The 144,179-nt window shown below is 34.2% G+C and overlaps 1 protein-coding gene across 1 annotated transcript; it reads right to left on the minus strand.

Annotated features, from left to right (window-relative positions):
• Window positions 1-14,444: 14,444 nt before the first annotated feature.
• HnRNP-K (Heterogeneous nuclear ribonucleoprotein K) lies at window positions 14,445-72,153 on the minus strand. Its single transcript, XM_085815200.1, has 14 exons — window positions 72,002-72,153; window positions 53,228-53,311; window positions 53,015-53,139; window positions 51,055-51,111; window positions 45,961-46,004; window positions 36,334-36,406; window positions 36,117-36,230; window positions 35,858-35,986; window positions 34,414-34,538; window positions 34,093-34,326; window positions 21,333-21,576; window positions 20,695-20,775; window positions 19,364-19,533; window positions 14,445-14,718 (listed from the first exon to the last, which is right to left on the minus strand). Exons 2-14 carry the CDS (start codon window positions 53,238-53,240, stop codon window positions 14,676-14,678), a joined length of 1,452 nt encoding a protein of 483 aa, XP_085671326.1. The 5' UTR covers window positions 53,241-53,311; window positions 72,002-72,153; the 3' UTR covers window positions 14,445-14,675.
• Window positions 72,154-144,179: the final 72,026 nt, after the last annotated feature.

Genomic DNA, 144,179 nt, shown 5'->3' on the forward strand with positions numbered 1-144,179 from the left:
TAAAATAGACGTATTTCTAAGCATACCTGCAAAAAATTATTTTTTTATTCAAAATTTTTGAAGATATACGTGATTTTATACATTGGCGAGTTTTGAATTTGGCATATTTGTTGAAAGCGATAAAACATCAACTATGGTTTTGACACTTTGATAAAATTATTTGGAAGTAAGAATGTTGTTACTTTTTCCCCGCTCATGCACAATGTAATAAGGTAGAAACGAGGTGCCTTTTTCGGGCTCCGGCGTAATGGAAGGAAAAGGAAAATTAGTTGCCATATATTAAGAAGTTCGCCAAAAGATTTATTCTTGGCGCAAACTGAAAAAATTGTGTCAAGATCAGTTTCGGAATTTCTCCATATTATTTTGCACCAAATTTTACAAAATTAGGCATAATTTGAATAGTAGAATCGAAATATGGAAAAAAAATTGGTATTTTAATTTCAGAAAAAGTCTGATACACTATGTTAGAACAATGCTATATATAAATCTAATATCCTAAGTCGCACTTTTGAGACATGAAAAATGCAATTTGAATTTTGTCAATCGGTCCAGTATAACTGACCCCCCTTTTTTGGCACAGTGTACCTCCAGTTTAAGAAAGTTAAAATGGGGCTTCCGAATATCTGACAACTTTTGTTTAGAGAGATGGCCTCTGATTTGTTTCCATTAGTCTTGCTCTGGAATGATCTTAAATTCTACACTCGGCGTTCTGCAGTTCCTTCGTACGCAGCTTTAACCACCGTAGTTCCAGAACTTTAGAGACAGTTTGTTGTCAATCCTATTCTGCTTCAAGGCATTAACTTGCCTGGTTTAATCGTCTAGACGAGCAGTCTGTTGATCTCCTCGCTCACTGATGTGGGCAGCTGCGATAGGACGTCGGTCTCTACGGGTTGCATGCTGAGCTGCCTTGAATTTCATGGCATACACTAAAGCACTTATTAGATCTTTGATGTCTGCTATTCTCAGGGAATTCTGTATGCCACTGATGAAGTGGAGGGACAGGGTTTCCCTTGTTTCTAATGGGCAGTTCTTTAAAGCACGATGCAACAGCCTTTCAACATATGCGCCGACATATGTGTGTTTCCATGTGCTTCTGTTAGCTAGATTTTAACTGAAGGCCCAACATGCCAGACAGAACTTCAAAGTGTAGCATCTGTTTTTGGATAAAGTTGGGAGGATAATCCATAGCATCCACTCTCAGAGAAGTGGGATGGTGGCAGGCTTGAGAATTCCATTTATTTGCCTCCATTACTATAGAAAACTGAGTCTTTTACACTCGTCAAGAGATCTTCAGAGCATATGTGGATAACTTTAGGAAGGGACGAGAAGATGTGGTTAGGAATTTAAAAGCGTCAGGATTGCTTCCGCCTGTAATTATAAAAGCTATTAGCCGAAACCCTGTAATCAATTTTTTGTTCAACAGCAGAAACTGTTTCTTCTGTTTGTTGTTTGACAGCTGAAACACTTTGATTTGCTGTTTGACAGCAGAAACCTGAATAAGATCAACAGGAAATTCTTCACGAAAGCTCTGAAATGTGACCATATGAGAAATTTTGATATCTTTACCTACGAAATATTGAATGAGGACGCCAAACTGCGCCCACTTGCGGCCCCCTTATCAGAGACCCGAACTTTCCCACCTAGTGCCCACCTGTAAATAATGTACCTAATGTGTTTATTAGCATTCTTAATTTTGTATCTTACTCATTTATTGTACTGTGTATTTCTTAAATTCACTAGATTTGTTCACATTCTACACTTGCTAGTGAGCTCTTGCGTTGCTGGTCTTCCTATTCTTAATCCGTCTTTGCTCCTCCTTACGGCGGACATTATGTGAAGATAGTTCTATGTTATTGTGCCCATCTGGCATAAATTTGATTGAGCCAAATAAACTACTGATCTCAGTGGTATTCTGGCTATAAGTTATCAGTCAGTCAGTCAGTCAGTTCTTAATTAATATTTCATTTATGCACACAAGAGAAAAAGAGAAAAATTTGTCTGCTGCTCATTCTTACTCTCAGTTTCTCTATTTATTTATTAAAATTTTATATTTAATAACTAAAGTTTGCAGAATTGCTTTTAATAATTTTGAGCCTTAAATAACAACTATTAAATGACCTAACCAAGCTAATTATATAAATATGAAGGTAAAAAAGGTGTATAAATCACGTCTCGGTTTATTTATTTATTCTTACTATTATTTTTATTTATTGTTATTGCTATTTATTTTCTCTTCTGAGTATGCTTTTTATTCTGCCGAATTATTACGCAGTTCTGAAAACTTTAACATTTTAGTGAAAACACGGTAACTAAATATTTATTAATTTGTATTATCCTTTTGTGTATATTGCATCTAGTCAATACAACTGTTCTACATACAAACGCCGGTTTAGTAAAACAGTAATATTCCTTTAATTTTCAGTTGTTAGCATTATTTTACATACAGGTGTTTTGTACTGTGTTATATTCAAGCATAATATTTCAGTACCTCGTGTCCTTCATTTTAGGAAAAGATCTTGCCTTTTCCTACTGATAAATATCGACTACTGATGACGTGCTGCGAGGACGTAAACACTTTTTTCTTCTTTTCCCTTCAAGTGTTATTCTCAATTTATGCACCCTAAGGCTCCTCTAAACCAGGCTGAATCACCAACTTTTCTCTCTTGGCGAGGGAGTGAACGCGCTGCCAATTTTGGCGCGTTTATCGCACAAGCTGGCTGAATGTCTGCTGTTTTTTTTTTAAAAGATTTATTTTATAGACGCGCGGCATTCAGCGCATATAAACTTTTCGGATAGTTTATTAATTCTCGAATAGTATATAGACGTTTTCACTTAAATAAAAATTTCGCGTATATTTTGTAAACATATTCAAAATAACTTATTCTTTAGATGTTTCAGTTTCGTTAGCAGACTAAAATAAATAAGATATGAATAAAAACTTTCAATAGTGTCAAATGGGGAAATAGTTAAAGCGTAGAGTGTGCAAATAAATTTATCTTAATGACATTTTAACAAAAATTTCAATAAAAACACTGTAAATTCGTACTAAAAAAATAACTTAAGAATATATTGTCATTTAAGTCTGAGGTATATGGAAATAATTGTGCAAGATTCTGAAGAAACACTTTCTTTTAAACGTGTGAAATATTTCATAACATATATGGAAGAAGAAAGTACAGCATTCTGTGTTTTGGATGCTTTTCATCAAATGTAATATAAATACGAACTAGAAACCGTAATAAAAAGTCCTTCCTGTTCAATCAGATCACCTTTGTGTTGCATTGTATTTGTAATACTTCTAAAAATCCAATTTTTACCTAAATTAAAAAACAGTTATTCCATAAAAGATAATAACTTTGAACGTATATAGAATGAATTTTGTAATTTGAGTTATGTTACAAAATAATTCATAGTTTATATATTTTATACTAATAATTTAGATAAAACCTGTCCAATTTAAGAATGTGTGTTAACCACATTCTTAAATTGTAAAAGGACGACTTAACCACATGTAATTCATTTCAAAGCATAAAAGAAAGCTTATTTTTTATTTTACACAGCAACAGCATTTTCATGCAGTCAAGTTTTTTTAACTGCTAGTTATTATACATAATACTTAATTTTAAACCCATTTTTATTAGAAAGCATAACTAAGAAACTTCTTTTTAAAGCACCACAGTGATTGCAAAGAATGTCGTTAAATTTACAAAAGTATTGAAGATATATTGAACAGCATTATAACAAGAAAGTACTGTACAAAATATGTAAATTTAGCATAACTTATTTTTTAGTATTTGCATAGTTTCCTCCAAATGAACTTTAATGGGAAGTTATCTTGCGAAAATTTAAAAGTATTAAAATAGCCTCTATTTAAGATGTAACTGCATTTATAATTATTTTGTAATTGCGAATAGATTATATTACTGCAATTAGATTATGCACTTACAACATAATTGCATAAAGTAATGAAATTAAGAGTTCACAGATACAATGTAATATAATTACAATGCAATTACCTAAATTGTAATTATAATCACTTATTTAATACCACAATATTATTACAATCACAATGTAATTTAAATTGGGTACTATATTTGCATACCCTCCACTCAAAAGGAGGTACTGATAGCCTGGAAGTTATTATCAACAAAAAGCCTGTTCAGGACAGTTTGATGACAATTTCCACCGGGCAAAAAGTACATTCTTAAGCCCAGGCAAATCATGACAATAAAAATCATTCAGTCTTATGATTCACTATATTTTAAACCCTAAATTTGAATTCTGCACCAAATTATTTACCTATATTTTAACATACTTTATGAATTATTAGAAGCGATATGGCAAATATCTTCTAAAAATAACTGTAAAATATTTGTATCCATTAATTGATTCAGATACACACTTTTATTATTTAAGTATATCAAAATAACAGATTCATGTTCCTGAAATACAAAAATTATGGAAAAAGTTAAAGTAATATTCTTAGAAGCATATGATATTAGTCACCAGATGCAAAATTATAGTTAATTTTTTGCCCTAAATACAATTTTATTACACAGTAGTCAAATGTGTAACTTAATAACATGTTATATAAAAAATTAATGATAATAAGTTTATCAGAAATGAATTAATTCTGCATAACTTTCTGCACTTGAAAATTTTCTACACCTGAGGGGAGGGAGAGATCTAGTAAAATTAGATTTATTATAACTTCAGTTGGACCAAACACCTTCTCTCTCTATATATATGCATCACTAAAGAAATAAATAAAATTATCATGCTTAAAAAACAGATATACCATACCAGTTTTTTTTTTCCCTTTACATTGAGAAATAACAAACAGTACAACAATGAAAAATATTATCCTTGAAATGTTGTTTAAATGAAGAAACACACACCATCTTTTTATTTAAGCATTACACTTCAAAAACAGATACACATACCAATTTATTTTCACTAGCCTTTATACTGATAACATGCCATATAAAAATGAAAAGAATTATCCTTGAAATTTATATAAAATGAAGTAACACAATGGGAAAATTTATGCACACAGACACCTTTTTTCTATTGCATGTTGCCTGACATAATCCACAAGTGCCTAAAAATGTACCCAAAGAAACGCATTTCAATATTAACAAAAAATTGTTTACAGATTAAAATTCATTCATTTCATACCAGTATTATAAAGATCATGCATGAAACAAATCTGCTTTCCCATACTTTTAAGTAAAACTTTTATACTGGAAAATAGACTATATTTCTATATATTAGAAACAAGAAAATACTAATTTGAATGTTCTGCATTCATTTCTAAATCTTTACTCCATTGCCAAATTGTATAATACTGTGATTATAAATAAACTTGCACAATCCTTGCAATTATTGAAGTCAGATTATATATATTTTGTCTCACACTATTCAATTTATTCCATTGACTTCAGATGTCAATGTCAAAATTCTGGAAGTTATTTTAACCAAGAAACAGTAGTGGGCACCGTGCATAAACAACTCATCTAACTTTTTAACAATAGTGATTATAAAATAAAGAAAAAATTATATATTATTCCAACGATATTGCAACTATAGTATAATGTTACATATATCTTTAGCAAACATTCAGATTTTATCTTGACTTTCCAAATTATTATTTATTCTTTAATAAATTTCAATATGCTAATGATTTTCATGTTACATTAGTATAAATTCCACAATTAGCACAGGAAAACAAAATCCGCGCTTTATATTAGAAGAGAAATTTCTTTTCCACATTCAAAACATCTACATTGGCGATGTTTGGCGACGGGTACATTAACCCTAGACTAATTTAATTATAGCTATTATTACAGAAATTAGCAGATACTCAGGTTATTGTACACAAGAATTTCACTTTACTTGCACATTATAAACATCAGAGAAGATATAAACTCTAAATGAAGGCGTAATTAACATTATACTTACTAAGCAAAGTTCAGCGCCTGGACCAGGTTTCCAATTGTCTCTTCGGCAATTATTTACCCATATTTTTCATCATTCTTCATTTTTAAGAAATTTTACCAATGTATGACCTTTCCGTGAATGATTTCAACAATTAATAGCTGTACATCCGCCCATTTTACACAAAAAAAAAAACACAAAAAATTGTTGCACCGTAACTACACAGCCGCCATTAAATCTCCCACTTGGGAGCGCGAATGCCTGATGATTCAGCCTGGTATATAGGAGTCTTAATGCACCCTCTATTTCTTCAAATTCCAATTCGACATAGCCACGCCTTCCCGCCGTCTTGGGTTATCAACTCGAACTGCCAATGTCAACACTTTTCATTACGCCGTATCGGCGAAGAGTTTACCGCTTGAATTTCTTTAATTTTTTATTAGTTTTATATTTGCAAGCGTCTCAGGGCAATCTTCCAAAACTATGGGTAAAAGCAGCGATGTTCACACCGTCTGCATCATCATGTCACAAATACAAGTTATCCTACTTACGCCCACTCATTACTACCATTTTCTCTATTGGAAATTTTTGGTTGCCTTTTTATAAAATTTCCCTTTAAATTTTTTTCCCCTTCATAATTTACCTTGAAGTATGTTACAATTCCTTGCAGGTGCCGATGACCTGTAATAGTTCATAAGGGAATACGGCGTCTCATACACCATTTTTTTTTAATCCGTTGAAGGCGTGGCCACCTTTTAGGAAGCGGGCCTATTTATGTTTATTTTTATTTATTTATTTTTTACGTATTCCTCGTTAATGACAAATCTTCTATTTACCGCTTGTTTACTTACTTATTTCTCCTCCCTCTTACCTTACGTTTTAAAATACTTTTAATCAACATGAATTTGCTTTTAAGAGGTTTTTCTGTCTCCCATGAAGGTGCGGCTACCTTTGATGGGCGTGGCCTTCTGCCACCTTCAGGATTCTCGATATTGTTACAGCATCTGCTGATGCTCTTTCATTGATCTTACCCCGTTCCTTCATTCAAGGTACAACTAGCTGATATCATTATACTAAGAAGTTTTCTCTTTTTCCTAAAGACTTACAGGTTCTTGATTGCTGCAATACAAAGTACTGAAACAGCCTCAACGACTCAGAAACCAGTCATACTAAATTATCTTTCAAAACGACGACCGGGGATCTCAAAATGAAAAATAGTTTGTAAACGTATTTACCGCTAAGGATTTCTTTATATTAGCATGCCTTGTCTTCCGAGTGGTGCTCAAAATTATGATATATTTATACCTTATAAGTTACAAACTAAAACTCCTTTATATGTTCATTTACAAAATTATGCTAGGGTATCTATATATTCCAAACTTATGTTAATTTTGTTTACTTCACGTTACATTCCTAATCAGAGCAGTTTCCCCCCCCCCCAGTTTTTGACACATCCATCTCTCGAAGCCCATTTTTTTTTATCCTTTCCTTTCTCCTCTTACTACTATGGGCCATTAATTTTTAAATTTATTTTGTCCCAATTTTTCTTCCAGGCCTTTTGAACTCGTATAAAACAATACGAAGTTCTTTTTACTCTTCTCTGGAAACCGAAATTGCCTCCCTTTCTATATACCTTTCCTTCGCACCTAAGCTTGATTTTTTGCCCATCGGTCTAGAAAGACTTAGCGGGTGCAAAACAAGACATATGTCTATTTTGTCTGACTGTCTGTGTGACTTTGGAAAGGAGAAAAAGTACCTTATTGCGTAAAGGAGCCTGCTTTGACTGTTTACAAAAAGCGAAGCATTAATTGCGAAACTCCCCATTAAGAAAACTAAATAAGAATTCTGCTTTGGATTACATCACAATTCTTTTCCCCCACTTTGAGCACACACACACACACAAAAAAAAAAAAAAAAAAAAAAAAGAATTAATAATATGGATTCAGAGTCTACCCATCTAACTAATGAAAGCAAGGGAGAGGTTTTTTTCGAAATGTTAATTGTTTACAATGAAAATGAAAATTTAAGGCAACTGGTGAGGGCGATTATAGACACTGGAAGCCAGAAAAGTTACATTTCAAAATATGTTGCAAGAACTATGGGTTTGAATAACAGAAAAAAAGAAACGATTACTCATGGGCTTTTCAGAGGTCAAAAATTGACCTTAATTCATAATAGATATACGATAAGTTATGCAGTTTTGATGAAAATTTTAAATGTTATGAAAGTCAATGGTCAGGAGCATATTTGCTCAGGCATACCTAGAACTAATGATCTTAACATCTTACACACACACACACACAAAAAAAAAAAGAATATATTTGTAACCGATTCTGATATGAATGAGAAGCTTTGCTCTCTCGAAAAAGACGTTATGAAATTCATATCTCATTCGGCTCTGACATTTTGTGAAAATTAATAACTGGTAATGTAAAACAATTTTCTGATAGATTCAACGCAGTGGAAACGCATTTAAGATAGAAAATTTTAAGAAAATCTAAATATGAATCTAACTTTGAAGCAAAAAATTCGCTGTGCACTCTTTGCTTACGAATCTTGAAAAAAATGTCAGATTTATGGGAATTGAATACGCTAGGTATAAAAGATCCCAGTGAAAAGCGAGCAAAATTAGAACTACAGGATCTTGCTTTGGAGCATTTTGAAAACATGGTAGCTAGAAATAGAAGGTAGGTACACTGCACAAAAAAAAAAAAAAAAAAAAGGGGGGGGGGACAGTTCTACTACTGAAATTCAACTTGCGTTTTTCGTGTCTCAAAAGCGCGACTTAGGATTATTAGATTTATATATAGCGTATATTAGCGATTTATATATAAGCGAGGCGTATTAGATTTATATATAGCATTGTTCTAATACAGGTATTTTGACACAAAAATCGGACTTTTCTGAAATAACATACCAATTTCTTTCTATATTTCCATTCTACGACTAAAATTACGCTAAACTACCAAGTTTTGTAAAAATCACACAAGTAGTTTTTTAAAAAAATTAGCTTCTCAATGTTAATTAAGTATATATTAATTAATCTTTTCATTATTAAACTTTGATTCTTCCTTTCGCATTTCGAAATTCAGGTTCATTCCAAATAAAAACCACCCATATTTTTATGATTTATTTTTAAAAAGTTTTTGAAAAAAATTTTGAATCTTATAGATTATAAAATCTAAAAAATTTTTACCATCATCTTAAAATAGACGTATTTCTAAGCATACCTGCAAAAAATTATTTTTTTATTCAAAATTTTTGAAGATATACGTGATTTTATACATTGGCGAGTTTTGAATTTGGCATATTTGTTGAAAGCGATAAAACATCAACTATGGTTTTGACACTTTGATAAAATTATTTGGAAGTAAGAATGTTGTTACTTTTTCCCCGCTCATGCACAATGTAATAAGGTAGAAACGAGGTGCCTTTTTCGGGCTCCGGCGTAATGGAAGGAAAAGGAAAATTAGTTGCCATATATTAAGAAGTTCGCCAAAAGATTTATTCTTGGCGCAAACTGAAAAAATTGTGTCAAGATCAGTTTCGGAATTTCTCCATATTATTTTGCACCAAATTTTACAAAATTAGGCATAATTTGAATAGTAGAATCGAAATATGGAAAAAAAATTGGTATTTTAATTTCAGAAAAAGTCTGATACACTATGTTAGAACAATGCTATATATAAATCTAATATCCTAAGTCGCACTTTTGAGACATGAAAAACGCAATTTGAATTTTGTCAATCGGCACAGTGTACCTCCAGTTTAAGAAAGTTAAAATGGGGCTTCCCAATATCTGACAACTTTTGTTTAGAGAGATGGCCTCTGATTTGTTTCCATTATTAAGACACAATAACACGCCGAATAAATACTAACTCAGAAGTCAAACAACAAAAATCAGCGTTATATTCACAAAATTTTCACAGGACTAGTTTCGATGGTTTTACCAAACCATCATCTTCAGCTGCAAAACCGCAAATGAACAAGATAGGAAATAATGATTAGATAAGGAAGCCTGGACAAGAATAAGCAAGTGGCGCCATCTGTTGGCGAAACCAGAACTAAAACATAATTTCTCTAAAAGCGGAAGGCAAATTTGGATTGGAATTAGGATCGTTAACTAGAATAGAAAGATTTTTATGAATGTGAAATGCCTCTAGAAAATCCAGTTCTCCGATGGAAGATGTTTTTTGAATAATTTTGGCAGCAGAAAAATTGAAAGTGTGATTTTCGGACCAACAATGTTGAGCAACAGAAGACTTCTGTGTTTCCTTTTTTCTAACATATGCCTCATGTTCTTTGACGCGAAATTTTAAGGCTCTCTTAGTTTGGCCAATGTAAATTAAACCACACTGGCAAGGAATCCTATAAATACCCCTGGAATTCATATCCGGAATGGGGTCCTTGAGTATAGAAGTTGGAATTTTATTGATGGGAGAATAAACAACTCGGAAGTTAAATTTCTGCAAAATATGTGCAACTTTATAGCTAATTGATGGAAAGAAGGGAATGACAACAGAATTTTTATAATCTCCTAAAATAAGAGGTGTTGAGATGAGAATTTTTTAACTGCTTGATTAATAATGTTGGGTGAAAAGCCCCTGTCAATAGCTATTGCTTTTAAATAATTTAGTTCTTCATCAAGGGCTAGTTTGGAGGAGCAAAATTGAAGAGCATGGAAAACATAGGAATAAAATGAAGCTAACTTTTGTTTAGTCGGATGACATGATTTAAAGTGTGGTGGAAGGCAAACCGATGAAGATTTACGGTAAACTGTACTACTGAAGTTGGATGTGGTACGTGTGACCAGAATGTCGAGAAACGGAAGAGAATTGCAAGTCTCAAGTTCAAAAGTGAACTGAATAGCAGGATCAATAGAATTCATTGTTGAAAGAACTTTATTTAAATCATCTTTATTACCTTCAAACAGGGTAAAAGTATCGTCTACGTAGCGGAACCATACCGGGAAATTTAAAGTTTCAAACAATTTTGATTCATAATAATGCATGTAGATATCAGCCAGGATGGGACTGAGGGGGCTTCCCATGGCTAATCCCTCAGTTTGCTTGTAATATTTATTTTGGAAAACAAAATGTGTTTGTTTCAAACAGAGTTGAGTGAGAGAAATTAGCTCATCAATTTCGATGCAAGAGAAATGAAATTCGCGAAGTCTGGTTTCTAGACATCTTAATGCATGTTTGTTTTTTTGTTTCCATTAGTCTTGCTCTGGAATGATCTTAAATTCTGCACTCGGCGTTCTGCAGTTCCTTCGTACGCAGCTTTAACCACCGCAGTTCCAGAACTTTAGAGACAGTTTGTTGTCAATCCTATTCTGCTTCAAGGCATTAACTTGCCTGGTTTAATCGTCTAGACGAGCAGTCTTTTGATATCCTCGCTCACTGATGTGGGCAGCTGCGATAGGACGTCGGTCTCTACGGGTTGCATGCTGAGCTGCCTTGAATTTCATGGCATACACTAAAGCACTTATTAGATCTTTGATGTCTGCTATTCTCAGGGAATTCTGTATGCCACTGATGAAGTGGAGGGACCGGGTTTTCCTTGTTTCTAATGGGCAATTCTTTAAAGCATGATGCAACAGCCTTTCAACATATGTGTGTTTCCATGTGCTTCTGTTAGCTAGATTTTAACTGAAGGCCCAACATGCCAGACAGAACTTTAAAGTGTAGCATCTGTTTGTGGATAAAGTTGGGAGGATAATCCATAGCATCCACTCTCAGAGAAGTGGGATGGTGGCAGGCTTGAGAATTCCATTTATTTGCCTCCATTACTATAGAAAACTGAGTCTTTTACACTCGTCAAGAGATCTTCAGAGCATATGTGGATAACTTTAGGTCGGGACGAGAAGATGTGGTTAGGAATTTAAAAGCGTCAGGATTGCTTCCGCCTGTAATTATAAAAGCTATTAGCCGAAACCCTGTAATCAATTTTTTGTTCAACAGCAGAAACTGTTTCTTCTGTTTGTTGTTTGACAGCTGAAACACTTTGATTTGCTGTTTGACAGCAGAAACTCTCTTCAATTTATTATTCAGCAGCAAAACCTCTATTCAATTTCTCCAACTTTCTTTTCAACAGTGTATATTCTATCTTCTTTAGTTTCAATTTTTTTTTTCTGGTTTGGCAGTCATTTCTTGAGAGCGGTTGAAGGTAGGTACTCTACATTAAAACAGGAGGTGAAACAGCTAAATCGCACTGTCATCTGCAAGGTGCTCAAGGTTGTTGACAATGATTGGCATAAACTTGTGCTTCTCACAACAAGAAATTTCTTGGGCTGACTATAAGTAAAACAAGTAAGCATTAGTAACAACAAAGCTTTTCCCAAACTAACAGTGCCTGTGCAGTTATAGCTAAAATAATAACTGATAAACTGGTAACTCACCTCAAGTTTATTTCCCAGCAGAACAAGATAATTGAGTAATGTAAACATGAGGCAGCTTTTGTTTTTCTTGTGTTTGCACCAACATTTCATCGTCCTGTCTATTTTAATTGAAAGCATTCTCTGTTTATTTTTGATTATTGCTTAGAAACTATTGAATGCTATTATGATTAATGATTAAAGGTATTCCACACAATCTTTCCAGATTTATGAAAAACTCATGCCAAGATAAATCCAAAAGAAATTTAAAAGGACATATCATAGAACTGCTACCTTGTTTCCCTTGAAGAAACTTAAAAATAAATATTTGCTTTGTTGCAAAAACAAGGTATCTCCTGTATTCTATGCTACTTAAAAGCAAAATTTTCCAATTTACACAAAAAAGATGCCTGATGATAAGTATGATATGTATTAACTCGTGGTTGAGATTCAATACAATAGAGGCAAGAGTTTGTTCACTGTTGTTTTTAAACTAAAACATCAAAATTCCTTATCTCTACTATAAATAGCTAATCTATATGTAGGTTCCTTGCACTGCAGAAAAATGGCAGCATATAAAAGACCAAATTTTGCACACACACACACTTCTGAATATGTGCACCTCAAAGTCCAAATTTTAAATTACCAATTTTTCATTTATTTCATATTTTGTGTGAATTAATTTTATATTTTGTATGACCTTTTTAAGTCCAGTGGTTTAAAAATTTCCTGTTGCCATTCTGCAAAGCATACATATTGCTACAAATTTTTGTATATACGTTAAATAATTTCAAATGGCTTGTGAGATATAATCAAGTTAGCAGTAATATAAGATTAAGCCTGAGAGACTTCTCAGCAGCTGAGGGAAAGCTGTATAATACTGGAAAGTATCAATTCATTTCAGTTGTTAGTTCAGAGCACTGAGATAATCTCTTTAGATATACTTTGCATTGCACCATGCTTACCTTAGTAGTTTATGTGCAACTACTGAGTGTGCTCTACAATATTGAAATGAGATGTACGAGTACTTTTGTATTAAGTTCCAAGTAGTACGTGTAAAGTATCTCTTTGGAAAACAAATTTTATAAAGCTATCATCGATTCTTTGTACATTCAATCCATTACGAACCCTAAAATATTTATATTTAAAATTTAACTACAAAATATGACAATTTTTATCAATAAACTCAGCTATTTAAAAGCAATGCGTAGCAATTGCTAGAAATAAGATACCTTCCACGTGCTGCCATTTAGTAAAGCATGTGATATTTTACAAGTCTTGAGGATATTTTAATTACTTATTGAACTTTTTTTCTACTACTAAATCTGACTGATTTAAGGAAAACCACATTTCATGAAGTTGCTCTTTAAAATAATTACATATTATTTGCAGCTTAGTTAAAAAAGGAAAACTGGCTTGTGTTTAGGTTATGCATGGTTTAAAAAAAAAGGAGGGGGGGGGAAACCCCATGCAACTAACCAGTCTCACTTACCAATATCCTTCCAAATTAAATACTCTGAGCAAACAGTGTATATTATTACTTAATACAGGTAATGTCTCACTAAGTAACACGTCATTTAAATTTTGCCATATTTACTAAACTATGAAGGTAAATGTAGCACTTGATATTACCTACTGGTCTAGGATAGTTAATACAAGGAAACTACTGTATTATTAATTCTGCAAACTATTAATTATAAATTTGTGTATTTTTTATTTAAATGAATAGAATTTTTATATAATCATCTGATCAAAAATGTAAGAAATAACAATTATTAGCTATCTCAAGTTCAGCTTTTAAATGAAGACTCTGTTATTAAAGCATTAACAAATTCATATAATTTTTTTTCTACACTACTAAACAAGCTTTAACACATTCAGGGACAGCTCTGTCAACATGCCAAAGAATTACGAACAATGTCTGAAATATACGCAATGATCTATCAAAATAAAAACCACACAAAGCTGTAAAATATGCTTTAGTTCTTCACAAGTGAACTTCTAAGAAAGAAGCATCAACTTTTTCAAAGCAATTATTAAAAATATTAAGCAAATTTTTTATTTCTTACAAAATTGTATTCCATTCATATTCTATAACAATTTCAAAATGATAAAATTCAAAATCAATAAAAACAGTTTTTAAAAACGATTTTATTTCAAGTTTTTGAAATACAATGATGCCAAACCATTATTTATTGTACCAGTTAAAGTGTACATGTCTATCTATCTAAACAGATTTTGAACAATGTACAGATGAATTATTTTCATTCATTATAATGCTAACATAAATGATGATGTAAAAATGTAGAATAATGTTTCTTTAAATAGTCTAGCGTGCAAAAACTAAATTTCTGCAGTTGTTTCAATAACGTCGACCACCACCACCACCTTGGTTGTCACGCACACTGAAAAAATAATACTAATTATTTACACAGTTGAAGACCTTCAATACACAAAGCAATTTTACAAAATATCTATTACGAAGCTCTAAAGAATCTAATAAGACGATTTTGTCCCCCACTGTCAGAAGATAGAGATTTCTTGTTACTCAAATACAGAACAACAAAATCACTAGTCTTCCAGACAGGGAAGTCGACATAAGGTAGTTCATTTTTTACAGCTTATTAAAAAGTTATTAAAGTTGAAATACAATGCTGATAACACTGAACTTCATAACACCTAAAACATTCTCTGTAACAAATATATCATCAGAGAAAGGTTTTTAGTTTGATAACACACAACATTAAAAAATTTAATTATGAAAAATGCACTGATGCATTTTATATGTAAGTGCTTAGAAGTTACACACGTTTATGAATTACATTACTTGTAAAGAAACCGGTCACTGCAGGCACACTATATGCCTGTTTATAATAAATTTGTAGGGTGGTAGAATTTTATTACATCAGTTAACTTGCTGTAAACAATATATTAAAAAACAAAGTGAATAAATATTATAAAACATAATTCATATTTTTTCAGAAATCTTTCACATAAAATGAACCTTGCTTATATTTTGATCACAAGCTACAAATAAATGGTCAATACTCTCTATCATCTCATTTCGAGCATATGGACTTTGAAAAACACATTTATAACTTAATATCAAAACAAAAGTTTATTTACCTCTTCGCTCCCAGAGAGATACGCTGAAATTGAATGTTTCAAATTTTAAAATGCCCATAAATCATGCCAGAATGCTGCAAAACTTTACCGAACAGACTATCTTAAGCATTAGCCTTGTTGCTACAAACATTATTTTATTCTACAAATGTAAAATGCAATGAAGTGTAATCAGAATTTAGAAGCTTTCAGGTGGTACAAGTGGCTTCAAACTTTAAGGCTCGTTTCCACTACTGCGAATGAATGCGTTGCGTCAATTGAAGACAAGCCTACGGCATCCGTACAAGCGTTTCCACTGCCGCGTATCTGTAGAATATTTAAATTTTCCGCCGCTAGGTGTCACTGTAATATTTTGGCGCCAAACAAGCAGTTCGCGAGTTATGACGCTGAACATCTGAATTTTTTACGCTTAAGCGAGTATTGTTTGTTTTGGATTTGATATGGATCCTGACGTAAAATGCAGAAACGTTTTGTTTACTAAATTCCATGTTATTGGAAATTTTTATTTCTGCTTATGAACGGCGAAAGTAAAGTACACTAGCAATTTTTAGATAAGTAAGGTTATAATGCATATTATGAACATCACTAATTCCATAAAAGCTGAAGTAAATAAAAAAAATTTTTTTGCATTACTAGAAGCCTTAAATATTAATGAAATAATATATATATTATTAAAACTAAAATATAGTGTTAGTGAAAAAATAAACAAATTAATAAATAAAATAAAAAAGTTAAGGGAATTAAAAAATGGTTCGTGCTTTAACATTAATACTGTCTCATGTTAATTGGTAATGAACGTTTAGAGCCGTAAACATCCCAAAGTCTGAGCACATGTATGTACATTCACATAAAAGTGAAATGAAAATATATATATATATGTACAGGGTTTCAAAATAATAAATACTAAAGTTAAATAATTCTCTTGCGCCATTGTTGCAAGGAATGAAATTTGAATTTAACAAACATTCTCTATTCGTAAAAAGCAAATTTAAAGTTAATTAAATTTAAATGACATTTAATGCAAACAAATAAATGATTAATTATTGCTGCAAAAATCTACAATATCATTTAAATTCCGAGAGCATATGTAAATCAAGTGCAAGTATCAAAATCCATGAATAAATATGTAATTCTAAAAATTTATTAATCCTAAAAAACTTATAAAAATGCATAAGTGAATTACAAGGATAAATCCTAAAAAAATGCATAAGTGAATTACTAGAATAAATCTTAAAAAAATTTTAAAAATGCATATTCATGGATTTTGATGCTTGCACTTGATTTACATATGCTCTCAGAATTTAAATGATATTGTAGATTAGTTCGCCGCAGTTTGCATTAAATTTCATTTAAATTTAATTAACTTTAACAAACATTCTCTATTCGTAAAAAGCAAATTTAAATTCAAATATATATATATATATATATACAGGGTATGCTTTAAATTCATATTATATAATTTTGAAAATTTTTTTCGAGGAAAATTTAAATCTAGTAGATTTTTTACAGAAAAACATTATCTTTTAAAGTGGCGTTCTGATTGAAGTTAAACGGGCTGCTAAAAATATATTTCATATGCTTACAAATATATGTTAGCCAAAAAGATATATTTAAAAATATAGAAATACAAATTCAACATACTCTTTAATGCAGTGGATCATTTAAAAGGCTATCAAATTTAATTTATAATTAACGTTTTTACCTTTTTCAAAAGAAAAAAATAACAAATCTTTTAATCACATCTAATTTGCTATAGCAGTTTGATATAGTCAGACATTCATTTTCATTAAAGGTAAATGAGTATGCAGAACTGTGAAATAATTGTCAAGACAAATTTTGCTATTTCCTCCCCCCCGGGGGTCGACGTAGAGAACTCTGCGAAGCTACTGGTTAGGATCTGTACCTAGGCAGTCTCGGCCACGGGGGTATAAAATTTATGAATTTCGTGGTTCTGAAGGCTCTGGGAAAGGTCACTTATTGGCCGGCCCCGGAGTCTGGCACGTCCTAGCGCGGCGTGGTTCTAGTAACCCGGGGGTCTCCCCCGGGGTAGCTGGGTAATGTCCCGCTGCGACGGGCTCGCCCAAGCGACTGGTAGGAGCATTAGACGACCAGTGCTGCCTCGGGTGCGTCCCAGGTGGTGCGCTGCTCTCCTGGAGGGTAATAGTGGAGGTTGAACCACCATGACGTGCCCAAAGGGGGAGTGGACCCGGAATGAGATTGAGTTCTCGATACGGGGCATGCCTTAAATTTCTTCTTCTTCTTTGCTATTTCATGGAATTATAATTTTTGCCGTTATTTTCTTGAACACCTGATTCTATCTGCAAATAAGTACTGAAGTTGCAGTTATCTTATTTTTCTTATCTTTTTTCAACTAAATTCCGCTGATTGCTTACTTTTTCAGCACGCAGATTTCTCGCTCTAATGTTAATTCAGAAATAAGTATTTTTTAGCTAAACATTCTTCCCCTAAATGAGTGTTCATCGCTACTTCTGCCGCCATTAATTTTTGGTGACTACACCTGTTTGCTCCTTTTTTACCACGTGACCCCACACATCTGCAGACATACGGATAGAAGTTGAACATTGTTGAACTCTATCCGTACATCATCCGTCACCGCACATCGACCGGATTGCAGATGTCAATCAAAGTGAATTCGCTCGCTCATTGGAGAAACGCATAAGCAGCAGCGGAAACGCGGCTTTATAGTAAACATGGCAATATAATAGACACATATAATCAAGATATTTTAATTATTAAACTTTTTACTCCACTATTGTATAGAAATGATTTAAATATGTAAATACAAATCATTACTTCTAATTTTACACAATAACTTATTTGGATTCTTATTTTAAGTATTAGGATTTCTTGTATATATTACAAGACATAACATTTAAATAACAAAGATTCAAAACATTCCAATAAGAAGATTTTTACAGGAACTGTTTTTATTGTTTGTTGTCAAAGAGATTTACATTTTTGTAAGCTATGTTATATACTTAAAAAGCATTTCTGTAACTAGAATTATGCAGATCAGAACTGAAAATTTAATTTTGATGCACAAAAATGAAGAACTTACAAATATAATAAATAAATAAATAAATAAAGAATCAGTAAAAATATCAATAAGCAAATAAATAAGATAAAATTACACCATTCATCTAAATATGAAAATTCATTACTAATCAAAGAATAGTAGGAACTGTATAAAAGTACTACACTGGTTTCAAAGAAAAGGCATGGAAAATATATATGGTGAAATATATAAAATTTATACTTGCACAAAACACAGTAGAACAAAAAGCAGAAGACAAGAAAAATGAGAAATAGTTTGAAAAATTAATAAAGTAAAATTTACTGAGAAAACTAACACGTATCTGAATAGTTCGATACAGCTGGACAAGGAGAAACACTTAAGCATTAAAAATGGAAAATCAGTTAAACAAAATTAATTTTAAGATATTTATAGATTTTTTTTGGGGAGGGGGGGGCTTTTGCACAAACGTTATTCAGAAAATGTGCTTTATTTATAATAGCTATCATCTTGTCTAAAAATTGTCAAAAAGAATGGCAAACATATTTCCAAACATGACAGTGGAACATAGTTTCATTTTAATGTTTTCTTCAGTTTTTTTTATCTATATTATTGTGTGTTAAAAAATTATCAAACTTTTTAAACAAATTGGTCAAAAATCAACATATTTGGCAATGCATAAGTTAAAATTCATATTGCAAACACAAAATAGCTTTTAATGTAAAAAATGAGCACAAATTAAAAGGAGAATCGCAATGTCAGCTGGCAATTAAAACCACAGGTACAGCAACAAATAATGAATCTGGTGTAGAATTTGATTCTTTAATGATACAAAAATTCTTTAATGATAGTTATATTAATACAAAAATATTTTTATTCAAAAAATTACAAACCTTTGTTGCATCAAGAACTGTGCCAGCTGTGCTTGGTTAAGAGCACCAGTAATAGTTATAATACGATCATTTGTACCTTGTGTAGCTTCCTCTATGTTTATTGTAGCATTTGAATCACGTCTTATTTTACGTATGCGTTGACCACCTTTACCAATTATTGCACCAGCAACCTTAAAGGCAAACATAATAAAATATAGAAATCAGCTACCCTAAAATTTGGTGGCTAGCAAAATTTAGTTTGGTACTATTCGGTTTTTAGGGCCATAAAAAATCGCCAAACTATTGTTGATGCTAGTGCTGCCAAGAATAACTGCGGAAACCCTAATGCAAGAAAGGAAGTATAATAGTAAATAACTATCTAAGATTGATGTTTTAATTTAGATGAAAGGTTAATTTCATATAATACTTTATTATTATAATTTATATGAAAAAGGCTAAACATGACTGAATTGAAGCATAAGAGTAAATAACTATTTCAGATAATTATTATAATTTATATAAAAATTGCTAAACATAACTGAATGGATGACTGCATCTCTATTTCGCTACCGACTTATCGCTAAAGCATAATTTCATCTCGCTGGTTGTTCAAACGTAATTTTCTATAATGAATGATGCTTTTTCTTTGAAAATATTCAGAATCGGAATTCAGAAGTGCAGACTCGCTCCCTTATTTGTTTGCCGCTTTTTACAAGGGTAAAAACAATTGGATTTTTGTCAATTTTATTTTACTTTTTAAATGAAAATAGGTTGATGTGTACATAGATAAAGTCAAGGGGTGCACAGTGCCATTTTTGTGCAATTCTGGGATTTTTTTAAGTGAAAATAGGTCGATGTGCACATGGATACCGAGTATGTGCAATTCTTAAAAACGCCTCAAGCAGTGAGTGATTCTGCACTTTACCCCAAATTATATTGTTGACTTTTGATCATGGGTAATTCCCAAATTGTTAAATCCACAGGATATCAAAAAAAGAATTTAAAAATTAAACTAGTATTTCAATGGCGTATTAAGAAATATAGAACTATATAAACTTACACATTCTAGCATGTTTGCTGGATTTGGCGCATTTGCGCATACATTTTCGCTGCAATTTTTTTACGATCCTCAAAACGGAATAGTACCTTAGTTTTAAATAAAAAAGCTGTGATTTTCAAAATACTAATAAAATTCTTATTAAAAAAATTCATTTATGCTAATTAAGTCCAGCAGAATAATCTTTTTTCTTGAATTTTAGCAATGATCAAACTATGCACATACATAAGGAACATACAAAATAATTAATATGGAATTGCAATAAGATGTGAAAGATTTCAAATAAATAACTTACATCATTTGGTATCTTCATTACAATTGTGTATGACCCATTGGGATTCGGGGAAGGTTTGGACATAAAAAGTTCACCTGTGTTCTGAGTATTAAAGATATTATTATAAGTGATATAAAAAAATAAATTATATTCAATACAATATATATCATGAAAATAAACTATATTCTCAGATCAGAAGCTTCACTAAGCAACAAATGTGCCCCCTCCCCAAACCTGCCTATCTGTCAGAACCATATTCATAATTTTCATGTGATGAAGGTGTTTAAATATATTATGTGTTTATAAATTATTTTCTATAATGCCTGCTGCACTTTACCAAACAGTGAAATGGAAACATCACAATTTATTTACTGCTACTCTTCTAACATCTGCTTTAAATCTGTATACAGCTAAGCACTATCTGCCAGAAATTATAAAGTATGTCAGATAAATCACCACCACAATTACTTCTGCAACAACCAAAGTAACCATTGCAACCCCGCCCCCCTCAAAAAAAAAAAAAAAAAAAAAAAAAAAAAAAAATTCACTGCAAAATTTAGCTTTGCACTTACTGAAGCTCCTGGCATTAGATAAGACATGAGTATTTTCATTTTTAGCAATATGATGCTAAAGAAAAGTTCAAAGTAAATTAAACTTACAGGTACTGGTGGAACATATCCTTGTCCTTTCATTGGTCTCACAGGGCCTCCCATAAACCGAGAAGAAATGCCAGGACCATTGATACCTGGACCTCCAGCTCCACCTTGAAACCCGCCCATGCCTGTATTCATCATGGGAGCCCGGGGCCCACCCATACCAGGTCCCATAGGTTTGTCCACTGATCCTTGCGGCAGAAAATTACCTGCACCTGAACCATTCATTGATCCCATCATTCGATTACCACTGAAATAAAAGGAGAAAAAAAAAAAAAAAAAGCAAATTACATAAGAATCTTACTTATGATATGAAGTTTTATAACAAATACAAAAAATATAGATTGAAGATTAAATTATACACAACTGACCCCAATCCTAATCTGTTCTTTTAAATTCATGACTTATTTAATTCAGGGTTCATTTCTGCACACAGAAATTAAGGACCATTAATGAAAAAAATTAAGGACCATTAATGAAAAAAATTAAGGACCTATGAGCAAATGGGAACTGAATAAATTCAATTAAAATTATTATTCTATGCCTGAATTTCACTTTTGTAATACCATCCTAAAAATAAATAGATCCCTAAGTAGTATGCATTATTACTAAACATGAACTAACATAATTATTAATAAGTTTGAGAATAAAATAAACTTCATGCAGTTTATCAAGTAGCATTAAATATTTTACACTTACAATAGTTGGACATATTTAAAAGAAGATAAGAGACATTTACTTTTCACTAATAGTTAGCTTTATGCTGTGTGTGTTTGGTCACATACTTGGTCAGTCTAGAGGTTTAGCAAATAATAGGGAGATTTTATGTCAAACGGCATAGGTTAAAATGAGAAGTGAGATCGAAATCAGCATGATTCATAACAAAAGACTGAATGTTGTCCCTCTGCTGCTTGTCTATAGAGAGACCTGCTGATTGGAAAAGGCCTGATGTAGGCACGGTTGGCAAGTGTTGAAAGTTAGTCAAGCTCTGCTTAATGCAGTTAATGTCATAGCTTTGTGTAGAGTTCCAGGGGTTGTAACCCAGTTAATATACTTTAAGGTTTCAATAAGCCATTAAAGTGCCAGAGGTGATAAGTTGTTTTATATATAAGTCTCAGTAGATACAAAGAATAAGTTTTACGTGATGGTGTTGATGGTTACTTGATGGGAGTTGGATGATGTAATCTGAGACAATTACATGGGAAAAAATGCTTACTATGAAAAAATTAAAAAGAAGACATTTTAATTAATTATACAGCTAATTTTGCTTTTACTAAGAGCTGTTTCTTAAATTATGCTTTATAGCTATATACCTTGTTTATTTTTCAGATTTAAAATATTGTATAAGTTGCCAAAATGAAACTTTATAATATGACAGCAAAGTTTTATTTTAATGTTATTTTTTAAATATAATACTAATATATTACCATTATTTTAATGAAATTTATCAATGTTATGATGTTTTAAAAAAATCGCCGAAAAATTCTCAGATCTCGGAATTTAAAATTTTCTATAGAAACTGATCTTACCAAAATGTTGACAAGTTGTCAAATTTAGAACCATTTAATAAAAGAATTCACAACCCCAAAAGCGAAAAGTTGTTTAAGAGCTCTTTATAAGAAAAATGAATTTCGAAATGTTTCACTTCTTGCTTAGAAACTCGAGTATCCCATCATTTATATTAGAAATAGAAACAAATTATAACCCATGAACCCATTCAAAAGATAACCACATACGTCAGTGAATTGTCAAAAATATTCCTCCAAAATGCTAATTCACACACAATGGCAGTCGTAAAAACAGAGAGAAATTTCAGATTATTAAAATTAAGGACCTTCTACTGATTTGGGCCAAAATTAAGGACTTTTAAGGACTCTTAAGGACCGTACAAACCCTGTTAATTCCCCTTCCTTTCCTATCTGGCACAGTTGACCTATTCTCCCTATCTGAAACTATTAACCAAAGAAAAATCTTAACAGTAGAAGTAATATTTACATAAAATTTACACAAATTAACATAATAAGAAATTTTTTATTACTTCATGTATAAAAAATAATGATTTATAATGCGTCCTATGCACAATGCTTAATCTAAATGCAGGAAGTCATATTACTCCCTATCAAATGAGATAAACTTTTAGGCAAATACAAATATACAAGTTATTACATTAAAAATGGCAATCCATTAAAAAAAGTCAATTATTGCTCTCTCCCCCTCAAAATTTCCAATTTTAACATAATTCTGAAATAAGATTCTTACTTCCAAAGTAATTAATATATATATAATTACAAAACAATTTTTTAAAAAAATGTTAAAACCAAAACTTCTCAAACAAGCAATACCCCAATTAAAAAAAAAAAAAAAAAAAAAAAAAAAAAACAATGAAATTTAAAGAAAAACGAACAATATAGAAGAGGAATTCAATCAACCTAAATGCTACTTCTTCAGGAGGGGAAACACTAAAATCAATTGAAATCTCTCTTCCACAAAAATCCTTGCTTTTCTGTATTCAGAATTAGCCAGCGAACCATTTTAATGTATTTTAATTATAATAGTTCTCCCGAAAATTCTGACCCCTCCCCAAAGCAAGGAAAAAACAAAAAGTTTGAATTAGAATCTTGTACATAAAGAGAATTCTATTTAAAAAATTTAAGTGAAAAAAGTGAAATAATAAAATACTAAAATATTTCAGTGATAAATTCAAACCAAAATTTAATTAAATAAAATTAATTTTAAATAAATATTACAAAATCCAAAGATTTTAAAACGTAAGTGAAATTATAAAACTTTACAGAAAAGACTTAACTCACAAGAAGTAATTAACAATTTCGAGCACTTAGAACAAAATCGAATATGAACTCTTAGTTTAAAGGTAAAATTTTGATTTGAATTTTTCACTTAAGTATTTGTGTTTTCAATTCTTTGAACATAATTCTCTTTATTCAAGATTTTAATTTGAATGTACTGTTTTTACCTTGCTTCCAGGAGGGTCAGAATTTTTGGGTGAACTATTATAATTAAAGTACATTGAAATGGTTCACTGGCCGACTCTGAATACAGAAGAACAAGGATTTTTGTGGAAAAGAGATTTCAATGTTCCTCCTCCTGACGAAGTGACATTGAGATTGACTGAATTCCTCTTCTAGTGTGTTTTGTTTTTTCTTTAAATTTCATTGATCTTTTGAAATGAGGTATTGCTTGTTTGAAGAGTTTTGGTTTTAACACTTTTTAAATTCTTTATTGCATTTATAGGATTATTTAAGATTTATTACTTATGAATTTCAATTTTTTATCTCTGAAGAATTTGGTTCTGGATTTCTTTACTGATAATTACACACAAATTAAATATTGCTCTCTTCAATTTGCCTATGGCCTTTAAGTTTTCAAGATAAATTATTTCGGACTTTGGAAGTTTTTAATTTTACGAGACAATTCTTTTTTTTTAACCAATTGTATTTATTTTTTAAAAAGAGTATAAACATTCTCATAAATGTAAGCATACAAACTAGCGGAACACAGAAAAAATTTTAAAAAATCAAAACGTGAATATTTATGTCACTTAAACACTGTAATATGAAGCATATGTTGCTGACTAATGGTTATGAAAATGAAGGGCTGGTTGGAACTTCTGGATACGACACAGTCTTTTGTAAAAAATTGAATCACCAAGGACTTTTGCGATCATGACAAAATTAAGTATGCAAAAACATCTTGATTGAACATGCAAATGATCAAAGCTTCAAGGCAAATGAACAGGAACTGTGATCATAGAGCGCAATTCGCAAAGTATAAAACCAGTAACAGAGGCGGAAAATTTATCTTTTTTTTTGTTGATGCCATTGTTATTCTGTAAAGAAGCAACTAAAGATGATATTATGACGATATTGAAGACCTTACAGACAACTAAACAACTTCAAACGTAATCGCATTGTAGGGTTGCATGAAGATGGGTGGTCATACCGAGCAAGAGACCGCTACCTGCAGCCTACAGACTCTGCTGTGCAAAGATGTTGGTAGCAATGGTTGCTACAAGGAAATTGCCAACTAAATGAAGGCCAAAGAGCACAAATGCAAGGCAAGATAGAATGACTGTTCAACAGGCCCGAACCGCCCCAGCGATATCATTGTCGACTATTCAACGCACTACAGCCATGTTAACTCCCGTGGTACTGTCCACCATCTCATGGCGCTTGTCTGGCTTATCTTGGCGGGGTTATGCTCACAGAGGACTTTAAGATGTTTGCCTTTGACCCCACAGCATCAGCGGAGCCGTCTGGAGTGGTGTCACAGCATGATCATCATGGCTGCCCTCAGACTGGCATCGTATAGTGTTCAGCGATGAATCTCGCTTCACTCTTCAAGCAGATGACCACTGTGTTTGTGTCTGGACAGGACGGTGCCAGCAGTCCCAAACAACCTTTGTTTTACAAAGGCATACAGTCATAACCCCTGGTGTGATGGTGTGCAGCACTATTTCTTTTGAAAGCGGGTCATTTTTAGACATCCTCCGTACATCTTTAACAACTCAACAAATATATTGATACCATCCTGTGGCCAGTTGCATTACCCTTCATGGCATGTCATCCTGAGGCCATTTTCCAAGAAGATAATGACAGGCCACATACCGCTCGCATATTTCTGGACCGTCTCCATGCGGTTGACACTCTTCCTTGGCCAGCAAGGTTACCAGACCTTTTACCAATCGTGCACATCTGGGACTTGGTAGACCGCCAGATTCGGGCACCACAAAATATCACAGATCTGGAGTGACAACTGATAAATGCCCAGCAGAATGTGTCGCAAGATGACATTAAGAGCCTCTACGACTCCTTGCCAACGAATTCAAGCATGCACTGCCACCAGGGACGGTACAATCAACTACTAATTTGAACACTCAGTGGGTGATTGTGAGCCTTGAACAGGTACTATGACCTTGATTTTCTAATCATTTTATTTTCTGTGTATGAGCTACACATATACTCAATTTCACCAAAAACAACCACTTCCTTCATGGTGCTTCGATTTTTTTTTTTTTTTTTGGCAAAAGAGTGTATATCAAACAAATTATTAGAGGTGCTAATTCTCAATTTGAATAAACTTAATTCAGTTTTATTCAAATATAAAAAACCTGTAAGAATTATATCCTATTATTTAAAATCTGCATTTACTTTAAATCTATGAGCAGAAATGAATGGTTTTTTTTCTATTTTGAAACTCATTCAGATTCACTCATTCAATTCAGTTTGTGTCTCTGTATTCACTATTTAGTAAGAGAATAGGCTAGGCTAATATGACGCTAAAGGAAGCATATAATGAAAAACCAATACCACTTCTAAATAAATGGTTTCAATTTTAAGTATATAATGCACCATAGACAACAAATATACAGGGTGATTCACTATGGATGTGCCAAACAAGAGATGTAGGCAGGGTTTGTAGCAGTTTAAAAAAAAAAAAAAACCTATAAGCACTTTTTAAGGGGGAAAAAATTAGACTTGTAATTTAAAATACGAGAAATTCAGTATTTATTAAGACAGAAGCATTACTCAACTATGGAAAACAATAACATTCTTTTTTTTTTTTTTTTTTAAATTTTAAATAAGAATTCAATTTACAGAACTAGTTTACAACGAGAGAAAAAAAAACTATGCAGAACTAAATTATATTACATGATTTAATGATGAAATTTCAGTTCAAAATAGAGAAAATAAATAGTAATAAGCCATATTTATTATATTCGTTTTGCACCTAAAAATAAATACAATTTACTTTCCCACTCATATTAATATTTAAATAATTTAACTTAAAATTCTGAATATTTGCTAAATTTTCATTGTAGAACAGTTTTCCCTTAACAGATATTGCAAGCAAAGTAATTTAAGTAAAAAAGAGGAACATTTTTGAAATCAGAAGACGGGAAATTGCTTCAAGCAGTCATCCTTTAACAGTAAAGGCTTCACTAACCCACATACTCGGCAATTGAATATTCCGGATAGTCGAGTGTTAACTCAAAAGAGGAGCCAGGGTGCAGATTATAGCCATTCTTTAGATTTTTTGGCTAAATAAATGCTTTTGACATTTCAATATGTGCATTATATAAAAATAGACCAATGAAACTGAAAAATATTCTGCTTAGCAAGCACAGTAAAACACTTTTAAGTGTTCATAAACAAATCTCAGAATCAAAATTAATTATCTCTGCAAAATATCGCAAACGTTATTGTGCAATACATGCACTGTAATTCTTCTGTATGTGATATTAAGCAATCGGAATCAACAGCTGCCAGTATTCGGAGAATAGAGAACTAAATATAGGAAAAGAAAGACTTACCAATCTGGGGGGGGGGGAGGTTCAATCTAATTTTGAACAGACTGTGTTAAATTTCCGGAATAGAATCATTCTTTGCTTGAGTTAGTAGACCGCAGAACTTTTAGTCCTATTCAATCCAGATTGGAAAGTGAAAAAAAAAGTCTGTTGCTTGCTTTGCTGCGAACTGTAACACTTTCCATATTCGTGATTTTGCGGAGAAAGGGGAGAACCCCCAAGTTCTGCATTGTAAAATGCATTTGGGGGGGGGGGGGAGAGAAGAAAAGAAATTATTTTGACTATTCAATTACTTTCACTTTATTTAAGCCATTCCAAATATTATTCCTTACAAAACTAATCTATGTTAAAATACACTTACCCATTTTTGGAATGTTTATCTATACTTCAGCAGTTACTACAAATATATTATTATAAATATTCAGACATATGCTCATAATATCAGCATACCGATCATAATAAACGCGAATATGAACTGACCACATGGAACGAGAATGCATATTATTAAAATCTTGATAAAAATTCAAACGTGTGTAGTATTTGGGTGGGAGGAAAAGAATACCAAATGCAGCAGAATTTTCTACCGCTTTCGCAATTCTTTGACCAATAGAACGACGTGCACCTGTCTGCGATCTCGCACACACCAAAGTTTACGTTAATGCAGAGAAAGAGGGAAAAGCTATTTTCGGGAGTATGATTCACCATCTGACATTCCATATAAGGAAGAAAAGTTGTTTATTTAGTTATTTAGTCAACCCAGTACCATAGGCGGTTAATCAGCGCTCTTGATTTTGACTTGATTCCAAAAATTTTGTTAAGTGATCCCTTCGGGTCTCGCGCATCATGTCCCATTACGGGACATTCAGCCAAGATGATAATGATTACAGCGACAATGCTGAATCAGAATATTCGACTTATTCGTTGCTGACTACCTCAAGGAAATTGGATTTTCTGAAAAGCCTTATCTCTGCAAGGCCAACCAAAGCCAAGAAGATAACCAAAAAGAAAAAACACTAGTAACAGACCTTGTTATCCCATCTGAAGCTGAAACATCACATACCGATGGACTGAAGCCATATGATGAAAACTATCAAACTCTAATACAGCTAATAAACAAATACGGAATGGAGACGGTTATGGATATGATGAAAGGAGATAGATACAGCAAAACAAATAAGTAAAAAAACGAACTTTTCTGAAATCACAAGATGGGAAATTGCTTCATGCAGTCATCCTTTAATTGTAAAAGCTTAACTAACCAGCATACTCGGAAATTGCCGCATATCTGAAAATTCTGGATAGTCGTGCACAACTGGTAAAAGAGGAAGGGGGTAGATTGTAGCCGTTTTTTTAGATTTTTCAGCTAAATAATGCTTTTGAAATTTCAATATGTGCATCATATAAAAAATAGCCCAATGGAACAGAAAAATAATCTGCTTAGCAAGCACAGTAAAACTCTTTTTTTTTTTTCCTCTGGGAAATATCACAAACGTTATTGCGCAATACATGTGTGATATTACGGAATCGGAATAAACAGCTGACGGTATTTGGAGAATAAATAACTAAATAAAGGAAAATGCCCTTTTGCTTCGTCCGGTTTTCAACGTCAAGTGATCATGTGGCATCATTGAGCAGGACACATCGCTGCCATACTCACATTGATTAATAAAAAGATTTATCAATCTGGGGTGTTTTTCATTCTAATTTTGAACAGACTCATTAAATTTCCAGAATAGAATCATTCTTCGCTTGGGTTGGTAGACCGCAGAACTTTTAGTCCTATTCAATCCAGATTGGAAAGTGACCCGCCCCCCAAAAAAAGCCTTTTGCTTGCTTTGCTACAAACTGGTTTGGTTTCAATATTCGAGATTTTGGGGAGAAAAGGGAGAACCCCCAACTTCTGCCATTCCAAATATTATTCCTTATAAAACTAATCTGTGTTAAAACACACTTACCCATTTTTGAAGTTTATCTATACATCTGCTGTTACTGCAAAGATATTATTATAAATATTCAGACATATGCTCATAATAATATAAGCATACCGATCATAATAAACGCAAATATGAACTGACCACATGGAACAAGAATGTAAATTATGAAAATCTTGATAGGAATCTAAATGTGTGTAGCACTGGGTGGGAGCAAAAGAATATGGAATGTACTGGAATTTTCTACCGCTTTTGCAATTCCTTGACCAAGAGAACGACATGCACCTGTCTGTACTCTCGTGCACCAAAGGTTATGTTAATGCAGAGAAAGAAGTGAGAAGCTACTTCTGGGAGTATGATTCACCATCTGATGTTCCATACAATGCAGAAAAGTGGTTTATTTAGTTTCGGCTTTGGTACGGGGAAAAATGTGTGTTCATTATATATATATAAATAATAATAATAAAACAAGAGACAAAAAAAAAAAAAAAAAAAAAAAAAAAAAAAAAAAAAAAAAAAAATGCTTTAGAGAAAAAGTAAGCACCTATAAGGGCTTTTATATTTTATTTTCAGATATCAGGATCATTTCGTCTGTTACTTATTTAAAATTTTCACATTGCTTTATGTCTTAAAATTAAAAATTAAAGTTAATGACCTGAAACTGCAATAGTATATTAACGTACAAGTGAAAAAATTGACAGTTTCACCCATGCCTGTGTCGAATTTGAACAATACTTATGGGTCCCCACAAAATGTTTTTTTAATATTATGGGGTCCTGGGGGTTGCAAAAAAATTTCAGTGATAAAAGGGGTCATGATTGAAAAAAGTTTAAGAAACCCTGAAATACAGAATTGCAAAACCTCTGAAAATAAGTTCGCAGTCAGAAGCAGCACCAATGGTATTCCAGAACCTGACCTAAGCCATGTTTAACACAGACATTCAACAAGCACAGCATGATTCAACCAATCTCCACATTACATCTAGACTCATGAGCGAGGCAGAAATAAGATCCGCAACTGCCTCTGCCTTAATTACACTAAAAGGTTCAATTTTGACATCACTGCAAAATTATCTTAACAAAGGAAAGCTTGACTGCAAGTCACTTTTGATCAAAAAGGAAATATAAAACATAACTGAAATTTGCACTATATTTATATTTTGAATATTTGTACACAAAATGGAATAGCTCTTTCTTCAGAATGAAACTGGATACATGATGAATACGACTGCTCAATGTGACAGGAGAAGGGGAAAAAGGGGGGGAGAGGATTTCCTAAACAGAAAGGTTATTGCTATCATCCAAGTAAAATCTTTCAAACAGTCTTGCAAAGATATTAGGGGCATTAAAAAACCGATTTTTTAAATACATACGTAAAAAATTCATTTTTATTCCTGTACAAAGCCTAGATTTGATTAAGAACGTAATGGATCTTAGGTGAAAAACTTCATTCCATCAGTTTTCATGAAATATCTTACTGTCATGATCTTCATTACCAAAACTTAACTTTTGGTTTTGTGTGTGTGTGTGTGTGTGGGGGGTTTATTACAAGTCAGCTTTATCCTGATTGTAAAATCTTAGTAATTCTGATGTTTTGAAGAAATTACTGATGTGCTTCTTCTTATGGACTATAAAAAACACAGGACCAATTCTGGAAGGATTATAGATTCTTAAGGAAGAACTAAGATGTTTGCTGTGGAAGAAAAGACATATTTTTTAACAAACAATTTCAGAGCATCTCAACAATGTTTAATGCTCTATGATCTGCTTTTTGAAACACTCACTACATAAGGTTTTCAAAACTCTTGATAATAAATGCATTATTGATTCTAAATAACATTCACTGCAAGCAGTTAAATGAGCAGGAAAGTTTTTGCGTACAGTGACTTCCTTCTAAAGGCCCGTCCACACGACTACGCTCGAAACGTAGCTGACAAACACGCTTTTACGTCACCAGCGAAAAAGCGTCCAAACGAGTACACTTGCGAAGAGTGCGTTTAACCAATAAAAATATTTTGCGCAAAAATCACGTGGCGCTTTAATATAGCGTTGACGGAGCTGTATTTCGTTACTTCGCTGTGCTTCTATATGTTTGCGGTAAGTTGCCCAAATCAGATGATTTTTTGATAACTGAAACTTTTACTTCATTAAAGCAGAGGCAAAAAAAAAAAAAAAAAAAAAAAAAAGAAGAAGACGACGACGAGAATGGTTCCGAAAGATTTATTTAGAGCGACCTGTTCAAAGAGAATTTTTTTTTTCTTTACTGCCTCGTTTGCGAAATGAATATCTGGAATTATTAAATTCCTACTATAAGCTCACACTCTCTGTATATCTCGTTCAAATTTTCAGTCGTTAATAAAATACTTTTTTTTTTCCATCCACTCAAGTTCAAATACAATTTTTTAAACTTGTAGTGTTTAAAACACCTGATGTTAATACAGCTTTTTCAAAAATTAAAATTTTTTCATTTTAAAAAATTCTGTTTGTATTTTATTTATTTATTTATTTTTGTATTTTTAAAATTTTTTCTTTGTTGACCTAAGAAGGAATTGACTTCATTTTTTTTATATTACTTGTTTTTTAATTACTTCAGAATGAGTATCGACCAGTTTGACAGACATGCAGATTCTATATTGTATGAAAATTAGGATTTATAAAATTGGTTTGGAATACAGTACATAAAGAGAATTTAATTACTTAATTCTCTTTATATACACCATCCACCATATAATAAAACAAACTTCATATTTTTTAAACTCCCCATGGCTTGGTCTTTTGTTTTTCTTTTTATTTATTTTTGAATTTAGAATGAGGTTCAGACTTTGGACAGTTTATGAGAAATTATGTGCATGATAAAATACGCAATAAAGTAAAAATAAAGAGATAATTTATAGATATATGATAAAGAGATGCAGATACATTATTACATAAGGGTTTCTATTTAGAATGCACGTTTTTAAACTAAATTAAAAACAATAATAATAATGAATAAAATAAGAAATGAAAACAATAATAATAATAGGTAAAATAAAAATATAATGATTCATGATTAAATATAAGAAACACGTTTCAAAATGAGAAAAAGCTAACTGAATTATATATTGTCTACGGGCGAGGTGCGAGGTTCGAACTCGCCACCTTTCCCTTTGCAAAGCACCTTGCTGACCACTCAGCTATCCGTGACAGCAGTGCTTGTGAAAAATAATGTAACAAGTAGAAGTCATAGCAAAGGTAATTTAATTAAACTTCAATAAATGATTGCTGTATGACACAAGTTGCAACTTTCCTCCAAAATTTCATAATTGTATTTTATTGAATACGCTCTCACAGTCAACTGCTTTATTTTAGAAGTTGTTATATTCCTGAAGTTAGTTTTTGGTGTATTTAATATAGGGATATTTATAGAGTTTTTTTATTACACGATACAGCCAATATTTATAATAATTAAGGAGAATTTTGTAAGGCAGAAACTTTGATTTCGTAGAAACTGCAATTTATTTAGTTTCCTATTACTTCTGGTGTTATAAACAGGTGAAGCATATGGATATGAGAATTTGAAATCTGAAGATGGCATGAGCAATGCTGATTATTTTATTGCTGTATACAGTTATGATATTTCTAAATAAAAACTCATTTCTGTGTGGTTCTGACGCCATATTGAAACGGGTAAGCAAGAAGGTTTTCTGATTATGACACGTGATAAAAACTTGGTCGGTTATTGGCTGTTCGTTCACGTTACGGATGTAAAAGTTGAACAGGAGCGAACTCAGTTTTACATCTTCTGCGTCAAGCGAATTTACGATGGCGTCAAAAAAGTTGCGTCAACTACGTCGCGAGCGTACTCGTGTGGAAGGGGGCCTTTAGACAACTAACTACCTATGATTCAAGATGATTATAGTCTTTTGTGGTTGTGATCATTTTAGAAAAGTGATGTTAAATAAGGATGCTTAATTATGCCCTAGAAATACTCACCAATTTCAATGGATTATGGCTGTGAAGGCAGTATAATATTCAACTGCTGTATTTTTTAAACACATAATGATGTTTTAGATTAATAAATTTTAACATTAAAATGTACTTTTGCAGAAATTAAAAACCAAATATAGTAGTTTTTCGGGGGGGGGGTCAAATTATAACTTTTATTAAAAAACTGTACATTTAAATTAAAACTAAAAAACCTTCACTACCATTTTAATTGGAAATGACAATAAATCAAACACAAGCACAAGTTTTAAAGCCATATTAAAATATGTATTAGAACAGAATTTAATAAGACCCCCTGACAATAAGAAATTTTTCTCAATATCTCAATTTTTAAGGGCAACTAAATACCAAATTTTTCAAGAGGATGTTTTTAATAAAATGTTAAGAATTATACATTTAAAATCCCCCACCACAAGAAAAAAATTCCTATTTGGCCCAAGATAAAGTTTCTTTATATAAATATATAATACAAGTTATATAAAGAAATTTATTTCAGCAATTTTGAGGGAGGGGGAGGGAACACTTACCCGAAATTACCACTATCTGTAGCCCAGGCACCAAGACTTCCACCACCAGCATTACCACCAGGTCCACCCATTTGGCTCCAGCGATTTCCCATATTTGGTCCTTGGCCCATAATTCCACGACCTCTACCACTGAAACCTCCTCCGAAACCCCCTCGTCCACGATTAGAACCTCCATCAGGACCACCAAAACTGAAGTTATCAACTACCTCATCACGCCATGCAGGTGGAGGAGGCCTATTAATAAATTGAATTATTTGTTAAAAAACCAACTAGGATACAAACAAGCATTGCAAATCAAACTGTGGATAATATATACTTTACCTTCCACGGAAAGAGCCTCGACCTCTTCCTTTTGGACCAGTATCTTCAAAACCGCCATAATCATTACAAAACATAGGATTAAAATGATGAGGATCATATTGTTTATTTGGGCCTTTTATTGGAGCCTAAAACACAAACAATAATCAGATTTCCTAATAAGAAAAAATTTTAACAAAATTCTAATATTTATGTTAATTTTTATGTCTGCATCTCATTTAGCATTATCAGGCATGTTTTCTGATTATTCGAATGCCCACCAGAAGTCACGAACGTGTAACTTCAGAGACAAATGTTTGGATATCCTTATATCTACTGCCACCTATCATTTCTCATTTCTTTTTTCCCACAGAAGATGTGCACTCTTTTCGAAAGTAATTACACTTATAAGTAATAAATAGTTATTTGAGGGTAACTTCAGTTACTTATAGGACATACGAGGGCCATCCAGGAAGTAGATTACGTTTCCGTCTGTGTCCGCTAGGGGCGGGGCTAGCGCGGCCATCTTGGGGTCAGAGCGTTGCACAGCTCAGTCTGCATCTAGCCGTGCTAGTGAGAGGTTCGTGCTGTGTTCCGTTCAGATACTGTGACGGTTTGAAATGTCTGCGTTAATTGAAAATCCCGCGAGCTGCGCTCAGTAATAAGGTTTCTGACTGCAAAAAACTGTAAACCGATAGAAATCTATCGGCAGCTTCGTGAAGTGTATGGGGACAACATTATCACTGAAGGTGGAGTGCGTCAGTGGGTCATAAGATTTCAAAATGGCCGAACCAATGTTCACGACGAAGATCGAAGTGGGAGACCCAGCATAGTGACCGCCGAACTTCTCGAAAAAGTCGATGCTAAAGTCCGTGAAAATCAAAATTTCACAATAACGGAACTTTCTTTGAGTTTTCCACAAATTTCGCGAAGTTTGTTGCACGAAATCATCAGCGAAAAGCTTGGTTACCATAAGTTTTGTGCAAGATGGAAGGCAAGAAGAGGTAACGAAGTGGTTGAAGGTGCAGGCGGCCGAATTTTTCGACGAAGGAATTTCCAAGCTCGTACATCGCTACGATAAATGCCTTAATTTGTATGGTGACTATGTAGAAAAGTAGTATTTGAGTGTGGCTTTCATCTGTATATAATAAAATTTGTTTCCTATACTTTGTTTATTTTTTTATTCCAAAACGTAATCTACTTTCTGGATAGCCCTCGTACATTCCTTTGTACAATAAAAGGTGTGATTTTCCCCATTGCACTTCCATAAAATTCAATCATTGAAGAAGGAAAACCTCACAGACTGGGAATTTTTACATTCTCTACTACTGGGTAAAACAAGTTACACACATAGTCCAGACTTTCAAATTTACCACATATATTTAAAAACAAAACATAAAAACTTTATTTTTTATTAATATTGCAAAATTGTTACAAATATATAAACAATTACTAATCATAAATTTACCGTGCTAACTATGTGGCATATTTCTTTCACACAGTCTACCACAACATTAGGATACCCAGTTATTTGCACAATTCTTTCAGTAGAATTAGGACAGCAATTGCTAAATATTTTAATTTGAGCTCCAGTTTTCTATAAAGTAGAAAAGAAAATTTAAAACATAATATTAAGCACTCAAGTGAAATAATACAGCAAAATAAACTGAAATTCCAAAAACTTGCAATATTATGCTATCATTAAGAATATGATCTATCTATCCTACCTCTCGCAATTCTTTAATTCTTGAACCACCTTTACCAATTAAACAGCCTGCATGGCTCTGATGTAACAACATGCGCAGTTCACAGTCAAATTCCATATTACGATGATGAGAGTACTGAGAAAATAACCCACAATAAGATAATAATAATCACAACAATAAGATACTTCACATATAATACTAATAAGAGCTATCAAGTTAAAAAAATAAGAAAACTTACATCATCAAGTTTTGGAAGTATGTCCAACAGAATGTCACCTAAAGTTTCAATGTCAGCCACAATAGCTAATATACTAAAAAGTAAAACAATTCGGCAGATAAGCATTAATGTTATACCCAATAAAATTTAATTGTCATTCATCATACTTCATATATCAGAAGAAAAATATCGGCTACCCTTTTACATTTGACTATTACTAAAAAATGGGGGGAAAACAGCACACACTTGTGCAGAAATCATAAGATGCGATAATTCTAAACTAAAATATTCCCTCCAATAAGCATCTACACACAAACATTACATATAGCTAATTTCTTACTTTAAGATTTAAAAGTAATAACATATTAAAAAAAAGCGCTGATGAAACACAATCTCAGTTTTTTAAAAAATGTGAAAATAATTATTCTTAAGATTATCATCCAAAATGAAAGAACATACACTTCTAAATTTATTTCTTTAGCTAAAAATACATGGAGTTAAGATGTTACATCATACACGACGTTATATGAAATAACATATTTACTAAAAAATAAATTTTGGGGCTATATTTTGTTCTAAAATTTGGTAAGGTTTACATAAACAATTATTCTGTGAAATTAAACAGCAGAATGAGAGGATGGAGTTTAATTATAGAACACAGAATAATTATACTTTAATACCACATCTGTAAATAATTTTGTGCACATGTATAGTATACCACATAATAGCCAATGATTATAGCCACATAACAGTCATGTACAGATGAGCAATTTAGGGCCGTATTTACAACTATGTTATTTCAAGGAAATTCTGAAAGAAGTCAAAGAGAGAATAACTAATTCTATTTCTCAAAATGAATGGAAAACAAAATATTCAGCTCCTCCCCCCCCTCTTAAAAATTTATCCTGATAGAAGAAAGTTTCAATTAAAAAAAAAAGGGTACTGCCTAACAAAAGTACAAAAATATCCTTCCCATGAAACTTTAAGTAATAGATACTTGATAACTGAATTATGTTCACTAATAAAGAGGGGGGGGGGTAAACACGTAAAATAAATTTTATAAGAAATCATCTCAAACTCAATTCAACCATAAATAATATACTTCTTTCTGGAAATTTTTCCTTATGTATAATACAAATGATATACAGATAATGAAAATTAAGAATGGCATATATTTTTAAATAAAAAATTATGACGAACAAGAAGCTATGAAAATGCATAACAAAACCTCTTATAAGCATCAAATTATATTGGAACAAATCTATTGTTAAATGTACAAGAGAGTTGCATTTAATTTTCAGAATTATTTTAGGTACACCTTATTCTTCTAGTTGTAGCATATTTTACAGTTAGTTTTATATTATATGAATTTGTAGGATCGAGAATTTGGCTCTAATCTGTATCTGCTTAGTATACACCTCCAACTAAAACATTTCACATAGATACATCATTGATTTTACACTTATTTATATTTAATAGTTTACACATTCTACATTTAATAGTTACACAGCATGTAATCGCATATTTGGCAGAAGCGGATTACTGGCTGATGCGAGCCTGAAGTGTGCTTAATGTCCGGATCATGATGCTTTCAGACATATCTACTCATTAGCTGTTAACAAACCTTTCCCTTTAAAAGAAAAAGCTAGCAAATGATTTCAACAGATGCCAAAAATCTGGGTGAAAATAATGAAGTATTAAGCTGAACAAATAACCATACGAGAAATTTTTAGGACTAAGTAGGAAGAAATAAGTTGTAAACTCACTTGGCAGGTCTGTTTAAGTAACAAAATACTTTATTTAAGTAAAACAAGTTTGATTTAAAGTAAAAATTAGAAAGAAAAGAATGTAAACAAAACTTGAAAAAGATATGACTTGTAATCTCCAAAATTCACTAACCCACACAGCCCCGGATACCAAGGTGTGCAGATTGTTTGAAATCTATTTTATCTTTCCCTGATTTCTATTATTGCTAATCCATAAATACCATTCATAAACTTTTTTTTAATGAAAATATTCTATCATCAGCTTTTACAATGTTTTGAATAAGCATTAGGATGTAACTCAATTGAAAATTTATATTCTGGTACAGAAAATTTGATTTCATCCAAAATATAATGCTTATTTTCATTAATTCAAAAATCTTCTCCGCTGTTTTTCATTACCTTTTCAAACATAAACTGACTCAGAATAATTTTTAATCTTGATAGACTACCTCTCAGTCTTCATCAGATGAAAATAAATTTAAAAAAATATATATACATAAAACATTTTTTGGTGTATTGTTTTATTTGCAGTGAAGCAGCATAAAATATATACTTTTTAAATAAGCAAATTCAAGCAAATAAACAGACAGACAAACATCTGTGACGGGCATTTCTCTAATAACTTCCCATAAATCTTAAAATAAACACAGATGAGAATAATGACATGTGAAGTGCATACTGGGTCCTTATATGAAGTAGTATTTACTGATGTTAGCTCTGTGTCATTTAATAAGCCCTGAAAACAGGACAAGAAGATAGGCCACAGAAACTAATTTAAAACCCTGCCACCATAGTCATTGGGTATCAGAAAGTACCTTTGATATCCAAACCATGACATCATACTGACAAATTTTATGCAATAAGCAAATATGAACATCACCAGGATTAGGAGTCACATCATATCCACATCAATTTACAGAAAATCTGATGGAATGTATGGAATATTAAATTATATGCATTAAACTTATTTTCTCGAATTTCATTAGATTTATTTCTCATTCAATTAATTCAGCTCTTACTTCACGGCAAGGCAAAAATACATAAAACCTCAAAATATTTTCATTAAAAATTTAAAAATGTAGAAAATGATGAAACACCAAATACAGTCAAAACAATTAAACAATTTTTACAATTAAAATTAAAGAGTTCCTATGCAAAAATAAGCAATTTGGCCAGCGGGCAAGAAGGCAGATTTCTCAGTGTCACAAAACTGAAAGTTTACTCTTGGTTCTATTCGCTAAAAAGACACTGAGGGTGCAGAAACTGATTTTATTCAGTATTCTGGTATGTTTCAAATCTAAACAAACATGGCTGCTATGGTTAAAAAAAAAAAAAGTTAGGGTTAGTTTGCACTTAAACAATTTTAACCGTTGCTAATTCTACAACTACTGCATGCAGATTAACTAAAGGCATAAAAACCTTAAGGAGAAGATAAGAACAGCATAATTCAATCATTTTTAAAGAAAAAATTAACAATTTACCAACATATAAGAATTAAAAAAAAACTGAGCATATATATATATATATATACTTTTGGGGCGGCTGATAGCAACCAAAAAGGGATGTACATAACTACATTTATCGCAGTCGCATATACAAAATTTCAATGTTCTGAGGCTACTCGTTTTCGAATTACACGAGATACGTACGCACAGACGTCGCAAAAAAATCTTGTTTCGAAACCATTTTAAATCCCTTTTCCAACCTATTTTGGGTAAGAGTCTTTCATTCTGTTCTTACATACAGATGTCACACAAAAATACTGTTAAATTGCATTTGACAGCAGTCAAAATGGATATTTTCATCGAAATAAGATGGCTGAAAATTTTTGCGATTACAATACTTCCTTTACTTCATACAAGGAAGTAATAAATTTAAAAAAAAAACACTGAGAAACAAGATTTCCTGATAAAATATGAAGTTATTATATTCTTCGCAGATTAACAGCTATTGTAAAAACAGAACTGCAATGCTTCACATCAGTGCGATCGGGTCCAATGTCAGTCCGCGTAAAGCATGGTTTTCAACATACCTCCACTAATCTAGTAGTAATTAATAGTCTATGTAAAGTTTAATACAACTCCTAGCAAACATTTTAAACGACAAGAATTGTTACTAACGGTACCACCATTATATGATACTATATGCTGCAACTAAAACATAATGACATTTTTGCATGCACAGCTGCCTACAAGCATTCACGTCTTCCAATCACTATCCCCAAATTACAACCACAGCTGTGTCAGGATGCTGCAACCCTTACATGCTGGTATACTAGAGAGTGTTCTTGTTCACCCGCGGTCATCACGCAAGTGTCAGTGTCCTGTGTCCATTACTTTTCAAATGTATATAGTTTTAGGATCAACCTTCAATTTGATCACACTGTGCGTAATGTTGGTGTCAGCTGCTGCAGAGGGAGGAAGGAAAGCACAATGTAAACAAACTATGCTTGCGGCCACGTGATATAAACATTCCAAGTTTCTGATATCCTCTAATCCTTTTTTTTATTCTCCTTCCTACTATGTATATGTAGGCTTACCAAGTGGTGCTACCATATTATGCTTATCGCTTACATTTCTCATACTTCCTGTATTTCGGAAAGAGCTTTATTACAGAGAGCAAGCACTATTTATAAGATGAAGGATATACTTGGATGGTAACTAAGCCAATTAGTGACATGAATGAGAGTGATGATTCATTTTTTAAAGAGTTACAAGAGCGATGTTTCTAATGATTCTCATATGAACATTTTATCAGGGACTGAGCTCAACTGAGCGTCTGCCTTCCAATTCACAGGAAAGATTTTGTAACTTTTTCTTGTAAATAGTAATTTTTGTAATTGTTTTATCAATCAATTTAAAAGTTCATTAATGTATTTTATAAATTAAAATTTCAGAATAATTTCAATAGCACTTCTGAAATTTTTTTTCTTAAAGTAAGCAATTTTTTTATGTATCTTCATGTAAAGGAAAAAGCTTATTAAACACTAATTTTAACATATACATACCTGCCAACATTTTTAAATGATAAAAATATGTAGAAAGAAATAATTTTTTTAATAATAAACTCAATTTAAACAGTAAAAATATATGAAAGTTCAGTTATTATTTCTTAAATACAAATAATGCAAAAGTACTTACATGTAAAAAAAAAAAAAAAAAAAAAAAAAAAAAAAAAAAAAAAAAAAAAAAAAAGAAGTCTTTTATTACTTGTACTTTTTAATAACAGATGAATAGCCTAATCGCTTTTCCTAATCATTCAATGATTTATCCAGATCACTAACCATTTATTGCAAAACATGAATTAAAGTAATTCTGCACTAAGGAACTGTGTTAAGAACATCAAATGGTGGCAAAATTGAATGTACAAAAAAGCAAAAAACTTTATTAAGGTCTGAAAACAAAAACTTAAATATTCATTCTTGATAAGATTAACTTACAATAACCAAAAAATGTTATTTTAAGAAACTTACAATAACCAAAAAAGCAATATTTTTATTTTGGTAAAGCTTTACACTTATATTTTGTAGTATTACTTTTATAATTGCAAATTAAATTGCTCGCATACGCAGAAATTACTTAATTTTTCTTAACAATGGAAGCAATAACTACATCTCCCATTTACTTAACCCTTTGATGTGCAATGGTTGCACCCTGAAACCGCAAATTTCTGAATTTTTTTAGTGAAAACCGATTGATTACTGATCTTTTACCTCTAAATAACACAAAATGACTGCAGAACCATACATTTTTTAGGTCTTAGTACTTCAAATTAGATGCCTTTTAAAATTCATTTTCAATTAGACAAAATAACTTCGTTTTATTAATCTAAACAACTTAAAATTTCAAAAGTTATTCATCGCACTTTATTAGTTTTATCATAAGCAATATAAATGGCAATAATTAAACTGCATATATAAAAATCCTATATATATTTATGGCATTTGCTTTGTGGTTTTAGGGTGCAACCACTGAGCCACTAGAGCATTCTCACAATCCTCTAGAGGCTCAGTGGTCTCGCCTTGAAATCACTGCTCTTCACAATGGTGTTTGCTGCTTTCCAAATAGAAATGTTTATTTTTATCCAGATAATATAGATAAGGGGCCTTGAAACCACAGAGTTATTTTATACTAGACAATACATACACCTGTTCAGAGAAAAGGTGTTTCTTTTCCAGACATTTTTCTTCGACCTCAACAGGCTTGCTTCCTATGATAGTATTGTGATTTTATACATTATTTTGTGTGGTTTAAATATAATGCAAATGTACCTTGCTATAATTAAAAATAGAAATCGCGTAAAAGTTTTATTTTAATTAAAAATATTTTGTAAATATTGTGGGACGAAATACGAACGGGAAACGAAAGAACCGCACCAAAGCAAAAAAAAAAAAAAAAAAAAAAAAAAACCTCTCAAATTTAATGTGCCAGATGAAAAGAGACTAAATAACGTTGGACATACCAGTAAAATGCAAGTTCAGGCAGTGAACATTTTGTAGCAAAAGGGAGAAACTCACAAAGCACGATACATGTGCAAAACATGCAATGTGGGACTATGCATGTACCAAAAAGAAAAAACATGCTTTGAACAGTGTCACAAAAAAAACACAGAGTTTATTTTGTATCCTTACTTTGCTGAGTATTTTTTTATCTATCCAAACATCTTTATTATGTAGGTTCGTATGTTTTCTCTGCTATATAAAAATGACATAAATGTTTATTTTTTAATTTTTTCTGATGATTTACTTTGTAAAATAAAAAGTAAAAAATTTACATATAATGCAATTCTTAAATTTTTTTTTTTTTTTTTTTTTTTAAATTCGCAAATTTCATCATTTATTAGAAATGCACATGGAAAAAGGTAAGTTTCCCCCCTACTACCTCAGTAAGTTTCAAAGTCCTAGATATGTGCTGGTTAGGATCATAATATTTAATTTCTTGAGTTTCTAATAATAAAATATTAGTCCTTTGACACGGGCAATATTATTTTTATAATAAGAAATTATAAAAATAATATTGCCCGTGTCAAAGGATTAAGGTACTTTATAACTTACAGAGCTTCTTTATTTTAACTCTAGAAACATTTATCTCTTCCTTAAAATATATATGTGGTCGCCAATTCTAGCTAAACATTTCTCTCAAGATAACCAGCATGTACCTACGTATTTCAGCATTATGCATCTGCTGGAATTGTTTCAATTTTCCCTTTCTTTTAGCAATCTTCCCAAGACAATAATAAATGCCAAAAATGTGTTCTACCACAAGCATTGGCAAAGCAGCTGACCCCTTTTCACTGCTTAATTTAAGAGGTGACAGGTGCATTTCATAATTTGCAAATATGATTATTCTTTTTTTTTTAAATGCCTGCAACATTAATCTTCATGCATACCATTCCTTCCATTAAGTGCTACGCAATTACCCTGAAGAATTGCACTTTCTTTTACAGTTTTAATAATTAGGTGTGCTATAACCAAAACCTGTTGAATCTCCAGCTGTTTTTGTCCTTGCACTTGAGTACTTCTTGGGGATTTTTACTGGCGGGAACCATTTTTCTAAAAAAGATGCAGCATGATCCGATGCATTCAGTGGCACGTTGTGCACCGGTAAAAAAGCAGAGAACAGGCACTCTGCATTAATAACTTTTGGTCCTTTGTTTCCACAGAAAAATTTAATTTTCTTCCAGTACAACTCATGTTGTCCTTATGTACACACGTTTAAGAAATCAGCCCTTCTGTGTGAAATCGAAAAATTGCAATGAAAATGATATACATTGCAATATTACATTTCCTTGATGAAAAATATTAACAGGAAAGTCATTTATGTACGATTTTTGAAGAGTACATGAGCATTTTAATTTTTTGTAGACATAACTAAGCTGCGATATTTCATAGACAAAAGATTGCACTTTCTTGAACTGTTTCAGGGAAGCAGCGAAGTTTATGCTGCTCATTGGCGAGACGAACAAAATAAACGACCACGATCTTGCTTTGTGCTCACTGGTTAATATACACCAGATGACACGCAGTGGTGCTGATTCTCTTTGGAGAACTGGAACCCGATTTTTCGGACACGTGTTTCAGACTCTCATGCAAAGCAAAAACGTGCCATATCTGTGATGAAATGACTTCGTTTTTTTTTACATGCATCTAGAGAAAAACAAGCACTTTCAGATGCCAAAAATCACTTTTTGGAGGCAAATAATGAAGTATTCAGCCAAGCTACATGGAAATTGTAAGAGATTTTAAAAATAAGAAAAAGTTGGGAGAAATATGTTGAAAATCGGGTTGGCGGGAGAATGGTCAGGAATCGGGAGCCACCCCCCTAAACTGCGAGAGTTGGCAATACTGCATATATGATAGCTTAAATAATAATCCAAAATTATGATATTAGGACAAACACTTTGTGATTTTTTTGCTCCTAAAAGGCAAAGGTTTTTGAAGGGGGACACAAAACCCCCATGGTGTGAGACAATTTCTTTTTACTCCCATCTGCCCTGAGGGAACATCTTAAACATAGGTGTGCCGTTTTGAAAGGGTTAAGAAACAGTATAAGGAATTTAATTTCTGAACTCTAAGAAAGCTACAAATAAAGGTCTAACAAACCAGTTTTTTCTTTTTAAAATTATTCTCTTATCATCATACAAATCTGAAATTGAAATAGCTTACATATGTTTTATATCTAAATGTAAGCTGTAATTTCCATAGCACTACAACATAATTTAGCATGGCTTTCTCTTGTCAAGTGGTATATTTTTTTCAATCTGATTTTTTTTATAAATAGCAAAATAGGAATTATTTTATATTAATGCAAGATTAAAAATTGAACCTCCAATATTATTGAAGGAGTTAAAGAACTAAGAACACACATAATATTCATAAATTTTCAGGACTAGTTTTTGAAGGTTTTAAACATAGAACCTGCCAGCTGCGGAAGTTCAAATCTGATTCCCGTTGTATTAACTATTTTAATAATCATTATTCATTATGTTATTTTAACTTAAATCTCCATACTGAATTTACAGTGCCTGCCATCTATGCCTTTCAGTTGTACTATTCTTTGTTAAGCTAATAAACATGTGGCAAATAAATTTTTACCATATTACAAAGTCATTCCTTTAAGCAATTACGATGCTACTATAATTTTGGTTGCACTACTTCAACTTAAGTTACGATTATATTTTCATATATTAAATGTATAATCCATATATATTTTAAGAAGCTACAAAATGATACCTCAACTTTAAAAACGGATATATTTTGTCCAGAATTACACGGTAACTCTGACAGATTTTTTTGGGGGGACTGGGAATCAAAAGTCAAAAATTTTATTACAATAACTGTACAGAATTATTTTCCGAAATATAAATTAACACATACAAGAAAAAACATCATGTGTTCTTTTCTTTTTCTTTTGATTATATTATTTTCAGCTTTATACCACACATATTTACAACAAGCAAATAAGTCCTCCATACTAATATTTTTTTTAAAGGGCTAGAATATTTTGAAAAATAAAGCTAATTTCTTTATTAATTGTCTTAATAACTTTTGTTTCCCTGTACAATATAGCCTTGCAAACTTTGACAACTATATTAAAATAATAATAAAGTTTAGCACAAGTACTTTTCTTTAGGGAAAAACAAGTAACATGGTTTAAAAATAAATAAGTTTCTCAAACAAAATTAAAAAGGGGGGAAAGTACTTTTTGCAAGACTTGTACTGGGAAATATTTGCTTAAAAGCATATGAAAAAGATCTGGTAACTAAACATTGTTTATGTAATGCAATTAAACAAATAGAAGCAATAAATTTTCATTTATTTTCTTTTAAATCATAAAACTAGAGAAAAGTAAAAATATAAAGGGGCAAATTTGCAAGAGCATACCGTTCTGGGCCAGGGCAGTCGGGAACTGTAACACTTGCTGTGAACTTCAGGGGTGAGGGACCCATTTCCGCATGGGCAATCAATCAAAAGGGTGGAGGGTGGAGGACATGATTGTACGTGTAGGAAAGCAGAAATCCAGATTATTGTCAGATAATCCACATTTTTGGACAGCAATAAATTGTCATGTAAGGTCAATTGTCGAGATATAATGACATCATCACAGGCGGGCAAAGGGCGAACCACGATGATTGGGCAGGGCATGGAGGGAAAGAAAAGGTTAATAAAAAAATTTCATTAGCCCAAGGTTTTGGTTTACTGCATTTGACAGCACATTAAACTAAATAATTATAGACAATCCTTTACATCAACTACACAACCTACCAAGTGACACATATTTATTAAATATAAAAATTCATTGGAAAACTGCCTACATACACTTTGATCTAAATCAATATTTATAATAAAATTCACTCTAATAAAGTACAATAAATACTTATACCCACTATTTAGTCTGAAAAAGTATGTCAAAATGTCTACCAATTACAAAACACTAGCTTTAATTTTTTTTTAAATTAATTTTTAAATACTTTACTATCAACACCTCAGATTTGAGGAAATTTAACTAACAGCTCTGGTCTCAATGTATTCTTAAAATCATTTTTGTCAAACACATAACCTTACTTTTCGTTAAGAATATATTTTCCTAAAATCAAAGGTTGAATATGTTCTTCCTAACAATAGTTCACTGTGTCAAAAGTTATACAATTAAGCACATTCTTTATCATGCTAATAAACAGAACAATACTATACATTTAACTAGTTTTCCGTCAATCACTTAACTAAATTTTTGTTAAAAAAAAAATTTTTTTTTTTTTTAAACTACCGTGAACTTGAATTCCCATGAAATTTACTGAAAGAAATAGAAGCTGTATTATGAAGATTCTCTAAAAATCTTGCAGGCTGTTTCTTTGAAAAGCGCAATATGGAGGCAATGATTGATTTGCAAACAATTACCTTTTACGAAAAGACTATATGGTGAATAGACAATTTACTTTTAATAACAAAATGCCAATTAGATTTAAGATCTTTCTTTTAACAAGGAGCTTTTAAAATAGCGCTACACTCTGAAATGTAATAAATCTATTCCAACAACTGCATCCCATTCAGTGCAAACTAACTGAAAAAATGAAGCACAATACCTTTGTTTATAAATTTACATAAAAAATATAATACACCAGAAAAGAAACAATGTATTCTAGACCCTTTTGTGCTTTATTGCACAACAGCCTGTATAGCTAGTAACACAAAAATATTTAAATGAAAACATCTATAAAACAAAAGCCTTTTGTAACGTCTTGAAAAACTACTGTTCATGTTATTGTAGAATGATAATGAGTTAAGGTGTATTAGTGAATCAATGAATTTTCACTGAAGCATTAATGAGCTGAAAATCATTAAGCCAATGGAATCTTCCACTAAGTAATAACTACAACATACCTGATTTTTGGCAAAAAGTTAACCATATAAACATTTCACTTACAATGTACCAAGAAACATTTTCTTCCTACAGCAGTTATAATGGAAAGTGGCCCACCAGCAGCCGAGCGGTAAAGTCGCTGAACACTGGTAGTTCGGTCCGAGGTTCGAATCTCACGAACAGGCTGTCTGCATGGGCGTTTTCGTGGTTTTCCCCATGTGTAACGTGTATACGAGCCAGTTTCCCTTACAAAGTCCTCCACGAAGGCATCCCTTCTCTTAGGCAGATAGCCCTTGATGCTTTGCCAAAATCACACACACACACATTATAATGGAAAGCTTAATAAAATTAATAACCATAACTGGCAAAAGACCAAAGCAAACATTCTACTGCCTTAAACCCTTATTCAGAAAAACTGAAAGAAATTCATCCTATTTCACATATCATATTTAATCAATTAAAACTATAAATTTCTTATGGTTTGCTTTAACCTTTTGAATAAAATTGCATTACAGGAGATTTCATAAAAAAAAAGGCATCCATTTATTACACAACCCTGTGGTTGAAGCAAAATTTATAAGTCCTATGTATGCCTGAAGAGAAAATGTTCAAAAACATTTCATTATGAATCAGTCCATTCTTTCTAAGCAACAACCAATTTGGAAATTTTTTTTTTTTTTGGTTGCCAAAGCATTTAAAAAAACTTCATGTTAACATATATACGTATGATACTACGATTTAAATTTAATATAATACAACTTTTTCTCAATATCCATAAAGTATTCAACATGGCAATAAGATACTGTGTCAATTATCCTAACCTGAAACAAAAACGTTGCCTAAAGCAGCTATTTATTTAACATGCTGAAATTAAAGGAAAAATTTCGGCATACAATGACATCACATACAATTGTGTGCTTTCTGTGTCAGAATATGACCTTTATTTTCATCTTCAGTGTGAAAATTTGTGTTTTCAGAATTTTTAATTACTACAGTGTTGACACTCAAACAGAATGAAATTCCCTAACTTTACCAGGTGTGTTTCAAGAAAATTCCAGGCTATCTACATAGTGCACGTTGGCTGTGCTGAGGGTAAATTAATTACAGTACCTCTTGATAACATAAAAATTTGCCAATTACATATGACTAATATATATAATCCCCAAATAGGAATTGTTTTCTCCATTGAGGATTGAGAGTAGAAACTGCCCAATCAGGATTTAAAAACGTCTTTTTTGCAGCCATTTTGCAACTAAAGGAAGAAAGAAATCTATTTAATGATATTTCAAAATAAATTCAAATATTTTACATTTTTTAGCAGTATACATAAGTAAAAAATATGTTCATTAAATCCCATGATGGTATGTCATATTACTGCTACAATTAGTTTCACAAGTATGCCAGAGAAAAGTGCCTAAAATTTGAAGGTATAACTAATTAATAATAAATAAATTTGGAAGGGAGAAGACACATTAAATGATATGAATAACATTAAAATAAAGATAATTATTTTTAAGGATTAAAAACTGAATTACAAAAATCGATGGTATTTTGGTGAATACAGATATATTAAATGGTTAGCCTCCATGACTGTTTCATTTTTTATTTTACTGCAAAATGACAAATAAGGCATTTAAGAAAGAATAAAAGGTTTAAAAGATTTTGTTTTATGCTAGAATGGGGGGAATTTACTTTCGTTCAGAATGCACTGCATGTGCGCATGCGAATCTCTGGATTTTTGAGGTAATTGGAAACCAAAGCTGCTGGAAACTTACTTTATCTTTTTAAAAGACAATCTGAATGGTGCTGTGAAAACTGGTTCCATGCTAGCTATCAAAATAATACTCATATAACACATGATCCCCCAAGAGAGTGATCACTTCCGATATTGGCATGAAAATCTCTTTTTTGGGGATCACAGTAAGAAATTTCTCGACTTTTACAGATTTTGACTAAAATATTTAAATTTCCTGATTCTTGGGTCAATTTTTGAATTTCCTGATTGTTTGCAGTTTTTCAGGAGGTGTGGCAACACTGTTACCATCTCGGCTGATTAAAGTCATATGAAGATGAATATGGCCTTTCACGCATTTTTTTAAATTTTAGGGTACCTGTCTCGAAACTAAACTCCCTGCTGTTTCAAAGGAGATGATGTAACAAACAAATAGATATGCACAGATTTTTTTATTAATATAGATAGCAACTCATTTTTATAGCATGCTGACAGGTATGTCATATCATGTATTGGTATTTCCAGTACTTAAGGCATATCGATAATTTTAAGAGTACTTTTACATAAATTAAGAATATTTTTTAAATTTCTATTCTTAGAATAAGAGCTGAACAAAAAAAGTTTTATTTAAAAAATCACATTCTGCCTTTAAAAGGGGCAGCACCCAATACGTGCACAAGCAGAGTAACAATTGGAACTTTACATAGCAAACTGTGAAACTCTTCTTTCATTTTTATGCAGACGCACTTTTCCCACAAGATTTTAATTAGCTGCTGACTTTTCAAGAGGCAATTAAGATGAATAATAAACCCTGCATATTACTTCCATAAACGTATCTAACCCATATTTGGATACTTACGGAAGCCACTGTCAGTTATGAGTCTGAAATTAAGTAGAACCAGCTCTGTATTTGCAAAAGACATTACTTACTAATCAGTATGTTACATATTTTAAAACAATTAGCTTAATTCAGAAAATACTAAAAAATAAGCTTTTGTTTTTGCAAATTATCAGCATATTTTGCATTACTGAATTTCAGTAAACAAAATAAGCTCATGATATTCTAATGCCATCACTAGCAGTTTACATTACAAATTTATAACTGCAGAAATTAATCCACATTTCAGTCCTATAAAATTAAAGAAACGAGATATAAAATTTTTAAATTACCTATTTACAGCAATTTAATGCAAATGTACTTTAGCTACATAATCACATATTTAATTATTAATGCAAGCTCTTTACAACTATATTATAAATAACATATCTTTGAAATCTTAAGTAATAATAATAATAAAACATAAACATTCAGATTTGAAACATTTGCATGCAATATTCGAAATATCCATGATAAATATGTGTCACTTAATGTGGTTGTATATAATGTAACATCATTAATTTTTCACAAGTAGAAAAATTAATGACTTGATATATTTAGCAGTAAGGAAAATGGCAAAACCTCAGACTAAAGCAATCTTTGGTCATCTCGATGCCTTATAACCTGAAAAACTTCAAATAAAGAAAAGAATTTGAAAACTTGAGACAATAATTAAAACTATGGTGGAAGAAAATTAAAATATTTGGTGCTTTCATTCTGAAAATTTTCAATATGAAAAATAAATTATCCAAACTGAACAAAATATTAAACAGCATTATGAAACATGTTTTTGAAATGGTCCCATTAATGTAAGATTTTTTTTTGGGATCATTTACTTAAAATTTACTTTATTATTTTTTTATTATAAAATTTTTAAAATTCAAAATGCATCTGCAAACATCTGAATTCATATTATTAATTAAGCACGTAATACTCCCATATTTAAAATTTATAACTTGTGCGGAAAATTTATACATCTGTAATGATAAATTTATTATAAATACTCACCTCAGTCCTCAGTCTGTTGATATTCGATCCACCCTTTCCTATAATTGCACCAGCATTCTAGAACAGCAATTTCATAAGTAAAAAAATAACCAAAAGGGTTAAAAAAACATTTTCTTAAGCATGAAAATTAAAAGCATTTAAATTCTAATTCATTCAATTTCCCAGTAGAATAAACTTAAACTACTTTTTACAATGATTAAAATAAAGACACTATTGAATAACTACACTGTGATTCTGCAATTTCTTAATTTATAAATTATGTTACATTCAACACTAGTTGATTTTAAAGTATTACCTGTTCTTTTTTATACAAATTATCAGATCTTGAGAATAACAGTCACCTTATATTTAAAACTGTCATGCTAAATAAACACTATGAAAGAATTCTTGATATCAAAATAATTATTAACTAGAATTATATGCAATAATTTAATACCTTGATGGCAACTAAATGAGTTATGACTACTAGAATAAAAATGAAAAATCTGTTAATGATATTTAATAATATTCAGATTTTTTTCTTTCCATTTTTTAATATGAAATTACAATTAAAGAGTTCTTCCTTAATAATATTATTTAACATGAATTTTTATCAATGACAAATTCTAAGGCAGTTTAAATTTAGAAGCAGGGGAACTACAATTGAACACTTAATATTAACTTTCTGAAAATCAAGTTCACAAATTTTCTCAGAATTTTATATTAATTCTATAACCATTCTAATAAGCTCTATAGAAATCCTAAAACTGGAATAGGAGCTTTTAAAATTGTTGGTAATCTGAGATGGATAGGATGGAAGACATTTGCTCAAGTCCAATTATTTCATTTATTGCCAGAAAACATGTTCTTTAGCAAAGACTAAAAATAAACTGGGAAAAGGGATGAAAAACAGGAGAGTTGACAGCTGCAAATTGGTACTTTTCACTGTTTGGAAGCTCATAAGAATTTTATTTTAATAAACTATACAAAAGAAATAAGAGAAATATGATTGAATTACAAGCTGAGAAGTTGGAATGCTAGGTTGTAAGCATGTAAAGAAATCAATTTATTGAAATTTATACAGTTCTATGAATTGTCAAATTAAAATGACTTTAGCAGACAATAAAAATAAATAAATAAATAAAAATAATAAAAAAAAAATGAGCCACAAATAAAAGAAACAATTTGTGTTTCATAGAATGGCAACTTTGGAAGAATGTTCTAAGGACCTGATATCTAAATTATGTTTGGGAGTTTTTTTTTAAGAGTAATTATGCTCATGGTTTCAAAAGTCTACATAAAATTTATTAATGTTATCAAAAAAAAAAAAAAAAAAAAAAAAAAAAAAAAAAATTTTTTTTTAAATTTTTATTTTTATTTTTATTTTTTATTAAGAGTAATACAATGCTGAAAGGTAAATGTCCTCTCAGTATGGAATGAAAAGGAAGAAGAAATTTTAGTAAAGTGTACTTTACTTCACTGAATCTATTATAAAATTATTTTTCACTAATAGCAGTACTTTTTATTTTTTCAGGACACTTAACCTGTTTACTGAAAATAGACACCTTAGCATGTTTTCTGTAACGAATTCTTCAGAAAAGCATTGGTTTTTGGAATGTATATTTAAAAATAGTACTGAACATTTTCTTTCAAGATAATCTTAAAATCGTCTGAGCGCTACAGGTTTAGCCCTGAAATTTCAAAGTTCCTCAAAATGTCATGAACAAGTGGCATTTTCTTGGTTTTAATTTAAAAATGACTCTATTATGTACCTTGTTTCCTTTTCTCCCAATTTACATCCAAACCAAAATCAGATACATTAAAAACTAGCAGAAATTTTCATGTATAATGGAATTTTCTGGCGGTAACACTGAGACGGTTAATAAACATTATATTTATTGCACAAGCATTCTACTTATAACACTTTAAGATAAAGTAGCCCTCTACTACGATGAGGCTAAAAAATTATGCTCGTGCATACTTTGCTTTGTACTAAGAAACGAACATCAACTGCACGACCACCACTCCTAGGACGTTTAGAAGGACCCTCACAATCTTCCATACCGTCTTGAGATGCTTCACGCTTAATGGAGCCTTTGTATGAATCTAAAAAAGAAATAAAATAAATTTCAAAGAAGTAATTTTTTTTTTTTAATAGGAGCAACTGAATTTTCAAATGTACAACAAAACTTACCAGAATCAGTCATCCTAATAAATAGAATTCTAAATTGAAATTTGGCTTAAAAAAGAAAGTAAACAGGCAGCAGTAATATCACACCTGAGAGGGGGGAAAAAATACTATATTACACAATATTTTAAATTTGCACAATAAGATATAAAATTAATAATGGCATATTATGCAAAATTAAACTTGCAATTAGTTCCAATGCAAATGCACAGCTCCAACCCTGAAAGTTTCTCAGAGATATTCGCGTTGCACAGCAACACCGATTCAAAAGAACTCAAAGTTAATTTCATAATATATGATTCAGATTACTGAACTACTTTTAATGTGATTTTGATGCAAAATATATTAATATTTAATTAGATAGGCTAATTTCATTTTGTAAATATCATCCAATACTGAGAAAATCCTGTCAATGCAAACAAGCTTTTAATCATCAAAGCACTTTAAAAATGATGAAAATAAAATAACCAGTTTTTTTTGTTTTTTTTTTTCCCCCATGGATTCAAAACGGGATTTGAAAAGTGATACAGACATTCAAAGTCATTTGACACAAAATACCGTTAGACACTGTAACTTCTCTGCATTGCTATAATAACAACATAATACCAGTAAGAAATGCAAAGAAACCTTGCACATAAAATATCCATGCTTGAAGATACACGCGATGTTAATGGAACTGTTTCAAATTGTTGAGGTTGTAGAACAAAAATAAAGTTTTACAAAATAAATTCCAAATTTGGGCTTCCAGATGCCCATATTCAAAATTTGATGTCTCTATGTTTTGTTTTGTCACAATGCAAGGGAAACATACATATATTCATGCAGATTCTTCATTATTTAATTTCTTTAAATATAATGCACGGCTCTAATATTTAGACGCAACAATTTGAAAAGTGATTCAGACACTCATAGAGAACCAATGCAAAATTCCGGAACAAAATTAATATCCCTTCCGGGCTAACGCCCTTTGATAGTTAATACACGTACTATTGGGTAGATAAACTTAGCAATGTACCATTTATTGATTCAAAACAAAATTTATTACAAACGTTAACTGATTAAACATTATTAATCTTCATGAAAATGCTCAGAACTCAAGTAAGTCATTTAAAATTATTAAATGAGCCACTTGGTGACATGAGGATCAGAGGTTTCCAAGGCCTGGTCTAATATGTAAAAAAAAAAAGGGTACGCATTTACAAGTACACAAAAGATGTGTTTCCAAGTCACATGATGTTGAAAAATAGGTATAAGAAATTAAGTAGAGCAAGAAAAAGTCCTGTTCAATTCACTTTAAATACAATGGAGCTGAAGACAATTAAGATAAAATAAAAACTAATGAGAAAAATTATTCTGAAAATGACTAGGGATGAGGACATGGATTCTGTGCGATTTAAATTTCATTATCTGAATAAATTCATCACTGGGAAATATTTGCAAAGGGTAAAAATTAAAAACCAGGAGACCTGTGCATCTACAAGGATGTGATGAAAAATCAGGAGTTTCCTGGTTTTACAGGGAGAGATGGCAGCCGCGCAACAGGATAAAATTTTAAGATTGGCGTCGATGAGCGCTACTAAACAAATGCAAAACAACTAGATTCAAACTGACATTTCATATGAAAGGAAAAAGTATCATATACAGTGTCTCAAAAAAGTGATGGGACACTTGTGCTTTACAAAAGGAAACTGCAATAAAATAAATTTAAAAAACATGTAAAATTTTTTGTGGGTGTGTTTCACACTTAAATTTAGTAACAATTATTACATAACATACATTTTCTCAAAATATTAAAATAATAATTTAATAAAAATACAATTGTTTAGAACGGAGCAGAAAATGGCTCACTTAAGTGATGGGACACTACGTACTATGCAACAAAAATCGTCTGAAGTAAGCAATAAAAATATCTTTTGGGGTATTTATTTTTACTCAAAAGCAATTGGCAATAATTTATAAAATCGTCTGCAGTATTTCTCTCCAGTTTGTTTTGGAATTTTTGTGTTTTTTACCTCTGTGCAGCCATGAATGCTAAACGAAAAGAAACTTTGCCTGGAATTCGAAAATTAGTTATTAATTTGCATATTGAACGTGGATAATCTATTAGAGAAACTACTGAAACAGTTAACTTGAGTCATTCAACAGTTTTCAATATCATTAAACGATATAAAAAGAATAATATGATTCAGGATAAAAGAAGACCTGTCCGACCATCAAAGCTATCCAATGGAATAAAGCGAATTATCGTTCAAAATATTTAAAAAAAATCCAAGAATGAGTGCTCCTAAAGTTGCTGCTGATTTACAAGCATTATATGGAGTAATTGTTAATTCTGAGACTATTAGAAGAGTAATTCAATCTACTGGATATCACGGTAGAGCAGCCAGGAAAAAATTCTTCATAAGTGAAAAGAATAGAAAACTCAGACTGGCTTTCGCAAAATCCAACATAAATAAGAATTCTGATTACTGGAATGAAGTTATATTTGCTGATGAGAGTAAATTTAATATATATGGTTCTGACGGTAGAATCTTGGTTTGGAGAAAACCCAGGGAAGAATTTCGCAAACAGAACTTGGTGCCAACAGTAAAACATGGTGGAGGAGGAGTTATGGTATGGGGGTGTATGTCGTCCGCTGGAGTTGGTAATCTTGTTTTTATTGACAGTATAATGGATCGGTACAAGTATATTGACATTTTAAATCAAAATTTGAAATCTTCAGCACGAAAATTGAACCTTCATAACGATTTTAAATTCTACCAGGACAATGACCCCAAGCACAGTGCTTTGAACGTTAGACTCTGGCTGCTGTAATAACTGTCTTGAAATAATAAAAACACCCCCACAATCTCCACAATTAAATCCCATAGAGAATATTTGGCAAGAATTGGAATCAAGAATTCGCAAACACACCATTTCTTCAAAACAACAATTAAAATCGGTGCTTCAAGAAGAATGGGGTAAAATCACAAAAAAAATTAGTCGAATCCATCCCAAGAAGATTAAATCATGTTTTAAAAGTTAAAGGATATCCAACAAAATATTAAAACCTTTTAAAAAGTAAAATTTTTGGATAAATATTTGATGGAAAAGTAAGTGTCCCATCACTTAAGTGAGCCATTTTCTGCTCCGTTCTAAACAGTTGTATTTTTATTAAATTAATATTTTAATATTTTGAGAAAATGTATGTTATGTAATAATTGTTACTAAATTTAAGTATGAAACACACCCACAAAAAATTTTACATGTTTTTTTTTTAATTTATTTTATTGCAGTTTCCTTTTGTAAAGCACAAGTGTCCCATCACTTTTTTGAGACACTGTATCTAAGTGATAATAAAAGCACCATCATACATATAAAATGTAAGCAGATATTTTATTCAATAGTGATTATATTGCATTGCTTACAATGAAGTAGATAACTCACTGCTAAAAATGAAAGAAAACTGTTACTAGTAGGATGTATGATCATATCGAATAAATTAAAGGTTTTATACTATGTGATAAATTCTTGCCATAAGAATCCTAGTCACATCTAAATTATTTTTTTCTCAAAGCAATCAGATAAAAACCTTGATTCCGAGATATTCTGGGTTCAAAATGAATGTTATAACTGAACCTAACAGTTAGTAATTTTAAAAAAATGTTCTAAAAATTGATTGGCAAGTGTTGTGATGATACTTTTTTAGTATATAGCAGACAGATTAGTAGTACTTAAAATATGACATTCGATAGCTTTTGAAATAAATAAAATGGGGAAAAACACATAAAAAGCACTCAATATATGTATACTATGAAAACTGAAAAACACACAATGGCTATTATACTAACAAAATGTAGTATTTATAATTTTGTATGAAATTTCATAAAACAATTTTTACTTAAAGCGGTACTGCGCACGATACAAAATATGAGAGGTCCTGATTGATAACATTTAAACTGACAGCGTCTTTGTGCATTTTGCCAGCTATATTATATATATTTTGCTACATTATATTAGGATCCACCCTGTCATAATGGATATCATCATTAACACTGCTTTCTGAGGTTGTAACTGTAAGGCCAACCTTTTAAAACTTTCTTCCAATCTCCAATTTAAAATATCTTACAACCACAGTTCTTTGGAAATCTTTTATTGTCAAAGACTTAGATCCATGAATACTCCTGTAAAGAATGCTTGCATTCACTTATTTTGCCATGTCAATAGTTCAAGTGACTGATACCATTTTTTTACTTTTATTTGTAATGATGTGGTTGGATGGTCTAGCCCTTTCATATACTTGTTGAGTACTTATTAAATTTCTGCATGAGATATTTACTCTCTCCTCACTAAGCCATCTCTGTACTTTAGAAGTGCACTCAGTGTTAACAAAAATAGTTGAAATTGCCACATTCGCTATCTCTCCATTATTTCATCAGTACTCTTCTATTATCAGGGCTGGATTTAGAAATTTATGGACGCATATATATATGTCAGTGTACACTGCACAAAAAAGGGGGGATAGTTCTATATCTCACAATCTACTGGACCAATCGACGAACTTCAACTTGTGTTTTTAATGTCTCGAAAGCGCAACTTAGGAAGTGTATTAAATTTTTATATAGAATTGTTCTGATATCGGTATTTTGACACAAAACTGAACTTTTCTGAAATGACATGCCAAAGTTTTTTCCATATTTCAATTCTACGCCTAGAGTTATGCCAAACTGCTAAGTTTTGTAAAAATTGCACAAGTAGTTCTAAAAATATTAGTTCTCAAAATTTTAGCTTCTCCATGCTAATTGAATTTGGTATATATTATTCAATTTCTCTTTTTTTTATTAAACTTACTTTATTCTTCCTTTCAAATTTCAAAATTTAAGTCCATTCCAAATAAAATTCGCTTTTTTATGATTTATTCTTCAAAATTTATATTTTTAAATAATTTTTATAAATTTTTCAAAAAAAATTTCAATTATAATCTAAAAGTTTCACTATCACCTTAAAGTAAATGTGTTTCTAAGCATACCTGCAAAAAATAAGTTTTTTTACTCATAATTTCCTAGGCCAAGGATGTCAAACTCGCAAGCCCACAACAAATATTTTTGCGGCCCGGCCAATATATCGGCAAATAATAATATATAATAATAAAATAACATATCGACGAAGAAAAAAATGAAATGTTTACTGCTAAGTAATTAACGATAATTTATTCAGTGTTGTTAGATTACTCACAGCGAGCTGACACACACACTACTTAAATTAGAAATGTGTGTGAGTAGCTTGCGTTCAGCTACCTTCAGCTTTTGGGGGACACGTGCACTCAGAACTTGTATGCATCCCCCGATAACCGAATGTGGTGGAACTCATGGTCTCAGTTTTTCAATCATAGTTTTGTACGATATATTGGTGCATGCATGTGCATGCACTTTGCTTTATTATTAATTATTACTTAATTCATATTGTTACGGATTTCATAGTTATTTATTTAGTTAGTTTTTTTTATATAGAATTGTAATTAGATTTGCTTCATGTTGCCTTAGCAACGCAGACGATTTTTGAAAAGACAGCTGCGTTGGAAGGTTAAAAATAGAACAGCACGTGCATTTAATACCTAATAAATAAATATCTCGTAATTGCTGTTGCCAGCCACAAAAATCCAGATATTTATAGATGTTTCCCGTATATTCGAGAAATTAATTATAAAGCTTATAAAAGCCGAGAACAAACAACTCATCTCAGTAGTAGCTGTAGTTCTAGCGAACTGTTTGTTTACTTAATGCTGTGATTGATTTGTAGCGATTTCGCTGTGAGATAGAATTAGTTTCTCTGTTTTGAATTGATTTTTGCTAAACGTTTGACATTTTGTGATATTGTTAGAATATTTTTGAAGAAATATTACAGCATTTTGATTTATCTCTTGTGGAAAGAATAAATTTTTGTTAACTTTTTAACGTTAACCGTGTTTATTCCAGCCCTTTGTATTCAGTATGTCTATATCAAAACCAAGTGGTAGTAAAATTAAACGAAAAATCGCTGACGAACATAGAATATTCCAAGTAAAATGGGAATTAGAATATTTTTGCTGTGAAATAAAAGATAAAATAATCTGCTTGATATGTAATAATACTATTAATGTACCAAAGTTATATAATATTAAACGTCATTACGAATAACACAAATCGAAATATAACAATTACGAAGGATTAATGAGTTGAAAGAGCTCAAGTTAGGAGTGAAAAAGCAACAGTCCATGTTTAGTAAAGTATTGCAAGAAAGTGAAGCGGCGGTACATGCAAGCTACGTCTTGTCCGAGTTGATAGCTAAACATTCGAAGCCTTTTACTGACGGAGATTTCATCAAGGAATGCCTAATGAAAGCTGGAGAAATTGTTTGTCCTGGAAATGTGAAGGCTTTTTAATCAATTTCATTGTCTCGAAATACAGTTGCGGAAAAAGTTACTGGTTTAGCCGCGAATTTAAGTGATCAGATCAAAGCAAAATCATCTTGTTTCGAAAGTTTCTCCATTGCCTGTGATGAAAGCACCGACATTAGCGGCAAAGCTGAATTAGCAGTGTTTCTTCGTTCTTGTGACAAGAATTTTAACATTTTTGAGGAATTACTGGAACTAATACCGATGCCTGGTACTACCACAGAAAATATATTTACTTGTGTTTTTGGACTTCTGCAGAAATACAATCTACCTTTGGCAAAATTAAATTCTGTAGCTACAGATGGCGCTCCATCAATGACCGGGAAAAACAAGGGCTTCGTAGCATTACTAAGAAAAAAACTTAGTGAAATTCACGGTTCAAACATTCATCATATCCATTGTATTATACATCAAGAAGTTCTATGCACGAAAGTAATAAATATGGAGAATGTTTTGTCACATATAAAAAAAGTTATAAATTTTATAAGATCTCGAGGTTTAAATCAGCGTCAATTCACTGCTTTCTTAAGTGAGTTAGATAGTGAATATTCGGGTTTGTCCTACTATACCGAGGTACGTTGGTTATCTTGCTCCAAGATTCTCAAACAATTCTGGGATTTGAAAGAAGAAATATGTCAGTTTTTAAAAACGAAAAATCAAGACGTAAGTTTGTTTCACGATCCAATATGGATACAAGATTTATCTTTCTTGGTTGATATAATCAAATACTTAACCGATTTAAATTTATCGTTACAAGGAAAAGATCATATCATTACGAACATGTTTGACATAATTAAAGAATTCAAATGTCAACTAGTTCTTTGGGAAAAACAACTTAAAAACGAAGATTTGATGCACTTCTCGACGTGCTGCATGAACAAATCAAGTTTAGATGATACTTGTTCGTATCAAAAATATGCAGAAAAAATTGGAAATTTAACAACTGAATTTGAAACGAGGTTTAATGATTTTAGTTCCCTCGAAGAAAAAAAAATTTTTTTTTTCCTTCGATTTTCTCAATAAGTATTGACTCAGTACCCAGCCATATGCAAATGGAGGTGATCGAGATTCAATGCAACTCAAATTTGAAAGCAAAATTGAAGTGGGCGTGCCTGAATTTTACAAATATTTTACCAGCCAGGTTTGAAAATACTCGAAAATTCGCATATGAAATTATTTCCATGTTTGGTAGCACTTATCGGTGCAAGCAGTTATTTTCAGTCATGAAAGGTAATAAGTCTCCTATTAAAAACCGTATTAATGATGCTCACCTTGGGTCAGCATTGAAAGTTATCACTGCAAACAAAATTTCTTCCGAAATAGGAAAGATAATAGCAGAGAAGAGATGTCAAGTATCAGGACGTAAACATTAAATTTTTCTTGTTCTTTTCTATATAAATATATATATATGTTTAATATTGTATTATTCGAAATAAATCTACGTTTCTATGAATATTGATTTTTTTTTTCGGCCCGCCTAAAGTTAAACCTTGTTTGTTTGGCCCAAGTGTACCTATGAGTTTGACATCCCTGTCCTAGGCTATACGTGAAATTACATTTTAAAGTTTGACTTAATTCGTTATAAGTGATAACAACACCAAATGTGGTTTACGCACTTTGTTAAAATTATTTGAAAGTATGAACGGTGGCCATTTTTTTGCTTGTGTACAGTGAAAAAAAGAAAATGAAAATAAGTTGCCATAAATTAAGAAGTTTGCCAAGTGAATTATTCTTAGTGCAAACTGGGATAAAAAATAGTAATATGTGTACACCACATGACTTCCTTGCACGAAAAATTAAATTATACATATTTTTTCTTGCATTTCATTTAATCATATTGGAATGAAATAAATCTACTTCGCCAACAGCACATAAACCACAATAGAATAAATGTATTCTTTAAAATTCACTCTATTTGTTTACCATAGTGACACTCTAGCGCTAGGTTCACTTAACAGTATTATATTTCGTTCATATTATAACTCAGAATGCAAAAAATTTATATCATTTAAAAAATTATCTAATCGTTGCCACATGTCCTATTCAAATACTATAAAAATACATAAAAACTCAAAATATCTATATTAAAAATTACGAAGTAAATCTTAAACACTTATTTCCTCGGAAAAATTCCAGAGAAGATTAAGTATGATTTAATTCGCAATAATAAATGAAGGCGTTATCTTTTTTGTTGTGAAGCTTAATCTCTCTAGATTGGCAACAATCTACTATTCTGTTTCAAATGTTAACAAATATGTCTGCCATGTTATTTAAAGATTAGGCTTAACTGCACTTAAACAGCTTTTAAATTGTTGATAATTGTACAAATATTGCTTCATGATTTACTAAAGGCATAAAATCCTTAACCGGAAGATAAAAACAACATAATTCAATCATTTTTAAGGCAAAAAATTTACAATTTACCAACATATAAGAGTAAAGAAACTGAGATCACTGAGCCGGGTAACAAAGTGGATATATATATATATATTGGCTAAATCGCAGAATAGGCTGCATCAGTTGATGCTGTGTTTACTTCTTATTCTTGGACACGCCTTTTTATGACGTAATATTGGTTACACCTCTCCTTAAAAACAAGTTATAAGTATGCTATAGCTTCATATTTAAAGTAAACTTAAATGAAGTTTTAACCGAGTTGAAATGGTAGGCTTATAATGTTCTGCGCAAGATTTTTTTAATTATAAATCTACTTTTGTGTGGTGTGTGGTAGTGTTAGCATTTAACGCAACGAATTATCACTGACAAATGTATTATTAAGATACCAAACGATTGAAAACGATCATCACCAGACGATTGAAAATATTGAATGCATTAGTTCAAAATTATAACCGTAACTTCTGAAAATGCAGAAAAGAATTCTTTTGCTTAAAGAATGTTTTGATTATTGATGAGTGTGTCAAAATCGGTACTGCAGAATGGACGAGTATCTGAATCTGGATTTTTTTAATCAATTGGAGCGAAGAGGCAAAAAGTGCGTTATTGAGTGGTGTATGGAGAAAAGTTTGATTGCAATATCGTATAAGTGCCCAATTTATGGAACAAATATGAAACTAGTATAGAGACGGTTTTGAGATGTATAGACGATTTTGAGTGTTGCGCAATGCCGAGTCTGTGCAACTCTGAGATGTTTTTTTAAATGAAAATTGATCGATGTGCACATGGGCAAAGCCAATGCTGTGCGTGATGCCGAGTTTGTGCAATTCTGGGATTTTTTTAAGTGAAAATAGATTGATGTGCACATGGGCAAAGCCAATTTGGTGCACAATGGCGAGTTTGTGCAATTCTGGGATGTTTTTTGAAGTAAAAATAGATCGATGTGCACATGGGAGAAACCAATGTGGTGCGCAATGCCGAGTTTGTGCAATTCTGGGATGTTTTTTAAGTGAAAATTGATCGATGTGCACATGGGCAAAGCCAATGCTGTGCACGATGCCGAGTTTGTGCAATTCTGGGATTTTTTTTAAGTGAAAATAGATCGATGTGCACATGTGCAAAGCCAACGTGGTGCGCAATGCTGAGTTTGAGCAATTCTCTGATTTTTCTTTAAGTGAAAATAGATGGATGAGCACATGGACACCGAGTTTGTAGAATTCTTTGATGTTTTTCGAGAGAATACTGATTGTTGTGTAGAAGAGAAAACGAGGTTGTGTGTGATGCCGAGCAGTAATGTAACTAACTTTATTTATGTGCAATGTTTAACATATCATTAGTGTATTTTAAATTTGTATTGTTGTTTTAATTGTGAATTATACTTAAGACGTCATTTTTCATTAAAATTGTATTTTTAATTTTTTGGCTTTGATATGTTTATAACGCTTTCCGACTTACGACATATATCGATAGTCCGACGATCTACTCAACAGTAGCAAAATTGTTAACTTTAACTCTCGAAGTAACGTTTACCTCATATTTTAATACGTAGTTGTTTGGTATCGTAATTGCACTTGATAATATGAGTTCATTGATAATATGTGTGTGTGTGTGTGCGTATGTGAAGCATTGCTTAGTGTTCGAAGTTTGTAGTATTTATTTTATTATATTATTTTCTTTCATTCTGAGAAATTAGATTTTTTTATTTATTAATGCGTAGAATTCTAGCATGCTTACACAGAATATGGCGTGATTTTAGAAACTGTTATGAAAGCTGTGTAATGATTTTCATATGCAATAAAAAATATTATTCTTTTTTCATTAATGTAAAGTTTAAAATTTTTAGAAATAATGAAAATTGTCTAATTATTGGTATGTAAAGAATTATGTCATTACGTAGCAAGAAAGTAATTTGTAAAAATGATAAAATTGAAATGTTCTACAATATGAATTTAAATTTTAAAAAAAAATTATTTTATTTGTATAAGTAAAAAAATTAATAAAAAAATAATAATAATTTAATAAAAATCTTTGAAAATATTGAAGCTCGACAAGTATTAGAGACTGGACGTTGTTTATCGTTTTAATAATTGTAGAATTCGCTCACTGTATCATGGTAATTTTAAATATAAACAATTTATTATACTTATTATCAGTAACGTCTAAGCTTAAATGTTATAAATGTAAATTAAAAGTAAAGAATTTAATATTAATTTACAATAATAAACAATTTATTATTGTTATTTTTAAGAGAAAATAGAAAGTACACGTAGTGTAAATGCGAGACTACATTGTGATGTCATAAGCTTAGTCCCACCCATTTATGGACGTCACACAGCTCCTCCTACTCAACTTTGTTGATTCAGCCTATTCTGCGCTTTTACCAATATATTTATATACGTTTGGTGTGGCCGATTGCAACCAAAATACGAGGTGCACATCTACATGTTATAGCAGTCCTATATACAAAATTTCAACATTCTGAAGCTACTCGTTTTTTAGTTATGCGAGATGTGTACCTTTGTACAGGTGCCACGAAAAATTCTCTTCAGAATTAATTTTAAATCAGTTTTATAACTTTTTGAAGGAAAAGAGTATTTTATTCTAAATCAGTTTTATAACTTTTTGAAGGAAAAGAGTATTTTATTCTAAAGCAGTTTTATAACTTTTTGAAGGAAAAGAGTATTTTATTCTGACGTACAGATATCACGCAAAGACTTTGTTAAATTGCATTTGATAGTGGTCAAAATGGATATTTTTGTTGAAATATGCTGTCTGAAACTTTTCGCAATTACAATACTTCCTTTTTACTTCGTACAAGGAAGTAAAAAAAGGAAGTAATTGTGTGACAAAAATTGCAAAACTAATTATTTACACATACAGGATAGATTAGTTTAATTTTGGTTATATATTTTATATTGAAAAAATATTTTCTTTCATGTTAATTATAGAATAAATTATTTAAATAAAGCATTTTGATGCGTGTGTGATAATTGAATGAGTACAACTCTAATATACGCCCTAATTTCACCAAATGTGGCGATATGTGTTCTGCGCTGGTTTTTGGCACGATTGCGTGTTCTATGGCAACCCTGTTGACGTTGAAAAATCTTTCGCTGGAGCTTATTGATTCGCCTCTGTGTCTGAGAAGATGGGAGGGAAAGATAAAATGGTAGTTGTTGAATTGAAGTTCGGCAAAAGGAAATATTGTGGCTATCCTGTTGACGGGTAGTGGGTATTTGGAAGTGTGGAAAGAGGGTCTGGGAGATTATTTTTAATGGCAGTGCATGATAGAAGTAGGGATTTGTGATTTTATTTATTTGTGAACCATAGTATAAATTTTCTGGATAGTGTGTCTGGCTGTCATGTAAATACGATAGTGATTACGTGGCGGTATGAAATTTATATTTCTGCTATTCAAAAACGCATTAATTCATGGTAAGTGCATTTTATTTTATCTTTGTTCTTATTTTGTAGAATGTTATGTTCATTGGTTCTTTAGCATTAATTTCTGTCGTTATTGTTGTTTTTTTAAATTGTTTGAAATTTATTTTAGTTTATTTTGTTGTTTAGTGTTTAGAGTGTGCAATTCGTAGATGTTTTTTAAAGTTGAAACAGAACGCTGTGTACATGGTATTATTTGAAATTTGTTATGTTATTTTATTAAAGCGAGGAGTGCGTAGATCGTAGATTCCTTCCTTGCCTAAATTGTGCAATTCGTAGAATTTTTTTAAAGTTTAAACAGGATGCTGTGTACATGGTATTCTTTGAAATTTATTGTTGTTATGTTAATTTATTAAAGCGAGGTGTGCGTAGTTTGTAGATTCATTCATTGCCTACATTGTGCCATTTGTAGATGTTTTTTTAAGTTAAAACATGTCACTGTGTACATGGATTCTTGTCAAATATTTTTGGTTAAAAACTTTACGTTTTTGCTATCTAAATTTTTTGTTTTTGTTTCGGAATTTTAGCTAAATTGTATGTTGAAAACGTAGTTTTTGCATGTGCGAAAACCGCGTTTTTGGAGACATTTTAGGCTAAAAGTCAGGACTATAAAGAGAAGGGCTAGCTCATAGAGCGTTTCCTCCTGAAACAGGCAGTGAGGAGTGATGACGTAGCAATGATGGCACTGAGCGCGGAGATGCAATTGACATCGTAGAAACTAGCGTTTTAAATTTGAAGAATCAGCGTTTAAAATGAGCTGTGTGTGAAAGATAGCTATAATTTGGAAGAGACAATGTTACTGCAGTAACATTAATCAGCGTTTAAAATGAGCTGTGTGTGAAAGATAGCTATAATTTGGAAGAGACAATGTTACTGCAATATGCATTTTACACTGAACATTAAAAAATTTAATAGTACTTGCTCAATTTTAAAATAATAGATAAAATGCGCTACTCTTAGCATAAAGTTCCTTTTTTTATTTGCAGGGTTTTTTTTTTTTTTTCCCTTTAAATGCCTGTTTTTTTCTAATCATTTCTTTATCTGCATGTTAACTAAGAGAACTGTACTACTGCTAAGATAACTATAATAACAGCTATTTAAAATTAATCAAAAAAATAACCTTAAATTGGCATAGTTTTAAACGTGTATGGTTATATATGGCAAAATTTCTGCTAATCTAAGTTTGAGTTTCAGCCTAATTGTAAATTTTACATTAGCATATTTTTCTCCCGATTCATTATAATAACATATTTTTTTAAAAATAATTTTGTAACTTAGGCTTACATCAATATTTCATTTAAATAAATACATGTAAGATTGTTATCTTAATTTAGACAAAACAATTTTATTCACAGTACCTAAAATAATTATTTAATTTTTCAAAAGTGGGGGTTAAGGGGGCAGGTCTTCTTATGCCAATTACTTTAATATTATACTTAATAAATATTTTATCTAGAATGCTAAGCTAGCACAAAATCGAATCAATAATAACAGAGGATACAATAAAAATAACTGTAACAATAACTTAACAGAATTAGTTCTCATTTGAAATATGCTTTACGCTATTAACTTCTAAAATGCAATCTAGAAATATTTCAAATCAAAACATATTATATATACTTACTTTTTGTCTCTCGTTTCCCTTGACCATTAAATAATTTGGTTTTAGTTTGTGACACAATTTAATTCTCTTTAATAATATAAACATTTAAAACAGTTCCATCTTCTAAAACAAATCCTTTATCTAAAAAGTGGTTTCTCAGTAATTTGAGCCCACCAGAGGCCGAGCGGTAAAGTTGCTGAACACTGGTAGTTCGGTCCGAGGTTCGAATCCCGCGAACGGGCTGGCTGCATGGGCGTTTTCGCGGTTTTCCCCATGTGTAACGTGTATACGAGCCAGTTTCCCTTAGAAAGTCCTCCACGAAGGCATCCCTTCCCTTAGGCAGATAGCCCTAGTGTGCTTTGTCATAATTAAATACACCAACACTCAGTAATTTGAGGCAGTGCGCTAAATCTGCAAAAACCCATATTTTTTTCGTTTGGAATACTGGATTTGGAAAATGAGAACTATTAATCGAAATCTGTAACTCTTTCCACAAAGTAGTATATCCTCTTAACTCAGACACTATTGCTTTCACTTCTACTCTAGATGATTGAATATGTCTTATGAGTGAAAAAAGTTCTTTCTTCATTGGAGTGTTAAAATAAAAAAATATTGGTTGTTTCCACTGCGAAATGAGACCTCTGATTAAAACAAACTGCACTTTTTGAAAAGGACCGATTTTGGTCTAGTTTAGAGTCATAGCAGAGTTTAGAATCTATGTGCATTTCGTCGAAACTGAGAACGCATATTTTTTCTACAGAATTCAAATATTGGCATCTTTCCTTCATTACAGCAAGAACATCACTCTGAATTCCTGGACTACATGAAAATTTAGCGCACCATCTCTTTAATGTGCTAGTGCTAGGTAAAGGAATTCCCATTTTTTCTTTCCAAAAATCGTAGCTTTTAGATGACAGAGCTCTTATGACAATGCAATGTGAAATATCTTCACTAGTCCACTGGATTTTTTCCTTCTTTTCTAGCAATGCGTTAATCTGCGTCTTTGTAAAAATACACTTTAGACGTTTTTCCAAATTCTCCGATCTGTTCTGTTTTTTCCTAAATTTCGCTGTTTGGGATTTTAATTTCTGAATTTCCGATACAAATTTCTTTCTAAATGTCGTCCACCTTCTTTGTCGCTGAGCAAACATTCTAAAATCTTTATTACAATTTTCTAAGGATATTATTTTGTTCTTCAAATTATCAATACATTCTTGTTTATCTTTACACTTAGGGCACTCAGGGATATTGTCACATAGGGCATTGTCACTTGTGAGTTTTATTTCAAAATCATTCACATTTGATTTATTATTGTCAGCTTCAATTTCGTTCTCGGCCTCAAAATAAATTTTCTTTGGGCTTAATTCATGTAGTCTTTCAAAAGCACTCTGCATTAGTTTTTTCAAATGTCTCCGATTTCTTGGTGTTATTTTGTTTACTGCACACGATAAATTTACTTTCGGCACAGCATTGCATTTCAACAGTTTCTTTTGCGGCAATCCAAGCAAGCGATTTCTCATGTCATCTTCATAATCACCGCACAGAAAATGTTCGCTGCAAATTCTTGCTTTTTTCACATTAATAGAATCTTGTCTTCGACATTTATGTATCCATTTTTTCGTCAAAAGCAAATTGTCCTTGGGGAAAGCATGAAATACAATATTTCTTCCTTTCGTATTTCTATAAGTGTTACGGCACGTTGCTACAGCACAAGAAGCCATATTTCATAAAGGATACTTTAAATATAGAATTTAAAAGGAAAACTGACTAAAACTATATATACACAAATTATTTTAAATATTTGCATTATTAGAAAACAAATATGTATGATTAAAATTAATTTGGGATATGCGATCTCCAGAAAATCGTCTCGCAACTGAATGAAACTACAGTTTTAAAGGTGCGAAATCAGAGCAGGTGCAACAGACACGTCAGATTACTTCCGGTTCCCCCCCTCTATGAGACTCGCCTCGGCGAGGAGTCGAACAAAGGAATGACCTAGACCTTCTATTTATCCCTGCTAAAAGTTCGAAATGTAGACAAAAAATTTAGATAGTAATATGACAGCGTGAAGTTGACTTGAGGGCGCATATCAGAGTAGTTCCGTTGAATGCAGCACCAATCGGCCATACTGTAATAGCGAATGAATTTTTTCTTTTCCTGAAAGAAATAATTTTCATAGAAAAAGAAAATAAAAAGAAGGGAAGAAATATTTTCTTTCTAATTTCTTATTTAAAGAAATATTTTTCAAATAGTAACTGTAAAATAAATTGCGAAAAAACAGTTTTAATGTAAACATGGAAAAAAAAACTTAGTTTGCTATTAGATTGTATATTATAAATTTAAATGATTAAAATTGTTTATTTCTAAAAGGGTTTGAAGTAAGCTTAATTCATTTACTCTTATCTATTTACCATTGCTTTCGTGGTATCCCATATCACTCTTTATTTTATAGCTCTAAATTCCTGCATTAACTTTTCCCTTAAAAAATGGGATTTTCCTTCACATAACACAGCAGCATATTCTGCTGCGTTTTGGGTATAATACTGTTTTGTGCAATTTTTTTCCAACTACAAATGCAGCGTGTGAGTTAGTGAAATAAAGGGAGAATATTCCTAGAACTTCAGCCACCGTGCACTTTAAATTTTGTCACTCGTTTGTACTGCGATTGGTCTAAAGCTCCTTGAAGCCTTGTTTCCTTTCAGTAAAGATAATGGACCCACTCTCCCACCAACTGAGGACCACAGAATGGCTTTCTAGGATAAGTTGTGACAGCTGTCCATACTGGTTTTTTTAAGTCAATATTGTTCGCTCAAGTTGTAGACAGATCAAGTGATCATAGAATGGGCGTCCAGGTTACCATAAATGAAACAACTTGGCAATAATCCAAGAGGCACCCTAAAATATAGACTAAACCCTTCATTTTTGTATATAGCATGCAATTGTCTTCATTATCCAATAGAAGAAAACAGATAATTACACTGATCAATTAAAATTTCCAGTGGCATATCAAGTTTCATTCTGAAAAATTTCATAGACCACTTAAAACACCAACCATAATTAATACAGTCACACATATTATTTCACCATTCTTGAACTAATTTTTAACATAAACTGGATTTTTTTTAACTGGATTTTTGTAAGCAGCCTTTTATGCTAGGTAGCCATACTTAGCATAAATAAACTGAACTAATTTTTAACATAAACTGGATTTTTGTAAGCAGCCTTTTATGCTAGGTAGCCATACTTAGCATAAATAAACTCAGTTTCAATGTGCACCAATTTCAGCAAGCTTTTGATCTTAAGAATACAGTGAAAAGTCTTTAATCCAGACCTCAAAGCTACAAACTTTCTGCGCATGAGCGTTTAATGAATAACGGATAGTATAAGCTAAGCTAAAATTATCAGTTAATGTTGCAGATTGTGTTGTTCCTTAATTGGATCCATCGTATTATTTTTTGAAAACTGTTAGAGCAATTTTATAAAAGTAAACTTGAACTTTCGAATGTCAAAATGAATTTGATTCCGGAGCTGCCGAAGGATAGACAAAGCGAAAGTATGTTTCGTTGTCCATCAAACAAAAAGTGGAACTGCTGCAAAAAATGGATAAAGGCATATATATCCTTTGTTTTTCTAACCATGCCGAAATCTGTTTATCAATTTCACGCTGCTCTGCGGCACGCAATGAACTGGAAGCACTATCCTTATCTTCAGGGAAGATGTTTTTATTTTATTTGGATTATAATTCCTTACTAAATGTATATCTCGATGTACTCCGTCTTTGATATGCTTTAAATCAAATTCCCCATCATTATAAATATCACGAATACACATCAAATAGTTTTCTGGTTGCAATTTTCTAATTTCGAGTATGTGTAATGTACGCTTTAAGCATGTGCGCGTTGAAAGAAATGTTTAATAAAGTAATTTTTTTTTTGTAAATTTTGATACCCTTTAGATCATAATTGCCCTTTATTTCATAAATTACGATTTAATATTTTAAATTTTATAATTTCTGCATGCGATCTTACCAGATTTAAACTGATGATCTATAATGCGGAAAAACCGATAATCCGGAATCGCGAAGTCAAGACGAGTCCGAATTAAAGACTTTTGACTGTACTAAATCATGAAAAACAATAGTATATGCATCCTTCAACAATAAATTATGTATCATAATTACTTCGGGCTTTCATTACCGAGAAACTACGAAAAGGGTTAGCACGCAAAAACGATGCACTCAACAACTGAAAACACAGGGGGGAAAATTGCGGAAGTTACGAGAAATGTATAGAACTAATTTTATATACACAAAAATCTGATCTCTTTAAACACAATGACCATATATATCTTCAATCATTATATGCAACACTTTATTCCACGAAAATTCAAAATGTAAATGAACATTGCAACATTTTACTAACCCAAATTTCCAACATTTATGTTTTCATTATAAGAAAAGCGCACTTCAAAAACATAAATAAATAAAGCAAAAAGTTTTATTTTATTAACTCTACACAAAAATACTGCATTTCTGCATGGTTTACTTTAGATTTCCGTACTTTTCTGCTAATAATTCACTGTTTATGTATACTTGGAAGGTAACTGATTACTACATTCTCAGCTACACCTGCCGATAACGCCATTTTCAAGAAACACTTAACAACGAATTTTGTTAGTACATTTACGAAAGCATTTGCTTTAAATTCCATTCCATAAACTTAAAACGCCAAATCAGTCTTATCAACAGCTAAATACTGCATAAATATTTTATTAGTACCACGATTAATACCACAAAATTTAGTAAAATAAAACTACTAGTTTGAAGGCGCCATTTGTTCTCGAACGAACTATCATTATAAGACACAAAAAGGAAACATAAGCGAATTAAATACATACGATTTTTTAAAATTCATTAAAAAGCACTTACTGATATCAATTAAATTACGCAATTATATTCAACTGGCGATAGCTTTTCCTCCCGGCAAACACTTACCATCAAATAAACAAAAAATAATAGAATAAGCTTTTAGTTCAGTGCAGTTGAGTTGAGTTGAAAATCAGCAGATTCCCTATTCTTATCAATAAGGATGTTCAGATGTCTGATTCTCTAGATGTCTACATACCAACTTTTTATGTGAACAAGCCTTTCCTTCCCCTGCCTGCCGATATAAGAAATAGGATTAAAGAGAAAACCGGACCCGTAAAAGATGGCAAACCACCAGGGATCCACAACTCAAACACGAACTAAACTCTATGCAAAAAGAAATCAACAGAAGAATCAAGAACTTCAAAAACCAAAAATGGACCAATTTCCTAAATAACCTAGCTATAGAGGACAATTCCCTATTTGACATTTCCCGCAAATTCAAGAAACCTTATAAACCTATTCCACCTATCCATGTACCTAGTGGAACTTCATATACAGAAGAAGATAAAGCTAAATCTTTTGCGCGCTATATGGAAGATACATTCACTCTTAATCCCATTCCGTACGACAATAACCATATTGAACGGGTCAACCAGGTGGTCAATAACTTCCTTAATACCCCTGCTCCGTACAACTTCACTTTCCTGAGTACCCCAACAATCGTTGCCAACACCATCAGCGCCTTACAAACGAAGAAAGCCCCAGGGCATGATGGCATCTCGACCAAAGCACTGAAGCATCTTCCGATCAACGCTCTTACCTGCCTAACTAAGATAATCAACAACATTATCAAATTCGCTTATTTTCCTAACTCATGGAAGCAAGCTATAATAATTGTTTTTGCTAAACCGCAACAAAATCCAACTCTCCCACAGAACTATCGCCCTATCAGTTTACTTAGCCACCTGTCTAAAGTTACTGAGAAAATCCTGCTTTTCCACATCCAAAAAATTCACCCTTCCATGAATTTTCTCCCAGAAGAACAATTCGGTTTTCGTAATCATCATAGCACTTGCCACCAACTTCTTAGAGTTATCAACATTATCACTGAAGGCTACAGCTGCAAACTTCCGACCGGTGCTATATTTCTCGATATCGCGAAAGCTTTTGACAGGGTATGGCATCGAGGCCTTATTTACAAACTAATCACTCTCAATTTTCCAGATAATTTTATTCGCTTAATAGCCTCTTTTCTCAGCAAAAGAACATTCAGAATCAAAATGGGTACTGCTTACTCTACCAGCAGAGTAATCAATGCTGGTGTCCCACAGGGGTCGGCACTTTCGCCTTACCTTTTTAATATTTATACACAAGATATCCATAAAGACCCTTCTGTTCATCTTGCACTCTTTGCCGATGACACCGCCATACTTACTAAAGCCTGCACTGTTATCGCCGTAAGAAACCAACTCCAAAGCTATCTCATAAAACTGGAAAAATGGCTTACGCTTTGGAGGATTAAAATTAACACTGATAAAACTAAGGCAATAAATTTCCGTAAAGGAAACATGAAATACTATCCTCCACCCCCTGAAATATTTGACGAAGAAATAGACTGGATTAATGAAACCAAATACCTTGGAGTCACCCTTGACCAAAAACTTACCTTCAGAACCCATTTCCGGTCCGTAGTACAAAAATTTAAAATCACCACAGCTACTATGCGACCTCTTCTTGGTAGAAAAAGCAACTTATCTACTACAAACAAATTAATTCTATATCGCTCCATACTGCGCCCAGCTCTTCTTTACGCAACACCGATCTGGAGACATGCAGCTAAAACCAATATTAAACAATTACAAATTCTACAAAATAAAATTTTACGAGAAATTATCAATGCTCCTTGGTATATTCCCAACATCTATATTCACAGAGACCTTGGAATCGAACTTATTCAAGAGTATATTAAACGATTAGCAGTCAACTTCTTTTATTCAGTACACACCCACAGTAATAGCCTTATTAGCACTCTCAGACACTCCCCGTCCCAGAGATAAACATCGCTACCCTTGTGACATCCTCCCCACATAAGATTCACAACCTTAATTGACTCATTCACGCAAAACTGACTCTGCGGTTTTACCACCCGCGGCTACATCTTATAACGAAACTGAACTTGACACCCCCCCTTTTTTCTCCGCCACTAGTGCGGACCTCACTCTCTTTCAACCGCCTCCCACACTCCTTTCACCCTTCTCTTTCTCCCCCCCACCCGTTCCTTATCAGAAGTTGAGTAAAAAGATGTTTCTACATCTTGACACTCGAGAATAAAAAAATACGATCTGTGTGATCACATGATTAGTCACATTTCATTTATTCTTCTCCAAACAAAGATATATATATTTATTCTGAATTACAGATTTTCAATAGTGTTTCTCATTTTCTGCAACCCCACGAGAATCTCCAAATAACTAACAAAAATGTCTCTTGGAAATAGAAGTATTTTATGAGAATGAAAAGACTTTTGGAGGAAAAACGAAAAATATCTTCACTGCAGAGTCGTAGCTAGGGTTTTCAGCGCCCAGGGACAAATGAAGATTTCGCGTCCCCCTACTGCTTGCCAAGGATGGAAAACATTTAACCCTTTAACTGCTTAAGACGTGTTTAAACGTTTTTGGAATTCTTTAAAAATGCTTAAGACGTCTTTACACGAATTTCAAATCGCACGAAAAAGGCTTAAGACGTGTATACACGAAGCCCGAATTTCGCGAAGATTGCTGAAGACGTGTTTAGACGACGCGATCTGGTCTTCCTTCCCCTACCTTTCTGCAGGCGGCTGTCACTTGACACAAAGGTCTTAGTAGGGTGTGAAGTCTCTTTGAAAAGAGCACTTTAGGAAAAGTCCTTAGACTGAAGTATCTTTGTCAGACAGCAGGTATGTATTATCTGTGTGCCGACTAAAAGTTTGCGAAAGAAGATAAATCGTTTTACAACTGTTTGCCTTGTGGTACTTTATACAAATGAAAGTCAAACAGGTTCTGACGGTGTTATAGTACATTGCCGAATTTTAGTAGAAACAAGAAAAAATAAGAATTGTAACGGAGGACGCCTTTATGCCTATATGTTATAGAATCAAATATTTTATTTTTGTATTGAAAAATGATTACAATTTCTGATTCGTCAGGAAAAAATATAAAATGTTGCAACCAGCTTTCTTGTTTGCCTTCGTATTTCAAATGCACGTTATTATAATGGTATATTCTTCTTTTTACATTCTTAAATGTTAAAACTGTGCTTTCAGCATGCCTGAGTTTTGTACTCGTATGTGTGGCTCTATACTCCGTAGAAATGGCGAAATAACATATAAAAATTATATGAATGTTGAAAGGAGGATATTCTACTCGAAACTTCAACTAAATGGAATAAATGAATACGCCGAAGGAATTTCTAGAAATATTTGTTTTAAAAATTTTATTATTAAGATTTTAAATACAAAATGTTTTGAAATCTAAAGAATAAAATATGTAATCCTTGAAACATTTTTGGAAAGAAATCTATCGATATAAAATCTCTTAAAATTAATGGAGTGTAAATTAATTAAAACAGTTAGTGTTCGGAAGAGTTAGATATACTGCGCACAAAAAATTACAGTCAGAAGATCAATTATTTAAAGATATAAATTAATTACATTAAAAGAATTTAAAATAAATTAAGATCTGTCCAAATGTCAATGCTAACAGCAATAGCACGCATGAAAGTTATTCTTTAAATTCCGAAGTTCATCCGTCGGTACGCAATGATTGTGCCTGCGATTACTTTTCTTATAGATATTACAAAAGTCGCCAACGAAGTAGCGCTAAAATCGTTGAATACTAATAGTTTGAAGCGGGTTCAAATCCTGATGAATGGATTGCCTGCATACCAGTTTTAGCGAATGTTTGTTGCGCATGTTTAATGTGAATATGAGCCAATTTTAGTTAGCTTTTCATGATGACGTGCCTTGACTACGAGTCCTCGCTCGGGTTGTGTTTGGTTTGGCTTGTTAGATTATTAAGCACGTGAAGGCGATCTGTCTAAGGGGAGGTATGCTTTCGTGACAGATTTTCTAAGGGAAACAATCTCGCACTACAGAAAGTTAAAACCATAAAAACCCCCATGCAATCAGCTTGTTCACGGGGGTTTGAATGCAGGTCAAACTACCAGTATGTTAGGAGAAGCGATTTCAAGAATGTTTAATTATTTTATTTAGTTTGTCATAAGCTAAATAAAATAATTAAACATTCTTGAAATCTCTTCACATTACTGAAATGGCAATAACTTCGAATTATACTATGCTACCACCTTTCCTCTAATATGAAATTTTGAACTTTTCCGTTATCGGACAGCCCACCAGCGACTGAGCGGAGTCTAACGGAACAACTGGTGGTTCTGTCCAGGGTTCGAATCCCGGCAAACGAGCTGGTTGCCAGGATGATATTCTTAGTTTTCCATATGTGTAACATGTATGCAAGCCAATTTCCGTTAGGCAGTCCTCGAACGAAGGCATCCTTCACCTTAGGCAAACAACCATCGAGTACTTTGCCATAATCAAATAAACCTTTATCCATAACATGCTTCAAATATTTTTATGTTGAAAAGTTCATGCGCCAAAGTTGGCCCCCGTTGAATGAAATATGTTGTTTATTTTTTCTTTGTTTTTTATAACAACAATGTTCTTGTTTTCAGAATCTGAATTATCAATAAAATTCTTTTAATAATATGCGATTATATTTTGTTTTTTTGTTTAATGAAAAATTAATTTAAGCGACAAATCTCTTACATTTAGAAAAATTTTCGATTTTCGAAACGAGTTGCTGTCAAAAGCGCATCTTCTCGTTGCTGCATATATTTATTTAAAGCAAACTGCTTGGCGCGTGTGCTTTTAACATTTGAAAAGATTCAGAGAATTTACAACAGGGAAATAAAGTTATTAATTTTACTGAATTTTGTGGATTCTTTGTGTTTTGAGGTAAAAGTCAAACCATCAGATATGTGATAACCTTAAAATAAGGGTATATATAATCAGGATTTTGGGGCCAGACATTCCCAGCGAAATACATTACAAAAAATTATCTATGTAGAATTAATGTATATTCCGTTTAGTATTTTAATTTATCAGTGTTATTTCACATCAGTTTATCAGTGTAAGTTATATCGAGTTTTAGTTGTGTTCGATATAAGAATTTTATTTGGTTTATATAAATCCGATTCGTTTAATAATATTATATTTATTAAATACTATTTATTAGGTTTCCAAATCTGTCAAACCCAATCAATGGCCTCCTGGCTAAGATATCTGATTATCGCTATTTCGACTCGTATTCGAACCCAAACAAACGAACTGGTTGAATTTTGTGATTTCTCCTATGTGTAACATGAACATGAGTACGTTTTAGTCGAAAAGTCGTCCACGGAGACATTCATTGCCTTCGGCTGATAGATCTCGTTTCCTTTGCCATACTATCAAAGAATCAAAGTATCAAAAAAGTATCAAAAAATCTAAAAATTTTTCAAAAACACTAACAGATGCATGTAACAAAGTAAAATTAAGTAAATGCATATAAGAAAATAAATTAAGTAAATGCATATAAAAAAACTGAAGTAAATGTATATAACGAAAAAAAAAAAAAATGAGGTAAAACAAATTTTCAATAATTTTTCTATACAGTAGTTTTTAAATTGCTTATTTTCAAATTTTATTTCATTTTTATGTATGTACAGTGTATGTGTGCGAAAGTGTGCTTGTTCGGCATATCCATATATATTAATTAAATAAATCTGATTTGAAAATGCATGCACTAACGCGCTATTCTCGTAATTTGAAAAACACTAAAATATTGTCTGAGAAAAATATTTATAAAGAAAATTAAATTTCGTCTCCTTACTCGGTGCTGCGTAAAAAATTTAAATAAGCATATTAATTTTTTCTTCTTTATTAACAACAAATTAGTTTCTTTTCATTTATATATGAAAAAAAAAAAATCTTGCTGTCAGAATGGAAATTCTTAAAAATATAAAACTCGTTTTCTTCGAACAAAAGTTTCTGAGAAATTTCTCTAGGTCAGCAGGTAGTAACAGGACCACTGACTGCTTTGTTTGAAAAACCCGATGAAGTGGATGATTTTACCCCCAAAAGTTTTTCTTTAACAAAGCAGATGCGGTCCAAATGGCTTTGCTGAGAAGCATTCGTATTTGAATAGCTTGAAGCTTGAAAGCTTGAGTTGGTTGTTTTCGAAGCAATCAGTCAAACAGCAATAAAATTTGTTATAAATATTTCTCTCTCTCTGTGACTTCTTGAAATCTTGGAATGGGTGAAAGTTTATTTTGTTTTACATATATAAGGAAACTGCATGTAAAGCAAAATAATTCAAGGCACTTATTGTATGTTAATCATTGTACGTCCCCTCAGCTCTTCGGTTGGGTATTAAGAAAAGAAATTCCTATACTGCTTTTGTATTACTTGTATATTGAAAGATTTGAAAAAAATAGCTTTATATGAAAAGTTTTCCTCCGATGAACGAATACAGCTGAAACATGTTTCTGTCTTCAAGTATATCCACAAAACATGAAATAGTATTGTACTCTTTTGTATTCTATTGCATTTTTATATTACTTCGTGGTAAATTTTTTGATTCTTAAATTTCTCTCTCTCTTTTCTTATAATACACAAGTACTCTTTCAAATATGGCTGACCTATGAACCTAAATTTTTATACTATAAAATTTTATATAAAAATTAGCCGTAATCATTAGACACAACATTGTGTATATTATATTCTTGAATACATGCCTGCAATTAATACTAAGAATACTATTGATAAAATTCGTGATATAATTAATAATGAAAATACTGTTTAAGCTAAATAACGATTTGAATCTTTTTTTTATTATAGGGTAACATGAGCCAAACAATTTTCGTTAGAAATATACAATTATGCTAACTTGACACATCAGATAGAAAATATTTTATCGTCATAATCGGCTATGATAAAAGATTTTTACGCTTAAGATTTTGGATTATGATAAAGCACACAGGACCTATTTGTCTAAGGGAAAGGAAGCCTTCGGGGTAGATTTTTTTTTGTGGGAAACAAACTGTTAATTCACAATCAATTGTACTTATGAAAAACCCCTAAAACCCCCATGCAGCCGCTAGAATTTACCGGTGCTCAGCTATCTTACCGCTTGGAGATTAGTTGGCTTTCTGAACTTACGCAATACCTATCTGAATTTGAATATTTGCATTAAAAACGAGCAAAATAAAATGACACATTGTAAATAGTACATTTTACTGAAATCAAACTTTCTTTGAAAAAGGAAAATAAATTGTAAGGAATAAGATGGATGGATTTAATTAAACGGCGGGCAATAACGGCGCTGATCATACGTTTCGTATAGGAAATCATTTTCTTCGTGTTATCGTATAACGGAAAATATCCACAGATTATATTTTACAATTTTTAAGAAGTCATGGGTTATTTGCTTTAAGAGAACACCTTCGTGGGCAATTTTCTAAATAAAATTGGCTTGAATTCACGTTACGCATCGGGAAAATCATAAAGACCACAAGCAGCTAAACTGTTTGGTTGCCAACAACAAAATACCAACATCCAGCAATCTTATTCACTCAACTATAGTGAACTTAAACTAATGTTTGTATATTATTAGTATATTAAAATAACGAAAATATTTATTCTAATAAAAATTTTTGTTTGAATATCCTCCCTAATAAGGTATTTCCTTTGGTTGGAGATTTGTCAACAATAAATGCTATGTTCAAACAGGACATTTATTTAGAGCATAATGCTTCAAAAATGTATGCTGGGATCCCTAGAAAAAAAATATCGCCGGGAAATGTATCACCGAAAAAATATTTAATTATTCATATTCTTATGATTAATTATTAAATAATTAATAACTTTTATAATTATTAAATGAAATGCTTATTTATACTTTACCAAATGTACAGCAACACTCTTTCTTTACAAAAATACCATATTGAATAAATTATATTGTAAGCTAATAAGTAACAACATTGCTGTGTTTAATTAAGATATAACAAGCCGAACAAACATTAAATTGGAATTCAAACAACAAAAATCAGCGTTATATTTTCAAATTTTCACAATCTAATTTTCATTATATCTTATCTCGTTCATTTGCGCTTTTGCAGCTGAAGATGATGGTTCGGTAAAACCATCGAAACTAGTCCTGTGAAAATTTGAAAATAACGCTGATTTTTTTTTTTTTTGACTTCCAAATTAATTGCTTTGTTTGTTATTAATATGGCTCATCTTTCCTATTTCAGATAAAATTTACTAGTGTTTCTTGTACAGGAAAGGAAGAATTTTTATTTAGAATCAATAAATTTATGATACACTGAAAAAGGTTTCAATTTATAATTCCCTTTCTGAATATCTTGAATGTATATTAAAAAGTAAAATGCAAATTTAATATTAATATTATGACCCTTAAAAAACACCCAAATGTTTCGCTTATTACTCTCTTAAAACTACGTAATAATTAAGGAAAAAAGAAATTATTTAAAATAATTATTAGTTGTATGCAGTTGAAGAATATAGGAAAATGCTGAAGGTTTTAAAGACTTTTAATTAATGACAAAAATACAGAAAATCGGAAATAATACGAAATGTTTCAACAATATCTCAGAAGGAATAAAAATTGCACCAGATATTTGTCAGAATATAATTATAGTGATAGCAGTTTAATCAGTCTGCATTGAAATTCCGGTGATAATCAGTGACATACAGATTTAGGTTACTTAGGTTAAAAATGCGTAATAATTTAAAATTTTACCGGGTAAATTTTAAAACCAATTTATTTGAAAATTAGCAGCTTCGCTGCGAGCCTTCGTCTGGCTTTTAAATGTACCGGAAAAATGGCTGAAGGGAACTCCAAACGTTAAATTTAAAAACTGCGTAGGATTTTACTCTGCAGAACAACTTCATAAAAAAAGTTATTACGTATAACAAAATTACAATGAAATAAGCAATGTCCCTTAATACAAATATTAATTATCCTAATAAATAAATTAAGCAAATTCCCTTTGCAAAATCTTAAGAACTCAAATGGTATAAAGGAGGTTAAGAACTTTGTTTCCTAAAAAATCAGTCAAAACTTTTCAATATCTTAAAAACAGTGAAATGAGCAATAAATAAAATAAAGGAATGCAAAAAACAAAAAATTCTGAAAAGCAAAGTATAATTAAGGATATTTTATCTTATGTTTTCAAGGGAAAAATTTACAATGAAATAAGCTATATCTCTTAATACAAATATTAATTATCCTAATTAAAAAATTAACCAACTTTCCGTAGAAGAAAAAAATCATGCAAAACTTTCAATATCTTATAAACAGTGAATTAAGCAAAAAAATAACATGAAAGCAACTCAAAAAACATAAAATTCCGCGCAGAATTTTACTCCACAGAACAACTTTATCAAAAAAAAAAAATCAATAAAAATATATTATATTTATATAAAAATGACAATGAAATATGCCAATCTCTTAAAAACAGTGACATAAGAAATACGATGAAAAATTGTTGCCAAACCCATATTTCTAAAAGAATGAAACTATTCAAAATGATGCGATTTCATCAAAAATCTATCAACAACAATAAGACAGTAAAATTGTTGCCAAAATCACATTTTTAAAGATGTGAGATGTGAGAAATGTACTCGGAAGCTTCATTTAAAAAATCTTTTAAAAATACAAAAATAAATTATCATTTTTCCAAAATTATTTTTGTTAAAAGCATTCGCAAGGATGAAAGTTTAACGTGTACAAATATCAAAGAAAAATAAACTGTACATTTTTAAGAATAAACTTTTTTAGAAAATATCCCATTGAAAAAGTGTTAAGCTCCCTTTGTTAAATAAATTCGTATTTAATCGATTTTTAAGTTCGTAAAATAGCTAAGTGCCTACGTTTCATGACGATGTGAAAATGGAGTGTGTAGAGTAAAATCTGTCTTTCCTATAGCCCATTATGTTTCAAAATGACACGATTTCGTCACAAAACATGAAATAAAAAAAATTCGAATTTCGAAAAAATCGCTTCGAAGTGCACTGGCTCTTGTGTAGATGTACCTATGTACCAAATTTCGTAGCCGTGGGTCTATTAGCTTACGCGCAGCGCGAACGAAAGGCACACACACAGACAGACTCTTTCTTTTATTATATGTAGAGAAGATATGTAGAGATAAGATTGTTTAAGGGAAGGAAACTTTTAAGTTTCGCAGCTGTACCCCCTGCGGCATTAAGACGGTCATCATGGAGAGTCTAGCCTTTTGCAATTCTCTTGAGAGCTCACCAAACAATATTTAGGAATCAATCTCACTTAGCGGAATCATTGAAGTAAAATTCTGGGAGGGATGGGAAATAACAAAAGAACTGCTTGACAATTTTCAGAGGTTTAGGGTTATTTTCGCGACATTTTACGGGGAGTTCGGTCCAAAACTAGCGACAGTTTTAAAGGCATTCGCAGAAAATCACTCGACAGGCTAAGGGTTAATTCTAAAATGTCGTAACATCAATTTGGCGCCCCTTGGATTCTGCGCCCGGGGACAGATGCCCCCCTTGCCCCCCCTCTAGCTACGCCCCTGCTTCACTGCCAATATTTGTATTCTTTGAGCCGATGTACATTGTTCTGATATGGTCCTAAAAAATTCTTCGAAACAGTTTTCTTTTGCGTATTGACGAAGTTTTGTGTAAAGCTCAACGAAGAGGGCGCTCACATCGCGAACACCCCGGAAGTGTCCGTTTCCGGTATTGCTGTGTTTGTGAGATACAACAGGTGATCCTCAATAAGGCTACTCTAGAGGAGCTTACTGCATACCTCGTTTCCACTACTGCATACGAACGCGTTGCACCAATTGAAGACACGCCTACGGCATCCGTACAAGCGTTTCCATTGCCGCGTATCCTTAAAATATTTCAATTTTCCGCCACTAGGTGTCACTGTAATTTTTAGCCCCAAACAATCAGTTCGCGAGTTACGACGCTGATTTTGATTTGATATGGATCCTGACGCAGAAAAGTTTTGTCTACTAAATTAGATGTTATTGGAAATTTTTATTTCTGCTTATGAACTGCGAAAGTAAAGTAGGGTAGCAATTTTTAGATAAGTAAGATTATAATGCATATTATGAGCATCACTAATTCCATAGAAGCTGAAGTAAATTAAAAAAAAAAATTGCGTTACTAGAAGCCTTAAATATTAATGAAATAATATATATATTATTAAAACTAAAATGTACTGTTAGTGAAAAAATAAACAAATAAATAAATAAAATAAAAAAGTTAAAGGAATTAAAAAATAGTTGGTACTTTAAAAATACAAAGCAACTGTAAAGAAAGGTTCACAATATTTACACAAAATTTGCTATGTTTGTATACGCTGACTTCAGGGTCATAGCTGGATAATTTATTAGAAATAATATTTTATGGATTATCGATAAAATATTATTTTTAATTTAAACATTTTTAATTCATATCTCTTTTTATAGAAGTTATAAAAATAAGATTTTTCTCTCTATATATACACACATAAGGTAAAGAAAATGGAAATATTTAATTAATTAATTCCTGCGCTTCTGCTGGAGAGGACTGAATTTAAAAGTAATTATTATAGTAATTTTTTGTTAAAGAAATGTTTAGGACATTAATACTGTGTCATGTTAATTGAAATGAAAATTTAGAGTCGTAAACATCCCAAAGTCTGAGCACATGTATATACATTTACATAAAAGTGAAACGAGTATATATATCTACAGGGTTTTAAAATAAATTAAATTTAAATAATTCATTTGCGCCATTGCTGCAAGGAATGAAATTTGAATTTAACAAACATTTTCTATTCGTAAAAAGCAAATTTAAAGTTAATTAAATTTAAATAAAATTTAATGCAAACAAATAAATGATTAATTATTGCTGCGAACTAATATACAATATCATTTAAATTCTGAGAGCATATATAAATCAAGTGCAAGTATCAAAATCTATGAATAAATATATAATTCAAAAAAATTATTTATCCTATTATTCACTTATGCATTTTTATAAATTTTTTAGGATTAAATCTATTATTCATTTACGCATTTTTATAATTTTTTAGGATTAATAAGCTATCCTATTATTCACTTATGCACTTTTATAATTTTTTAGGATTAATATATTTATTTAATATTTATTATATGGAATTATATATTTATTTATTCATGGATTTTGATACTTGCACTTGATTTTCATATCCTCTCAGAATTTAAATGATATTGTAGATTAGTTTGCAGCAATAAATAATCATTTATTTATTTGCATTAAATTTCATTTAAATTTAATTAACTTTAAATTTGCTTTTTACGAATAGAGAATGTTTGTTAAATTGAAATATGTATGTACAGGGTATGTTTTAAATTAGTATTATATAATTTTCAAACTTTCTTGCGGGGGAAGTTTAAATAAATAAGAGCATAAATAAAACAATATATTTAACGCATATAATAATGGAAATAAATTATAAAACACGAATATAGATGAAATTGGAACAAAACGCTGAGAAAGTTGCAGACAGGGTGCAAAAAGCGTATGGGATTCGAACTCACGACCCCCAAAAGTAAACATCATTACCGTCAGTTTTACCACTAAGCTAGCATCACACTGAAATCGTGCACATATTTTGACTTATATACATCATCAAGTAAATCAATTCTTAAAACTAAATATTTTGGTCCTATTTCAGTGTTATCGTCTGAAAAATTCACCAGAGTTTTGTTCTTCAGCTTCTAGTACATTTTTTACAAAAACATTATCTTTTAAATTGGCGTTCCGATTGAAGTTAATCGGGCTGCTAAAAATATATTTAATGTGCTTACAAATATATGTTAGCCAAAAAGATATATTTATAAAGAGAAATACAAATTTAACATACTCTTTAATGCTGTGGAATATTTAAAACATATTTAATTTATAATTAACGTTTTTAGTTTTTACCTGTTTCAAAAGAAAAAGATAACAAATCTTTTAATCATATCTAATTTGGGTTCATCTTTACAATATGGTAACTGGTAGTTTGGCGACATTTTGGAAGCGATAAAGGTTACTACCTGGCACTTTGGTAATAATGTGAGCAGTACTCAGTTCCGATTACGCATTATTTTGTGTGAGGGAAATGAGAGATCATGGGATATGTCATGTGATATTAATGGACGAATTACGGTTCTTTAATCGGAAAAGGGGGGAAATCGGGATTTTCACGTGGTAAAAAAGGAATAATTCCGCTAATTATTCCTTTTTTACCACGTGAAAAAATCTGGAAATTTTGTATTTGGCTTTATTCTGTGTTGTGTGAAACAGTGTTCATGAATTTTTGGATCCCATGGCCGTAACTAAAGTGAATTCGAAATGGGTATTTATGTATGTATTAATTTAATGTATGTGCTCATTTATATTTTAAGTAGTGTTTTTGAATTTAATTATATTTTAATTAAATGATAGTTATTTTGTGAATTTTATGTTTGTAGGAATTTGGTATACGTTTTAGTTGAAGTAAACGTGCATGGAAATAATTTAAATATCTGACAATAAGTATTTGTAATGGTTGCGGTATGAATTCGTTGGTGACGTGTATAATGTAATAGATGATTTAGAGGTAAAAGTTTTTGGATATTTTATTTATTTTACATGTGGAAATGTTCATTACTTTTTCGCGATCAGGTAATTTCATATATGTTCTTTTTACCGGGTTTAAAGATTGAGAAAATTGTCATGTATTTTCGTGAAATTTTTCTAATTTATGAGAAAAAAGCAGTGTACATGGATATAGTGAAGAGTGTGCGCAATGCCATTTTTGTGCAATTCTGGGATGTTTTTTTAAGTAAAAATAAGTCGGCGTGTACATGGTTTATGTGTATGTGTTATTTTGAAAAACGCGTAAGGAGTATGGTATTGTGCACTTTTTCCCAATTTTGCAGTGAATATTTGTCATGATTAAGCAGTTTTGTTAGATAAAATTTCTAGCATAAGTGTAATTCGGCTAGTAGATTGTTGGAAGAAGTGTTCAGTAGATAAAAAGAAAAGAAACATGTCTTTACTTCGTGAAGACAAAATGGCGGCGGGGAAAAAAAATAGAGAGTTGCTGTAGGAGAGTTGGTCGCCAAATTTTCGCCAAAAAAACGCCAAGTTACCATAATGTAAAGATCAACCCTAATTTGCCATAGCAGTTTGATATAGTCAGACATTCATTTTCATTAAAGGTAAATGAGTATGCAGAACTGTGAAATAATTGTCAGGTCAAATTTTGCTATTTCATGGAATTATAATTTTGTCCGTTATTTTCTTGAACACCTGATTCTATCTGCAAATAAGTACTGAAGTTGCAGTTATCTTATTTTTCTTATATTTTTTCAACTAAATTCAGCTAATTGCTGTCTTTTTCAGCACGCAGATTTCTCCCTATAATGTTAACTCCTAAATAAGTATTTTTTAGCAAAACATTCTTTCCCTAAGCGAGCGTTCATAGTTACTCCTGCCGCCATTAATTTTCGATGACAACACATGATTGCTCCTTTTTTACCACGTGACCCCAACGCATCCGCAGACATACGGATAGAAGTTGAACATTGTTGAACTCCATTCGTACGCCATCCGTCACCGCACATCGACCGGATTGCAGATGTCAATCAAAGTGAATTCGCTCGCTGATTGGAGAAACGCATACACACCGCAACGCATACGCAGCAGTGGAAACAGGCCTTTAGACTGGAGGAAACGGCATTCGCCAAAGTCCCATTCTCCTTTCTTCTTGCTTAAAAGCAAGCTTGCTTGCTGTGTTTGTTTACATTGCTGTTGCTACGAGACCTGAATTTTGTTCATTCAGTCGGTACTCCATTAAAAGAAACGTAAAGAGAAATTATAATTAAGTAATACGGGCAATCCACCCAATTAATTCACTGTAAAATAGGCAATCCACCTTAATTAATTCACTATAAAACAAGCAATCCACCTTAATGCAAAGTCATGGTGCATTTTTACTTCATTTATTCTGTAGTTGACTGTGGTAGTCGTGCCGAGACAGATAAGCATCGTTGTATTATACCGTAGCGTAGGGTTCAGTTGCTTCACACATGTCACCGTCGATCGACGCATAGATGACACCCATTTTTTGTTTGTTTAACAATAAACTTTAATAAGTAACAATTTTTGATTATTATACACTATGTGTATAATAATCAAAAATTGTTATACACTATGTGTATAATAATCAAATCATGAATAGGTAAGTCCGGCATTGTCTCCGCCAGATGAGAAAAAAACCATCCCTGCCTAACGAAAAGAAAATGGCGACCTCCTTCCGCCAAAAAAAAAATCGGACCGTCCCTTCCGAAAACCAGGGTGCAAAGTTCTCTTCGCCCCCCTCGTCTTCTTGTTCCTCCTTTCTCCTTCCGTCCAACGAACCACCTGCTCCGTCGGACTAATTATTCCGCTGGCTAGGCTTTTCCTTCTCCTTCTCGGGTTTTGGGCATTACACGCCCCCACCAAGATGAAGATTTGTTTCTTAAGGCTAATTTTCACAACAGGTTCAACCGAACCGTTCAACGTTCATTAGAAATAATGTAGAGTTCATTAGATAAAAAACCCAGCGTTCATCATAAGCAATTCCGAATTCGTCAGAATCAGAATTCAGAGGTTTATTAGTTGACACACTTGATTTCATACAAAATGTCAAAGTTCCTGATGGCTGACATGCATACTGAAATTTTTCAGCCCCCTACCCGACCAGGTGCAGGGGGTACTTAGAAACCAAAATCTGATCAGGATACAAAAGTCTTCTTACCATGTTTTTTCGTTTAACAAATACCAATATTACACTAAACATAACTGCATAAATACATTTTACATTAGACAAACATTTTTTGTTTACCAACATCATTTAAACAAATTATCTCGAAAAGTATTTTAAGGACAAGAATTAAGAGCCTCTGAATATCTGTGGGTCCCCCCTTTTTTTTAAAAAAAAACATTACTATTATTCAGACCAATCGTGACAATGCATCTGCGGCTCGATGTTGTACTCCTGGACGATAAGTGATTTTTAAATCCCATCTTTGCAAAGGGAGAGCCCAACGTGTTAATTTTGGACTCCTAGGTGTAATTTCAGTGAGATATTTCAAAGGATTATGGTCCGTAATGATTTCCACCGTCCCCCCGAAAATCCACTTATCAAATTTCTTGAGCCCGAATAAAACCGCCCAGGCTTCCTTTTTTATGGCTGCCCAATTCTTTTGAGCTCCAGAAAATTTTTGGGATGCAAAAGCTATTGGTTTAAAATGCCCTTGTGCATCTCTCTGAGTTAGACAACGACCGACGGCGACATCTGATGCATCCGAATGCACCTGAAATGGTAAATTAAAGTCAGGCGTGGACAGAGACGTCACCTGACACAGCATATCTTTCAACTTCCGGAAAGCCGCGTCTTCAACTTGACCCCACCGTACATTATTCGGCGCATTCTTTTTCGTCAAAGGTCCAGCTATCTCGGCATAGTTCGGTATATATGTGCGATAAAATCCCATGAGACCCAATACCGAACGGACTCCCTTTTTATTCGTGGGCCTTTCTAGAACTTTAATTGCTGCAATCTTACTAGGATCTGGGCCGTGTTTGCCGTTTCCTATCTTATGTCCTAGGTAATCTATTTCCTTAGCTGCAAAATCACACTTACTGAGCCTGACAGAAAATTTTAACTGTTCCAGTATCTTAAGGATCGTTTCGAGATGCTTCAGGTGTTCTTCAAACGTGTTTGAAAAAATTATAATATCGTCTATATATGCTTGGGCGAAATCGCTGTACCGGAAAAGAACCTTATTCATTTCTCTTTGAAAGGTACCTGACGCTCCTGCCAAACCAAACGGCATGACGTTCCACTGAAACGTCCCGTTGTGAGTTGAAAACGCTGTCAGTGGTTTACTTGATTCCTCCATTCCGATTTGCCAGTATCCTCTGAGCATATCTAAACTTGATAGCCATTTTGAATGCCCAGCCACATACATTAATTCATGCATATCCTTCATAGGAAATGCCGGCACTTTAGTGATCGAATTCAACGCCCTGAAATCAACGCACATCCTGATTGTTGCGTCTTTCTTGACTACACACACAACCGGATGGGCTATGTCCGCTTCCGATGGTTCAATGAGACCCAGCTCTAGAAGTGCCTTGACTTGTTTGTCCACCTCCTTGCGATATGCCATTGGAATGTCATAACAGTGAGGTTTTTTTCTGCTCCAGGCATAAGATCAATCTTATGTTGTCTTACTCTAGCAGGTTGAACATGTCTCAAAAATAAGTTCTTGTACTTTCCCAACAGTAGTTTTAGATCATTAATCTGCTTGTTGTTAAGATTAGCGGTACTTAGATTATTTAACATACTTTCAAAACTACTATCCTGGTCTAAAGTAGAGGGAATATTGTCTACCTCCCCGAACTCTTCCCCGTCAAACATTACATTGATTGCATTTGACCGCACAATGAATTTCCTTATTTTATTTTGATGTACACTGCTCAAAAAAAAAAAAAAAGGGGGACAGTGCTATATCTCCCGTTCTACTGGGCCGATTGACAAAATTCAAACTGCGTTTTTCATGTCTCGAAAGCGCGACTTAGGATATATATTAGATTTATATATAGCACTATTCTAACACAGGTATTTTGACACAAAATCGGACTTTTTCTGAAATAACATACCAATTTTTTTCCATATTTCGATTCTACGGCTCAAATTATGCCAGAATACCAAGTTTTGTAAAAATCGTACGAGTAGTTTTTAAAATATTAGCTCTCAAAATTTTAGCTCCTCAATGTTAATTGAATTCGGCAAATATTTATTAATATCTCTTTTTTTACTAAACTTTTTTTATTTTTTCTCTCACATTTCGAAATTTAGGTTCATTCCAAATAAAATTCATCCATTTTTTGTGTTTTATTTTTTAAATTTCTATTTTTAAATAATTTTTATAAGTTTTTCGAAAAAAATTTTGAATTATAACCTATAAAATTTTTACCATCATCATAAAGTAGGTGTATTTTTAAGCATATCTGCAAAAAATTAGACTTTTTTATTCAAAATTTTCTAAGATATACACGAATTTACATATTTTCGCGTTTTGAAATTTCGCATCTTTTTTTTGAGCGATAATAACGCCAAATGTGGTCTATGGATTTTTGTTACACTGAATTGCCACAGCTATTTTTAACCTTAAATTTCAAGTAAAATTTTACAAAGAATTAATTATATGAAATTTTTTCCCACAATAAGACGTAATAAATACTTATTAATACTATATGAAAATCTATTTTTTAAATTATAGATGATATTCAAATTTTAAACAATTTTTTTAAATTTCTCTCTTTCATCCTTTTAAAAAAAAAATAAGAGTACGTTTTTCTAAGATTAAATTTTTACCTTCGGCGTTTTATCGTCTGCTACTTTACTTCGTTTAAATCGAATTGTCTAAAACTGAGAATTTTCGTTTAATGTTTATTTGAATTTAATGAAAATATTTTATGACATTAACTGCATAATTTATTTCTACACAAACTGTTGCTTTTGAAGTGGCTGAAAGAACGGCAGATACTATCATCCATATTTTTAAAGCATTGTATATTTTTATAGAAATATAAGATTTTGAAAAATCATTTTTATAAAAGTCAAATTATGATATAAACATACAACCCTGTAGAGACTGAATTAATGGAAGTTCAATGGTTATGTAGAAATGATCTGCAGCTACTTAATGGCTGGATAAGTCAGCAGATTCTGTGGACAAGCAAGAATAATTATATAAACGACACCCAACATTCTGTATTTTTGTATTTAATGTCAATTTAATCTGTAAAAATGTATTTTTGTGCGTAGCTTATTTTCATTATATCCTTAAAATTCTAATTTAGAATGTAATTGTCAAGAACTGAATCCTAATCATCAGTAATATAATAATTATTACGGTTATTAATAAATCCTTCTTATAAAGTAATTGCAAATATTTCAAAAAACGTTCTGTCTGAACGGAAATATTTTTCTATGCAAAATTTTTAATTTATATTAATAAAGATTGCACACGATATTATTTATTTGCACTTCAATTTTTACCGTCAGCTCTAGTAGAAGTTACAAATCAATTATATTTAATTAAGGACTGGATTGGATTATTTAATTATGGCAAAGCACACGAGGGCTATCTGCCTAAAGGGAGGATGCCTTCGTGGAGGACTTTCTAAGGTAAACTGGCTCGTATACACGTTACACATGGGGAAAACCACTAAAACGCCCATGCAGCCAGCCCGTTCGCGGGATTCGAACTTCCGATCGAACTACCAGTGCTCAGCGTCTTTACCGCTCGGCTGCTAGTGGGCTATTTAATTAAGGAATGACCATCTAAATTTAGAAACAGCGTACCGTAACAGCAATTCAATTATTGGCGCCGTATCTTTCATGTTACTCCTGATTGGCAAGCTACATGATTTTTAATGAGTATTCGGGTTTTGCTAGTAACTTCATTTGGAAATCGCGCTTAAACTAGGTTAGTTGGTTATTTGAACATAGAAAGAATGTGGGAGCTATTTGGTTAAGATGCTTTCATAGAGAACCTTTGTAAAGAGAACCTAGAAAACTACGAAAACCAACCATGCAAAACCCTGGGTTAGAATTCGCAACAAACAGTTAGTATTTAACAATCTTCAAATGCTAGGTAACTGGTGAGGCTCCAATTAAATCTCCAATTTAATATTTTATTTGTAAATATTTAAAATATTGTTGTATACTTAGACATAAAAAGCAGAACTACCAAGCCGTAGTGCAAATGAATATTCATTTTCTTTTGCAATAATTGTACTCACTTAATATTCTTGGAATATGAGCTAAAGATGGAACGTTCTCGGAAGATTAAAGAAGTGTTTAAATCCAGTGATATAAGGTTTGTCTTAGAAGCTCAGGATCAAAACGATTCTGCAATTGCCTCATTAGTTGACTTGTAAATGGTTGTGAATTAAGCAGATGACTTTTAATCTTACGTTTTCAGCCAGACAACGTATTCGAAATGTTTTGTATTGCATGATAATGCATCTTTTCATTATTCAATAACCAGTCGGAGAACCGCTTGTGTTCCGAAAATAAGTATGTGTACTCAATCGTCCTGCATGTTTTTCAAATTTGTTTTCTTGTGATTTTTTTTCTTTCCCAAAAACTAAAGTTGCCTCTCAAAGGAAAGTTTTTTGATATTGAAGAGACAAAAGGAGTATGGCATCTACTTTTAGAGGCATATCAAAAACAGATCTCTACAAGCCTTCTCTTCCATTACATGTTGTGCAGTCAGACAAAAAGTTGCATCAGCGTAAATTATATAATCTATTTTTATTACACTCTGATTACTTTACTAACATACAGTGAATATATACTAAATCTTTTACATCAGCTTAAGTAATTCGGAATTTTTGACGAAATTGTTGTCGGAACTAGGACTTAGAAGATAGGTCGAATATTTCGATAATCCAATAAATTGAAGGTCGAAGTTTCAATATTTTATTTTCGGAGGGAGGGGAATTTTTTTCAGTTTTGTTCCATTATCCTAAGTATATTTGCTTCGATTCTTTATTTTTTCTATAAAAGCGGCAATCTTACGCATGGTATACATATAACGCATAGCTTCAATTAAAATTTAATAATATACAGGGTGTTTATAATTAAAGTTCCACATTGAAACGGTCATAAAACAAAAACTACTGGATCAAATGTTATCAAACCTGGTAATCGTGTAAAAGAGATCATAGGAATTTATTTTCCGCGAAAAAAGGGAAGTTCCAAACCTCACCACCAGGGGGAAAATGGCGCTGTATGCAATATTTTTAAACGAAATATGGGTCGGAATCTAACTTAACCTTTTGTTACACGGGTTTAATATGTTGCATACCCTTAAGAAATTTTGAAGTAAGAAAATTACCATTTAAAGGCGTTAAATTCGATAAACGTCGAGTGCGCCATCCGTGTAAGTGAGAAATTCGTCCGTGAAAACCACGAATTAGCGATTAGAAAATGTGAGATCGCAAATCACTCGCACAAGTGCGTACAATCTGGAAATCGTTTTCTTACAGATCGCTAATTTGTAATTTTTGAAGCCTGAATTCGACCCTAAAACATGAAGATACTGATTCAAAACGCTTTTAATCGATTTGGGCCAAAAAAATCCCTCATGTTATCTATCTAGTTCCATTGCATTCTCCTACTGCATTCGATTGCATAGCAGTCATTCCACACCGTTTGGTGTGGAATGACAGCTAGTTTTATAGCTGAACCATTTTTCCCTGAAGAACAGTCGACAGCTGGACTACTGTGATTGCAGCTCATTTAGAGTCAATGTTAAAATGTTTCGTGATACATGAACTGCAGTAACGTGGCATTTTAGATACTACGATTTTTATGCACGGCTGGGCCCCACCTCACGTGTGTCGCACAGTTACTTAGGCAACATTTCACGAATGAACGTCTTATACGCCAACACTTCCCTTCTTCCCACCAGACCTCAACCTCTGTGACTTTTAGCTATGGGGTTTTCTCAAAAGCATTGTTTATGGTGATAATCTAAATAATTTGGCAGAAATGAAAAATGTTAAACACTGACATGTCCGTAACATTCCTCCCGATATGCTAAGAGCTGCTGTTGAGAATGCAGTAACAGGATTTAACTTGCTTTCGGAAAATGCTAGACGCTACATTGAACATGCTTTGTAACACGTTTCGGAAAATATTAAACACATTTTAAACAGATGTTTTCGTGTCTTATTTCATTTAAGAATCTTGTATACAGCGTCATTTTCCCCCTGGTGATGAGTTTTTTTAACTATTTTTTTCCTCGCTGAAAATAAATTCTCATAACCTCCTTTACACGATTCCCAAGTTTGATAACATTTGGTACGGTAGTTTTCCTTTTATGACCATTTCAAATTGGAACTTTAATTATAACCACCATGTAAATTAAACTTTAAAAATTTTACAGTTTGGTTCAAGTCCCAGCTTTAAAAATATATATATAAATATAATCTTTTATATTAATCCTCTTAGAAGGAATGTTTTAAGAAGCTAATTTTTCTCTCGCGTTATAGATTGTATAAAAAAACATGATCTTTAATATGATTTAGATTGTTTCAGCCGCTATAAAAATCGGGTTACTCGGTGGTACAGAATTAACCCTGCTGGACTGTTTTATTTCATTATCATTTAGCAAAAATCTTTTAATTAAAATATTTATCCTTTAGACTTCGCTTTTTTTATTTATAGTTAAAATGACTAGAAAATGAAAAGCTGTCTTCAGCTGAAACGCAATTCATGTAATTGATATTTTAAAAAATTGACAAGAAAGCAAAATTTATGGAAGTCTAGCAATCGAAAAATCTTAATTTTCTTGTGTGTGCACTGAAAATAATTGTAGAAGGAAAGAAGAAAATTAGGGAGAAAAGTAAGCAAAAATTTGCAGGGAAATTTGGCTCTCAGACATACCAAGATGTTTCAAAAAGTTGGACGCTTTTGAAGATACTTTCAGGATACTTCAATGAATTTAGGTGTTCAAAGAAAAAACACTTGGACGTGTACACCAGCAAATACCATTAGTTGAGCTTGTGGTTAACAGAAAAGATAATATGGTTTAGACTATATGGTTTTATAAATTTAAATTACGTTATAGAACATCATATCGTATCATAAATGGAGAATCCCATGATTTTCTCATTCGAATTATTTGAAGATTCAGGAGTTTATCCAGTGATGTATGTGGATGTCACCTAAAGATGTTTTTTTTTCCTTCTGATGAAACAGCGGCCGAGCGATAAAGTCACTGAACGCTGGTAGTTCTGTCCGAGGTCCGAATCCAGCGAACGGGCTGGCTGCTTGGGCATTTTCGTGGTTTTTCCCATGTGCAACGTGTATGCCAGCCAGTTCCGCTTAGAAAGTCCTCCACGAAGGCATCCCTCCCCTTAGGCAGATAGCCCTTATAATTATAATAATTTGTCATAATTAAATAAACCAAAACCTCTTGATGAAACCAGTCTTTCCTTTCATCTCATACCTTCAAAATGTTTAGCCTCTAAAGACTGATAAAAGCTCTGACCAAATATTGATGTGTGTGTGTGTGTGATTTTGGCAAAGCCTCGAGGGCTATCTGCCTAAAGGGAGGGGTGCCTTCGTGGAGGACTTTCTAAGGGAAACTGGCTCGTATACACGTTACACATGGGGAAAACCCCGAAAACGCCCATGCAGCCAGCCCGTTCGCGGGATTCGAACCTCGGACCGAACTACCAGTGTTCAGCGACTTTACCGCTCGGCCGCTGGTGGGCTTCCAAATATTGATGAAATGGATTGAATTGAATTATTAAGTTACGTCAAAGCAGGGCTATCTGCCTAAAAGGAAGGATGCCTTTGTGAAGAACTTTCTAAGGGAAATCAGCTGGCATACACGATACATATGAGAAAATCCACGAAAACGCCCATGCAACCAGCCTGTTTACCGGGATTCGAACCCCGGAGTGAACTATCAGTGTTCAGCGACTTTACCGCTCGGCCGTTTATGGGCCTTTATGAAATGGAAGGCGATAACTTTATTTAAAATGATTGTCAGAAATATCAAGATATTTCGAAAATTGGATATTTTTTAATATACTTGCGGAATGCCTAAAGAAAAAGAGCAAGAATAAAGTAGAATGAAGAAAAAGAGCAAGAATAAAGTAGAATGCCTGAAGAAAAAGAGAAGAAAAAATACATTTTACGGTAAAATTTAGTATTTGTATTTTTTTTTTTTTTAATTTAAAACTTTTTAATCTTATGATATTTGATTTTTACGATTTCAAAAATAAAATATTTGACTAAAATATGAATAACATTTAAGAAGCCAAATGTAGGATAAAATTGTCTAAAGCAATGTGCATAATGATAAAACTGTTTAAAGCAGTGTATGCAAGTAATCCTAAGTTAAAATGTCGCAATCCTAAGTTAAATGTCTCTCTTATTTATATATATCTTTTCTGAACGGAACATTGAAAGGCGTGTTAACTGTGCTTTACTGTATTTTCTCTTTTAATATATGCAGTTTTCAAACGCATCGTAGTCTGGGTTACAAAGTATTCCTCCGAAAGAAACGCAATTCAAATAAATAAAATCAAATTCTGGAAAATTTATATTAATAAATATATTTAAAATGTTCAATTCGAAGGAATAAATAGAAAATTTTAAAACAATTATCTGAAGAGACAATGCAACACAAACAATTAAAATAAAAGTTAAGAATTTAAAAATTACCTAAAATAATAACTATGACAAAATATATATATAAAGAAAACTATTTGAAAAAAAAAAAAATAAATACTGCACCTTTATTTACGCAGTTCGAATAGGTAAGTAGAAATTTTTAAAATAGTTATTCGAAAAAAAAAAAAAAAAAAAAAACCATGCAACTTAAACAATTAAAATGAAATTCGAAAAAGAAAAAATTACTTAAAATAATAAGTTATAATTAAAAATATAATATAAAGAATATTATTTGGAAAAAAGGAACGATAGTGACTTTTTTTCCGCTCACAGGAAAGGAAACTAGGTTGCCATATATTAAGAAGTTCGCCAAGTGAACTATTCTTGGCGCAAACTGACAAAAAAGTGCCAACATAAATTTGTGAATTTCTCCTTAAATTTCACACCAAATTTTACAAAATTTCATATTTAGGCGTAATTTGAGTCGTAGAATCGAAATATGTAAAAAAATTGGTATGTTATTTTAGAAAAAGTCCGATTTTGGGTCAAAATACCTATGTTAGAATAGTGCTATATATAAAACTAATATATCCTAAGTCGCGCTTTCGAGACATGAAGGACGCAATTTGAATTTTGTCAATCGGCCCAGTAGATCGGGAGATATAGGACTGTCCCATTTTTTTTTTTTTTTTTTGAGCAGTGTACATGCTTAATGTCAGTTCTACTAAAAAAGAGTGTGGGTTTTCCCTTTCCTTTATCACTGCAGGACCCTGCCATCGAGCATATAACCTGTTGCTGGAATCAGGTATGAGGACTACAACCCTATCTCCTATTTCAAAAGTTTTACTCGAAGAGCGCAAATTATAATACTGCGCCATCCTACCTTGTTGGATTTCGCTCGTAAGATCAGCTTGCTCAGCAGCACGTTTCAACCGCTCCTTCAAATCTTGCAAAATTTTTTTGTGAATTGGCTTCAGATCGAATTTTAATTCGTCATGCTCCCCTAACCATGTAGATTTTAAAATAAATAACGGTCCTTGTGGGGGTGTACCATACAATAGTTGGAAAGGTGATACCCCTGTAGTACCGTTAGGTATTTCCCTGTATGCCCATAACGCGTAAGGTATTTGGACATGCCAATCTCGACCTTCCTCTCTAATAATATGATGCAACATACGTTTCAAAGTGTGATTAAACCTTTCGACTAAACCATTTGACTGAGGATACATGGGTGTCGAAAATCTCGGACTGGATCCTAATCTTTTCTAAAATTCCCGTGTTAAGTCTGCGTTAAAATTGGTATCATTATCTGACGCAATCACATTAGGAATTCCGGTCCTGGAGAAAATCTGCAGCAACGCGTCGCAGGTAGTTTTTGCAGTCAGACTGGTTAATGGCACTGCCTCGGCCCATCTAGTATGCTGGTCCACCATGCACAAAATATATTTATGCCCCTTCGAACTAGGAAGATCTATAGGTCCGATTAAATCTACATTGACAACCTGAAAAGGTAACCCTGATCTTGCTACTGGAGTAATTGGCGCTCTGTCCTTCACTTTCACTGGCTTTGTTAATTGACAACTTTCACATGATTCGCAAAATTCCTGGACATCTCTTTTCACGTTTTCCCAATAAAAAGAATAACGAATCCTCTGTAATGTTTTTTTAATTCCCATGTGTCCTCCAAACACTGATGCATGCGCGAGCTCTAGAATTTCATTCCTTCTGCATTTAGGAACAACTAATTGCTCTGCACTCTGTCCCAAAATCTAAGCATTCAACAAATCTATTTTTTTTTTATTTATTCCAATTCTATTAACATTTCTGATCACTATGCAAAAACCGCATTGAAAAATTCCTATTATTTCTCTAGTTATGACCACTTACGCAAACCCTTATGCAAGAGACAATCTGATAAAAGGGCAGCCATTGCCATTTAAAGGGGCGGACATGCCCACGTGACTGTTTACGTTCCACATCTGCAGCTGCGATATTTCTTTCCTTTCGAATGTTTTCTTTATGATTGCTGCCTCACAATTTTTTATTTTCCCTCCTCTTTTGAGAAGCAGGAAGGTAACTACTCATCTTTATATCTTCGTTTCCGTTAGCTGTTTGTTTACCTCGTGTTAGAATTACGCATTATCGTTTTCTTTCAATTTTGAAAGTTTGAATTGCCGTTTTCACAAAACAAAACGGCTTTTTTAAAAGCAAAATGAATGCTGTTAATGCTAAAAGGGAATCTGGTCAAAGACCAAAAAGACGGAAGAGGCATCAATATTATGGAAATAAACATACAAAACGTGACTGTGTTGACATAGTCCTAAACATTTCTGCATCAGCAAGAAAGATCGGTAACGATTTATCTGCATCAGCTGAATTTGTGGAAACATGAATGATAATTTTGATGGTTATGCTATTATCGATAAAAAACTGTTATTTTCAGCATTAGAACAATGTTTATGTTGTTCGATATGCCATAATAAAATACATATAAATTCAGAAATAAATTATGGGCTGACGATAAAAATCAATGTTACATGCAGTTCTTGTGGAATAATTTCCTCTTTCAAAAATTCTAAGATGGTTGGAAAAAAACAGAATGCTTCTGACTTAAATAGACGATTTATTCTGGCCATGAGGTGCATTGGCAAAGGACCAGCAGAGTGTAAAACCTTTTGTGGACTTATGGACTTACCATCGCCTGTCGCACAAAAATCTTATGACAAGATTGTAAGTCATATACATGCAGCTACATATACTGTTGCAGAAAAAAGTATGAAAAATGCAGCTGATGAAGAGGTCCAGTTGACTGGTTCCATGGATTTGATAGTTAGTGGCGATGGCACCTGGAAAACTAGGGGCCACTCGTCACGTTTCGGTGTGACGTCTATAATTGGCAGTAAGACAGGCTGTAAGGATCTTAAGTTTTACTAACGTTTATTTTATTTTAAATCTTTACTATCACTTCTTATTTTCTACTTCCGGCCAGAATCATAAGCGTTAAGGTTTTTATGCAAAGTTGTCTGGCGAACGCCAAGTATTTAAGTTGTGGCTTTTTGCCAAGCGAGAGAGAGGAAGCAGTGAGTTCGAAGCAGGCCGCTTACCTTAGAAGTTACGCAGTTGCTTGTTGCCTTCCATGCCAGAGGTTTTAATCCTCTTGATAAATTTAAACGTATTGTAGTGTTCACAGTCTCTGTACTACATACGCTTCCTGTTAATATCTTCCACATTCCAATCTTCCATGCCAATCTTCCACATTTATTATTCTAAAGTTAAATTAGAGTTTAGTTTTATATTTATACTTTTACGTTAGACCCCAAGTGGCGGGTCAGTGTATTCCGAAGTACGGAAGTTATTGTATATAGAGAAAAAAATGGGTTTTGTATACCCTTCGTCTGTATCCTGTCTACTTACCACAATTAGTGAACATAGCTTTAGTAAGCTCTCTGTTCCGAGTCAGGTCCTTGTATGTTCCCGAAGAAGGTAAGAAGGAACATTGACCCTGATAGTGGCGCCCAACGAAGAAGAATAACCATGGCCGAGTTTCAAGAAGAACCTGTGCTGCCTGCAGAAACGGCTCAGAATCCAGAAATGCCAGCTGCCGCCCTGGAAGGATTTGGTTACATCGTCCAGACCATGCGCGCTTCGATGAAACCAGAAGCAACATTTAACGGAAACTCACCGGTAACCAGTTTTTTGGAAAAATTGGATGACCACTTCATGCTCTATCCCGTGCACGAATTTCAAAAAGTTACCTTAGCTACCAGCGCTTTGAGGGGCCAAGCGCTTAACTGGTTCAAATGTATAGGCAGAAGTCTCTTGGGTCAAGCAGGAAGTCCCACCTATACTTACGAAAATTTCAAGACTGCCCTACTAAAAGCCTTCCCTGTTGTAAGGGATCGTGCGAAATTAGAAACGGAACTTTTCAGTATATATCAACAAAGAATCGAAAACCTCTCGAGCTTTATTTTAAGAAAAATTCACGTTTTCAAGCTCTTGTATGGAAACCGTCCGGATCCTGAAATAATTCAAGTGATTTTGCCGAGGTTACTACCCCAAGTGCAAGACTTTATTGAATTGAGAAATCCGACTACACTGGAAAAGTTATTTGAGCTAGCAATCCAGTTTGAAAGTAGAAGAACGGCGGACGTCGAAAGAAGACGCCAATATCAACAGCGAAACCAATTTGGTACGCCAAGACTTAGCACACGGCAAACTCAAGCACACGGCTACGGAGAAAAAGCGAATCAGTGGGCAAGGAAACCCGAGCATTCAAAAACAGCCGGCGAACGTCGACAGTTCAATAGCAATCCAGGAAAAAAGTTTCAAGGCCAGTGGAAAAAGAAGGAAAGCACGGAAATGAAAAATAATTTAAACTAAAACGGATTTCTGCTGACGAGAGGGTGCGGAAATCCGAAGGCCAAGAAAACCCCTCTTCCTTTAAGTTAAATACAGTAATGGTGAAAATTTTGACTCTTCCGAAGATTGAAGTGTTGGTGAATAATATCCCAGCCACCGCACTCCTGGGTACAGGCGCGCAGTGTTCCTGTGTGGCAGAAGATTTTTTTAGGAAGTATTTTCGGAAATACCGCATATATAATTCGGATAATACGACAGTGTTAGCGGCGCAAGGAGAAAAATGTAACTGTATAGGTAAATTACCGCTGTATGTCCGTATCAAGGACGAACAAGTAAAGGTGATGTTTTTTATAGTAAAGAATCTGCAAGCACATTTAATTTTAGGAATAGATTTTCTTTCAGAAGCACAAGCTACGCTGAATTTTAATGAAGCGTCCCTTAAGCTGACAATGAAACCAGTTCGTACAGAAAACGCTGAACCGCCGATGTTGACCACCTCCCTAATGACGAGCAAGGAAGAATCCGACAAGTGGTAAGTGAATTTGCTTCGTTATTTAGTGATATTCCAGGATTTACTCAGGTTACTAACCATAGTATTGACACCGGAGATGCAATGCCAGTTCGTCAAAAACCATACCGGTATGATAAGAACAAGGAAAAAATTATAGAATGGCATATTACCGATATGCTACGTAAAAAGATCATAACGCCCATCTCAAGTAGTTATGCTAGCCCGGTGGTTTTATGTAAGAAAAATAATGACTATCCTTTGACACATCCAAAAAGGTGGAGATTCGCAGTTGATTACCGTAAATTAAACTCCATAACTAAATATCCGGTATATCCGTTACCTATTATTGAGGAGATTCTAAGGAACATAACATCCACCAAATATATGACGACTTTAGACTTGACGACTGGTTATTTTCAAATAGGGGTTAGGCCTGAGGACGTGCCTAAGACTGCTTTTATAACCAAGTCTGGCACTTATGCATTTTTGCGTATGCCGTTTGGCCTTTCAGGGGCCCCGGCAACATTTCAGCGATGCATGGACATTGTGTTAAGACCTGTTCTTGGAAAGTCCACATTTATCTATTTAGACGATATCATTATTACTAGTGATAATCTCGACCAACATGTACAGGATTTAAGACAGGTGTTTTCTTTATTAAATGAGGCCGGTCTAAAAGTTAATGTCGAAAAGTGCAAATTTGCAGCCCCTGAATTAAAATATTTAGGTTACAAAATATCTCAAAAAGGGATTGAGACAGATGAATCAAAAATAATCGCTGTACAAAAGTGTCCGACTCCAAACACGGCAAAGAAGCTCTCTTCTTTTCTAGGACTTTGTTCATATTATAGGTCCTTTATAAAAGATTTTGCGGCTATCGCTGATACATTGTTAAAATTAAAAAGGAAAAAGGCAAGATTCTCGTGGACGGCAGAAGCCAATAGTGCTTTCGAAAAATTGAAACAAGCATTAAAACAAGCCCCTGTGTTGAAATTTCCTGAAAAGGATGAGAATTTAGAAATTTCAGCGGATGCTTCGGATTATGCGGTAGGAGCGGTACAGTCGGTCACAAAAGTATTCGAACACCGGTACCCAATCAGAAAATGACAAGATGGCGTTTTTTTTTTTTTGTCTTTCTCTCTGTGTGTCGTGTTATTCCATCCTAGGTTTTCTTCTCCCCCCCATCTTGGAAAAAACTGGAAAAAATTGGTTACGATCTCTTTTTGAATGGGGAGATGCCATTTTGAGAAAAAGCTGACGACCCTATCTTGGAGAATGAACATGACCGCTCTACACACCCTTTTACTCACTCTCTCTCTTTGAATTGGGTAGCCATTTTGGGAAAAAGCAGACGACCCTATCTTGGAGAATGGAAATGAACGCCTCTCCCTCTCTCTTTGAAATGGGAAGCCATTTTGGGACCCTCTATTCTTGGGGAGGGAGAAAACTGAAGTCTGCATTTCGCTGTCTCTGAATGCGGAAAGCCCTTTTGGGAAAAGCGGACCCTCTTCTTCTGATCTTGGAGAACTGGAAACGAACGCTCTACACGATCTTTCTTTGAATTCAGAAGGTATTTTGGGACCTTCTAATGTTGGAAAACTGAAATGAACGCTCTACACCTTCTCTCTCTCTCTCTCTTTCTCTGAAATGGGTAGCCATTTGAAAACTCCCTAACTTTGGAAAAAAACAGAAATGAACGCTCTACACCATCTCTCTTTGAAAATGGGGGGTGTCATTTTGAGACCTCCCTCCCCTAAACTTGGAAAAAAAACTGAAATGAACGCTCTACACTTTCTCTCTTTGGACATGGGTAGCCCTTTGGGGACCCTCTCCTCTTGGTAGAAAAAAAAGAACTGAAGTGAAGGCTCTACACAATCTCTCTTGGAATGGGATCCATATTTCGGGAAACGTGGATCACCTCATGCTGGAAAACTGAAGTGAACCACCAAGATTGGACTCTATATAATATTTTTTTTAAAAAATTGACATCATGACCCTCCTCCAATTTGTTATTAAAAAAATTGTTTTTTTTTTGTTTTGGTTTTTATCCCATTTCCGATGTGATTTCAGAAATGCAATTCCATACCAGTTCAATTTCATTCGAGGTTAAATGATCTAAACAGTCTTTGACCCACCCATCCGTATGATTATTTTCTTCTCCTTCCTGTTGCACCAAATTTTGTAAGTCCATATAATCATTCCATACGGGAAGGGCTGGATCCTCACAAGGCTGTCTTGAAACACTTGGAGTCTCTTTGGGATGAGTGGAGGGATCTAGGATGTCTGGACCCGGCTGCGATTCTACCTCCATGATTTCTGGACCCGTTGGAACTTGTTTACCCGGCTGAAATTCTACCTCCATGATTTCTGGACCCATTGGAACTTGTTTACCCGGCTGTGATTCTGCCTCTACGATGTCGGGACTTTTTGAAGCTTGTGGACCCGTCTGACATTCTACCTCTACGATGTCGGGACAGGTTGGAGGAGGAGGAGAAGAAGAAGAAGAGGATACTAGAAGAAGTTCTGTCTGTGAAGAGTCCGGAAGAGGTTGCCTGTTTGAACAAGTCGGGGAAGAAGAAGAAGAAGAAGAAGCTTCTGGATTCTGAAGCGGATCTTGCACGCCAGGTAGGTTCCGGTAAGTCGACCGTTTTTTAAGAGGTAATTTTTTTTCTTCCTCCTCATCTTCAATTGTGATGACTTCAATTTCATTCCGTTGCCGGGTTGATTTTGTTTCGGGCCATGACGACGGTTTGGTCCAGCTCCTCTTATCATCTAAGGAAGGGATGGGTAAAGGTGGCGGAGGGTTTTCTTCTTCTTTTTCTTGAAACATCATCGGCGATTGGAAAGAAATCTCCTCTTTCAATTGTTTCCAAAGCGAGTACGAGCACCGATCGACGAGAAAGAGACTCTTCTGGGTTGTGACGATGAGATATTGCGTTTTCGGGGGAACGACATAGTTTTGAAAAGGTCTTAGAATATATTTCTTATATTTCATCCTGTCGCTGACTTTAAAACTTCTTTCCTTCAGATTGGGGGACGATGATTCGTAATAGGCGAGAGGAGCGGCTGTGGTTTGAACAATATGAACTTCGTCCTCAGCCGTCGTTCTCACGCCAAACGTAAAATATCGTTTCGTGAGAAAAATATTCCTCCACCGAAAACTCGTGCGCGGATCTGTATATCGCCTGTCTGTTTGAATGGGCCGTCTCAAAGCTCGATCCATCCGATTCCAAGAGAAGGGAGATTCCTCTTTCGTTTGTTGCGATTCGAATAAATTTCTGTATATATTCTGAACGAGCAGGTTGGAGGATTCGACATCTTGGTTGAAAGAAACGATCGCTTGATGAGGTGGTAAATGCGGAATAAATGTCGCACAATGACACGCCAAAAAAATTTTCAAGTTGGAGATTTGCTTTAGCGTCTTCAAATCCTCCCCGTTCGAAATCCGTTGAGTTGGAAAAACGTCTAATAGCGACATGGCTCCCAATGGAAAAGAAATGATCTCGCCCAGTACTCTCGTCTTTTTATATATCTATATAGACACACACAGACACACATAGAGGCTCTATGACGTCCGTTTTATTTGTTTTTTTTTGTTTCTCTCTCTCTTCTTTCCAAGAAATCTTATCTCTATGACCTCTTTTTCTTTTCTTAAAAAGATGAATGTGTGTGGGAATGAGGAAGTGAAAGTAATAATTTAATAAACAAAAAATTATCCAACCATGACCTTCTTTTTTTTTTCAAAGTCACCCTTTCCAATCCAAGGACGTCCAGAGATAGAGGAAGCAGGGAGAGAGGAGGAGGAGAGAAGGGAAGGTCACACTCTCTTTCTCTCTATAAATAAAAGGGGAGAGCCCCAAAGTAGTATTTTTGTCCAAGTGGATCATGAGGAGGCATCCCCGGCTCACTACGTGTATTCCTTTCAAATATAAATATGTTGATCTTTCCTTTTATATCATCCAAGGAGTCGTTTACCTGAAAGCCTCCGATTTTTCAAAATGTGCGGGTTATTATACCGTGGGGAGTTATCAAAAGATGCGGGACGAATTTTTGTCCGACGAAAACGTGTTGATGGCTCGTGACATTCCACCTTTGGATGCACAAATTTTGTTAATGAAACGAGCCAAATATTTTTACACGTCCCACTTTCTAACCGTCTCGCAAATGAATAGGATTATGGATCGTCTTGAGAAGACAAAAGGGATTCTCGTTCATTTTAGTGAATGGTTGCATAAATGTTTGCACGAACCTCTCTCGATCGAGAAGACTGGGAAGAATACCTATTATATTCTTCTCGAGGACTCTCCTCCTTCGTCTCATCATAGAGAAGCTACGACTTTTGAAAAAATCCTCGAGCAAGAAAAAATAGAATGGTGGAACAACTACCCCATCCCTCTCCCCGAGCATCAAGAGGAGCCTGTTCAGAAGAAAAAGAAAAAACCTTTCCAAAAGCCTATCCTCATCCTCCTCGATAATGATGGGGATGAGGAGAAGCCTGTTCAGATTCCTCTCCGTTTGTCAAAACCCGTCGAGGATGAAAAACCTCTCCCTTCCTCAAAACCCCTTGAGGAAGAGAGACCCCTCGAGAAGGAGAAATCTCTCCCATTGTCAAACCTCCTCGAAGATGAAAAACCTCTCCATTTATCAAGACCCCTCGAGAAGGAGGGATCTCTTCCTTTATCAAACCCCCTCGAAGATGAAAAACCTCTCCATTTATCAAGACCCCTCGAAAATGAGGGACCTCTCGATTTGTCAAAACCCCTCGAGGATAAGGGAACCAAAACTTCTCTCTCTTTCGAAGAGGAGGGACCTCTCAATTTGTCAAGACCCCTCAAGAATAAGGGAACCGAAAATCCTCTCCCTTTCTCAAGACTTCTCGAGGAGGAGGAGGAGGAGGAGAGACCGCTCCATGTCTCAAGACAGGACCCCCCTCTATCTCTTGAGGATCCGAGGGAAACGATTCCTATTGAAAAACCATCTATCGACGATCCCCAGAAAAGGTCTTCGGAGGAGATTAGACTTCCATGTAGAAAACGAATCTGCCACAATCATCATCATCATCATCATAATAATAATAATAATAATAATAATAATAATAATACCCCCTTCTCAACAACAGAATCCTACAACATTTGCAGATAAATGCATTCAAACCAATCCCTTTATAGTAACCCTTTTGATTGGAGAACCCGTGCATTAGCCTCGAAAAATAAAATGAGATTCTGGCCTGTTTCTATGACCAGAATGTTAAGCCAATAGATAGGTCTAGCTCAGAATTTTTCTTTTTAAAAGAAAATAAATAAATAATCCAAAGACTATTCGTAAATATAAATGGTAAAGTCTCGAGTCGGCTGGAAAAAAATTTTCAGAGCTGAGAAAAATTCTACAACTCAAAAAAAAAAAAAAAAAAAAAAAAAACTTTTTGTTAATTTTTATCATGTTTTAGACATGATAAAAATTAACGATCCCCCTTCCCTTTTCGTCTGGGAATGTTGTCTCACTCTTTTGAAAAACAAATCGTGATTCATTCATGGAATGATTGCCATTAGAGAAAGGATGAGTCATGGTCTATTTTTAGAAAGGGTGAGACATCCTTCCCAGACAAAAAGGGAGGGTCATTAATTTTTATCATGTCTAAAGACATGATAAAAATTAACCAAAAGATTTTTTTTTTTTTTTTTTTTTCATTAGAGAATTTTATTTCAGCTCTGAGAAATTTTTTTTTTCTCCCCGCCGATTCGAGACTTTACCCATTTGTTTTTAAGAATGATTTCTCCCTGATCTATTATTTCAAAATTCCAAGTTTCGCTTCAGAACCATCTGTGCTGTTGAAGAAGTAACATGATATATGTATTTTTTTTTAATGAGTTCTGTCAAGATTGAATTGTGCAGGATCGACCTTGCGAATTTCTTCTCTGTGTCTTTAAATAATAATGATACCGAACTGCTTTTTGTAGAGCGCAATGGAAAAAACCTTTTGTATGGTTAGGACAATTCATGTGTTCGATCCCATTGTATTTGAGAATCTCTTGCGTCGATCCCGAAATGCAATAAATGGATCTTTGCAACCATTTCTCTAAAAACCGCCGTTTCATTTCTCCTCGCACCCAAATCATGGAAAAAGGTTCCGTCAACATCGTTAACACCCATGGAAAATAACTGTACGGAATTTCTCCTTCGTACCACGACAAGCCGTGATAATAATCACTTGCCCACACAGCGGTTCGTTTTTCTTTCTCGGTGAGCATTTGCCATGGAAACGGGGGTTTAAAAACAAATACCCCTCGAGAAGTACCGTCCAATGTGACGTAAGCCAATTCTTTCACAATAAAGGCTCCTTGAGAATCGTCGAAAAGTCGAGCACGAGTTCCATGTTTTTTCTTTCCAAGGTGACCTTTATTATTATTATGATGGATGTGTATTGAGATACGCACGATATTATTCAAAAAACAAATATATATATACGAATGTGACCTTTCCCAGAATTCATACGACCTGTCACGTGCAACCTTCTCTCTCTCTATATATAAAAGAGGAGACGGCGAGAGAACGCTATCCATTTTTTCCTTCAGGACACACAGCGAGAGAGAGAGAGAGAGAATTTTGTTTTCTTTTTTTCCTCAATTGAAGAAGATGGACATTTTGAGTGCCAAACCTCTCAAAGATTCCTACATTGTTCTGGACATGGAATACTTTCACTGTTATGATCCAAAGACGGGAGATATATGTTTCATCTTGAAAGAACTGGGCTACATCACTTGCGATTTAACCTTATGCGGATCCATGATTTTTCTCCCTCCTGTCCATTACGATGACTTATCGTCCCGCAATCAAGCTGTGGTCAACCAGACTACAAATAACCGACACGGCCTGCAATGGACCGAGGGTCGTCTTTCCTACGAGCATCTTCCTACAATCCTGAAAATACTGACCGAAAATGTGGAGGTGATCTACGTCAATGGATACGATAAAGCCGAATTTTTCAGCAAGCTCTGCCAGCGATCCGTTTACGAGTTTTACATCCCAGGGAAAACCGAGTGGCGGAACAAGTCGAAATGCACGCGACACCAATATTTCCAAAAGATGATTCATTGTGCCGAGAACAAGGTGAGAAATTTTCGATACCATTTGATGGAGGGTAGTTACGTTTTCCGGAAATTACATTGTTACCCCTCCGAGAGCAAAGCTGTCGAAGACGAAGAGGAGGCGGAAGAATCTCCCCAGGAGAACTCGTGCGACGATGAGGAGGAGGAGGAGGAGGATGAACTTTCTAATAATAATAATAATAATAAATGTCTAAGTTGGGATGCTTTAGAGACCCAAGAATATTGGTCTCAACCCTTATCTCACCTAGACCTGAAAGAGGATCCTCAAGTGTACTCTTTGTGGTCCTCTTCTAAAATTTGGTCTTGGAGAGAACCCTTGAATGTTCATGAATGAAATGGTACGTAAATCCCTAGAGAAAAAAAATAGAAAAAAAAAGGTCCTTTTTTTGTAATATGTTGATTTCTTTCCAATCCCATTTCTTTTCTATAACTCCAGCCCAATCGACGAGAAGAAGACGAATTTTCCAAGTTACACAAGACGAATCTTCCAAGTTACACAAGACGTAGAAAGATTTCACAAGGATTTATAAATCACACGCTCCCACATGATATATGTATAGAGAGAAAAAGACCCTCTGTTCTCTAGCCAATACGTCAAGACTTCCCTAAACTAAGAGAGATCATGAGTACCGAGGAAACCTTAGCAGAGCAAGTAGAAAGACTTTCAAAGAGATTAGAAGAGTTAAGACGGGATAGATTTACAGTTCCGCCGACTAAAGAGGAAACTATCATCGATTTCAACAAACCGCTGTACTTTCATCCCCTACCCCAAAGAATGAGACGAGTGGACTCGCCGTTGAACAGTTCCAATGAGAAACAAAATGTCACTTATTTGAATAGTCAATTTCAACACATGAATATTTCATAAGTATTTTTTTCCCTAAAGCGTAGGGAGATCGGATCAGTAGTTTTTCCCTTTTCATCGTCGAAAAAGATTGGGAGGAAAAATCTTTCTCAGCTCTCTCAGAAAAATTTTTAAGCCTTAAAAAAAAAAAAAAAAAAAAAAAACTTTTTGTTAATTTTTATCATGTCTTAGACATGATAAAAATTAACTCTACCCCCCTTTTGTCTGGGAATGTTGTCTCACACTTTCTAAAAATAGACCGTCACTCCTCCTTTCCTAAAGAATAGAATTCCAAGAATGGGATCTGGTCTATTTTTAGAAACGGTGAGACCCTATTCCCAGACAAAAGGCGGGTAGAGTTAATTTTTATCATGTCTAAAGTTCAGGGTCCATCCATCTTCTTATGTGAAACGGTGACCCTGACAAGATCGAGATAAACAAGTCCTGTGAGTTGTTTTGTAAACTTGACGCGATCCAAGAAAGACTTTTTATTATTTTTTTTTTGAAATAGGCGGGGGGTGGGGAGAGAAAATGTTCTCACGACCCTCAGATATCTTTTCATAAATATATTTTTTATCAAAGTGTTTCTTTCATTCCGATCCTTTTAAGAGGTTGGAATGACCCTGACATTTAGATGGGGTCGCGATCCCGACAGATGCCGCGCGAGTATAAAAGTGTGTGTCCTCCGCGAGATTTCTTCATAGAACAGAAGAAGACGTGAACTGAGCTGGTAAGTCCCTTTGGTCCTATGAATATGGTTATCTATAAACTCGATTTGATTCTTAGTTTTTTTTTAATAATGATAATAATCATAACTTCATTTAAAATGACCTTTGAAACTTCTTAACCCTTTGAAAAGAAAAATGTCTCTTTCAAGACGACGACTCTAAAACGTTTTATTGTTTCCCCCCCTTTCTAGATCTTCCCTGTTATACATATATACCTTTTCGATTCTCTTTTTTGCTCCTGTTTGTGGAAGACATCACCGTATTCATCGCCATGGCGTGTTCAGAAAACTTTATCGTGCTCGATCTAGAGGGTTTCCAGTCCTACAACCACAAGAAGGGTGAATTTACCTACGTTTTAAAAGAATTGGGCTATGCGACAAAAGATTTTTTGACCGTGGGATCGTTGACGTTTACTCCTCCTCACCCCTTCCACCAACTGAGTGAAAAAAACCAAAAGACAAATGCCTGGCTGACAAGAAACCGGCACGGACTTCGTTGGAACGAGGGTCATATTCCCTACAACCATTTAGGACGCATTCTCCAATCGCTCACTCACAGCTTCTCCACGATTTATGTGGTGGGATGCCAGAAAGCTAAATTCTTTGCTAAAGCCTTGGATTATCAAAAACCCGTGACGGAAATTTATGTGCCAGATGGAATCATTTGGAAGTATCGGGAAAAATGTGCCCGACATCATCAAAGGATGAAATATTTCCATTGTGCCGAAGACAAAGTGCGCAACTATCGATGGCATATTATGGAAGGAGATTTTCATATCAATCACGTCTATCCAGACGGAACGGAGAAAGAGGAGAGGATTCAGGAGGAAGCAGACAATCCTCTGCAAGCTTTTGATAAGGCCTACGATCAGTTAGAGAAGGATCCGTCCCCAAAAGCGTACGATAACCTCATCCAGAAATGGGATAATCTGTCCTGTTTCCAAGTGATGGAACATCCGGATGAGCATACGCCTTTAAACTTGATGGGCTCTTCTACTTCTTCTTCTTTGTCGTCAACTTCCTCCAATAACTCGAGGAAGACGGAGGGTTGGGGAGACATACCTGAAAATATTCCCCATTACCATCCAGCAGCCTGTTGGGACGAACCTTCCAAAGAATCTCATGAGACCCCCAAAATATCTTCAGAGGATCCAAAGACAAAATCCACTGAGTGTTGGGACGATGAACGGACGACTCATGCTCCAAAATCCACTAAGACTATATCCACTGAGTGTTGGGACAATGAACGGACGACCCATGCTCCAAAATCCACTGAGACTATGTCCACCGAGTGTTGGGACGATGAAACCGAAAAGACGACAGAGAATTGGGATGACCGTTCTCAAAAGTATTTGAATTGATATATACATAAACTCAGGAGAAAAAAAAATAAAGAAAAGATTTTTTAGAAATAAGTAGGGAAAGGTTCTCCGCTTTCCCTATATTTATGGAAATAGACTGAGAAGAGAGAGAGAGAGAGAGACGAATCAGAAGACCAAAAAAAAATGGGTCTTGGAAGGAATGAGTGCAAATGCATTCGATTCCTTCCAAGACCCATTTTTTTTGGGTCCCTCTCTCATCCAATCTTGGAAAAGAACTTTGTCCTATTTTTCTAGGTCTATTCAAAAAGAAATGAATCTATCCATAAATTTTCTTAAAAGAAAAAAAAAAAAAAAAAAGAGCCTTTACCTCATGACGGTCCAAAGTCGAGAATCTTGGAAAAAGTTATCCACTCTCCATCCAGTCAAGCTTCTCTGTAGAAAATCTAGTAGGTGCATCTGCATTCTTGAACACCCGGCAGTTATTATTGGACGCGAAACGTCGAATGCTGAAATACTTAACAGTGAGCCCATTCTTAAAGAAACGGGGATGTTTTATTCATCCAGTCGAGTGCGGAAACATTTCTGAGAGCCGGAGAAAAATTTCTCTGACTTGAAAAAAAAAAAAAAAAAAAAAAAAAAAAAAAAGCATTTTAGTTTGAAAATTGATGTCTTCAATTTTTCGAAAATTGAAGACATCAATTTTCAAATTTTCAGACTAAAAATGGGGGTAATTTATTTTTCAGAAACTTTTCCCAGCCGACTCGATGTGAATAAAACTTTACTGTTTGTTAAGAATGTTATTTAATGGATAAATTTCAACCTATCGAGTTTCGCTTGAGTTCCGGCCGTGCTGTGGGCCCACCTGGATACAAGTTTTCCCCTTTTGGAATAGAATAAAACTTTACTGTTTTTTTAAGAATGTTATTTAATGGATCGATTTCAACCTATCGAGTTTCGCTTGAGTTCCGGCCGTGCTGTGGGCAAACCTGGATACAAGTTTTTTCCTTTTGGAATAGAATTTCCGTCAAGGTAGGCTACTTTTCCTCTTTTTGCATTTTTCATGGCATTTCATTTGTATTACAATATACTGAAAACGGGCGTTCGAACTGATTTCTAGGCTATTTCTATACAAATGGAGCTCGATCCAAGAAAGAAATGATGTCTTTTTTTTTTATTTTGTGGACAGCCAATTTGTATTGGAATATACTGAAAACGGGTGTTTGAGTCGATTTTCAGTATATTTCAATACAAATAGAGCTCGGTCCAACAAAGAAATGATGTCTTTTTTTTATTTTGAGGACTGCCAATTTGTATTGGAATATACTGAAAACGGGTGTTTGAGTCGGTTTTCAGTATATTTCAGTACAAATGGAGCTCGATCCAAGAAAGAAATGATGTCTTTTTTTTTATTTTGTGGACTGCCAATTTGTATTGGAATATACTGAAAACGGGTGTTTGAGTCGGTTTTCAGTATATTTCAATACAAATAGAGCTCGATCCAACAAAGAAATGATGTCTTTTTTTTATTTTGAGGACTGCCAATTTGTATTGGAATATACTGAAAACGGGTGTTTGAGTCGGTTTTCAGTATATTTCAATACAAATAGAGCTCGATCCAAGGAAAAAATGATGTCTTTTTTTATTTTGTGGACAGCCAATTTTGTATTGGAATATACTGAAAACGGGCATTCACGTTGGTTTTCAGTATATTACAATACAAGTGGAGCTGGATTCAAGAAAAAAATGATGTCTTTTTTTTATGTTGTGGACAGCCAATTTTGTATTGGAATATACTGAAAACGGGCATTTACGTTGGTTTTCAGTATATTACAATACATGTGGAGCTGGATCCAAGAAAAAAATGATGTCTTTTTTTTATTTTGTGGACAGCCAATTTTGTATTGGAATATACTGAAAACGGGCGTTCACGTTGGTTTTCAGTATATTCCAGTACAAATGGAGCTGGATCCAAGAAAAAAATGATGTCTTTTTTTATTTTTTGTGGACAGCCAATTTTGTATTGGATTATACTGAAAACGGGCATTCACGTTGTTTTCAGTATATTTCAATACAAATGGAGCTCCATCCAAGAAAAAAATGATGTCTTTTTTTTATTTTGTGGACAGCCAATTTTGTATTGGAATATACTGAAAACGGGCGTTCACGTTGGTTTTCAGTATATTCCAATACAAATGGAGCTCCATCCAAGAAAAAAAATGATGTCTTTTTTTTATGTTGTGGACAGCCAATTTTGTATTGGAATATACTGAAAACGGGCGTTCGAGTCCTTTTTCCGACTATTTCTATACACATTCCACTATATTAAAATGACGTCATGGTTGAGTCCAAACAGAGTCGTCCCCGGATAGAGTCGTCTCCGGACAAAGTCGTCCCCGGACAATTTTATACCGAATTTGTATAGAAATATACTTAAAATGGGCTTGGAGGGGGGCGGAGTCCAAACAAAGTCGTCCCCGGACCATCTTGATGACCAGACATATTGCCTTTTCAACAGCCCGTATTATTCTGAACAAAAACGTGGAATACTTTTATAGAAAAGAGAAGAATTGAAAGTGAAAGTCAAAAAGCAAAATGGGATCGGCTGGGAAAAATTTCTGAGAGCCGAGAAAAAATTCTGAGTCAAAAAAAAAAAAAAAAAAAAAAAAAATATATATATATATATATATATATATATATTATATATATTATATAATATATATTATATAATATATATTATATAATATATATTATAAATACTTTTTGTTAATTTTTATCATGTCTTCTAGACATGATAAAAATTAACTCATCCCCCTTCTGTCTGGGTATGTTGTCTCACCGTTTCTAAAAATAGACCAGAACCCAGTCTTTTCTTGGAATTTAAAAGGATGAGTCATGGTCTATTTTTAGAAAGTGGGAGACAACATTCCCAGACAAAAGGGGGGTGAGTTAATTTTTATCATGTTTAGAAGATATGATAAGAATTAACAAAAAGGTTTTTTTTTTTTTTTTTTTTTTATTACATCTCAGAATTTTTTTCTGAGCTCTGAGAAATTTTTCCTAGCCGATCCCATTTCGTTTTTCGACTTTCACTTTCAACTCTTCACTTTTCCTATCCACTGTCGTTGGAATTGTTTTCACTGGAAATTATTTCTTTTTTTGCAATCTCGCTTTTAGTTTTCTCTGAGATTCTTTGGAAATGGCTATACAAATTTCACCATCTATATAGAGATGATGTCCAAACAAAGTCGTCCCCGAACCATCTTGATGACCGAATATGTATAGAAATAGTCTGAAAATGGGCTTGAGGGCCGGTTTCTGGACGATTCCTCTACAAATTCGGCCGCATCCAGAAAAACAAAAATACATAGTTTCTTTTTGGGTGGACAGGAGATGATAAATTTCTTTTCTCTCTCTCTCTCTCTCTCCCAAGATTGGAGGAGAGAGTGGCCCAAAAAAATGGGTCTTGGAAGGAATCGAATGCATTTTGAAATGCACTCATTCCTACCAAGACCCTTTTTTTGGTCTCCTGATTCAACTCTCCAGTCTATGGAATAGGGAAAGCGGAGAACGTTTCCCCTTCTTTAAGCGACTGGAGACCATATCGCATCATCATCATCATCATCATCACCATCACCATCGTCCTCTTTCTGATACTTTTCAACGAAGGCTTGATGTCTCTGGATGATTTTGGGGAGATGATGGATCCCGAATTGAGTGATGAAAAAGAGAGGACTCTTTTTCCTTTCTTGTTCGTCTTGCACAGTCTCTCGGAGGGTGATATACGTTTCCCCGTCCTCCTCAATTTTCGTCAGAGGTCTCATGAATATTTTACACATCCAAGGGAAGAGCGACTTGTTATGCAGGGATTTCGAAGCGACGAAGGCCGCTTCATTCGAAGTGAGGACAATCTGGTTCGGTTGACCCCATTCTTTGGAGTAGTTGTCCAAATCGCCTAGTCGAAGAAAATGGTGTCGATTAGGAAAAAAGACTTGGAGAACACTCGTCGTATGCGAGACGTTCGTAGGTAAGAGAGTCAAGATATCTTTGGCATTCCAGTACAGGAATCCTAGATCCACATACGCGTGCACGTAATAGTCATCGTTATATTCCAGTTTGAGCAGCATGGCTTTTGTATTTTTTTTTCTGTTCTCAAGGCGAAACACTCGTCTGATATGAACAAGAGCTCGCTGGCGATCCGTTTATATAGACTCCTCAGAGAGAGAGAGAGAGAGAGAGGGAGAGGGGAGGAGGAGGAACAAGGTTGATGAATTCTAAAATAAAAAAAAATGATAAAACATGAGTGTTTGTGAAGGTCATAGAGAGATGATTATAGAGTTGTTTTATTTTTTATTTTCTCAAAAGAAGAAACCAAAAGGGTCCCATTCTATACGACATGGCCTTTGAGAAGGTGACGGGGTCATGTGTCTACAAAGTTGATAAACTTTAGAATAAAAAAAAAAGCTTTCATCACGTAGCTCTCGAGAAGAAAATGACAGGGGTCTCTAGGAGAAGGTCATAGGTAGTATACAAAGGATGGTTGTTTTTTTTTCTTTCGTTCCTCTCAATCGCATGACCTTTGAAAAGGTGACGGGGTGTTCTTTAGGAAAAAAATAGAAGGTCATAGAGAGAGAGAGATAGACAAAGTTGATTTTTTTTTCTAGAAGTCAACCGTCACGTCGCCCATCACGTGGTCTTCTCGTATATATAGAGAGGCGAGTGGAAGACAGACTCTATTTCCCAGAGAGAGAGACTGCTGTGCGTATCCATATTTCTACTCAAGATGATGATCCGCGTCTTATATAATGAGTTTGTGAGCATTCGCTGTTATGTGGATGACGGAAGATTGTTTTGGAACGCTACGGACATTTTGCCTCTGATTCATACTTCCAGTAAAAGAACCTGGGACATTCTCTCCGTGTTTTTCGACGAACACCACGTCTTCAGGAAAATAAAAGATCTTGAGAGTCTCGGCAGTTCTCAAGAGGGATATGTTCTCTCCAGCGAAGAAATGTTACATCTGGCCGAAAATAATCCTAAAAATAATCAGCTTCTGGCCTGGGTGTATAGCATTTTAACTCAGCCGCTGGTTCGAGTTGTACCCAATCAACCCGTTTACCGACTGCTCTATCCGGGGGAGAAATTTCCCTTCATCACCCTCTTTAATCTGGGAGTGCGCTACATACCGCCTCATCCAGGCATGACGAATTCTTCTACTTACCCTAAACAATATGCCAGCGCTTATTGCCAGACAGACCCCCGTCAAGAAAAGGTCGTCGAGACTCAAACGGATCCTCTGGTGGTCTCTTTAAATGTCACTAAAGTTATCACCTTCTAAAAAAAAAACCACCACCACCCAAAAAAAATTTCCTCCTCCTCCAAATTTTTTTTATCTTCTCGAAAGAAAAAAAAAGAAACTTTTCCATCTAGCCTCTTTCTTTCAATCCCTCTTAAGAGAGAGAGGGAGGAGAAAAGAAAGAGAGTTCTGAGGAGGCAAAAGAAATGGGTCTGGAAGGAAACGGGTGCATTGCGAGAAAAAGAGGGTCCTCTTTTCTTTCCTCGAAATGCACCCTTTTCCTTCCAGACCCATTTTTTTTGATCACTTCTTCAAACCAATCTTGGAAAGGTGGGGATACAATAAATTGTGCGTAAAGTCCATTTCGATCAAGACTGGATTTTTTTTTGAAAAGAAAACATAATGTTATATATAGATAGCTAAATCTTTATCATGATATTCTTTAAGAATTTCTTAGCCATTTGTCAAAGAAGGGGACTATAATTGAAGAATTTATGAATTTGGGAACATGTCACCCATGACAAATCTAAAATCTTGGAAGTGGATACTGGAAAGCCCCGCTCTGATTATAATTCTGAGTTCTAGCATGGGACATTTTTTAGATCAATAAGCTAAACTATTTTTCTAGTCTCATATTCTCTCGTGACTAGGGTTTCAGATTTGGGTAGAGAGAGACACTGTTCTGAACAGAAATGTGGAATGCTTTTATAGAAAAGTGAAGAGTTGAAAGTGAAAGTCGAAAAACGAAATGGGATCGGCTAGGAAAAATTTCTCAGAGCTCAGAAAAAAAAAAAACTTTTTGTTAATTTTTATCATGTCATCTAGACATGATAAAAATTAACTCACCCCCCTTTTGTCTGGGAATGTTGTCTCCCACTTTCTAAAAATAGACCATGACTCATCCTTTTAAAGAATAGAATTCCAAGAAAAGACTGGGTTCTGGTCTATTTTTAGAAACGGTGAGACAACATACCCAGACAAAAGGGGGATGAGTTAATTTTTATCATGTCTAGAAGACATGATAAAAATTAACAAAGAGTTTTTTTTTTTTTTTTTACATCTCAGAATTTTTTTCTCAGCTCTGAAAATATTTTGCCAGCCGATCTCATTTCGTTATCATTTTTTTTATTTTAGAATTCATCAACCTTGTTCCTCCTCCTCCCCTCTCCCTCTCTCTCTCTCTCTCTCTCTGAGGAGTCTATATAAACGGATCGCCAGCGAGCTCTTGTTCATATCAGACGAGTGTTTCGCCTTGAGAACGAAAAAAAAAATACAAAAGCCATGCTGCTCAAACTGGAATATAACGATGACTATTACGTGCACGCGTATGTGGATCTAGGATTCCTGTACTGGAATGCCAAAGATATCTTGACTCTCTTGCCTACGAACGTCTCGCATACGACGAGTGTTCTCCAAGTCTTTTTTCCTAATCGACACCATTTTCTTCGACTAGGCGATTTGGACAACTACTCCAAAGAATGGGGTCAACCGAACCAGATTGTCCTCACTTCGAATGAAGCGGCCTTCGTCGCTTCGAAATCGCTGCATAACAAGTCGCTCTTCCCTTGGATGTGTAAAATATTCATGAGACCTCTGACGAAAATTGAGGAGGACGGGGAAACGTATATCACCCTCCGAGAGACTGTGCAAGACGAACAAGAAAGGAAAAAGAGTCCTCTCTTTTTCATCACTCAATTTGGGATCCATCATCTCCCCAAAATCATCCAGAGACATCAAGCCTTCGTTGAAAAGTATCAGAAAGAGGACGATGGTGATGGTGATGATGATGATGATGATGATGATGCGATATGGTCTCCAGTCGCTTAAAGAAGGGGAAACGTTCTCCGCTATCCCTATTCCATAGACTGGAGAGTTGAATCAGGAGACCAAAAAAATGGGTCTTGGAAGGAATGAGTGCATTTCAAAATGCATTCGATTCCTTCCAAGACCCATTTTTTTGGGCCACTCTCTCCTCCAATCTTGGGAGAGAGAGAGAGAGAGAGAAAAGAAATTTATCATCTCCTGTCCACCCAAAAAGAAACTATGTATTTTTGTTTTTCTGGATGCGGCCGAATTTGTAGAGGAATCGTCCAGAAACCGGCCCTCAAGCCCATTTTCAGACTATTTCTATACATATTCGGTCATCAAGATGGTCCGGGGACGACTTTGTTTGGACATCATCTCTATATAGATGGTGAAATTTGTATAGCCATTTCTAAAGAATCTCAGAGAAAACTAAAAGCGAGATTGCAAAAAAAGAAATAGCCTCCAGTGAACACAATTCCAACGACAGTGGATAGGAAAAGTGAAGAGTTGAAAGTGAAAGTCGAAAAACGAAATGGGATCGGCTAGGAAAAATTTCTCAGAGCTCAGAAAAAAATTCTAAGATGTAAAAAAAAAAAAAAAAAAAAAAAAACCTTTTTGTTAATTCTTATCATGTCTTCTAGACATGATAAAAATTAACTCACCCCCCTTTTGTCTGGGAATGTTGTCTCCCACTTTCTAAAAATAGACCATGACTCATCCTTTTAAATTCCAAGAAAAGACTGGGTTCTGGTCTATTTTTAGAAACGGTGAGACAACATACCCAGACAAAAGGGGGATGAGTTAATTTTTATCATGTCTAGAAGACATGATAAAAATTAACAAAAAAGAATTTATAATATATATTATGTAATATATATTATATAACATATATTATATAATATATATATTATATAATATATATATTATATATATATATATATTTTTTTTTTTTTTTTTTGACTCAGAATTTTTTTTCGGCTCTGAGAAATTTTTCCCAGCCGATCCCATTTTGCTTTTTGACTTTCACTTTCAATTCTTCTCTTTTCTATAAAAGTATTCCACGTTTTTGTTCAGAATAATACGGGCTGTTGAAAAGGCAATATGTCTGGTCATCAAGATGGTCCGGGGACGACTTTGTTTGGACTCCGCCCCCCTCCAAGCCCATTTTAAGTATATTTCTATACAAATTCGGTATAAAATTGTCCGGGGACGACTTTGTCCGGAGACGACTCTATCCGGGGACGACTCTGTTTGGACTCAACCATGACGTCATTTTAATATAGTGGAATGTGTATAGAAATAGTCGGAAAACGGGCTCGAACGCCCGTTTTCAGTATATTCCAATACAAAATTGATTGTCCACAACATAAAAAAAGACATCATTTTTTTCTTGGATGGAGCTCTATTTGTATTAGAATATACTGAAAACCGACTCGAACGCCCGTTTTCAGTATATTCCAATACAAAATTGGCTGTCCACAACATAAAAAAAAGACATCATTTTTTTTCTTGGATGGAGCTCCATTTGTATTGGAATATACTGAAAACCAACGTGAACGCCCGTTTTCAGTATATTCCAATACAAAATTGGCTGTCCACAAAATAAAAAAAAAGACATAATTTTTTTATTGGATGGAGCTCCATTTGTATTGTAATATACTGAAAACAACGTGAATGCCCGTTTTCAGTATATTCCAATACAAAATTGGCTGTCCACAAAAAATAAAAAAAAGACATCATTTTTTTCTTGGATCCAGCTCCATTTGTATTGGAATATACTGAAAACCAACGTGAACGCCCGTTTTCAGTATATTCCAATACAAAATTGGCTGTCCACAAAATAAAAAAAAGAGATCATTTTTTTCTTGGATCCAGCTCCACTTGTATTGTAATATACTGAAAACCAACGTGAATGCCCGTTTTCAGTATATTCCAATACAAAATTGGTTGTCCACAAAAAATAAAAAAAAGACATCATTTTTTTCTTGGATCCAGCTCCATTTGTATTGGAATATACTGAAAACCAACGTGAACGCCCGTTTTCAGTATATTCCAATACAAAATTGGCTGTCCACAAAATAAAAAAAAGAGATCATTTTTTTCTTGGATCCAGCTCCACTTGTATTGTAATATACTGAAAACCAACGTGAATGCCCGTTTTCAGTATATTCCAATACAAAATTGGCTGTCCACAACATAAAAAAAAGACATCATTTTTTCTTGGATCCAGCTCCACTTGTATTGAAATATACTGAAAACCAACGTGAATGCCCGTTTTCAGTATATTCCAATACAAAATTGGCTGTCCACAACATAAAAAAAAGACATCATTTTTTTCTTGGATTCAGCTCCATTTGTATTGAAATATACTGAAAACCGACGTGAACGCCCGTTTTCAGTATATTCCAATACAAAATTGGCAGTGCACAAAATAAAAAAAAGACATCATTTTTTTCTTGGATCGAGCTCTATTTGTATTGAAATATACTGAAAACCGACTCAAACACCCGTTTTCAGTATATTCCAATACAAATTGGCAGTCCACAAAATAAAAAAAAAGACATCATTTCTTTGTTGGATCGAGCTCTATTTGTATTGAAATATACTGAAAACCGACTCAAACACCCGTTTTCAGTATATTCCAATACAAATTGGCAGTCCTCAAAATAAAAAAAAGACATCATTTCTTTGTTGGATCGAGCTCTATTTGTATTGAAATATACTGAAAACCGACTCAAACACCCGTTTTCAGTATATTCCAATACAAATTGGCAGTTCACAAAATAAAAAAAAGACATCATTTCTTTCTTGGACCGAGCTCTATTTGTATTGAAATATACTGAAAATCGACTCAAACACCCGTTTTCAGTATATTCCAATACAAATTGGCTGTCCGGAAAATAAAAAAAAAGACATCATTTCTTTCTTGGATCGAGCTCCATTTGTATAGAAATAGCCTAGAAATCAGTTCGAACGCCCGTTTTCAGTATATTGTAATACAAATGAAATGACATGAAAAATGCAAAAAGAGGAAAAGTAGCCTACCTTGACGGAAATTCTATTCCAAAAGGGGAAAACTTGTATCCAGGTTTGCCCACAGCACGGCCGGAACTCAAGCGAAACTCGATAGGTTGAAATCGATCCATTAAATAACATTCTTAAAAAAACAGTAAAGTTTTATTCTATTCCAAAAGGGGAAAACTTGTATCCAGGTGGGCCCACAGCACGGCCGGAACTCAAGCGAAACTCGATAGGTTGAAATCGATCCATTAAATAACATTCTTAACAAACAGTAAAGTTTTATTCACATCGAGTCGGCTGGGAAAAGTTTCTGAAAAATAAATTACCCCCATTTTTAGTCTGAAAATTTGAAAATTGATGTCTTCAATTTTCGAAAATTGAAGACATCAATTTTCAGACTAAAATGGGTTTTTTTTTTTTTTTTTTTTTTTTTTTTTTTTTTTTCAAGTCAGAGAAATTTTTCTCCGGCTCTCAGAAATGTTTCCGCACTCGACTGGATGAATAAAACATCCCCGTTTCTTTAAGAATGGGCTCACTGTTAAGTATTTCAGCATTCGACGTTTCGCGTCCAATAATAACTGCCGGGTGTTCAAGAATGCAGATGCACCTACTAGATTTTCTACAGAGAAGCTTGACTGGATGGAGAGTGGATAACGTTTTCCAAGATTCTCGACTTTGGACCGTCATGAGGTAAAGGCTCTTTTTTTTTTTTTTTTTCTTTTAAGAAAATTTATGGATAGATTCATTTCTTTTTGAATAGACCTAGAAAAATAGGACAAAGTTCTTTTCCAAGATTGGATGAGAGAGGGACCCAAAAAAAATGGGTCTTGGAAGGAATCGAATGCATTTGCACTCATTCCTTCCAAGACCCATTTTTTTTGGTCTTCTGATTCGTCTCTCTCTCTCTCTCTCTTCTCAGTCTATTTCCATAAATATAGGGAAAGCGGAGAACCTTTCCCTACTTATTTCTAAAAAATCTTTTCTTTATTTTTTTTTCTCCTGAGTTTATGTATATATCAATTCAAATACTTTTGAGAACGGTCATCCCAATTCTCTGTCGTCTTTTCGGTTTCATCGTCCCAACACTCGGTGGACATAGTCTCAGTGGATTTTGGAGCATGGGTCGTCCGTTCATTGTCCCAACACTCAGTGGATATAGTCTTAGTGGATTTTGGAGCATGAGTCGTCCGTTCATCGTCCCAACACTCAGTGGATTTTGTCTTTGGATCCTCTGAAGATATTTTGGGGGTCTCATGAGATTCTTTGGAAGGTTCGTCCCAACAGGCTGCTGGATCGTAATGGGGAATATTTTCAGGTATGTCTCCCCAACCCTCCGTCTTCCTCGAGTTATTGGAGGAAGTTGACGACAAAGAAGAAGAAGTAGAAGAGCCCATCAAGTTTAAAGGCGTATGCTCATCCGGATGTTCCATCACTTGGAAACAGGACAGATTATCCCATTTCTGGATGAGGTTATCGTACGCTTTTGGGGACGGATCCTTCTCTAACTGATCGTAGGCCTTATCAAAAGCTTGCAGAGGATTGTCTGCTTCCTCCTGAATCCTCTCCTCTTTCTCCGTTCCGTCTGGATAGACGTGATTGATATGAAAATCTCCTTCCATAATATGCCATCGATAGTTGCGCACTTTGTTTTCGGCACAATGGAAATATTTCATCCTTTGATGATGTCGGGCACATTTTTCCCGATACTTCCAAATGATTCCATCTGGCACATAAATTTCCGTCACGGGTTTTTGATAATCCAAGGCTTTAGCAAAGAATTTAGCTTTCTGGCATCCCACCACATAAATCGTGGAGAAGCTGTGAGTGAGCGATTGGAGAATGCGTCCTAAATGGTTGTAGGGAATATGACCCTCGTTCCAACGAAGTCCGTGCCGGTTTCTTGTCAGCCAGGCATTTGTCTTTTGGTTTTTTTCACTCAGTTGGTGGAAGGGGTGAGGAGGAGTAAACGTCAACGATCCCACGGTCAAAAAATCTTTTGTCGCATAGCCCAATTCTTTTAAAACGTAGGTAAATTCACCCTTCTTGTGGTTGTAGGACTGGAAACCCTCTAGATCGAGCACGATAAAGTTTTCTGAACACGCCATGGCGATGAATACGGTGATGTCTTCCACAAACAGGAGCAAAAAAGAGAATCGAAAAGGTATATATGTATAACAGGGAAGATCTAGAAAGGGGGGGGGGAAACAATAAAACGTTTTAGAGTCGTCGTCTTGAAAGAGACATTTTTCTTTTCAAAGGGTTAAGAAGTTTCAAAGGTCTTTTTAAATGAAGTTATGATTATTATCATTATTAAAAAAAAACTAAGAATCAAATCGAGTTTATAGATAACCATATTCATAGGACCAAAGGGACTTACCAGCTCAGTTCACGTCTTCTTCTGTTCTATGAAGAAATCTCGCGGAGGACACACACTTTTATACTCGCGCGACATCTGTCGGGATCGCGACCCCATCTAAATGTCAGGGTCATTCCAACCTCTTAAAAGGATCGGAATGAAAGAAACACTTTGATAAAAAATATATTTATGAAAAGATATCTGAGGGTCGTGAGAACATTTTCTCTCCGCACCGCCCGCCTATTTCAAAAAAAAATAATAAAAAGTCTTTCTTGGATCGCGTCAAGTTTACAAAACAACTCACAGGACTTGTTTATCTCGATCTTGTCAGGGTCACCGTTTCACATAAGAAGATGGATGGACCCTGAACTTTAGACATGATAAAAATTAACTCTACCCGCCTTTTGTCTGGGAATAGGGTCTCACCGTTTCTAAAAATAGACCAGATCCCATTCTTGGAATTCTATTCTTTAGGAAAGGAGGAGTGACGGTCTATTTTTAGAAAGTGTGAGACAACATTCCCAGACAAAAGGGGGGTAGAGTTAATTTTTATCATGTCTAAAACATGATAAAAATTAACAAAAAGTTTTTTTTTTTTTTTTTTTTTAAGGCTTAAAAATTTTTCTGAGAGAGCTGAGAAAGATTTTTCCTCCCAATCTTTTTCGACGATGAAAAGGGAAAAACTACTGATCCGATCTCCCTACGCTTTAGGGAAAAAATACTTATGAAATATTCATGTGTTGAAATTGACTATTCAAATAAGTGACATTTTGTTTCTCATTGGAACTGTTCAACGGCGAGTCCACTCGTCTCATTCTTTGGGGTAGGGGATGAAAGTACAGCGGTTTGTTGAAATCGATGATAGTTTCCTCTTTAGTCGGCGGAACTGTAAATCTATCCCGTCTTAACTCTTCTAATCTCTTTGAAAGTCTTTCTACTTGCTCTGCTAAGGTTTCATCGGTACTCATGATCTCTCTTAGTTTAGGGAAGTCTTGACGTATTGGCTAGAGAACAGAGGGTCTTTTTCTCTCTATACATATATCATGTGGGAGCGTGTGATTTATAAATCCTTGTGAAATCTTTCTACGTCTTGTGTAACTTGGAAAATTCGTCTTCTTCTCGTCGATTGGGCTGGAGTTATAGAAAAGAAATGGGATTGGAAAGAAATCAACATATTACAAAAAAAAGGAACTTTTTTTTCTATTTTTTTTTCTCTAGGGATTTACATACCATTTCATTCATGAACATTCAAGGGTTCTCTCCAAGACCAAATTTTAGAAGAGGACCACAAAGAGTACACTTGAGGATCCTCTTTCAGGTCTAGGTGAGATAAGGGTTGAGACCAATATTCTTGGGTCTCTAAAGCATCCCAACTTAGACATTTATTATTATTATTATTATTAGAAAGTTCATCCTCCTCCTCCTCCTCCTCATCGTCGCACGAGTTCTCCTGGGGAGATTCTTCCGCCTCCTCTTCGTCTTCGACAGCTTTGCTCTCGGAGGGGTAACAATGTAATTTCCGGAAAACGTAACTACCCTCCATCAAATGGTATCGAAAATTTCTCACCTTGTTCTCGGCACAATGAATCATCTTTTGGAAATATTGGTGTCGCGTGCATTTCGACTTGTTCCGCCACTCGGTTTTCCCTGGGATGTAAAACTCGTAAACGGATCGCTGGCAGAGCTTGCTGAAAAATTCGGCTTTATCGTATCCATTGACGTAGATCACCTCCACATTTTCGGTCAGTATTTTCAGGATTGTAGGAAGATGCTCGTAGGAAAGACGACCCTCGGTCCATCGCAGGCCGTGTCGGTTATTTGTAGTCTGGTTGACCACAGCTTGATTGCGGGACGATAAGTTATCGTAATGGACAGGAGGGAGAAAATCATGGATCCGCATAAGGTTAAATCGCAAGTGATGTAGCCCAGTTCTTTCAAGATGAAACATATATCTTCCGTCTTTGGATCATAACAGTGAAAGTATTCCATGTCCAGAACAATGTAGGAATCTTTGAGAGGTTTGGCACTCAAAATGTCCATCTTCTTCAATTGAGGAAAAAAAGAAAACAAAATTCTCTCTCTCTCTCTCGCTGTGTGTCCTGAAGGAAAAAATGGATAGCGTTCTCTCGCCGTCTCCTCTTTTATATATATAGAGAGAGAAAGTTGCATGTGACAGGTCGTATGAATTCTGGGAAAGGTCACATTCGTATATATATATTTGTTTTTTGAATAATATCGTGCGTATCTCAATACACATCCATCATAATAATAATAAAGGTCACCTTGGAAAGAAAAAACATGGAACTCGTGCTCGACTTTTCTACGATTCTCAAGGAGCCTTTATTGTGAAAGAATTGGCTTACGTCACATTGGACGGTACTTCTCGAGGGGTATTTGTTTTTAAACCCCCGTTTCCATGGCAAATGCTCACCGAGAAAGAAAAACGAACCGCTGTGTGGGCAAGTGATTATTATCACGGCTTGTCGTGGTACGAAGGAGAAATTCCGTACAGTTATTTTCCATGGGTGTTAACGATGTTGACGGAACCTTTTTCCATGATTTGGGTGCGAGGAGAAATGAAACGGCGGTTTTTAGAGAAATGGTTGCAAAGATCCATTTATTGCATTTAGGGATCGACGCAAGAGATTCTCAAATACAATGGGATCGAACACATGAATTGTCCTAACCATACAAAAGGTTTTTTCCATTGCGCTCTACAAAAAGCAGTTCGGTATCATTATTATTTAAAGACACAGAGAAGAAATTCGCAAGGTCGATCCTGCACAATTCAATCTTGACAGAACTCATTAAAAAAAATACATATATCATGTTACTTCTTCAACAGCACAGATGGTTCTGAAGCGAAACTTGGAATTTTGAAATAATAGATCAGGGAGAAATCATTCTTAAAAACAAATGGGTAAAGTCTCGAATCGGCGGGGAGAAAAAAAAAATTTCTCAGAGCTGAAATAAAATTCTCTAATGAAAAAAAAAGAAAAAAAAATCTTTTGGTTAATTTTTATCATGTCTTTAGACATGATAAAAATTAATGACCCTCCCTTTTTGTCTGGGAAGGATGTCTCACCCTTTCTAAAAATAGACCATGACTCATCCTTTCTCTAATGGCAATCATTCCATGAATGAATCACGATTTGTTTTTCAAAAGAGTGAGACAACATTCCCAGACGAAAAGGGAAGGGGGGGGTCGTTAATTTTTATCATGTCTAAGACATGATAAAAATTAACAAAAAGTTTTTTTTTTTTTTTTTTTTTTTTTTTTTTTTTTTTTTTGAGTTGTAGAATTTTTCTCAGCTCTGAAAATTTTTTTCCAGCCGACTCGAGACTTTACCATTTATATTTACGAATAGTCTTTGGATTATTTATTTATTTTCTTTTAAAAAGAAAAATTCTGAGCTAGACCTATCTATTGGCTTAACATTCTGGTCATAGAAACAGGCCAGAATCTCATTTTATTTTTCGAGGCTAATGCACGGGTTCTCCAATCAAAAGGGTTACTATAAAGGGATTGGTTTGAATGCATTTATCTGCAAATGTTGTAGGATTCTGTTGTTGAGAAGGGGGTATTATTATTATTATTATTATTATTATTATTATTATTATTATTATTATTATGATGATGATGATTGTGGCAGATTCGTTTTCTACATGGAAGTCTAATCTCCTCCGAAGACCTTTTCTGGGGATCGTCGATAGATGGTTTTTCAATAGGAACGTTTCCCTCGGATCCTCAAGAGATAGAGGGGGGTCCTGTCTTGAGACATGGAGCGGTCTCTCCTCCTCCTCCTCCTCGAGAAGTCTTGAGAAAGGGAGAGGATTTTCGGTTCCCTTATTCTTGAGGGGTCTTGACAAATTGAGGGGTCCCTCCTCTTCGAAAGAGAGAGAAGTTTTGGTTCCCTTATCCTCGAGGGGTTTTGACAAATCGAGAGGTCCCTCATTTTCGAGGGGTCTTGATAAATGGAGAGGTTTTTCATCTTCGAGGGGGTTTGATAAAGGAAGAGATCCCGCCTTCTCGAGGGGTCTTGATAAATGGAGAGGTTTTTCATCTTCGAGGAGGTTTGACAATGGGAGAGATTTCTCCTTCTCGAGGGGTCTCTCTTCCTCAAGGGGTTTTGAGGAAGGGAGAGGTTTTTCATCCTCGACGGGTTTTGACAAACGGAGAGGAATCTGAACAGGCTTCTCCTCATCCCCATCATTATCGAGGAGGATGAGGATAGGCTTTTGGAAAGGTTTTTTCTTTTTCTTCTGAACAGGCTCCTCTTGATGCTCGGGGAGAGGGATGGGGTAGTTGTTCCACCATTCTATTTTTTCTTGCTCGAGGATTTTTTCAAAAGTCGTAGCTTCTCTATGATGAGACGAAGGAGGAGAGTCTTCGAGAAGAATGGAATAGGTATTCTTCCCAGTCTTCTCGATCGAGAGAGGTTCGTGCAAACATTTATGCAACCATTCACTAAAATGAACGAGAATCCCTTTTGTCTTCTCAAGACGATCCATAATCCTATTCATTTGCGAGACGGTTAGAAAGTGGGACGTGTAAAAATATTTGGCTCGTTTCATTAACAAAATTTGTGCATCCAAAGGTGGAATGTCACGAGCCATCAACACGTTTTCGTCGGACAAAAATTCGTCCCGCATCTTTTGATAACTCCCCACGGTATAATAACCCGCACATTTTGAAAAATCGGAGGCTTTCAGGTAAACGACTCCTTGGATGATATAAAAGGAAAGATCAACATATTTATATTTGAAAGGAATACACGTAGTGAGCCGGGGATGCCTCCTCATGATCCACTTGGACAAAAATACTACTTTGGGGCTCTCCCCTTTTATTTATAGAGAGAAAGAGAGTGTGACCTTCCCTTCCCTCCTCCTCCTCTCTCCCTGCTTCCTCTATCTCTGGACGTCCTTGGATTGGAAAGGGTGACTTTGAAAAAAAAAGAAGGTCATGGTTGGATAATTTTTTGTTTATTAAATTATTACTTTCACTTCCTCATTCCCACACACATTCATCTTTTTAAGAAAAGAAAAAGAGGTGATGGAGATAAGATTTCTTGGAAAGAAGAGAGAGAGAAACAAAAAAAAAAAACAAATAAAACGGACGTCATAGAGCCTCTATGTGTGTCTGTGTGTGTCTATATAGATATATAAAAAGACGAGAGTACTGGGCGAGATCATTTCTTTTCCATTGGGAGCCATGTCGCTATTAGACGTTTTTCCAACTCAACGGATTTCGAACGGGGAGGATTTGAAGACGCTAAAGCAAATCTCCAACTTGAAAATTTTTTTGGCGTGTCATTGTGCGACATTTATTCCGCATTTACCACCTCATCAAGCGATCGTTTCTTTCAACCAAGATGTCGAATCCTCCAACCTGCTCGTTCAGAATATATACAGAAATTTATTCGAATCGCAACAAACGAAAGAGGAATCTCCCTTCTCTTGGAATCGGATGGATCGAGCTTTGAGACGGCCCATTCAAACAGACCGGCGATATACAGATCCGCGCACGAGTTTTCGGTGGAAGAATATTTTTCTCACGAAACGATATTTTACGTTTGGAGTGAGAACGACGGCTGAGGACGAAGTTCATATTGTTCAAACCACAGCCGCTCCTCTCGCCTATTACGAATCATCGTCCCCCAATCTGAAGGAAAGAAGTTTTAAAGTCAGCGACAGGATGAAATATAAGAAATATATTCTAAGACCTTTTCAAAACTATGTCGTTCCCCCGAAAACGCAATATCTCATCGTCACAACCCAGAAGAGTCTCTTTCTCGTCGATCGGTGCTCGTACTCGCTTTGGAAACAATTGAAAGAGGAGATTTCTTTCCAATCGCCGATGATGTTTCAAGAAAAAGAAGAAGAAAACCCTCCGCCACCTTTACCCATCCCTTCCTTAGATGATAAGAGGAGCTGGACCAAACCGTCGTCATGGCCCGAAACAAAATCAACCCGGCAACGGAATGAAATTGAAGTCATCACAATTGAAGATGAGGAGGAAGAAAAAAAATTACCTCTTAAAAAACGGTCGACTTACCGGAACCTACCTGGCGTGCAAGATCCGCTTCAGAATCCAGAAGCTTCTTCTTCTTCTTCTTCTTCCCCGACTTGTTCAAACAGGCAACCTCTTCCGGACTTCTCACAGACAGAACTTCTTCTAGTATCCTCTTCTTCTTCTTCTCCTCCTCCTCCAACCTGTCCCGACATCGTAGAGGTAGAATGTCAGACGGGTCCACAAGCTTCAAAAAGTCCCGACATCGTAGAGGCAGAATCACAGCCGGGTAAACAAGTTCCAACGGGTCCAGAAATCATGGAGGTAGAATTTCAGCCGGGTAAACAAGTTCCAACGGGTCCAGAAATCATGGAGGTAGAATCGCAGCCGGGTCCAGACATCCTAGATCCCTCCACTCATCCCAAAGAGACTCCAAGTGTTTCAAGACAGCCTTGTGAGGATCCAGCCCTTCCCGTATGGAATGATTATATGGACTTACAAAATTTGGTGCAACAGGAAGGAGAAGAAAATAATCATACGGATGGGTGGGTCAAAGACTGTTTAGATCATTTAACCTCGAATGAAATTGAACTGTTATGGAATTGCATTTCTGAAATCACATCGGAAATGGGATAAAAACCAAAACAAAAAAAAAAAACAATTTTTTTAATAACAAATTAAAGGAGGGTCATGATGTCAATTTTTTTAAAAAAAATATTATATAGAGTCCAATCTTGGTGGTTCACTTCAGTTTTCCAGCATGAGGTGATCCACGTTTCCCGAAATATGGATCCCATTCCAAGAGAGATTGTGTAGAGCCTTCACTTCAGTTCTTTTTTTTTCTACCAAGAGGAGAGGGTCCCCAAAGGGCTACCCATGTCCAAAGAGAGAAAGTGTAGAGCGTTCATTTCAGTTTTTTTTCCAAGTTTAGGGGAGGGAGGTCTCAAAATGACACCCCTCATTTTCAAAGAGAGATGGTGTAGAGCGTTCATTTCTGTTTTTTCCAAAGTTAGGGAGTTTTCAAATGGCTACCCATTTCAGAGAAAGAGAGAGAGAGAGAGAAGGTGTAGAGCGTTCATTTCAGTTTTCCAACATTAGAAGGTCCCAAAATACCTTCTGAATTCAAAGAAAGATCGTGTAGAGCGTTCGTTTCCAGTTCTCCAAGATCAGAAGAAGAGGGTCCGCTTTTCCCAAAAGGGCTTTCCGCATTCAGAGACAGCGAAATGCAGACTTCAGTTTTCTCCCTCCCCAAGAATAGAGGGTCCCAAAATGGCTTCCCATTTCAAAGAGAGAGGGAGAGGCGTTCATTTCCATTCTCCAAGATAGGGTCGTCTGCTTTTTCCCAAAATGGCTTCCCAATTCAAAGAGAGAGAGTGAGTAAAAGGGTGTGTAGAGCGGTCATGTTCATTCTCCAAGATAGGGTCGTCAGCTTTTTCTCAAAATGGCATCTCCCCATTCAAAAAGAGATCGTAACCAATTTTTTCCAGTTTTTTCCAAGATGGGGGGAGAAGAAAACCTAGGATGGAATAACACGACACACAGAGAGAAAGACAAAAAAAAAAAAAAAAAACGCCATCTTGTCATTTTCTGATACGGTACCGGTGTTCGAATACTTTTGTGACCGACTGTCTGATTATACTGGGAGAACCATAAAATCGGAAAAGCGATGGGTTTCACAGTTAACGAGGCAATCGAAGACAGACTGGGAAAGAGAGATCCTTTTTTTTAGCTGAGAAGCAGATTGCCCTGGAAATCCGGGACTCTAACCATATAATTTCTCCATAGACTCTTTGAACGGTATTCAGGAGACATCCTCCATGAGGAAAAAAAAATCTCCCCTTCCCCTTCTAAATCGACAGGAAAGAGAATGAGGTGGAAGAGATCCATCCACGAGAGATCATACTCTTGAACGTCAGACAAATATGAAGTCGAATAGCTTAAACAAAAAATGCTTGAAAAGTCATCGAGTCTCGAAAATCTAGGCCTCTCTCTCTCTGAAGGAAATGAGAAAATGGGAATCTGCGTTTTTCTTCCTCAACGGCTAACATTCATCTGAAGTGACACTCGAAATGTTTAAATAGATAAACGAGAATCCATTCTTAAAAAAATGACGCTGTGTCGTCAATTGGAGAATCGAGTCGGCTGGGAAAATATTTTGAGAGCCAGGAAAAAAAATTTTCTAACTCTAAAAAAAAAAAAAAAAAAAAAAAAAAAAAAAAAAAAAAAAAAAAAAAAAAAAAATTTTTGTTAATTTTTATCATGTCTAAAGACATGATAAAAATTAACTACCTTCCGCTTTTGTCTGGGAATGTTGTCTCACCGTTTCTAAAAATAGACCATCACTCATCCTTTCTAAAAAGAATAAAATTCCAAGAATGGGTTCTAGTCTATTTTTAGAAACGGAGAGACAACATTCCCAGACAAAAGGAGGGTAGAGTTAATTTTTATCATGTCTAGAAGATGATAAAAATTAACCAAAAGTTTTTTTTTTTTTTTTTAAGAGTTAGAGAATTTTTTTTCCCGGCTCTCAAAATTTTTTCCCAGCCGACTCGATTCTCCATTGACAAGACAGCGCCATTTTTTTTAAGAATAAACTCTCGCTTATCTATTTAAGCATTCCCAGTTTGGCTTTAGATGAGTGTCAGCCGTTGAAGACGAAGCATCCTGTCACTTGGGAGAGACATATTTTGAGGAGTCAACATGTTGTGTGGACCGTTGAGATCGATTTTTCTCTTCCCATTGTGTGGACATTGTTGAGCGTTTTGTGAAGCTTTGAAAGAATGGAGGGGTTTTGATAGAGAATATTTCTTTTTATTGAATTTTTTTAAAAAAAAGATTTAAGATTCACATTTTATAACAGGTTTTACATGGAAAGAAGGTTTTTCTTCTAGTTTGACGATTTCTTTTTCTTGGGAGATGTTTCTATTGGAAAGATGGAAGGAAAGACGATTCCCACATTGAAGAAGGTTCATGAGAAACTCGTACGGATCTTGGTTCTCTTCTCGAGCCGAAATATCATACGGAATCCGGGACATGTTTTGCAATCGCTCCAGTTCCTCCTCGTATTTTTGCTTGCTCGCCAATTTCATGCGGGGACGAAACTGGTCCAGAATATACAATCCCTGGGGTTGAGTCACTCGAGAAAAAGCGACATATTGCTGAAATCGATTAAAAGGTCCGTGCATGTAAATTGCGATCGACGGAAAGGTGGCTCCTTGGGCTTTATGAGCCGTAATCGCTTCGGCTAACATCAAAGGAAACTGTTCGCGATAAAATGCGAGTGTTTTCGTCGAACAGGTGTCAATACGAATGGAGACGCGATCGATAGGAGCTAGACTATTCGAAAATTGCAGCCAGACTCGCGTCACAACTCCGTCTTCATCCTGGTCTATTTGGTGTAGTGTTCCAATTGCTCCATTCATCCATCCTTTGGATCTGTCGAGCGTTTTAGTCAATTGATATCGCGCTCCTCTTTGTAAATGGAGGACGGATTCGAGATTCGCCATCTGAGATCGATGTAAATGTTGACTCCGTTTCATCATCCTCTTCCGCAATTTTTCGCTCTCGGAATAAATCACGTCTCGAGCCGGACACGAACAGTACGTCCCTCGGGATTGGAGACGTTTCATATTATATTTCTCTGCATCCTTGCTCGAAAAACAGAGAATAATAGCTTCGCGAGGAATTTCGTCGAAACTGCGAACGCGGGACTGAAAAAATGCCACATCGTCCGGTTCTAAAAAGTGATTTCTCGTTAAACGATCGAGTCTCTCCTCGTAATCCAGAGAGAATCGCATACATTCGACTAGTTCATAGTAGAGCGTGGATTGAGGCGTCCACCACCCTTCAGAATAAAAAATGGGCATGTCGCGAATCGGTTGGAGCTGCTGCAAATCTCCGAATTTAATCATATGCACATTCCCAAACGGCTTATCCGGCACATGACACAATTGTCGAAGTTGCTGGTCGAGGCGTGAAAATAAATTGGATCCGATTGTGGAAACGTCATCCAAAATCACCATCCGTAAAGGAGCATACAGGGGTCTGTAATAGTCTAAAGCCTCTTGGGTCAGAGGTCGAACAAAAGTCCCGTTCATTTGAAGACGCAGGGCATGATGCAAAGTATCTCCCGTAATGTAAACCGCTCCTTGAGCACTAAGTGCGAGTTTGAGAACCGAGCACGCTTCGCTAAAAAGAGGCGTTCGAATCAGAGTTTGGTATAAAGCTTGGATCAGGAAAGATTTACCCGTTCCGGCAGATCCTTGCACAATAATATCCAGAGGAGGGGAACACGTTTCGATTCAGGTAACGCGTAATAAGTGTACAAACGGACGAGAACGTAGATCAGGAAATTGTATTGCTCTTTATTACATTGTCGAATACATTTTTGATAGGCTTCTTCGGACCACATATCCTTATACTGCAAATTCGTATAGCTTTCCCACTGCTTGGGAGGAAGATATTTCTTTCGCGGTCGGGAGTTCTTTTTAAGAACAGCATAACGTTCCTTTTGAAGTATTCGTTCTCGCTCTCGATTAGCTGAATTGCTTCGCCAGCGTCGTTTCTGTTCACGCATTCTTTCCCTAAGACGTTCTCTACTGGATAGGCTCATCGTGACACCACTCAAAAAGGTGAAGTGTGTGTATAGAAAATCACTTCCTTTAATTTATATACATACACTTTTTGAGGAGGGGGGGATGTGAAATGACCTCGTCTCGAAACGAACCAATAGCACTTCGAGAAGACTTGGAACGAGATAGGTTTCTTAGAAAGAGAGAGAGGGACACAAAAAAAAAATGTACAAAAAATCAGAATGATTTATCCGTCGACCTCTGGGCTAAAAGTAAACAAACAAAATTTGAAAAGGTCAAGGTGAACTCACTGAATTCATCTTAGAAATCAGATAGGAAAGAAAAATGAGGGTACCCATGTTTCCTCTTCAACAACATAGACTCATCTAAAACGAAACTCGGAATGCTTACACAAATAAACAAGAATCCATTCTTAAATAAAAAATGGGGACGTCTTGTCGATCGAGTGGGCTGGAAAAAATTTCTGTAACTCTGAAAAAAAAAAAAAAAAAAAAAAAAACAAAAAAAAAAAAAAACTTTTTGTTAATTTTTATCATGTCTTTAGATATGATAAAAATTAACTACCTTCCCCTTTTGTCTGGGAATGTTGTCTCACCGTTTCTAAAAATAGACCATCACTCATCCTTTCTAAAAAGAATAAAATTTTAAGAATGGGTTCTGGTCTATTTTTAGAAACGGAGAGACAACATTCCCAGACAAAAAGAGGGGACAGTTAATTTTTATCATGTCTATAAGACATGATAAAAATTAACCAAAAGTTTTTTTTTTTTTTTTTTTAACTCAGAAATTTTTTTCCCAGTCAACTTGGCTGGACAAGACATCTCCGGATTCTTTCTGGAATGGACTCTATGATCTATTTAAACATTTCGAGTTCCGAGTTTCGCTTCAGTTGAGTGTGAGCCGTTCAAGAAGAAGAAACCATCCTGTGAGTGGAGAGAGAGAACTATTCCTTTTTTCCATTCACCCGTTGTGTTGAACCGTTCAGATATTTGCTTTTATTAATATTTTTTCTTTCCTAACCCACCCGTCTTTAAACAATAGAATAGTTTGAAAGGGTCAACCCATTTTATAGATATCAACCTCATACCCTCATCTCAACGGGTCTCGAGTGGGAGGAAGGAAGGAGCAGGCGACGAGAACTAAGCATGTCTGTTTATCGAGTAGACGCATCGGGGAAAGAACGATACCCGATCGACCCCCAACATTCTCATTACGAATTATACGTCACGGATCCTGAAGGAAATCCTATCTTGGCTCGAGACGAAAATGGTCATGAGTATTACGCGGTAGATTTAAACGAAAACCAATACATTTTAGCTCCTCGACGGTATGCCCGAACGGCTTTTGGACGAGAATACTACCCGAAATTTCAAAATGGGGACGAGTATTCGCTTTATACGTCTGTTTTATTCCCTTATGCCAAAGACGAATCGGGGCATGAAATGTATCCTAAAAAGGCGGATGGAGTCGAATATTGTTTAACGGCCGGCGATCGAATTCGTTATGCTCGCGATGCTTGGGGAAACGAGTTTTATCCTCGAAGAGCGGATCAGCAAACGGAATACCTCTGTGAAGAAGTGGGGTATGCGAAAAGAGCGGACGGATCCGAAACGTATCCTAAATTTTATATCTACACTTCTGGTTAAGATCTGTCTCTCTCTCTCTCTCAAAAGAGAAGAAAATAATAAAGAGTGTGTTACTGCAATGGAGCATTCTGACGCGGAACCTGTTTCGTATTCCATTTGGTGTGTGAAATGCCGAACCAAGACCGATACGGTCGACGTCCACTATCGCATGTCGAAAAATCGACGGCCGATGGTCACGGGAAAATGTCAGGCGTGTGGAACCAAGAAACAACAGTTTATTACAAATGCTTCCGTTCCACCTGGAATTCAGTTCCTGGATGAGGAGGAAGAAAAAGGAAAATGTTCCGAGTAAGAAGAAACAAGTATATTCAAATCAAAAATTGGAAAAAGATGGATCTTACTATTATATGCTCTCCTAAAGCGGGTGGTTCACCTTTACAGTTTGGCATACAGACGGATTCGCATAATCCGGTTCCAAGACTCGTGAATTTTCCTCAACCGGCAACTCCACCCTTAGATACTTCTTCTTTGAATGAGTTTTCTAGCATTCTGAAAGAATATCTAAACGTCGTGAGAGAATTGATTCTTCCCCTGCAACGAAATGTTGAAGAAAAGAGCTCTGAATGTGGAAGCAAGGACACGGATCCAAAGCCAAATTCGGAGGGTTGAAAGGGATAGGTGAAAGTCCATTATTAAAAAAAAAGAAACAATGGTCATGTCATGTCTTGTCGATCGAGTCGGCTAGAAAAAATTCTCTAGATGAGATTGAAAAAAAAAAAAAAAAAACTTTTGGTTAATTTTTATCATGATAAAAATTAACTCTCTCTTCTTTTTTGTCTGGGAAGGATGTCTCACCCTTTCTAAAAATAGACCATCACTCACCCTTTCTCAAGGCAATTATTCCAAGAATGAGTCATAATCTATTTTTAGAAACGGTGAGACAACCTTCCTTGACAAAAATGAGGGACAGTTAATTTTTATCATGTCTAGAAGACATGATAAAAATTAACCAAAAGTTTTTTTTTTTCTTTTTTCACTCAGAAAATATTTTCCAGAGCTCTGAGAATTTTTTTTTCCCAGTCGACTCGATGATCCAAACAACAAGACATCCAAAATTGTTTCTAGAAGAAACTCTCGCTTCTCTATTTAAACCCCTCGCGTTTCCAACTTCAGATCCGTGTGTGCTGTGCACTCAACCTAGAATTGCGCTTCTCCTCCCTCCTGGAAAGAGCCTTTTTTTTTCTGAGCTCTTAGCATTTTTTCTCAGCTTCATTTCCATTCTCCAGGTTTCTGTCTCCTCCTTTCCGTTAACACTGCAAAATTTCTAAATTTCTCATTACTCGGAGCTTGGAAATCTGTCATCAAAAAAAAAAAACATGACATAGCTCTGTTTTCAAGGAGTCGGTTTAGATTCGTCAGGATCATGGCTGATTTTCCATGACGGCTCTGCAACCTCAATATTAGAGTTTGAAAGGAATAAGGTAAAAAAGTTCGTCCTAGATATCCAACGAAACGTAAAAAGAGCGACGAGGATCTAAAAAAGCTACGACCCTTTCCAGAAGGGGGAGGGAGCAATGGATATTCAGGTGAACCCACAGCATGGACTGCACGAAAATGAAACGACTTCCGCAGATAACAGAATGTTCGAGATGTCTCTCGTCGATCAAGTCAGCTGGTAAAATTTTTCTAAGAGCTGAGAAAAATGTTCGCATACCTTCACAGAAATTCTTTCCAGGAGGGAGAAGTGTGTATCCAGGTCGAATTCACAGCACAGACTGAACTAAAGTTGGAAACACGAGTGGTTTAAATAGAGAAGGGAGACTTCCTTCTAGAAACAATTTGGATCTGTCTTGTTTGGATCATCGAGTCGGCTGGGAAAAAATTCTCAGAGCTTTGGAAAAAATTTCTGAGTGATAACAAAAACAAAAACAAAAAAAAAAAAAAAAAAAGAAAAAAAAAAAAAAAAACCTTTTGTTAATTTTTATCATGTCTTCTAGACATGATAAAAATTAACTCTCTCTTCTTTTTGTCTGGGAAGGATGTCTCACCGTTTCGAAAAACAAACCGTGACTCATTCTTGGAATAATTGCCATGAGAAGGATGAGTTTCAGTTTCGTTTTCGAAACGGTGAGACATCCTTCCTTGACAAAAAGAGGGGACAGTTAATTTTTTATCATGTCTATAAGACATGATAAAAATTAACAAAAAGTTTTTTTTTTTTTTTATTACTCAGAAATTTTTTCTCCCCCTCCAACCAACTCAATGGACTAGACGATGAGTTTTTAAGAATGGACGTTTTGTTATTTATGCAGATATTCCGAGTTTCGCGTCAGGTAAATGCGCGCTCACCTTAGATTGAATTCCCTTCAGACAGGTCTAGAGATTGGATAACCCATCAAGAATTCTTCAACAGGTTTTTGGAAAAAAGAAATCGTCAAGAAGTGAGTATTGATTTTGATATTTTCTTTTCAACCTTGGGTCAGTTTCTAGTACATTCCTATACTAATTCCATTGTATTTAAAAAAAAATAATGTCAGCACGGACTGATCTGACCCGAAACGCTTGCCCATCCAGTTGGCTGCTGGAGGGAGGGAAAAAAAAAGAAATTTGTTGTGAAGGATATGTCAATTCTTTTCTAAAAATAGATTTCTAAGAAAAGAATGAACCTTTGTTGGAAATCTATTTTTAGAAACATGTCTAGACAACATGTTGACAAGAAAAAAAAATTCTTTTTTTTTCCTGAGAGTGAAATGATTTTTTTCTTTCCACCCACTTTTCTTATTCTTTGGGAGGAAGGAAGAACTTCCTTTCCCCCCCGCCTTTTTTCCTCTAGTATTTATATAGATCCGAGTGTTTCTGCTTACAGGGTTCATTCTCGTTCTTCCTTCTCAACCGAGCAAAACTAAAATGTCGACCGATGCCGTTGCAGTTCTACCTACCCTGGTGGAAATCACGCCCGTCTGTCATCTCGATGTAGCTGATCAATGGGAACCGCTCTCCCGTTTCGAAGAATGGTTTCGGGACCCGGAGCGTATGGAACAAATCGTCCAAGAAACCATGTGCTATTTATCCTGTTACGATGGAAAAATCCTGCATTATTTTTCGTCTATCGAAGTTTTCAAGCACTTTGCTTTCCAATCGATGATGGAGGCAGGAACCTTTCGCTTACACGCTTATCTGCGATGGGAAAATGTGATCGCCGTCGATGCTGGAACTTTTTTAAAACTGTTTTACGTTTCACCCGAGTAGGTTCATATTCTTCAAACCGGAGAAGCTTCTATCCGTCTTTATGGATGGGAAATGGAATCAGAAGCCGACGGGTATCGTATGATTCCCTATCGACTGCGAGCTCGCTCCGTGTATATTATTTACGGACCTCTTTACTACCAACTCCAATTTCATGACAAGACGGTGTTTGCCGTAGACGCGCTCTCCAGGAAGAAAATGGAGTCTTTACGAACGTTGCATCCTGAACAGCATTTCCAATTCCCTGCTCGCGAGGAAGAGAGGAGAAGGAAAAGATCCAGAAGGAGGAGACACCTAAAGAGGTACTAAAAAGAAGTCGGAAGGTAGAAGCATATTTGTTTTTCATTAACGGAAAAAAAAACTGTGGATCATTCTTTGTATATTTCTTGGAAAAAAAAGAAAAGACTAATAGTCATAATAGAGGGAGTTAGGAGGGACTCTATCTATATATATAGCTCTCTATATAAATCGGAAGCGTCAACAGGACGGTCCACCGAAAACAATCTACCTTATCTTTCTCAGAGCAGAGTGGAAGAAAGGCCAAGATGCGTGGACTCATTGGAAGCAAAAAAATTCGAGTGGTTTAAATAGATAAATGAGAAAAGATTTTGAGAGGTGTTGTTTTATGGATGGAGCTGGCTGGGAAAAAAAATTGGCAAAGCTCAGAGAAAAATTTCTGAATTGAAAAAAAAAAAAATTTTGTTAATTTTTATCATGTCTTATAGACATGATAAAAATTAACTCTCTCTTCTTTTTGTCTGGGAATGATGTCTCACCGTTTCGAAAAATAGACCATCACTCATCATCCTTTCTAAAATAATAGAATTTCAAGAATGGGATATGTTCTATTTTTCGAAATGGTGAGACATCATTCCCAGACAAAAAGAAGAGAGAGTTAATTTTTATCATGTCTATAAGACATGATAAAAATTAACCAAAAGTTTTTTTTTTTTTTTTAACTCAAAATTTTTTTCCACAGCGCTGAGAAATTTTTCCCAGTCGACTCACTCATCCAAACAAGATATCTAAAATTGTTTCTAGAAGGAGCTCTCATTTTTTTCTATTTAAGGAACTTGAGTTTCGGCTTCCCATCAGTCTGTACTCTGCATTCAACCTGGATACCCATTCTTTGGAGATAGAGGGGAAACTTTCGCAGTTTTTTTTTTCCTGAAACCCTCTATGGATCAGAGAATCTCACACATATCCTCCTCCGTGGATCGAAAGGGACTGACCGCCATATCTGTTTTAGATAATAGTTTTGAATTTTCCACCTCCTCCACAAGATTGGACTATCTCAATATTTTTTTTAAAGAAAAACAAAATTATTTTTTATGATTATTCTACAATTTTTAGGTTTTCTTTCCCCCCACTCCTCTTTAAGAAGAATAAAAACATAAAGCACATTGAAACAGTTCCGATAAATTTTGAAACTGAAAGTCCATCACCTTGTTCTCCACGGGACTAAAATAAGTTTCCCCGGTCTGAGAATCTTCTTGGATTTTAAGAGGTTCTCTCATCACACTCTGAAGCCAGGTCGAAAAGAGGAGAGCGTCTGGACCCAAATCGTTGAGGAGTCTTTCTAGGGAATTGAAGGTGGTAAAAGGGGTATAGCGGAGAATCCGGCTAGGGCGGTCCGACGTATCGATCCAGAGATCCGTCGTTAAGGATCGGTGAGGGCGAAAAGGGGCTCGAGAGATCCATTGCTGAATAGTCCGTTGACTTTTCGAACTCATCCAAGTCCCTTGCTGGGAAAGGCAAGTCACGAGTTCCGATCCTCGAAAATAGAGCGTGCCCGACCCCAAGTAAAACGTGAGGGGAATTGTCTTGGCGAAACGGAAACGAATCGCGAGGGAAAAAGACTCTCGCCGTAACCACTCCATGGCATTTGTTTTTTTTCCATCTCTCTCCTGAGGACGAGATGGAAAAAAAAAAGAAAAGACAACTTTTCTCTCGGTTTCTTTTATATATAGGAAGAGAGAGGGGGGGGGAGGGTTCTCGAAAAGACTCATGGGAAATTTCCTCTTCTTCTTTTTGGGGTAGGTGGGAGGAACTCGTTTTTTTTTTGGCGGAGAGAATGCGTCGAATGACATCCCGAGACATTTAAAAAAAAGAATAGATAGGATGGATTCTTCAAGTGGGAAATGCTGGGTGGTTAAGGGATCTTATTTTAAAGAATATTATTACCATTCTTCGAGGGTGAGTCGTCTTACCATTAAGTCAGGTAATCCGAGATGATGAGCATTCCTTTTGACATGCCTCATATGTTTTCTAATAGTTATGTAACATAAATTTTCCAGGTTAAGAATACGTGGTTCAACAGCATAATTGAGTAACCGCATATTTTCCTCTTCCAATTTTCCATTTTTTCGCCAGCGTTCTAAAACGGTTTTGGGATCGCAACACCGGACATTCGCACCAGCAAGCAACAACATATCCACGATGAGTTTGCATCGTAATTGACAGGCATAGTGTAAAGGGGTAAAACCAAAAATATCATGTTTGTTCATGTCGCATCCAAGAAGAATCAGTTGCCGAACGATATCATCCATTGAGAACAAAATAGCGAAATGTAAAGCATTTCTTTTCGTTAATCTGTGTTCATAAAAAACGGGTGGTTCCGCGTTTATTATTAATTTTGTGAATATCCATTGATGAAAAATGTTAGAAAAACTCATATTGAATTCAACTCTATTAAATTTACGCGTAGCTTCTTTGATAGATAGGTAGGAGATATCCTTAAATTCTTCACTGGACGGGGTTCTTGAGAAGAGAGGGTAGAACCATGTTGGAGAGCACACACTCATTCTAAAAGGAAACACGGATTGAACTAAAGCGAAACTCGGAATGCTTAAATAGATGAGCGATAGTCCGTTCTTAAAAAATTGGATAGTTTTGTCCATCGAGTTCGCTGGGAAAAATTTCTGAAAGCCAAGAAAAAAATTTCTAAGCCTTGAAAAAAAAAAAAAAAAAAAAAAAAAAAAAAAAAAAAAAAACCACTTTTGGTTAATTTTTATCATGTCTTAAGACATGATAAAAATTAACTCTCTCTTCTTTTTGTCTGAGAATGATGTCTCATCCTTTCGAATATGTTTCTAAAAATAAATTTCCAAGAAAGAAATGAGTCATGTTCTATTTTTAGAAGCATATCGAGACAACAGGTTATCAACATCATTTGAAAAAGAGGGTATAGTTAATTTTTATCATGTCTAAAGACATGATAAAAATTAACAAAAAGTTTTTTTTTTTTTTTTTTTTTTTTTTTTTTAAGGTTAAAAAATTTTCTGATAGAAATATTTTTCCCAACGACTTATCTTTTTTACTCCTACCTACTTTCATTCCCCCCTCTCACTCTTTCTCTATATAAACGATTGCAGAAGGAATCGCGGCTCATTTTCTTGAGCAGATAGGTCTAGAACAGATGGCTACGGGAGACTTAATCATGACGTGTGAAGACGATAATGAACCCTGTTTGGACTTGCAACCTTCTTCGCCTTTATATGAATGTGTTTCTTCGGAGAATGAGTATATCACGTCGTGGTCTGACATATCGCCAACTCCTTCTCCTCCACCTGTCCGCCGTAGGATCAAAAAGAAGAAACCTAATCCAATTCGTGATACTCCTTCTCTGAATTTCAATCCGCCGTTATCGCCCATTTCGTCTTCTTCCTCTCATTATTCAGAAATAATGGACCAATCCTCTCCACCACACATGCGTTCTACAATCGAAGAAGATCTTCCCTCCTCATCTCATTCTACTTCTTCTACTAAAAAAAAGAAATATCGAACTGAAATTCATCCGAGTGTCATAGGTGTGCTGGCCATCACGTCTGATGGATACACTCTGACAAACAGTGTCCGGTTTGCTTCTAGAGACATGAAAACGTATCGACCGCATACCAAATGGATTCAGCAATTGAATGAGGATCTGCGAAAACTTCATATTCAAAGACTGTATGTCGCGAATGAACATTGTCGAAAAAAAATTTATCAATTGCTCCGTGTTGAATCTGTATGGACAGTAAGCTATAAACCTTCTCGTCGTCCACAGAAATGTGAGTATTGTGGAACGAAATATTGTCATCGATTTATGGCTATGATCGCCCTGCAACAAATAGTGAAATATGGTGTCAATAAATATATTCATTGAAGAACCAAATGAAGTGTCTTTTTTTTATAGATGATGATTAGTATTTTGTCCAACCTCCTCTGTGTTCTATGACAGATGCAATTCGTCGAGGCATGGACGCGATTAATGTTTCAAAATAAGTTTCTTCCAAACTATAAAAAGCATCGCGGACCAAGTCCCATAATTCCAATCGGTTTCGAGCTACCCGATTCGCTAATCGACGTTCTAATTCCGCCCAAACATTTTCGACGGGATTCAAATCAGCTCCTTTAGGAGGCCAGTCTTCGAACATAGGAATTTCATGTTCTCGAATCCATTGTGTGACGCGTAAACTCGTATGGATCGGAGAGAGATCGTGCATGAACAAGAGACGGTGTTCGGTGATCAAAGGGTTTAAAGAAACATCGGGAGGTTGACTATGATCGAGAAGCACCGGCTCTAAAATATTAGAGAGGTAATAGTCGGCATTTAAATGCTGGATCCCGATTCGACGGATTTGGTTGGGAAATTTTCCGCTCATGCACATCCAGACACTGAGATTAAAACGACCGGAACGTTGACGGCCTTCTAACGCAGAAGAAAAATAACGTTCGTCTTGATAACGCAGGACCTGTCGAGGCCGCCATACGCGAATAGGACCGTACCCGATCGAACTGAATACTTTCTCGTCGGAAAATATAATCCGGGACCAATCATCGACCGTCCATTCCGCACGCTGAGAAGCAAAGTCGTAGCGTCGTTGACGATGCATCTCCCGCAAATAATCTTTTCGGACGGGGATTCGCGACACTAATCCTTTTTCTTTTAATCGTCGACGAACCGTTTGAGCGGTGCAAGGCACTTGTAATCGACGACCAATATCCGTCGCGGGTAAAAAGGGATCACCCGTCGACATTTCAAAAATACGTTGATCCATTTCTTGGGTCGTGGCTCGAGGTCGGCCGGATTTGTGTTTGGTTTGATAGTTCTCCTCATTTTCCGAGGAG

Source organism: Stegodyphus dumicola, chromosome 4 (assembly GCF_044657685.1).
Source record: "Stegodyphus dumicola isolate Sdum_Otavi_A_Nest chromosome 4, ASM4465768v1".
In the NCBI taxonomy this organism is placed as follows: Eukaryota; Metazoa; Arthropoda; class Arachnida; order Araneae; family Eresidae; genus Stegodyphus; species Stegodyphus dumicola.

What these genes read in the sequence shown, in the direction of transcription:
- HnRNP-K (XM_085815200.1), bottom strand. An exon ending in GTTTCTTAGTACAAAGCAAA is followed by an intron (nt 51,112 to 53,014) that starts GTATGCACGAGC and finishes TTGCTGTTCTAG; the next exon opens with AATGCTGGTGCAATTATAGG. An exon ending in TACTTCCAAAACTTGATGAT is followed by an intron (nt 36,231 to 36,333) that starts GTAAGTTTTCTT and finishes TTATTTTCTCAG; the next exon opens with TACTCTCATCATCGTAATAT.